The 115,201-nt window shown below is 38.3% G+C and overlaps 2 protein-coding genes and 3 pseudogenes across 5 annotated transcripts; all 5 read left to right on the top strand.

Moving 5' to 3' along the window:
- Positions 1-25,345: 25,345 nt before the first annotated feature.
- On the top strand, positions 25,346-26,060 carry LOC121819788 (UDP-glucuronosyltransferase 2B4-like; annotated as a pseudogene).
- Positions 26,061-29,206: 3,146 nt separating this feature from the next.
- On the top strand, positions 29,207-35,596 carry LOC121819787 (UDP-glucuronosyltransferase 2B31-like; annotated as a pseudogene).
- Positions 31,891-62,647, top strand: LOC114112219 (UDP-glucuronosyltransferase 2B18-like). 3 transcript variants are annotated; one of them, XM_060417158.1, is made up of 7 exons: positions 31,891-32,070; positions 36,713-36,757; positions 37,571-37,719; positions 44,581-44,712; positions 50,243-50,330; positions 51,192-51,411; positions 61,987-62,647. In XM_060417158.1, exons 3-7 carry the CDS (start codon positions 37,597-37,599, stop codon positions 62,264-62,266), a joined length of 843 nt encoding a protein of 280 aa, XP_060273141.1. In that variant the 5' UTR covers positions 31,891-32,070; positions 36,713-36,757; positions 37,571-37,596; the 3' UTR covers positions 62,267-62,647. The 3 variants fall into 3 exon arrangements, with proteins under 3 accessions (XP_060273141.1, XP_042107407.1, XP_042107408.1); XM_042251474.1 differs by lacking the exon at positions 31,891-32,070 and adding an exon at positions 36,026-36,192; XM_042251473.2 differs by having other exon boundaries at positions 31,891-36,757.
- Positions 62,648-70,534: 7,887 nt separating this feature from the next.
- LOC121819786 (UDP-glucuronosyltransferase 2B31-like) lies at positions 70,535-78,822 on the top strand (annotated as a pseudogene).
- On the top strand, positions 76,676-107,940 carry LOC114115345 (UDP-glucuronosyltransferase 2B18-like). 2 transcript variants are annotated; one of them, XM_042251472.2, is made up of 7 exons: positions 76,676-76,926; positions 80,240-80,284; positions 81,097-81,245; positions 88,094-88,225; positions 93,734-93,821; positions 94,684-94,903; positions 107,281-107,940. In XM_042251472.2, the coding sequence occupies exons 3-7, from the start codon at positions 81,123-81,125 to the stop codon at positions 107,558-107,560; spliced, it is 843 nt and encodes a 280-aa protein (XP_042107406.1). In that variant the 5' UTR covers positions 76,676-76,926; positions 80,240-80,284; positions 81,097-81,122; the 3' UTR covers positions 107,561-107,940. The 2 variants fall into 2 exon arrangements, with proteins under 2 accessions (XP_042107406.1, XP_042107405.1); XM_042251471.1 differs by lacking the exon at positions 76,676-76,926 and having other exon boundaries at positions 79,528-80,284.
- The last annotated feature ends 7,261 nt before the right edge of the window (positions 107,941-115,201 follow it).

Raw genomic sequence — 115,201 nt, 5'->3', positions numbered from 1 at the left:
CATCTAGAAGTTCACAGCTCACATACTTGTTAACTTATCTGGCCACAAAGTAGAAATTATAATTATATGGCATGATAGAGGTTTGAACCATCATTAAAATGGCAATCATATTATAATATATAGATGTATCAGTCATCATGTTATATATGTTAACTTAATGTTATATGTTAAATATATTCACCCTTTTCTATAAGTATATAATTTGAAACTAAGACTATCCCTGTATGGAGAGCTTTAACAAATCTTATTTCCCTTTATATAAATTTTCATACCTTTCAATATTTTATTGCCATGAGCTTATATTATTTTCATAAAGATGTCAGAGGATGAAGTGAATCATTCCATATCAGTAATTAATTTGTATAGACAGTACATACTATAATAATTCCAAATGGATGCATTTTTCACAGCATAGATGAAGCAGCATTGGGTAGCAAGGCAATATGACAAAGAATTGAAGATAAGTAACTTTAAATTCTACTACAGACTACTAGAAATAGAATATTACCTGGACATACCATGTGAGCATTAAGAAAGTTCAGTGACAATAATATTAAAACTGATATCAACAGACGAAATTATACTTTTGAAGAACACTCACATTGGATAAAGAAATGGCAGCGCACTCCAATGTTCTTGCCTGGAGAATCCCAGGGATGAGGAAGCCTGGTGGGCTGCCATCTATGGGGTCGCACAGAGTCAGACACGACTGAAGTGACTTAGCAGCAGCAGCAGCAGCATCAACACAGCCTTTAAGGTTAAAATTTGAAAAAGTGCTTTCTTTTCTTTTCTTTGTTAAAATATATTTTTGCAAAGAAGTTTTACACAATAATTAGAATCATAAGGTGTATTTTTATGATATACAAATTTGGTCATTATTTTCCAGAGATTAAACAGAAGAAAACATTTTTAAAAAGATTAGTACATGGTTTTAATCAGATATCCAGAAAAATTTTGCTCCTCTAAATCTTAAATAGAAAACTTTGAGAAATGTGGAATTATTCCTGTATAGAAAATAACATATTTTTTTAACTAGAAAGGATCAAGTACCACAAGACAAAATAATTCAAAAACAGTTTCAGGAAAATAAGTATCCACAAGGAGCTTTATTTAGTTAGAAGTGAACTACTCAAAAGGTGAGCAGATCGCTGGTGCAGAAAGCTCTGGGTTACCTCTCCCACTATGGGGCAGGTGTTTCCTGGGTCTCAGGTGATGATGATGGTCCCTCACGGCAGTTACACATAGCACATCCTACTGTGACATCAATTATAAGATTTCAGGACAAAGGGTGCTGTACGTAAACAAACCGAGCAATGCCATGTACTGAGTCATTCAGTTGTGTCCAGACTTTTTGCTACCCCATGGACTCTAGCCCACCAGGGTCCCCTGTCCATGGGAATTCTTCAGGCAGGAATACTGGAGTGGGTTACCTTGCCCTCCTCCAGGAGATCTTCCCAACCCAGGGATCAAACCCAGGTCTCCTGCATTGTAGGTGGATTCTTTAGCATCTGAGCCACCAGGGAAACCCAAATCCAGCAATACAGTCACTCAAATAAGTAACTATACAAGTGTACCTCTGGGATACAAACGCAAGTCATAAAACTGTTTCATAAAACTTCTAAACAATAAAACCAGACTCCTCAATATCAGTAACTAGTAATATAGACAGACAGTTTTGGAAATTATTAAAATTTTTAAGGTAAAGAATAAGCAATAAGAATGGTAGACATAAACTGATTAAAATGATAATTTTTTCATAGTGCTAGTAGGAAAAAGCAATATTAATGACTAAATAAAATAATTCTCAAAGGACGGTCTCAAATAAATAAATGATTTAGTAGAACAATAATAAAAAAAAATTAAAGGTGAGTTGAATCCTGCATTGTAACTTCCTTCCAAGTATCTATATTAGTAACAAACAACATGACTGATGAAGAATCTGAATATAATATTGTTTAACAGTATCTCCTTGTCAGCACTATGTACTGGCTTTATTTCATTTCCTGCTTATACACAAACACATTTGCACAAATATACATAATAGAAGAAATTGACCTCATATCACCCATTTCCTTCCCAAGGAAGTCAAGGATGATTTATGCTAATAACAGCCATTATGGATTATAATATGGAGTTTCCTCAATAAATTTTAACTTCTTTAGTGTTAAATACTGACCAATGTCCAAAGTACACAGCTGACCAACGTCCAAAGTGTGAAGGCAGCATGTTCAAGAGACATGGCTTTGTAGGGGGTAGTCTGGGGGGTTGGAGGGGTTAGGGAGGGAAATCACTCTATAAACTAGCTATATAGCACATTGTAGGAATAATGCACATTTTCTAATATAACACCTGTCATATTGTGGCTCAGCAATTCCTCTTCTAGGTATGTATCCAAAAGAATTGAAATTAGGACCCCAGTGAGATATTTGCACACTAAATACATAATAGCTCTATTCAAAGGAGCTAAGAGGTTGAAACAACAAAAGTGTCCATCAACAGATAATGCAATAAACTAAATATCATATACACAAACAATGAAATATTCACCTTTAAAGGGAAATTCTGACACAATCATAACATGAATGAATCTTATGCTAAGTGAAATAAGACAGTCAGAAAAAGACAAATACTATACAATTCACCTTATGAGAAATACCCAATCTAGTCACATTTGTAGAAACATAGAGTAGAATGAGAGGCTTCCCGGGTAGCTCAGACAGTAAAGAAACTTCCTGCAATGAGGGAAACCTAGATTCAATCCCTGGGTTGGTAAGATCCCCAGAAGAAGGGAATGGATAACCACTTCAGGATTCTTGACTGAAGAATTCCATCTGATTTTCTCTCTTTAGTTGCTTGTAGAAATCCATTCAATATTGTTTGCTACACTACTGTTCTTTTGTGATGGAACAAAATTTTTCATAGGAAATGGAAGAGTTGTTTGTGCAGAGCTCAGGAAAAGATAGTATTATGGTGTTTTCTTTGGGGTCAATGGTCAGTAACATGTCAGAAGAAAGTGCCAATGTGATTGCATCAGCCCTTGCCCAGATTCCACAAAAGGTACACACAGTAACTTAATAGTGGACAACTATTTAATATCTGTTAAACTATAAAAGATCTGATTTTAGACATTTTCTACCAGAAAGGTGAAATATTATGATAGTTAACACTTATCTCAGATATATAAATAAACCAAATATAAATGACAGGCTAGTTATAGCATTACAAGGAGTGTCTTTGATCCATAATAATTTTTGATTAACATTGTAATAAAAAAAGAATGATATTTGAAGAAATGTAGTGTGAATTTTGGAATTATAATGGTAACATGGGCAGGAAAATAAATCACCATATTCTGCTTTGTCACTGTTCTCTTTCCTTGAAGGGCTTCTTTTTGTAAAAAAATTTTTAATTGAAGGATAATTGTTTTACAAAATTTTATGGTGTTCTGTCATACATCAATAAGAATCAGCCATAGGTACACCCATGTCCCCTCCCTCCCAGACTTCCCTCCCTACCCCACCCTTCAGCCTGTCACAGAGCTCTTGTTTGAGTTCCCTGAGTCATACAGCAAATTCCCATTGGCTATCTGTTTTACATATGATATTGTAAGTTTCTATGTTACTCTCTCCATACATTTTTCCTTCTCCCTCCTCTCCTTTCACCTTGTCCATAGGTCTGTTCTCTATGTCTGTTTCTCCATTGCTGCCCTGAAAGTAAGTTCATCAGTGCCATCTCTCAGATTCCATACATATGTGTCAGTATATGATATTTATATTTCTCTTTCTGACTTACTTCACTCTGTATAATGGGCTCTAGTTTCGTCCACCTCATTAGAACAGATTCAAATGTGTTCCTTTTTATGGCTAAGTAATGTTCCATTGTATATATGTACTACAACTTCTTAAATATTCATCTGTTGATGGACATCTAGGTTGCTTCCATGTTATAGTTATTGTAAATAATGCTGCAATGAACACTGGGTTATATGTGTCTTTTTCTGTTTTTATTTCCGCATGGTATATGCCTAGGAGTGGGATTGCTGGGTTATCTGGTCATCCTAGCTTTCTAAGGAGTCTCCAAACCATCTTCCATAGTGGCTGGCTGTATCAGTTTACAGTCCCACCAGCAACACAAGAGTGTTCTCTTTTCTCCACAATCTCTCCAGAATTTATTGTTTGTAGACTTTTTGATGATGGCCATTCTGACTGATGTGAGGTGGTATCTCATTGTAGTTTTGACTTGCATTTCTCTAATAGTGAAGAATTGATGTTTTTGAACTGTGGTGTTGGAGAAAACTCTTGAGAGTCCCTTGGACTGCAAGAAGATCCAACTAGTCCATCCTAAAGGAGACCAGTCCTGGGTGTTCATTGGTGGGACTGATGCTGAGGCTGAAGCTCCAATACTTTGGCCACCTCATGCGAAGAGTTGACTCATTGGAAAAGACCCTGATGCTGGGAGGGATTGGGGGCAGGAGGAGAAGGGGACTACAGGGGATGAGATGGCTGGATGGCATCACTGGTTCAATGAACATAGATTTGGGTAGACTCCGGGAGTTGGTGATGGACAGGGAGGCCTGGCATGCTGTGATTCGTAGGGTCGCAAAGAGTTGAACACGACTGAACGACTGAACTGAACTGAACTGAACTGAACTGAATAATGAGTGATGTTGAGCATCTTTTCATATGCTTGTTAGCCATGCATATATCTTCTTTGTAGAAATGTCTCTTCAGGTCTCTTTCCCACTTTTTGATTGGATTGTTTGCTTTTCTGTTATATAAGATGCTTGTATATTTTGGAAATTAATTCTTTATCAGTTGTTTCCCTTGATATTATTTTCTCCCATTCTGAGGGTTGTCTTTTTGCCCTGTTTATAGTTTCCTTTGCTGGGCAAAAGCTTTTAAGTTTAATTAGATCCCACTTGTTTATTTTTGTTTTTATTTCCATTACTCTAGGAGATGGGTCATAGAGGATCTTCCTTTGATTTATGTCATCGAGTGTTCTGTCAATGTTCTCCTCTAAAAGCTTAATAATTTCTGATCTTACATTTAGGTCTTTAATTAATTCTGAGCTTATCTTTGTGTATGGCATTAGGTAATGATCTAATTTCATTCTTTTGCATGTAGGTGTCCACTTTGCCCAGCACCACTTATTGAAGAGCCTCTCTTTGCCCCATTGTATATTCTTGCCTCTTATGTCAAAAATAAAGTACTCTTTGGTGCACAGGTTTATCTCTGGGTTCCATTGGTCTATATATCTATTTTTGTGTCACTACCATCTGTCTTGATGACTGTAGCTTTGTAGTATAGTCTGAAGTCAGAAAGTTTGATTCCTCCAAGTCCATCCTTCCTTCTCAAGACTGCTTTGGCTACTCAGGGTCTTTTGTGTTTCCAATGAATTGTGAAATTTTTTGTTCTAGTTCTGTGAAAAAAGCCATTGGTAATTTGATAGGGATTGCATTGAATCTGTAGAGTGCATTTGGTGATATAGTCATTTTCACTACCAGGAGCCAAGAATATCTCTCCATCTGTTTATGTCATCTTCTTTCATCAGTGTCTTACAGTTTTCCATATACAGGTCTTTCGTTTGCTTCAGTTCACTTCAGCCGCTCAGTCATGTCCGACTCTTTGTGACCCCATGAATTGCAGCACGCCAGGCCTCCCTGTCCATCACCAACTTCCAGAATTCACTCAAATTCACGTCCATCAAGTCAGTGATGCCATCCAGCCATCATCCTCTGTCGTCCCCTTCTCCTCTTGCCCTCAATCTCTCCCAGCATCAGGGTCTTTCCCAATGAGTCAACTCTTCACATGAGATGGCCAAAGTATTGGAGCTTCAGCCTTAGCATCATTCCATTCAAAGAACACCCAGGACTGATCTCCTTTAGAATGGACTGGTTGGATCTCCTTGCGGTCCAAGGGATTCTCAAGAGTCTTCTCCAACACCACAGTTCAAAAGCATCAATTCTTCCATGCTCAGCTTTTTTCACAGTCCAACTCTCATATCCATACATGACTACTGGAAAAACCATAGCCTTGACTAGACGTTCCTTAGTCGGCAAAGTAATGTCTCTGCTTTTGAATATGCTATCTAGGTTGGTCAAAACTTTCCTTCCAAGGAGCAAGCGTCTTTTAATTTCATGGCTGCAATCACCATCTGCAGTGATTTTGGAGCCCCCCAAAATAAAGTCTGACACTGCTTCCACTGTTTCCCCATCTATTTCTCATGAAGTGATGGGACCAGATGCCATGATCTTCGTTTTCTGAATGTTGAGCTTTAAGCCAACTTTTTCACTCTCCTCTTTCACTTTCATCAAAAGGCTTTTTAGTTCCTCTTCACTTTCTGCCATAAGGGTGGTGTCATCTGCATATCTGAGGTTATTGATATTTGTTTCCTTAGGTAGGTTTATTCCTAGATATTTTATTCTTTTTGTTGCAATGGTGAATGGGATTGATTCCTTAATTTTTCTTTCTGATATTTCATTGTTAGTTTATAGGAGTGCAAGTGATTTCTGTGTATTGACGTTGTGTCCCATGACTTTCCTGAGTTTGCTGATTAGCTCTCATAATTTTCTGATAGTTTCTTTTGGGTTTTCTATGTATAGTATCATGTCATTTGCAAACAGTGAGAGCTTTACTTCTTCTTTTCTGATCTGGATTCTTTTTATTTCTTTTTCTTCTCTGATTGCTGTAGCTAGGATTTCCAAAACTATGTTGAATAATAGTGGTGAGAGTGAATGTCCTTGTCTTGTTCCTGATCTTAGAGGAAAGCTCTTAGTTTTTCACCATTCAGAACAATATTTGCTGTTGGCCTTTCATATATGGCCTTTATTATGTTAAGGTAGGTTTCTTCTATGCCCAGTTTTTGAAGTGTTTTTTATCATATATGGATGCTGGATTTGTCAAAGGCTTTTTTTGCATGTATTGAGATGATCATATGGTTTTTTTCTTTCAATTTGTTATTATGGTGTATCATGTTGATTGACTTGTGTATAGTGAAAAATCCTTGCATCCCTGAAATAAACCCAAATTGATCATGGTGTATGAGTTTTTTAATGTGTTGTTGGATTCTGTTTACTAGAATTTTGTTGAGGATTTTTGCATCTATGTTCATTGGTGATATTGGCCTGTAATTTTCTTTTATCATGTTGTCTTTTCCTGGTTTTGGTATCAAGGTGATTGTGGCCTCATAGAATGAGTTTGGAAGTGTTCTTTCCTCTGCAATTTTTTGGAAGAGTTTCAGAAAAATAGGCATTAGCTCTTCTCTAAATGTTTGGTAGAATTCCACTGTGAAGCCATCTGGCCCTGGGATTTTGTTTTGGGGGAGATTTTTGATCACTGTTTGTTTGTTGGGTTTTTTTTTCCCACATTTTGGTAATTTATTTTATTTTTAATTATTATTATTATTTAACTTTACAATACTGTATTGGTTTTTCCATACATTTACATGGCAAAACCAGTACAGTATTGTAAAGTAAAAAAAAAAATTAAAAATAAATAAATAAATAATTTGAAAAAAATAAATAAAATAGTATTTGTAATTGGATTGTTTCCTTAGTGATTCTCTGTTTTGATCATCAATCCATTGGTGAAAGTGGGGTGTTAAAGTCCCCTGCTATTATTGTGTTGCTATAGATTTCTCCTCTTATGCCTGTTTGTGTTTGCCTTATGTACTGAGGTGCTCCTATGTTGAGTGTATAGATATTTATAATGGTTACATCTTCTTTTTTGGTTGATCCTTTGATCATTATGTAGTGTCCTTCTTTGTCTCTTATGATATTCTTTATTTTAAAGTCTATTTTGTCTAATTGTTGGAAAGAGAATAATCACTGAAATGGTAATATAAGGATTAAGAAGCATTGAGAGCAAAGTTCAAATAGGGAACCATGAATATTATGGACACTCATCTGCCCACTTTTCTTTCTTTCAGTGTGTGAAATCCTCTGATGTTTTAAACTCTTCAAAGAGCATTTATTTTCAGTAAACTATCTTGATACTTTATTGTTGTTTAGTCCTCAGGTTGTGTCTTTGACTCTTTGCCAAACTGTGGACAGCAACATGCCAGGCTTCCCTGTCCTTTACTATTTCCTGAAATTTGCTAAAATCCCTGTCCATTGCATTGATGATGCTATCCAACCATCTCATCTTCTGTTGCCCCTTTCTTCTCCTACCTTCAATCTTTCCCAGCATCAGGGTCTTTTCCAGTGAATCAGCTCTTTTAATCAGGAGGCCAAAGTATTGGAGCTTCAGCATCAGTCTTTCCAATGAATATTCAGTGTTGATTTCCTATATGATTGATTGGCTTGATCTCCTTGCTGTCCAAGGGACTCTCTAGAGTCTTCTCCAGAACCACAATTCAAAAGCATCAATTCTTTGGTACTCAGGCTTCATTATGGTCCAACTCTCACATCCATACATGATTACTGGAAAAATCATAGCTTTGACTATACAGACATTTGATGGCAAAGTGATGTCTCTGCATTATAATACACTCCTAGGTTTGTCATAGTTTTTCTTCCAAGGAGCAAGCATCTTTTAATTTCATGGCTACAGTAACCTACTAGGTTTTTTGGAGCCCAAGAGGGGAAAAGAAATCTGCCACTGCTTCCTTTTTTCCCCTTCTATTTTCCATGAAATGATGGAACCAGATCTCATGATCTTAGTTTTTTGAAAGTTGAGATTTTTCACTCTCATCCTCTGTTATGCCCTTCTCCGGCCCTCAATCTTTTCCAGCATCAGTGTGTATGTGTGAGTGTGCTCAGTTGCTCAGTTGTGTCCGACTCTTTGTGACCCCATGGACTATAGCCCACCAAGCTCCTTGTCCATGGAATTTTCTAGGCAAGAATACTGGAGTGTTTCCATTTCCTTCTCCAGGCGATCTTCCAGACCCAGGGATCAAACTGGTGTCTCTTGGGTCTCCTGCCTTAGCAGGCAGATTCTTTACCATTTTTCTCCCAGAAGGTCCCAGTATCAGGGTTGTATGTGTGTGTGTGTGTGTGTGTGTGTGTGTGTGTGTGTGTGTTTTCCAATGAGTCAGAGTTTTAAGCCAGATTTTTCACTCTCTTCTTTCACCTTCATCAAGAGCCTCTTTAGTTTCTCTTTACATTATGCCATTAGAGTGTTTCTGCCAGGATCATCTGCATATCTGAGGTTGATGATATTTAGAAATAGCAAGAACCTCCGATATGCAAATGATATCACTTTAATGGCAGAAGATAAAGAGGAACTAAAGAACATCTTGATGAAAGAGAAAGAGGAGAGTGAAAAAGCTGGCTTAAACCTGATACTGGGACCTTCTGGGAGAAAAATGGTAAGAATCTGCCTGCTAAGGCAGGAGACGAAAATTCCACGGACAAGGAGCTTGGTGGGCTATAGTCCATGGGGTCACAAAGAGTCGGATACAACTGAGCAACTGAGCACACTCACACATACACACTGATGCTGGAAAAGATTGAGGGCCGGAGAAGGGCATGACAGAGGATGAGATGGTTGGATGGCATCACCAACTCGATGGATGTTAGTTTGAGCAAATTCCAAAAGATACTGAAAGACAAGGAAGCCTAGCGTGCTGCAGTTCACAGAGTTACAAAGATTCGGACACAACTTAGTGATTGGACAACAATAATAACGAAATATAACCTATAAAAGCCCTGATTTGTTATATTATGCACCTAAAACTAATGCATAATTGTAAATCAACTGCACTTAAAGATTGATAGATCTATTGATACATATATTAATAGATATATTCATACATATGTTCAATAGATAGATAGAGGATAGATAGATATACTCACTTATGTTACAAACCAAAGGGCTTTTAAACCATGGGCTCTGGGCCATATCTTGGCGGCAGCCATTTGTGGTTCTACTGGAGAGGTTAAATGTATATAACACAAAATTTGCCCTTTTAACCATTATAAATTATATAGTTCAGTTAATAAGTTTACATGATATGCAATCATCACCTCTAGTTAGATCAAGAGTATTTTCTTCTCCCAAAAGAAACTATTCCTGTTCATTCATTCCTCAACCCTAGCAAATAGCTATCTACATCCTGCTGCAGGTATTAAAGCAGCAGAATGTTGAGAAATTTCAAAACACTTTGAATCTCCCATTTCTTAACTGCTAACATGACATATTTTATGGACAAGCTCTTACATGAAGTAAGAATAACTAGTGGAAACTATGCTTTAAAACAACTGAAGTGTCTAAAAATTCACTTAACAGCATCAAAACAAACAGCCCACTCAAAAAAAAAAAAAGAAAAAAAGATCAGAAGATCTGAATAGACATTTCTCCAAAGAAGACATACATATGGCCAATAGGCATATGAAAAGATGTTCAGCATCGCTAGTTATTGCTACTGCTACTGCTGCTAAGTCGCTTTAGTCATGTTCAACTCTGTGCAACCCCATAGACGGTAGCCCACCTGGCTCCCCCATCCCTGGGATTCTCTAGGCAAGAATACTGGAGTGGGTTGCCATTTCCTTCTCCAACGCAGAAAGAAATGCAAATCAAAACTACAGTGAGATATCACCTCACACTCATTACTATCATCAAAAAAAATCACAAATAACAAATGTTGGAGAGGGTATAGAAAGAAGGGAACCCTGCTACACTGTTGGTGGGAGTGTAAATTGGTACAGCCACTATGGAAAACAGTATGGAGATTCCTTAAAGAACTAAACATAGACTTACCATATAACACTTCAATCCCACTCCTGGGTATATATCCAAAGAAAAACATGATCCAAAAAAAAAAAAATGCATGCACCCCCAATGTTCACTGCAGCACTGTTTACAATAGTCAAGACATGGAAGCAACCTAAATGTTCATCAACAGAGGAATAGATAAAGAAAGCGTACATATATTCAATAGAATATACTCAGCCATTAAAAAGAAAATGATGCCATTTGCAGCAATACTAATAAACACAGAGAAAGTCATACTGAGTGAAGTAAGTCAGACCAAGAAAGAGAAATATCGTATGACATCTCTTATATGTGGAATCTAAAAAAAAATTATACAAATAAACTTACAAAATAGAAAAAGACTAACAGAAAATGAACTTAGGGTTGCTGAGGGGAGGAGATAGTTAGGGAGTTTGGGAAGATCATGTACACGTTGCAATATTCAGAGTGAATAACTGACAAAGACCTATTGGATAGAACATGGAACTCTACTCAATGTTATGTGGCAACCTGGATGAGATGGGGATTTGGGGTAGGAAGGATACATGTATATGTATGGCTGAAACCTTAGCTGTTCATCTGAAACTATCACAACATTGTTAATTGGCTATACCACAATACAAAATAAACAATTTAAAGTTTGAAAAAAAAACAATAATAATAAAATGTCTAGAAACTGTCTTGAAAATACAGTAAAGACACGTTTATTCCAGAAGGGCATACTAACAGCAAAATCACTGAAATCCTATGCCATTTAAACCTCAAACTGCTCCCTCTTTCACTTTCCTTAATCAGAAAAATAGATTTCACTCTAAGTAGGTTAAGAAAGAACACAGACCTCTCACTCCTCATAGTTCCTTTGACTGCTATGGTATCTTTTTCCAAAAGTCAAGTGACTTAAATTTCTCAAACATACACATCTCAGCTATCATACAGAGGCAAAGTTCCACACAAGTGTGGTCAACAAGGTTCTCCCATCTTCCACCCAACCAGATTCATAGGGAAAAGTTCTCACTAGGCAAAACATATTGAGAATCAGTTCAGTTCAGTCGGTCAGTCATGTCCAACTCTTTGCAACCCCATGAATCACAGCATGCCAGGCCTCCCTGTCCATCACCAACTCCCGGAGTTTACTCAAACTCATGTCCATCGAGTCGGTGATGCCATCCAGCCATTTCATCCTCTGTCATCCCTTCTCCTGCCCCCAATCCCTCCCAGCATCAGAGTCTTTTCCAATGAGTCAACTCTTCACATGAGGTAGAAAAGCATTGGAGTTTCAGCTTCAGCATCAGTCCTTCCAGTGAACACCCAAGACTGATCTCCTTTAGGATGGACTGGTTGTATTTCCTTGCAGTCCAAGGGACTCTCAAGAGTCTTCTCCAACACCACAGTCCAAAAGCATCATTCTTTGGTGCTCAGCTTTCTTCACAGTCCAACTCTCACATCCATACATGACCACAGGAAAAACCATAGCCTTGACTAGATGGACCTTTGTTGGCAAAGTTATGTCTCTGCTTTTCAATATGCTATCTAGGTTGATCAAAACTTTCCTTCCAAGGAGTAAGCATCTTTTAATTTTATGGCTGCAATCACCATCTGCAGTGATTTGGGAACCCCCAAAAACAAAGTCTGACACTGTTTCAACTGTTTCCCATCTATTTCCCATGAAGTGATGGGACCAGATGCCATGATCTTCGTTTTCTGAATATTGAGATTTAAGCCAACTTTTTCACTCTCCTCTTTCACTTTCACCAAGAGGCTTTGAGTTCTTCTTCACTTTCTGCCATAAGGGTGGTGTCATCTGCATATCCTAGGTTATTGATATTTCTCCCAGCAATCTTGATTCTAGCTTGTGCTTCTTCCAGCCCAGCCTTTCTCATGATGTACTCTGCATATAAGTTAAATAAGCAAGGTGACAATATACAGCCTTGACATACTCCTTTTCCTATTTGGAACCAATCTGTTGTTCCATGTCCTGTTCTAACGGTTGCTTCCTGACCTGCATATAGGTTTCTCAAGAGGCAGGTCAGGTGGTCTGGTAGTCCCATCTCTTTCGGAATTTTCCACAGTTTATTGTGATCCACACAGTCAAAGGCTTTGGCATAGTCAATAATGCAGAAATATATGTTTTTCTGGAACTCTCTTGCTTTTTCCATGATCCAGTGGATGTTGGCAATTTAATCTCTGGTTCCTCTGCCTTTTCTAAAACCAGCTTGAACATCTGGAATTTCATGGGTCATGTACTCCTGAAGCTTGACTTGGAGAATTTTGAGCATTACTTTACTAGAGTGTGAGGTGAGCACAATTGTGCGGTAGTTTGACGGTTCTTTCACATTGCCTTTCTTTGGTATTGGAATGCAAATGACCTTTTTCAATCCTGTGGCCACTGCTGAGTTTTCAAAATTTGCTGGCATATTGAGAGCAGCACTTTCACAGCATCATCTTTTAGGATTTGAAATAGCTCAACTGGAATTCCATCACCCCCACTAGCTTTGTTCCTAGTGATGTTTTCTAAGGCCAAGTTGACTTTACATTCCAGGATGTGTGGCTCTAGGTGGGTGATCACACCATCGTGATTATCTGGGTCATGAAGCTCTTTTTTTGTATAGTTCTTCTGGATATTCTTGCCACCTCTTTTTAATATCTTCTGCTTCTGTTAGGTCCATACCATTTCTGTCCTTTATCGAGCCCATCTTTGCATGAAATGTTCCTTTGGTATCTCTAATTTTCTTAAAGAGATCTCTAGTCTTTCCCTTTCTGTTGTTTCCCTCTATTTCTTTGCACTGATCTCTGAGGAAGGCTCTCTTATCTCTCCTTGCTATTCTTTGGAGCTATGCATTCAACTGGGTATATCTTTCCCTTTCTCCTTTGCTTATATGGTTTTTTTCTTTTTTTAATTTTTATTTTTACTTTATTTTACTTTACAATACTGTATTGGTTTTGCCATACATTGACATGAATCCACCACAGGTGTACATGTAATCCCAAACATGAACCCCCCTCCCACCTCCCTCCACATAACATCTCTCTGGGTCATCCCCATGCACCAGCCACATGCATGCTGTATCCTGCGTCAGACATAGACTGGTGATTCGATTCTTACATGATAGTATACATGTTTCAATGCCATTCTCCCAAATCATCTCACCCTCTCCCTCTCCCTCTGAGTCCAAAAGTCCGCTATACACATCTGTGTCTGTTTTGCTGGCTTGCATACAGGGTCATCATTGCCATCTTTCTAAATTCCATATATATGTGTTAGTATACTGTATTGGTGTTTTTCTTTCTGGCTTACTTCACTCTGTATAATCGGCTCCAGTTTCATCCATCTCATCAAAACTGATTCAAATGTATTCTTTTTAATGGCTGAGTAATACTCCATTGTGTATATGTACCACTGCTTTCTTATCCATTCATCTGCTGATGGACATCTAGGTTGTTTCCATGTCCTGGCTATTATAAACAGTGCTGCGATGAACATTGGGGTACATGTGTCTCTTTCCATTCTGGTTTCCTCGGTGTGTATGCCCAGCAGTGGGATTGCTGGGTCATAAGGCAGTTCTATTTGCAATTTTTTAAGGAATCTCCACACTGTTTTCCATAGTGGCTGTACTAGTTTGCATTCCCACCAACAGTGTAGGAGGGTTCCCTTTTCTCCACACTCTCTCCAGCATTTATTGCTTGTAGATTTTTGGATCGCAGACATTCTGACTGATGTGAAGTGGTACCTCATTGTGGTTTTGATTTGCATTTCTCTAATAATGAGTGATGTTGAGCATCTTTTCATGTGTTTGTTAGCCAATGTATGCCTTCTTTGGAGAAATGTCTATTTAGTTCTTTGGCCCATTTTTTGATTGGGTCGTTTATTTTTGTGGAATTGAGCTGCATAAGTTGCTTGTATATTTTTGAGATTAGTTGTTTGTCAGTTGTTTCATTTGCTATTATTTTCTCCCATTCAGAAGGCTGTCTTTTCACCTTGCTTATATTTTCCTTTGTTGTGCAGAAACTTTTAATTTTAATTAGATCCCATTTGTTTATTTTTGCTTTTATTTCCAGTATTCTGGGAAGTGGATCATAGAGGATCCTGCTGTGATTTATGTCGGAGAGTGTTTTGCCTATATTCTCCTCTAGGAATTTTATAGTTTCTGGTCTTACATTTAGATCTTTAATCCATTTAGAGTTTATTTTTGTGTGTGGTGTTAGAAAATGATCTAGTTTCATTCTTTTACAAGTGGTTGACCAGTTTTCCCAGCACCACTTGTTAAAGAGATTGTCTTTACTCCATTGTATATTCTTTCCTCCTTTGTCAAAGATAAGGTGTCCATAGGTGTGTGGATTTATCTCTGGGCTTTCTATTTTGTTCCATTGATCTATATTTCTGTCTTTGTGCCAGTACCATACTGTCTTGATGACTGTGGCTTTGTAGTAGAGCCTGAAATCAGGCAACTTGGTTCTTCCAGTTCCATTCTTCTTTCTCAAGATTGCTTTGGCTATTCGAGGCTTTTTGTATTTCCATACAAATCTTGAAATGATTTGTTCTAGTTCTGTGAAAAATATCGCTGGTAGCTTAATAGGGATTGCATTGAATTTGTAAATTGCTTTGGGTAGTATACTCATTTTCACTATATTGATTCTTCCGATCCATGAACATGGTATATTTCTCCATCTATTAGTGTCCTCTTTGATTTCTTTCATCAGTGTTTTATAGTTTTCTATATATAGGTCTTTAGTTTCTTTAGGTAGATATATTCCTAAGTATTTTATTCTTTTCATTGCAATGGTGAATGGAATTTTTTCATTAATTTCTCTTTCTACTTTCTCATTATTAGTGTATAGGAATGCAAGGGATTTCTGTGTGTTGATTTTATATCCTGCAACTTTACTATATTCTCTCCTTTGCTTTTGGCTTCTCTTCTTTTCACAGCTATTTGTAAGGCCTCCTCAGACAGCCATTTTGCTTTTTTTGCATTTCCTTTCCATGGGGATGGTCTTGATTCCTGTCTGTTGTACAATGTCACAGACCTCTGTCCATAGTTCATCAGGCACTATCTATCAGATCTAGTCTCTTAAATCTAGTCCCTATTTCTCACTTCCACTGTATAATCATAAGGGATTTGATTTAGGTCATACCTGAATGGTCTAGTGGTTTTCCCCACTTTCTTCTATTTAAGTCTGAATTTGGTAATAAGGAATTCATAATCTGAGCCACAGTCAGCTCCCGGTCTTGTTTTTGTTGACTGTATAGAGCTTCTCCATCTTTGGCTCCAAAGAATATAATCAATCTGATTTTGGTGTTGACCATCTGGGGATGTCCATGTGTAGAGTCTTCTCTTGTGTTGTTGGAAGAGAGTGTTTGTTAAGACCAATCTGTTCTCTTGGCAAAACTCTATTAGCCTTTGCCTTGTTTCTTTCCATACTCCAAGGCCAAATTTGCCTGTTACTCCAGGTGTTTCTTGACTTCCTACTTTTGCATTCCAGTCCCCTATAATGAAAAGGACATCTTTTCTGGGTGTTAGTTCTAAAAGATCTAACTTTGTAGATCTTCATAGAACTGTTCAACTTCAGCTTCTTCAGTGTTACTGGTTGTGGCATAGACTTGGATAACTGTGATATTGAATGGTTTGTCTTGGAAATGAACAGAGATCATTCTGTCGTTTTTGAGATTGCATCCAAGTATTGCATTTCGGACTCTTTTTTTGACCATGATGGCTACTCCATTTCTTCTGAGGGATTCCTCCCCACAGTAGTAGATATAATGGTCATATGAGTTAAATTCACCCAATCCAGTCCATTTTAATTCACTGATTCCTAAAATGTCAACGTTCACCCTTGTCATCTCCTGTTTGACCACTTCCAATTTGCCTTGATTCATGGACCTGACATTCAGGTTCCTATTCAATATTGCTCTTTACAGCATCAGACCTTGCTTCTATCACCAGTCACATCCACAACTGGGTATTGTTTTTGCTTTGGCTCCATCCCTTCATTCTTTCTGGAGTTATTTCTCCACTGATTTCCAGTAGCATTTGGGCACCTACTGACTTGGAGAGTTCCCCTTTCAGTATCCTATCATTTTGCCTTTTCATACTGTTCATGGGGTTCTCGAGGCAAGAATACTGAAGTTGTTTGCCATTCCCTTCTCCAGTGGACCGCATTCTGTCAGACCTCTCCTCCATGAGCCCCCACGGCGTGGCTTAGTTTCATTGAGTTAAAAAAGGCTGTGGTCCATGCGATCAGATTGGCTAGTTTTCTGTGATTATGGTTTCAGGATGTCTGCCCTCTGATGCCCTCTTGCAACACTACCATCTTATTGGGTCTCTCTTACCTTGGATGTAGGGTATCTCTTCTTGCCTGCTCCAGCAAAGCACAGCCACTGCTCCTTACCTTGGGCAAGAGGTCTCTCCTCATGGCTGCCCCTCCTGACCTTGGACATGGAGTAGCTCCTCTCAACCCTCCTGCGCCCACGCAGCTGCCACTCCTTGGACGGCATATATCCCAAATAGTCATTTTCCCAGCTCATTCATAGAATGGAGGTTCCAGAACAAAAGAGGCAGACTAAAAATAGATACTACTCTTTGCACCTAAAAGGATGCCACAGAGAGAGAGGTGTGCCACTGTCCATATCCCCAGTTTTGAAGTCAGTGTTCAGGGAGTTTGACCAGAGGGAGACATAAAACATAAAACACAGAGCTCCAAGCTATTTTCACTTTATTTGAATCAGACTGTGGGAAGGAAGGTTAAGCCTATGATTACCCGCAATTTATGAAAGATTTGTTGGTGAACTGTTAAGAGGAAGCTAATTGTTTCATGACAGATACAAGCTAAACCATTTGCAAGCTAGTTTATCAGACAAAAACAAAGAAAGACACAGCTAAGAAGAGTCCTCCTGAGGTCACAACAGGCCTCAAACATTGACTTCCATAAACATCCTTGCAAATGAAAATGAACTTCTGGAAGTCAGATTCTGGAACAATTTATGCTCCCAAGATATTAACATAACCTATAGCACAATCAGTCAATAGTTGATGAGAGTTAACAGTAAGAAAAGAGACAGTCAAAAGGAGTCCCCTCCTAAAACTACTATCATCCCAGGGAATGTGAATATGCCCTAAGCTCCACCCTCCAAGTAGCCCCCAACAGAGGCTTCACACTATAGGGAAAAGAGACTTCACTAAAATGGTTTATTTAGTTATTGAACAAATAATAGTAATAATTAATGGAACTGGAAAGGACCAGTATCCAGAGTTGCTATACTCATTAAATGTCATAGCTTAACAAACATTTCACAGTACATAAAAACAGGGAAATGTAACCTACATGGGGAAAAAAAAGCAATAGAAACTGCCTCTGAGAGGGACTAATAGTTCTAACAAGTAAAAACTTCATACTAGCTATCATAAATTGTGTTCAATGACCCAAAGGGGATTATCAAAAAAACAAAACAGTCAAGTAAATAAACTAAGAAGCTAAATATATATGTATGTATAAATATATATATATAAATGATCATAAGAGAACATTATGAATCATTGTATTCTAAAAAACAGGAGAACTTAGAAGGAATGGATAAATTTCTAAAAACATACAATGCTCCTTCTATAAAACAAGCTTAAAAAAGTAAAGAAAGTTATAGAGACAATGTCCCATTGACAGAGTCTATAAGTAAAAGATAGAAATCATATTTTTCAAGTATCAAATTAAAATTTGAGTTGAAAATTACAATAATTGAAAAAATTCACCAGAGGGAATCAGTAGTAGATTTGAAGCAGCAGATGAAAAAGCCAACCAACTTAAGATAGAGCAGTAAGATAATATAATCAAAATAACAGAGATAAAAATGAATAAAAAAGTGAAAAGAAGGATAGCAAATTGTGGAATACAATTAAACACACTAACATACACAAAATAGGGGTGCCATAAGAAAAGTGAGCAAAGCAAAATATTCAAAAATATAATGCTGGAAAATATCCTAAATATGATGGCAAATATTAATCTGTACAACCCAGTATTTCAATCAGTTCAAAGTAGGATAAACATAGGAGAGCCATACATCAACACTAGTAAAATGTTGAAAGCTAAAGACAGAAAATCTTAAAACAACAAGAGAAAATAATACATCCATACAAATGAACTGCAATTAAATATTACTTATATTTCATCAGAAAGGATGGAATCTCTATGGCAGTGGGATGACATATTCAAAGTGCTGAAATTCAAAACTGTCAGTCAAAAATTCTGTCAACAAAGCTATCTTTCAAAAATGAGGACAAAATATAGATAGTCCTCTGCTGCTCATGCCTTCCCCTCCCTACCCCCGCCCCCCAACCCCCGCCAAAAATTAAAAATAAAAAAGACTTCATTGCTGGGAAATCTGCCTTACAGGAAAACTGGAGAAGTTCTTCAGCCTGAGGATGGTAAAACCAGCCTGCAGTTCTAATCCACATGATAAACCAAAGAGCACTAGTAGAGATAAGTAATTTTGTAAGACAGTACAAGTACATATTTTTTCTTTCTTCTCCTAATATAAAAAACAAGCATGTAAATCATGTACATAGTTGTATTGTTAGACAGATGACATATAGTTAATATATTTGTCAAAAGCAAGATAAAGTAGGTGGTGGTAACAAGCTGTATTAAAGAAAGGAATTATACTATATGATAACAGGAATACATGGAAGCAAACATAGAAAATAAAAATAGGTAGCTAAAAAGATGATCAAAACCACTGAAATAATATATACTTATTCTCATTTTTGCCTCATTTTGCCTTAAAAAAGGACAAAATTATATAAATACTAGTATACAATACATACACTAGTATGTAATTACATGTATGAATATAGCATGTATAACAGTGACAGCACAAAAGTTTCCAATAGAAAAGAGCTTTTAGGAACATTTGTTTCCATATTGAAGAGGAATTAAGTTAGTATAAAACTAATAAAATTCTAATAATTTATCATGTATGTATAATAAACCATAGAACAATACAAAAATAATTTAAAATCATTAAATGATATAAGCAAGGTGAAAAGACAGCCTTCTGAATGGGAGAAAATAATAGCAAATGAAGCAACTGACAAACAACTAATCTCAAAAATATACAAGCAACTTATGCAGCTCAATTCCACAAAAATAAACGACCCAATCAAAAAATGGGCCAAAGAACTAAATAGACATTTCTCCAAAGAAGACATACGGATGGCTAACAAACACATGAAAAGATGCTCAACATCACTCATTATTAGAGAAATGCAAATCAAAACCACAATGAGGTACCACTTCACACCAGTCAGAATGGCTGCGATCCAAAAATCTGCAAGCAATAAATGCTGGAGAGGGTGTGGAGAAAAGGGAACCCTCCTACACTGTTGGTGGGAATGCAAACTAGTACAGCCACTATGCAGAACAGTGTGGAGATTCCTTAAAAATTGCAAATAGAACTACCTTATGACCCAGCAATCCCACTTCTGGGCATACACACTGAGGAAACCAGAATGGAAAGAGACACATGTACCCCAATGTTCATCGCAGCACTGTTTATAATAGCCAGGACATGGAAACAACCTAGATGTCCATCAGCAGATGAATGGATAAGAAAGCAGTGGTACATATACACAATGGAGTATTACTCAGCCGTTAAAAAGAATTCATTTGAATCAGTTCTGATGAGATGGATGAAACTGGAGCCGATTATACAGAGTGAAGTAAGCCAGAAAGAAAAACACCAATACAGTATACTAACACATATATGTGGAATTTAGGAAGATGGCAATGATGACCCTGTATGCAAGACAGGGAAAGAGACACAGATGTGTATAACGGACTTTTGGACTCAGAGGGAGAGGGAGAGGGTGGGATGATTTGGGAGAATGACATTCTAACATGTATACTATCATGTAAGAATTGAATCGCCAGTCTATGTCTGACGCAGGATGCAGCATGCTTGGGGCTGGTGCATGGGGATGACCCAGAGAGATGTTATGGGGAGGGAGGTGGGAGGGGGGTTCATGATTGGAAACGCATGTAAGAATCAAAGATTTTAAAATTTAAAAAATAAAAAACTAAAAAAAATAAAATAAAATCATTAAATGAATTGAGATGTTGTGCTAGTATTCATTTGATGCAAAAGAAAGACATCAAAAAAAAAACCTAAGCAAATATAATGACATGCAGATAAAAGTAAAATGAAAGATATAAATCCAACAGTAGCAATATTAACACAAAATGTAAATAAATTAAAAATTCAATCAAAAGACATATGTTAAAGGTTGTAATAAAAATATTCAACTATGTTACTTAAAGATACAGTATAAATTCAAAGATAAAAATAAATGGAAATAAAAAAATAGAGTAGGATATATATCATACGAACAGCAACCATAAAAAAACTGGAATGACTATATTAATATCAGCCACATAAACTTTAAAACAAAAAAATATTACTATAGATGAAGAGACACATTTTATTATAAAAGTGTGAATCTATCAGTGTAAATATATATCAGTTATAAAAGATATACATACCTAACATCAAGACCAAAACACATGAAGCAAAAGCAGGGGGAAATTAAAAGAGAAACAATCCAACATTAATACTGGAACACTTTACTCACTTACATTTAATAATGGATAGAAAACTAGGCAGAAGATCAACAAAGGAAACAGAAGAATTCCATAACACTATAAACCAATTAGATTCTAAGAGACATCTATAGAATACCCCATTCCAAAAAGAGTAAAATACACAATCTACTCAAGTGCACATAAATATTTCCCAAGATACACTAGATACACTATCACTAGTGAAATTTATAAGTCTCAATAAATTTTAGAAATTCAAACCACAAGATGAATGGCCTCTGGCCGCAATACAATAACAAAAAACATTACAAAGAAATTGAGAAATTCACAAATATATGGAAATTAGATAATATTCAAAAAAGGCATCACAGATGAAAGCAAAAGAAAATTTAGAAAATAATTTAAGAAAGAAAATGAAAAATAAAAATTATGAGAATACATTGTTAAGAGGGTCATTTAAAACATAAACGTCTACATTAAAAAATAAATACTTCAAATCAATAGCCGACAGGTTCCAGTTCAAGATGGTGTTTTTGAGCATAAATTGCTACACAGTCTGACCCAGCAAAATTCACACTCTTTTGCAGGAATGTTTTTTGAAGTTGGTGTTATGTCAAAGAATAAATTATGCCAAAGAGTATTCTGCTTATGTTTTCCTCTAAGTGTCCAGTCTCACATTTAGATCTTTAATTAATTTTGAGTTTATTTTTGTGTATGGTAAGAGAGTATTCTGATTTCATTTTTTTCATATGTAGCTGTCCGGTTTTCCCAGCAACTTATTGAAGAGACTGTCTTTTCTCCATTGTATATTCTTGCCTCCTTTGTCATAGGTTAGATGAACATAGGGTACATGAGTTTTTTTCTTGACTTTCTAGGACACAATTCATAAAGATTTTTTTTCATTCTTTTCTCTGTGTGTGTGCCTAGTCGTTCAATCCTGTATGACTCTTTGCAACCCCATGGACTGTAGCCCCCCCGCTCCAAGCTCCTCTGTCCATGGGAATTCTCCAGGCAAGAATACTGGAGTGGATCGCCGTGCCCTTCTCCAGGGGATCTTCCTGACCCAGGAATCGAACCAAGGTCTCCGGCATTGCAGGCAGATTCTTTACCAGCTAAGCTACCAGGGAAGCCCTTTTCTCTCTATCAACTGGGTAATATCAAGACATTTGTTTTCAAGTTTGAAGATTCTTTCTTGTGTTTGATTGAGCTTATTGTCAAATTTCAATATCAATTGCATTTTAAATTTCATTTATTTATTTTTCAGTTACAGAATTTCTGTTCAGTTGCTTTTATAATTTCTTTTTTACTTATCAGCTACTTGTTTTGTTCAGGTATTGTTTTTCCTGATACTATTGAATTATGTGTGTCCTCTTTAATCTCACTGGACTTCCTGAAAATAATTATTTTGAATTATTTCCTGGTAACTCATAGATTTCATTTTTGGGGGGTCAGTTACTAAAAAATTATTGTGTTCCTTTGGTAACACAATAGTTGTCTCTGCCCAGAGGGAACTGTCACATTTCTAGCCTTTGTGGACTCACTTTATTGGGAAAAGACTTTCACCTAAAGCTGGCTGTGAGAGAAATGAATGAGTGAGGCGTCATATCTGTTCCTCGGAGTGGATGGCTGCATAATCTCTGTGTGGCTATCACACAGATCAGCATCTGTGAAGACTGCATGGGTCTTCAGTGACCAAGGCTACAGAGATAGTTCTTGATGGTTGCAGTGGTAACTAGAGCTGTTGGGGTCCTTGGCAGTGAAGTCTGCTGGCATCCTACTGCTGGGGATCTCCACCTTGGTCCATGACACATAGTTGTAACTGAGGAGATCCTTCTTGGCACCAGGTACAATGTAGTGCACTGAGAGTGGCAGTGAAGCAAAGGTCCTAAAATTATGTTCATGTGTAACTACTATACAGCCTTGGCCCTGATGTGCAACAGTACATGCTGGAGCAGCGGTGTCAGAGTCAGGTACAAGCGTGTACAGATTTGTGATAGAACTTAGATGTCTGGCTGGTGTGCTTCAGTGACTTGCAAGGGGAAGGGGTGGGTGCAGCAGTGGTAAAGGGCCTGAGGTGACAGGGCACAGTAGTCGCTTAGGCAGAGGGGACTGAATGCTATAGTAGCCCAGCCTGAGGATGGTGCATCAAAATTCCAAAACTTATGCCAGGGGAAGTCTCAGAGCAGCACGATCCAGGGATGGCATGTTAAAGCCAATGTCAGGACGCAGGGGGTGAGGCACAGAAAAGCAGTGGTGTGGCCCCCATAACAGTCAATCAAACTCTGACTTAGAATCCAACATGGGGGTTTAGAACAGCCTGGTTACTGGTCAAGGACATGACTGCAAGTACAAGATGAGGTCTACAGTGGTAGCAGCATGTCCCCAGTTTTGCAGTGGTTGTTTAGTCAGCCTGTTGTGTCCGACTCTTGTGACCCCATGGACTATAGCCTGCCAGTCTCCTCTGTCCATGGGATTTCCCAGGCAAGAATAGTGGAAAGTTTGCCATTTCCTTCTCCAGGGGATCTTCGCAACCCAGGGATCGACCATGTCTCCCAATTTGCAGGTGGATTTTTTACCAGCAGAGCTGCCAGGGAAGCCCAACGCCAGTTATACCAGGAAAAGAACTGGCTTGGAACCTGGGGGTGGGCTGCAGTGCAGCAGCTCCTCTCACATACACCACAAGGCTTGTGGCATCCCAATCAGAAAAGGCCAGGCACAGGACTGACAGGGCCCCAGGAGTCAGGTCCCACCCCAGGGACAGTTCCAGCCTCGGGAAAGACACAGCAGCAAAGACGCAGCAGCTCTGTGGCTGGACTCAGAGTTAGAGAAGACTGTGGAAGTCCTCAGTAACACAGGCTGGAAACACCTATGATAGTGAGGCTTGCTGGTCTTTTCTGACACTACTCTTCCCCATGCAGGGAACTTACTCTGACAGAATCTCTGCTGGTGCCAAGCTGTCCTGAACTCCTTGTGCTCAATCGCTCAGTGATGTCCAACTTGGTGCAACCCCATGGACTAAAGCCCACAAGGCTCCTCTGCTCATGGAATTTTCCAGTCAAAATTATTGGAGTGATTTGCTGTTTTTCACTCCAGGGGATCTTCCCAAACAGGGATTGAACCCATGTCTCTTGCATCTCCTGCATTGGCAGAGGGGTTCTTTCTACCACTGAGCCGCCTGAAAGTGAAAGTAGCTCAGTCATGTCCAGCTGTTTGCGACCCCATGTACTATACAGTCCATGAAATTCTCCAGGCTAGAATACCTTATTCTGGCCGTTCCCTTCTCTAGGGACCTTCCCAACTCAGAGATTGAACCCGGGTCTCTCACGTTGCAGGTGGATTCTTTACTGAGCCACCTAGGAAGTCCAAATACTACACTTGATCTTAGCCACAAGACCCAGAATCTCTGAACTGGAGGATGGGGTAATGCAGGTAAAATCAGCCCCACATTTTCTATATGACCACTCTCAGTTTTCAATCATGCCAGGTTTCTGTTGCTTCTTCATTATAGTCCAGAGCTTTCCCAACATATTGTTCACTATCGGACATGACTGAGTGACTTCACTATTTGTAGTTTTTGCTATTTCTCTGTGGGAGATACAAGTGTTGCAACTTTCAAATGGTCTATCTTGCTGTGTGCATGCATGCTAAGTTGCTTCAGTCATGTTTGACTCTTTGCAACCCTAGGGACCATAACCCATCACCTTAACTCTAACTCTGATTGAAGGAGACTGCAGACATTCACTTGCTACAGTTTTCAGGCTAGTTTTGTCTCTTACATAACAGTGGATTTGCATGTATAAACTCATCGACTTTTAGATCAGTGACAGCGCTGACAATACTGAACACACTGTATAACCTAGAAGTGTTTTACTCTTTGCCCTTTCACTTGCTTTCCACTCCTGTTGACAATTAATATAATGTACTTAGTTGAGTTGCATTATGTTATAAATATATAAACTCCCATATTATAAATCAGGAATTATACTTTAACTTCCTGTTTGATTTCTCCTTTTATATATGCATGAGCACTGGTGAAAGAATGCAGTAATAGTTGCAGGAGCAAAAAGTCTATGAAGTGGCTCTCATTTCTGGTACTGCAACAGATGACTTGCTACTTTAGCTCTAGAAGTTGTGGAAAGGTGCTGGTTTCGCCAATGGAATACAGTCATTGAATGAATATGAAAACAGTTCTGGATGAACTTGTCAGGAGGGTTCATGAGGTGACTCTTCTGACACCTCCAACTTCCATTCTTGTTGATCCCAATGAATCATCTCCTATTAAATATGAGACTTTTCCTCTGGCTAAAGGAGCCTGGCAGTTTGCAGTCCATGGAGTCCCAAAGAGTCAGACATGACTGAGTAACTAAGCACAGCACACAGCACATTGTAAGAATTTTATCAAGCATTTGGTCAGCATGTGGACATATCTGGCAAAAGATTTCTTTTGGACACATTTTTCATTAGTAAGAAGTTTATACTGGGAATTTTTTGATGTTTTTAAGGATCTCTGTAAAGATGTTGTTCCTAACAAGTGACTTATGACAAAACACAGGAATCAGGTTTAACATTGTTCTTGCAGATGCCATTGGATCCTGTGGGGAGCTTCTCACTGAGATACCTAGAGTATCTTTATTTGTAAAATCTCTGCTTCTTGTATGGTGATTCAGTGGAAAAGATTAGTGGAAAACTTCCATTCTTATCATCTTATGTACCTGTTATGTTGTCTGAATTAGTCGTCATATGACATTCAGGGAGAGGGTCAAAAACCATTGTACTTTATTTTGATTTTTGGTTGAAATGTTTAATGAGAACACATGGAGTAAGTTTTACAGTGAAATACTAGGTAAGTCCTGTTTTTAGTTGGTAGCATGAAATCTTATTTTTTCTAGTTCGTTTGAAAGTGAATTCTCATAAAGTCACAGAAACTTGTCTCCTCTAAGTAAAATAAGGAAATGAAAATGCAAAATGATTCAGCAAACTCATAAATATTATGGAAACTTTTATGGAATACTGCAAGTAGAACCCTGTGTTCCGTTACTGGCATAGAACACTTCAGGAAGTCATAAACCACAATATCAATGATTAAGACTTCTCCAAAAAATTATATATCTACCTTACTAAACTTCTTTTTTTTTAATTTAGAAAGCATCACTAGAAAACTCGTAAATTTTTTGATTAACGAAGACACGTATATTGAAGAGTCCCACAGATATTTGTAGCAATAGTATCTAGGTAGCACTTAGAAACTATTCCTACTTGTTTGTTCCTACTTTTTCCTACTTGTAGCTCAGTTTTCTTATTATATTACACTACATTGTATATTATGGGTTCCCAAGGTGGTACTAGTGATAAAGAATCTTAATCAAGGAGACTTAAGAGACGTGGATTCAATCCTTAGGTCAAGAAGATCCCCTAGAGGAGGGCATGACAGGGTTCAGCAAACTCATAAATATTATGGAAAAATTTATGAAATACTGAAAGTAGAACCCTGTGTTCCATTACTAGTATAGAGCATTCCAGGAAGCCATAAACAACCATTGAAGGATTAAGACTTCTCCAAGCAATTATATATCTGCCTTACTAAACTTCAGTATCTGCCTTCATAAACTTCAGTGTCTACCTTACTAATACTCCAGTATTCTTGCCTAGATAATCCAAAGGACAGAGCAGCCTAGAGAACGACTAGGTCCACAGGCTCACAGAGAGTCAGACATGACAGAAGCGATTTAGCACGCATACATGAGTATTGCATACTATACGTGCACAGACGTATTTGCTTTATCAAAAAACAGACACTTTGAAACATCTTTGGCCAAAACATTCCAAGCCTTTTCACAAAAATTGCCTAATACATGCATATGACAAGACAGTCATTTCATCAAAGATTTGATTTTGTTTTTTCTTTCAGGAAGACCCACTACAACATTTGAGATAATGAGGAAAGCAGAAACATGACTCATCTTGGCACCTATTGGAATTTAGAATTTCCTCTCTCAGTGCTACCAAATTTTGAGTTTATTGGAGGCCTTCTCTGTAAACCTGCCAGATCTCTGCCTCTCTGGATTTATTTCTCCACTGATCTCCAGTAGCACACTGGGCACCTACTGACCTGGAGAGGCCATCTTTCAGTGTCCTATCTTTTTGCCTTTGCATACTGTTCATGGGGTTCTCAAGGCAAGAATCCTGAAGTGATTTGCCATTCCATTCTCCAGTGGACCACATTTTGTCAGAACTCCCCACCATGATCCATCTGACTTGGGTGGCCATACACAGCATGGCTCATAGTTTCATTGAATTAGACAAGTAAGAAACTATTACTTAGCTTTTAGAAGAAAATTCTGACACACCACACAACAGAGATGAATTTTACTCTAAATGAAATAAGCTAGTCCAGAAAGACAAGTACAAGAAGAGTCCAGAGTATCCAGCCTAGTCAAATTTGTAGACACATAAAGCAGAGTGATGGCTGCCAGAGGCTGAGGAAAGAGGAAATTGTAGTTTCTTAATGACATAGACTTCAATTTTTGCCAGATCAAAAAGTTCTGGTGATTGGTTTCACTATATGAATACACTTAATGCTACTGAAGCATAACTTTAGGAATGATTAAGATGGCAATATCTTTTAAAAAGCTACAATTCTAATGATTCTAGAATATATCCAGTTTTCTCTCTTTAGGTGCTTATTTAATTTATATGCAGAGTACATCATGAGAAACGCTGGGCTGGAAGAAGCACAGGCTGGAATCAAGATTGCCGGGAGAATTATCAATAACCTTGGATACACAGATGACACTATCCTTATGGCAGAAAGTGAAGAGGAACTCAAAAGCCTCTTGATGAAAGTGAAAGTGGAGAGTGAAAAAGTTGGCTTAAAGCTCAACATTCAGAAAACGAAGATCATGGCATCTGGTCCCATCATTTCATGGGAAACAGATGGGGAAACAGTGGAAACAGTGTCAGGCTTTATTTTGGGGGGCTCCAAAATCACTGCAGATGGTGACTGCAGCCATGAAACTAAAAGACACTTACTCCTTGGAAGGAAAGTTCTGACCAACCTAGATAGCATATTCAAAAGCAGAGACATTACTTTGCCAACTAAGGTCTGTCTAACGAAGGCTATGGTTTTTCCTGTGGTCATGTATGGATGTGAGAGTTGGACTGTGAAGAAGGTTGAGTGCCGAAGAACTGTTGCTTTTGAACTGTGGTGTTGGAGAAGACTCTTGAGAGTCCCTTGGACTGCAAGGAGATCCAACCAGTCCATTCTGAAGGAGATCAACCCTGGGATTTCTTTGGAAGAAATGATGCTAAAGCTGAAACTCCAGGTCTTTGGCCACCTCATGCAAAGAGTTGACTCAATGGAAAAGACTCTGATGCTGGGAGGGATTGGGGGCAGGAGGAGAAGGGGACGACAGAGCATGAGATAGCTGGATGGCATCTCTGACTCGATGGACACAAGTCTGAGTGAACTCCGGGCGTTGGTAATGGACAGGGAGGCCTGGCATGCTGCGATTCATTGGGTCTCAAAGAGTTGGATACGACTGAGCGACTGAACTGAACTGAGCTGAGATGTTTGGAGCAATCTTTTCAATATGTTAGCTATGCTGTTGTTCCTTTGTGATGAAGTGTCTTGCTGATCTTGTTTGCAACGCCAGTTTTCTTGCCATTCATACAGCTCACACTGTTCGCTGAACCCAGGGTAGGCAAGGCACCAGTTAAGAGCCTGGAAGGAGAATCAGGGAGCCACAGTAACTGCAGACAGGTTTACTGTCTCATGACTGGCACGACAGCCATAACACAGCTTCTCTCCTGGCTGATGCAGTACCTGTAGCAGCAGCCATAACATAACCATAACCTAGCCTTAACATAATCTCATGTAACATAACCATGGGTCACACCAGTGTAGCCCCAGTGCAGCAGCAGTGAGGGCTTTCATGGTGAAGCTCCGACAGGTCTACTGCACAAAGCAGCCCATGACCAGTAAGTACCTCGTGATATGCACATGCAGTCCTACATCTGTTACAGATCTCATCTCTTACGTAACATTGCAGACTCATTGTTTACAGAACATTGGTGAGAGCGCATGAGAGCATGGGGCAAGAGGCCCTGACTAGAGTCATCTTGTTAATTTCCCCACATGAAGCCAATTTTTTTTTCCACAGGCAGTGAAAGTTTTCCCAAGCTCTGGAGAAAAAGACATTGTGGTGTTTTCTTTGGAGTCAATGGTTATCAACAGAAGAAAGGGCCAATATGATTGCATCAGCTCTTGCTCAGATTCCACAAAAGGTAAGCAAAGTAATTTAATAGTGGAAAAATATTTAATGAGTCACTTAAATAATATAAAAGGTGTGATTACAGACAATTTCTGCAAGAAAGGTAAATTATTATGATAACTCCAACTTCACTCAAACATTTATAAAAACCAAAATATATATGACAAGTGCTACAGTGGTGTGATCACTCACCTAAAGCCAGACATCTTGGAATGTGAAGTCAAGTGGGCCTTAGAAAGCATCACTATGAACAACGTTAGTGGAAGTGATGGAATTCCAGTTGAGCTGTTTCAAATCCTGAGATGATGCTGTGAAAGTGCTGCTCTCATTATGCCAGCAAATTTGGAAAACTCAACAGTGGCCACAGGACTGGAAAAGGTTAGTTTGCATTCCAATCCAAAAGAAAGGCAATGCCAAAAAATGCTCAAACTACTGCACAATTACACTCATCTCACATGCTAGTAAAGAAATACTCAAAATTCTCCAACCCAGGCTTCAGAGAAATGTGAACTGTGAACTTCCAGATGTTCAAGCTGGATTTAGAAAAGGCAGAGGAACAGTGATCAAATTGCCAATATCTGAGGAAAAGGCAATGTCACCCCCACTCCAGCACTCTTGCCTGGAAAATCCCATGGACACAGGAGCCTGGTGGGCCACAGTCCATGGGGTCGCTAAGAGTTGGACACAACTGAGTGACTTCACTTTCACTTTTCACTTTCATGCATTGGAGAAGGAAATGGCAACACACTCCAGTATTCTTGCCTGGAGAATCCCAGGGATACGGGAGCCTTATGGGCTGCTCTATGGGGTCTATATGGTCACATAGTCGGACACAACTGAAGCGACTTAGCACCAGTGGATCATGGGAAAAGCAAGAGAGGTCTAGAAAAACATCTATTTCTCCTTTATTGACTATGCCAAAGCCTTTGACTGTGTGGATCACAGGAAACTGTGGAAAATTCTGAAAAAGAAGGGAATACCAGACCACCTGACCTGCCTCTTGAGAAACCTGTATGCAGGTCAGGAAGCAACAGTTAGAACTGGACATGGAACAACAGACTGGTTCCAAATAGGAAAAGGAGTACATCAAGGCTGTATATTATCACCCTGCTTATTTAACTTACATACAGAGTACATCATGAGAAACGCTGGGCTGGAAGAAGCACAAGCTGGTACCAAGCAAGATAGCTGGAAGAAATACCAATAACCTCAGATATGCAGATGACACCACCCTTTTGGCAGAAAGTGAAGAGGAACTCAAAAGCCTCTTGATGAAAGTGAAAGAGGAGAGTGAAAAAGTTGGCTTAAAGCTCAACATTCAGAAAATGAAGATCATGGCATCTGGTCCCATCACTTCATGGGAAATAGATGGGGAAACAGGGGAAACAGTGTCAGACTTTATTTTGAGGGGGCTCCAAAATCACTGCAGATGGTGATTGCAGCCATGAAATTAAGAGACGCTTACTCCTTGGAAGGAAAGTTATGACCAACCTAGATAGCATATTCAAAAGCAGAGACATAACTTTGCCAACAAAGGTCCATCTAGTCAAGGCTGCGGTTTTTCCTGTGGTCATATATGGATGTGAGAGTTGGACTGTGAAGAAAGCTGAGTGCTGAAGAATTGATGCTTTTGAACTGGGGTGTTGAAGAAAACTCTTGAGAGTCCCTGGGACTGTAAGCAGATCCAACCAGTACATCCTAAAGGAGACCAGTCCTAGGTGTTCACTGGAAGGATTGATGCTGAAGCTGAAACTCCAGTACTTTGGTCACCTCATGCGAAGAGTTGACTCATTGGAAAAGACCCTGATGCTGGGAAGGATTGGGGGCAGAAGGAGAAGGGGATGACAGAGGATGAGATGGCTGGATGGTATCACAACGCCATGGACATGAGTTTGAGTAAAGTCAAGGTGTTGGTGAAGGGCAGGGAGGCCTGGAGTGCTGCGATTCATGGGGTCCTGAAGAGTCGGACATGACTGAGCAACTGAACTGATTGACTGATGGTAGTTTAGAGTATCTTTTATTAACAATACTTTGGATTAACATTATCAAAATGGAACACATCTAAGAGATCCAGTATGAATTTTGATATTATAATAGGGTTGTGGGCAGGAAAATAAACCATCAAATTCTGCTTTGTCATTTGTTCCTTTTCATTGAAGGACTCTTGAGGACACAGTAAACATACAATTATTCTCCTGTTAAATTTTAACAGTAAGTGCAGTAGCACAGAGACATTATGCAACAGTGATAAGTCTGGAATGCATCGTACAGACTGTGCTTGCCAGATAATCCTGACCCCTTTCATTTCCCCTAAATTTTAAAGTAGCCCTATCAGTGTACTTTGCAGGGTGCTATTCAGAGAACGGATGGTCAGGGCTCCTTAAGAGACCTCCAGATCCCATCCAGACACAGTGACTTAGAGAAAGAGAAACATCAGCCTCCCTGGTGACTTGGTCCTGACAAAGTCTGAATCAGGAAGCTCGAAGAGAAGGCAGGGTCCTGCCCTTAAGTAAGCTCTGTGCGTGGTAAGGTCTGGCCCTTAATGGACTCTGCTTCTAACCTGTCACTTTGCTCCTTCTGACTGAGGAGGGAGAGGGACTGTAGGAAGGAATCAAGCATAAGGAAAGTGGCATGGAAAAGATTCAGCAGCTTCTTTCTCCATAAAATAGAGTGGTACCTTATTTTCTAATACATAAAATTCCCCTGAGGTCTTTGGATATTTTGAACTACTTTTATAATTTGCTCTCTGATATTGTGATCTTCTCCTAATGACCTATGCTGTTTCTTTGCTATCAGACTACTAACTTTGCTATCAGACTTACTTTACATTTCCAGAGCAAATAGAGGTTAAACACTATAAATTATAATCCAGTGCATGAGAATTGATTGGGAATTCCAAAATCTGTACCTTACTTTTGTACTGGGCATAGAAACTACAGATTGACACTGTCACTCCTTTGTGGTTCATTGTTAAAGTGTTCATGGTCAGCTGAATAAATTTTATTATCACAAAGTTGGAACTTTTTCAACAGTTTATTGATACTTATAAATTACAAAAAAAGGCTTCCTTTATAAATGTAAACATCATTTGCCTATGCCATCATGTGTGAATGGTCATGATTATATTCCATAGCTGACTGAATATGGTAATAAGTATGTAAAATGTAACTATTCCTACTGATGTCAGTGCATTAATAGTTATCGTTGCTTATGATCACGCATCCTTTCTTCCTTACATGCCATACGGAAGACATTTAATGTTATCTTTTAATCTCTTGAATCCTAATGCTATAACTTTAAACTAATTGAATAAGGTTTTTTTTTTTTACCCTAACAGGTTCTATGGACATACGATGGCAAAAAGCCAGACACCTTAGGACCCAGTATTTGCCTGTATAACTGAATTCCCCCAGAATGACCTTCTTGGTAAATATTGGCAGAACAAATCCTAAAAACATGATTAACAGCTGAGCAGAGTGATAGTACTTCAATAGGAAACAAACTAATCAAGTGTTTATTATTAAGACATTCAGAAAGAAAATTTACTTCTGTGTTTTTACTCCCAACACTAGAGGGGAGAAGGAGAACATATCATAGTTGGCACTGTATTATACATTGGTCATATCCCTTATGCCCCAAATTAAAATATCTTCATTTTGCCTGTAATTGCTTCTAACAGTGAGTGGCTTAATGGGTTATTGTTCTACCTCTGAATGCTTTCCTTACACCTATTGGTTCTCCTGTGTTCGAGCATTTTAAATACTACTGATAAATAATAGCTCCTTATTTATTACCAGTGACTCTCCATTTTCTACAGAAATAAAATCCATAATCATTTCCATGAAGAGGTAGCATATTTTTTAATAAAATGAAGATTCTCTTTTCTTTGGTTCCACAGTTACTACCATTACCCTCTCTGTGATTTTGACACCATTCTGATCAAATTAAATGACTTCCTTAATCTTTTAGAGAATATATTTCTGAATGCCCCCTTTGCCGGGGTCCAGCCCCGGTGGATCCAGGGAATTCGTAGGGTGGACGGTGTTGGCGTGGAAAGACTTGTTTATTTATTAATATAAGATTAGATTAAGAAACTATAGTGTAGTAAGAAGATTAAGTGGAGGAAGAGGGCTGAATAGCTTGGTTTACACGGAAGGCCAATAAAATTCCAGACAAGGAATTTGCACCATCTACGTTGGGCCGCCGGCGCCCGCTTGAATATCTAAGGGTGCCTTGCCTTAAGCTCCCTTTCGTGCGAGTCTTAACAGCCAGGGCAAGTAAGTAGACCTGGCGAGCCTCCGCGCCCCAGGTGGAGATTCAGCCTGAAGTTAAAGTGAAGAGCAGAGAGACGGAAAGGGAGAGAAGAAGAAAGAGAGAGAAAGACACGGGGGGAGCCAGAGCCCCAAGAAACCAGGCCGAGAGACTAGTTCGAGAAACTGGTCTGAGAAACTGGCCCGAGAAGCTGGTCCGAGAAGCTGGCCCCATCCTTTATTGTTCAGAAGGCCTTTTATACTTTTGATAAAACACGGAGATCAGTGGGTAACACAAAATTATGTAGCGTTTGCAGCTCAGACTCTTTCTATACATCATTTTGTATACAAAAGGTCTCAGGTGATTTACATTATCTTCTGGCCAAGAGGCTTGTTAACACTTTTTGGCTCTCTTCCTTAATGAATGTTAATTTTGTTTCCCCTGAAGTGTTTTTCTTTAATCTGCATCTCCTTAAAGCATTAAAGTTACATCTCTATAGAACAAAGGTGCAGTGGGTTATAACAAAGAAGGTACTTAACTCAAAGATCTAATGTTGCTAATACCAGGTCTACTACTTGTTTTTCTATATACCAACTATATCTAAAAATAAAGGATATGAAAATTTGGCAGCAAGCATTGACTCAACAAATGAAACCTTTAATCAGTCCTATTCTAAAGATTTTGACTCCTCGGAAGCCCCTACGTTCCTAGGATGTTTTAAGCTTCCTGTGCCTCCTGTGGTCAGGAGGCCTCAAACAATCACATGCGCAGCTGTAGGAGTCCTGCAGGCAGGCTAGAAAGCCATCAGAGGGTTTTTTGGATTGAAACACTCTTTCAAATGCAGAAGACTAAAGCCCTGAATTGACTTTTTCCAGAAAATGTCAGAAGAGTGGAAAAGCAGAGCACAAAAGCTGGCAGATTTTTGTTGGGATACATGCTTAGGAATTTCCAGAGGGGTCCCTGAAGTCTGAGCACGCCTTGAGTATGTCAGCTTCCTTCCTCATGACCTTGTCACGGGTGGGATTCCTCACACTGGCTCCCGGCACCCCTCTTTGTGCATATGTGGTTTCTTTTACCCAGAGTATTATTTGAGCTGTTCTTCTGCCAATCTTGAATTCACTTGTGAAATCCAAGTGACAAAGCACTTCTTTCATAAAGTCTTCACTTATCTCTCCAGCAGACAGGAGTTTCCGGCTGTGAGTTCTGAAAGCAATTTAAATGTAGTTTCCTGTGTGTAACCATCTGTTATCTTAAAAACATTGCTTTTTACAGTGCCTTATAAGGCCCATACCTTGTTTTATTCTGAATTATTATTAATAATTGTACTGAATATCACTCAATGCTAGATCATCCAAAAACCAAAGGCTTTATAACTCATGGTGGAACCACCAGCACTTACAAGGCCATCTGCTGTGAGATCCCTATGGTGGGCTTTCCTATGTTTACTGATCAACCTGATAACATCACCTGATGGCCCACAGCATACCAGGCTTCCCTGTCCTTCACCATCTCCCAGAGTTTGCTCACACTCATGTCCATTGGGTCAGTGATGCTATCTAACCATCTCATCTTCTGTCGTCTCCTTCTGTTTTAACTGCCCACTGTCATCAGTAGGCAGATCATTCAGACAAAATAATCAATATGGCAATAGTGATCATAAATTATAGAATTGACCAGTCAAACTTAATTGATATCTTTAGAATTAATATATTGCTCTAAAAAAATCAACACACATCTTCAGTCTTTGCAAACTGCAGGATTTCTGCTACTTTTCCATTTTAGTCCAGAACTTTCCCAAAATAATCTACATTGGTTTGAAGTTGGTCGTTTATTGTTTTTCCTGTTTCTGTGAGGGAAACAATTGTTGTGACCTCATAACCCTCCATCTTGTTGATGTCACCTTATCTCTAATTCTGTGTCAAAGTGACTGCAGACATAAGAGCCTCTCACTTGCTATTGTTTTACACTAGTTAGTCTTCTTTCTCATAGAATATAATTGGTGTGTGTGTACAAGATGGGTGACAGCACTGACAAATCAATACTAAACACACTGTATAATCTCGAAACGTTCTGCACTTTGCCTTTTCACTTGATTTCCACATCTGCTGACTATTCATGTAATCTACTTTTTTAAGGAATAGGAGTTATAATTTAACTTCTGGTTGATGACTTCTGGATATAAGCCTGAGCAATAGCAAAAGTTTACAGTAATTATTTTTAAAGGACTGCATATGAGCAAGATGTCTATGAAAAGACTCTCGCTTCTGCTGCTGCTACAGCTGACTTGTTGCTTTAGCGGTGGGAGTTGTGGAAAGGTGCTGGTGTGGCCGGTGGAATTTAGTCACTGGATGAATATAAAGACAATTCTGGACGAACTTGTCACGAGGGGTCATGAGGTGACTGTTCTGATATCTTCAGCTTCCACTATTCCTAATTCCAGCAAACCATCTACTATGAGATTTGAGACTTTTCCTGTATCTTTAACAAAAAGTGATTATGAGAATTTTATAGAACGTCTTCTTGAGGAATGGACATACGCGGCGAAAGGTTCCTTTTGGTCCTATTTGTCAACAGTGAAAAGTTTATTTTGGGAATTTTTTGATACTGCTCTAAGTATGTGTAAAGACGCTGTTTCCAACAAGAAATTAATGACAGAACTACAGGAATCAAGGTTTGATATCCTTATTGCAGATGCCGTTGGACCCTGTGGTGAACTGCTGGCTGAATTACTTAAAATACCATTCGTGTACAGTCATTACACCTCACCTGGCCATATAATTGAAAGGAATAGTGGAAGACTTCCATTTCCACCATCTTATGTACCTGTTATGATTTCAGAATTAAGTGATCGCATGACATTCCTGGAGAGGGTCAAAAATATGTTTTACACACTTTATTTTGACCTTTTCTTCACAGCATACAACGATAAGAAGTGGAATCAGTTTTACAGTGAAGTACTAGGTAAGTTGGGCTTCCTGATAGCTCAGTGGTAGAGAATCTACCTGCCAAGGCAGGAGACACAGGTTTGATCCTTTGGTCAGAAAGATCCCTTGGAAAAGGAAATGGCATTCCATTCCAGTGTTTTTGCCTGGGAAATCCCATGGACAGAGAAGCCTGTTGGGCTTTAGTCCACGGAGTTGAAAAGAGTCAGTTATCACTTAGCAGCGAAACGACTAGGTAATTCATGTTTTTAGTTGGTAGAATGAAGTCTTATTTTTCCTAGTGCCTTGGAAGTTGAGTTTGTCTAAATATAAATTGACACAAATTTATCTCAAATAAGTGAAACAGTGAAATAAAAATATAAAATGACCCTCAGTCCAGCAAATATTATGCAAACACTTAAATTAGAGGGTAGGGTAAAGCCCATTACTAGTATCAGATACCAGGAAGTCATTTACCACAGACTGAAGTACCTAGGACATCTGCAAGTGACTATCCAACTAACAAAACTTCTTTTTTTAACTTAAAGTCATTAAGAATCTCATAAACTGTCTTGATAAATGAAGACATGTACATTGAGAGTTATACACATATTTGTAGTATAAGTATCCAGTTAGCTTTTAGAAATTGTTTCTGCTTCTGTAGAAACAGATGTATTCCAGATATACTTTATTATCCTATACTATGCTATGTATAGATTTATCAAGAAACAGACACATTCGAATATCGTGGCCAAAACATCCCAAGTTCCTTCACAAAAATTATCTAATATACACACATGACAATAGTCTTATTTGATCAAATATTTGTTGTTGTTTTTCTTTTTACTTTCAGGAAGATCTACTACCTTATCAGAGACAATGGGGAAAGCCGAAATGTGGCTCATTCGAAGCTACTGGGACATTTCATTTCCTCGTCCACTACTACCAAATGTTGAATTTGTTGGAGGGCTCCACTGCAAACCTGCCAAGCCTCTGCCTAAGGTCACCTACTCCTCCTTGCTGTTCTTTGTGAACTTTGTGTTTTCAATAGGAATATTCTGTATTCTTTATTTAGAATGTTTGATTACAGGTAGTCAGATGTGGGAACCTGGATAAAGTGAACTTTCACCTAGAAACTGATGTATTTCTGTATCAGCACATCTATCTGAATTTTATTATCATTACAGAATAAACTAGAGTACATGGAACACTTTGATAATACATCAATTAAATTACAATTTCATTATTCACACATAGAGAAGCATCATTCATTAAAGGACACATATAGTTCTATATAAAAATATATATTTCATACAAATAAAATAATAGTGATATTTTCACCTGGTGATGCCATCCAAACACCTCATCTCACTATAATATGTTACATTATAATTGTATTATAATTATGATAGGATAATGTTGTATATAGCATATTCCAGAAGTGAGTGCTAATATAGGCAAATGGTGTAGGCACAGTTTCTACCACCTGACAGTCCACCTGAAATGACAGAACACAATCAAGTTGTAAAAAATGTTATAAGATGAAAAGACCAGAGTGCTAAAGAAATATTCAGCATGAATCATATAATGTATCTCTGATTCACAGACAATTATGAGATCTGAAGGATGCTCAGGAATAAACAGAGGAATAGGGCAGGGGTGGAAGAAGATATGGACTTCTCTCATAGCTCAGTTGGAAGAAGATATAAAAGAAAGGTAGCTGGAGTAGTAATGACAGTTGCCAAAAAGTCCAAGTTTAGTTTGGATAGGAAAAGGCTGAATAAAGAAGATGATGCTATAGAGGTAAGCTGGAAACAGATAACTGTAAAGATTTGAAACATCTAGTAGGGGCATTGGGAAGAATATTGAAAGGATTAAGAAAGAAAGAGGTGATGGCAGTTGTTTGGTCTCTAAGTTGTGTCCGACTCTTGCCATCACATGGACTACAGACTGCCAGGCTCCTCTGTCCATGGGATTCTCCAAGTGTGAATACTGGAGCGGGTTGCCATTTCCTTCTCCAGAGGATTTTCCCAACCTGGGAATCCAACCCAGGTCTCCTGCATTGCCGGCAGACTCTTTACTGACTGAGCTATGACAAAAACCCTGAGAAAGAGATAGTCATATATTATTAAAAATAAAAAGCAAGATGTCATCACTGGGTTGGATTGTAAATGGTAGAGAGTAGGAAGAGACCATTTAGCAGATTATTGCTAGATATAGACAATAATAAGTGAAAACTAGAGTACAGTATTCACAGAGATATCACATTAACTCATTTTTTCTTTATTTTAAATTAATTTAATTGGAGGATAATTACTTTACATTATTGTGGTGGGTTTTGCCATACATTGACATGAATCAGGATGATTTACTTTAAATAAATTTAAATAAATCTCTAGGTTGGGAATGAAAACATACAGTTATATGTACATTCATTTCTATTGTTGGAAATGGGCATTTATTTTAGCTAGTGCTGTGGTGAAAAGCCTTAAAACTTACAAAAATACTTTAATATTTCATCTTCTTCATCTGATAACCAAAACCTTAAAAATTCCTGACATTAAAAATCTTTATATTAAATGCTGCTGCTGCTAAGTCACTTCAGTCATATCTGACTTTTTGTGACACTATGGACTGTAGCCCACCAGGCTCCTCTGTCCATGGGATTCTCCAGGCAAGAATACTGGCGTAGGCAGCCATTCCCTTCTCCAGGGGATCTTCCCGACCCAGAGATCAAATCCTGGTTTCCTGCACTCCAGGCACATTCTTTACCATCTGAGCCACTAGGAAATGTTAAATTATACTAAATCTGATACAATAAAATATATTAAAGGAGATACAATAAAAATGAGATACAATAAAATATTTACTTGGAAAATAACAAATATAATGAGATCACAGTTTTCTTGAAGATTAAAAAGGCATAAGCTAGGATTACAACTTTTTGGATATATATCATAGTGGATTATTTGATTATAGGAATAGAATAAAGATTAAAATGACAGCACACGTTTTAGCATAATGTCTTCAAAGTCCACCCATATTGTCGAAAATGGCAGGATTTCCTTCTTTCTCGTGGGTGAATAACATTTCATTCTGAGCACATGTGTTTCTGTGTGTGTGTGCATGTCTGTGTGTATCTATGAAACATCTTTAAACAATTCATCCATTGGTGGGCACTTAAGTTTTTTCCCTTAGCTAATTGTGAATAATGCTGCAGTCAACATGGAGCCCATTATCCTCTTCTATATCCTGTTTTTATTTCCTTTGACTGTGTACCCAGAAGTAGAATTGCTGGATCACACAGTAGATCTATCTTTAACTGTTTTAGGAACCTTCAATGTATGTTCCATAAGGGTTAAACCAATTTACATTCCCACTGAGAGTGTACAAGCATTCACTTTTCTCCACATTCTCACAACACTTTTCTCTTCTTGGTTATAGACTTTCTAATAGGGGGGAGGTAATATCTGATTGTGATTTTGAAATACATTTCCCTGATGATTACTGATGTTGAGTATCTTTTCCTATACCTGGTGACCATTTGGAAATCTTCTTTGTAAAGGGTCTATTTTGTTCATCTGCCCATTCTTTACTTGAATTTTGTTGTGTGAGTTGTGCATATATTCTGGATCTTAACCCCTCATTCAATATGTGGTTACAAAACTTTTTTTCCACTCTGTAGATCACATTTTCATCTTGTTGATTATTTCTTTTGCTGTGCAGAAGCTTTTAAGCTTGATGTAGCCCCACTTGTGATTTTTCCCTTTTGTTGTGGTCTTGATGTCCTATACAAAAACATCATTTTCCAGACGAGTGTCAAGGAGTTCCTAACCTTATATTTTCTTTTAGGGATGTTATGGTATCTGGTCTTGTGTTTAAGTCATCGATACATTGATACATTTTGAGCTGTTTTCGTGAGTGGTCTGGTTTTTTGTTTTTTTTCATAGTTTATCCAGTTTTCTCAGAAAACAAAGAAGTGACTAACATTTCCACAATTGGTGTTTTTCTCTCCCTTGTTGCTCCCTTGTTGACTATTAGTTGAACCCTGTATGCTGTTCCATGGTCTATGGGTCTATTTGGGGGCCAGTACACTATTTGAAATATTGTAACTTTGTGGTAAATATGAAATTTCAAGGTGTGATTCTTTGGGCTTTTGGTAATGTCAACATTTTAGCAGTATTAGTCTTCTGGTCCATGTCATATGATGACTTTCCATTTATTTGTGTTTTCTTCTATTTCTACAATTTCTTATAGTTATCACTGTGCAGATCTTTCACTTCACTGATTAAATTTATTTCTAGTTATTTTCTTCCTTTTGATGCTATTGTGAATGGGATAGTTTTTTCCAGATGTTTCATTATTAGTATACAGTAAGGAAACTGAATTCTATATAGTGGGAGTAGGCATCCTTGTTTTGTTTCTGATTAGAGAAAAAGCTTTCAAGTGTTCACTGTTGAGTATAACGTTAGATTTGGGTTTGTAATATATGTTCTTTATTACATTGAGATATGTTCCTTCTGTACCCTATATGTTGAGGGTTATATCATGAAAGAATGTCCTATCTTGTCAAAAGTTTCTTGGACATCTATTGAGATAATCAAGTTATTTTATTGTTCATTCTATTTATCCTTGCATCACAGAGATAAATCTCACATGATCTTACTATATAATTCTTTTTTTTTCAGAGTAATAATCCCTTCATTTTATTTATTTTTTTAAAGTCTTTTACTTTTATTTTTTTTAATTTTTAGTTTTACTTTATTTTACTTTACAATACTGTATTGGTTTTGCCATACATGGACAGGAATCCACCACGGGTGTACATGCGATCCCAAACATGAACCCCCCTCCTACCTCCCTCCCCACAACATCTCTCTGGGTCATCCCCGTGCACCAGCCCCAAGCATGCTGTGTACTGCATTGGACATAGACTGGTGATTTGATTCTTACATGATAGTATACATGTTTCAATGCCATTCTCCCAAACAATCTCACCCTCTCCCTCTCCCTCTGAGTCCAGAAGTCCGCTATAAACATCTGTGTCTTTTTTGCTGTCTTGCATACAGGGTCATCATTGCCATCTTTCTAAATTCCATATATATGCATTAGTATAACTGTATTGGTGTTTTTCTTTCTGGCTTACTTCACTCTGTATAATCGGCTCCAGTTTCATCCATCTCATCAGAACTGATTCAAATGTATTCTTTTAATGTGCTCTTGAATTTGGCTTGTTGATATTTTGTTGAGAATTTTTGCAACAATACTCAATCTGAATATTGACTTTAGTATTATCTTCTTGCAATGTGCTTATCTATTTGGTATCATGATCATGGTGATGACCTTATAGGATGACTTTGGAAATGTTCCTACCCTCCTCTTTAATTTCTAAGATTTTTTGAGGAACTAGCATTAATTATTCTATGATATTTCATAGAATACATCAGTGAAGCCATCAGGCCCTGGGCCTTTTGTGTGTTGATAGGTTTTTGATTACCAATTCAATTTCTTTACTTATTAGGGCTGTTCAGATTTTCTCCATCTTCCTGATTCATTCTTGGTAGGTTCTGTTTTTAAGAAGTTCTCCATTCTTCTCATATATGGATTAATAATTTCTTAGCTTATAATTATTCATGGTAGTCTCAGGATCCTATGTAATTTTTCAGTATTAGTTGGAATGTCTCCATTTCATTTCTAATCTTATTTATTTGAGTCACTTTTATTCTTGATTAGTCTAACTAAAGGTTTTCAGTTTTGTCTATCTTTTTGAAAAAACAGAGGACAAATACTATAAGAAATCACTTGTATATGAAATCTAAAAATACCAAGCTTGTAATAATAGAGAGTAATATGGTAGTTGCCAGGACTGAGAGTTGGAAGAACAGGAGAAAGGTTGTTTAAGGATACAAATTTGCATTTCTTAGAAAATACATACTAGAGATCTAAGGTGCAGAACAGTGAATATGCATACATGCTCAGTCATGTCTGACTCTTCGTGACCCTGTGAACTATAGCAAGCTAGTCTCCTCTGTCAATGGGATTTCCCAGACAGGAATATTGGGGTGGGTTGTCATTCAACATTTGGAATTATTCTAATATAGAAAGTAACTTTTTTTTAATCAGAAAGGATCAGGACCACAAAGCAAAATAATTCAGAAAAAAATCCAGGCAAATACGGATTCACCTGGAGCTTTATTTAGTTAGAACTGAATTACTCAAAAGCTGACCAGACCTGTGCTGCAGAAAGCCCTGGGCACCTTTTCCTCTGTGGAGCAGGTGCTCCCAGGAGGACTCGTTGAAGTCAAGTTGAAGGTCCTTCACTGCAGTTAGACATAACACATCCATCTGTGACATTAATTATGCAAGTTCAGGACAAAGGCATCATATGTAAAGAAACACAGCAATATGGTCTCTCAAATAAGTAACTATACAAGTGTAAATTTGGATTATAAATAGAACTCACAGAACTATTTCATAGAACTTCCAAACTATAATACTTGACTCTTCAAGTCAGTAGTTAGTATTTTAGACAGAGTTTGGAAATTATGACAAAGTCTAAGATGAAGAATAGGATTACAGAGCTGAATGAATGACATAAACTGATTCAGATCATGTATTTTTTTCATATGCTCATAGTCAGGAAAAGAAATATTAATGAATAACTAAATAATTCTCAAAAAGTCTGTCTGGAATAAATAAATGAGTTAGCAGAATTATAATAACAAAGAACCAAAGGGAGTTGAATCTGGCAAGTAACTTCCTTCCAAGAATCTATGTTAGTAATTAACATCAAGACTAATGAAGAGTCTGAGGATAATACAGTTTAATAGTATCTCCTTGTCACTACTAGTACTGGCTCTATCTTATTTCCTGCTTATACAGAAACACATTTGCACAAATATATATAATGGAAGAAATTGACCTCATATCACCCGTTCCTTCCCCAGGATCTCAAGGATAAAAAATGTTTTAAAAAAATATAAAAAATAATATAAAGTCCCTCAAAAAATTTTTAATGATTTTATACTGTGAAATATTTATTAGTACAACTGGCCAAAGTCCAAGATGTGAAGTTAATATGTTCAAGAGAATTGGGAGAGTGGGGTGGGTGAGGGAGGGAAATCACTCTATTAGCTAACTGTATAGTATGTGATAAGAGTAATGTGTACTTTCTAATATAAAACCTGTCTACACATAGAGCTCAGCAATTCCTTTTCTGGATTTATATTCAAAATAATTGAAATTAGGATCCCAATGAGATATCTGTACAACATATTCATGAAAGCTCTATTCACAGGAGCCAAGAGGTTTAAGCAACCGAAATGTCCATCAACAGAGGAAGCAATAAACAAATATCATATATACAAACAATGTAACATTACTCACCTTTAAAAGGAAATTCTGACACATGTCACAACATGAATGAACCTTACATTAAGTGAAAATAACTAGTCAGAAAAAGACAAATACTCTACAATTCAACTTATAAGAAGTATCCAGACTGATCTCATTTGTAGAAACAAAGTAGAATGAAACTTGCCAAAGGCTAGAGAAAGAGGAAAGTAGAGTTTCGTAATGGTCGTAGAGTTTCGTAATGGTCATAGACTTCCAGTTTTGTCCGATGAAAAAGATCTGGAGATTGGTTGCACAATGTGAGTATACTTAACACTACTATACTATACACTTAGGAACAATTAAGAAAGTAAATTTTATGCCATGTGTATCTTACCACAATAGTTTTGTAAGAAATCTCTAATCTCGAGACAATTTCTGATTTTTTCTCTTTTTTGCTTGCAGCAATCCCTTCAATAATGTATGCTAAGTTGCTGCTGTTTTGTGATGGGGCAAATTCTTTTTTCACAGGAAATGGAAGAGTTTGTGCAGAGCTCTGGCGAAAATGGAATTGTGGTGTTTTCTTTGGGGTCAATGGTCAGTAACATGTCAGAAGACAGAGCCGAGGTGATTGCATCAGCCTTCGCTCAAATTCCACAAAAGGTAGATACAATACCTTAATCATGGACAACTCTTTAATAAGTCTGTGAAACTCTGTAAAGAGATGATTTTAGACATTTCCTATCACTTTGTCACTTGTTCCTTTTCTTTGAAGGACTTCTGAGCACACAACACACATACAGATGCTCTCGGGAGTTAAATTTTAACAATAAATGTAGTCATGCAATAGTGATTCCAGTCAAACAATTCCACTTTTCATTGTTTTTGGAAGTAGGGCTTAATAATTTGTAAGTTAAGAGAACATACTTCTTCAGCAGCACTAATTAACATTATTTTAAAAATATGCTGATATTGCTTAGTCATTAAGTCGTCTGAATCATTGCAATCCCATGGACTACAGCATGCTGGGCTCCCCTGTCCTTCACTATTACCCAGGGTTTGCCACGATTCATGTCCATTGATTTAGTGATGCTATCTAACCATGTCATCCTCTGCCAGCCCTTCTCCTTTTGCCTTCAACCTTTCCCAGATCAAGATCTTTCCAAACAGTTACCAGGTGGCCAGAGTATTGGAGCTTCCGCATCAGTACTTCCAATGAATATTCAAGATTGGTTTCCTTTAGGAATGACTGGTTTGATGTCCTTGCAGTCCAAGGGAATCTCAAGAATCTTCTCCAGCACCACAATTCAAAAGCATTACTCTTTAGCGCTTAACCTTTTTTAAGGACTTCTTGGGTGGCTCAGATGGTAAAGCGTATGCCTACAATGCAGGAGACCTGGGTTCGACCCCCTGGGTCAGGAAGATCCTCTGGAGAAGGAAATGGCAACCCACTCCAGTACTCTTGCCTGGAAAATCCCATGGATACAGGAGCCTGGTAGACCACAGTCTGTGGGGCCGCAAAGAGTAGGATATGACTGAGTGACTTCACCTTATCTTACCTTACCTAACCTTCTTTACTATCCAACTCTCATGTCCATACATGATTACTGGAAAAAAATATAGCTTTGATTATATGGACCTCTTTTGGCAGAATGATGTCTCTGCTTTTAATATTCTGTCTAGATTTGTCATAGCTTTTCTTTCAAGAAGCAAGTGTCTTTTCATTTCATGGCTACAGTCACCATCCACAATGCTTTTGGAGCCCAAGAAAATAAAATATGTCACAGCTTCCACATTTTCCCCATATATTTGCCATGAAGTGATGGGACCAGATGTCATGAACGTATTGTCTTGAATGTTGAGTTTTAAGACAGCTTTTTCACTTTCCTCTTTCACCCACATCAAGAGTCTCTTTCAGTTCAGATCAGTCACTCAATTGTGTCTGACTCTTTGTGACCCCATGAATTGCAGCACGCCAGGCCTCCCTGTCCATCACCAACTCCCAGAGTTCACTAAAACTCATGTCCCTGGAGCCGGTGATATCATCCAGCCATCTCATCCTCTGTCGTCCCCTTCTCCTCCTGCACCCAATCCCTCCCAGCATCAGAGTCTTTTCCAATGAGTCAACTCTTCGCATGAGGTGGCCAAGGTACTGGAGTTTCAGCTATAGCATCACTCCTTCCAATGAACGTCCAGGGCTGATCTCCTTCAGAATGGACGGGTTGGCTCTCCTTGCAGTCCAAGGGACTCTCTAGGGTCTTCTCCATCACCACAGTTCAAAAGCATCAATTCTTCGGGGCTCAGCCTTCTTCACAGTCCAACTCTCACATCCATACATGACTACTGGAAAACCATAGCCTTGACTAGATGGACCTTTGTTGGCAAAGTAATGTCTCTGCTTTTGAATATGCTGTCTAGGTTGGTCATAACTTTCCTTCCAAGGAGTAAGCGTCTTTTAATGTCATGGCTGCAGTCACCATCTGTAGTGATTTTGGAGCTCAAAAAAATAAAGTCTGACACTGTTTCCACTGTTTCCCCATCTATTTCCCATGAAGTGATGGGACCAGATGCCATGATCTTCGTTTTCTGAATGTTGAGCTTGAAGCCAACTTTTTCACTCTCCACTTTCACTTCATCAAGAGGCTTTTAGTTCCTCTTCACTTTCTGCCATATGGGTGATGTCCTCTACATATCTGAGGTTATTGATATTTCTCCCAGCAAGCTCGATTCCAGCTTGTGAGTCACTGAGCCCAGTATTTTACATGAGGCACTGTGCATATGTAAGTTAAGTAAGCAGAGTGACAATACACAGCTTTTGTGTACTCCTTTCCCGATTTGAACAAGTCTGTTGTTTCATGTCTGGTTCTAACTGTTGCTTCTTCACCTGCATACAAGTTTCTCAGGAGACAGTTAAGGTGGTCTGGTATTCCCAGCTCTTTAAGAATTTTCCACAGTTTGTTGGGATCCATACAGTCAAAGGTTAACATAGTCAGTGAAGCAGAAGTAGATGTTTTTCTGGAATTCTCTTGCTTTGTCTATGATCTAATGAATGATGGCAATTTGATCTGTGGTTCCTCTGCCTTTTCTAAACCCAGATTGCACATCTGGAAGTTCTTGGTTCATGTTCTGCTCAGGCCGAGATAAATGATTTTTGAGTATTACCTTGCTAGCATGTGAAAGGAACATAATTTTACAGTACTTTGAACATTCTTTGGCATTACCCATCCTTGGGTTTGGAATGAAAACTGACCTTTTCCAGTCCTGAGGCCACTGTTATGTTTTCCAAATTTGCTGACATATTGAGAGCAGTACTTCAACGGTATCATCTTTTAGGATTTGAAATATTTCAGCTGAAATTCCACTAGCTTTCTTCTCAGTGATACTTCCTAGGGTCCCAATTTCTTCACACTCCAAGATGTGTGGCTCTAGATGAGTGACCACACCATCATGGTTATCCAGGTTACTAAGACCTCTTTTGTATAGTTCTTCTGTGTATTGTTGCCACCTCTTCTTAATATCTTCTGCTTCTGTTAGGTCCATACCATTTCTGTCCTTTATTGTGCCCATCTTTGCATGAAATAATCCCTTGGGATCTCTAATTTACTTGAAGAGATCTCTAGTCTTTCACATCCCATTGATTTCTCTATTTCTTTGCATTGTTCATTGAAGTCCTTCTTACCTCTCCTATCTATCCTCTGCAATTCTGCATTCAGTTGAGTATATCTTTCTTTTCCTTTCCCCCTTGGCTTTCACTCCCTTTCTTTTCTCAACTATTTATAAAGCCTCCTCAGATAACCATTTTGCCTTCTGGCATTTCCTTTTCTTTGGGATGGTTTCAATCGCTGCCTCCTGTACAATGTTACACTCCTCTATCCACAGTTCTTCAGGCACTCTGTATATCAGATATAATCCCTTGAATCTATTCATCACCTCCACTGTGTAATTATATGGGATTTGATTTCTGTCATACCTGAATAGCTTAGTGGTTTTCCCCGCTTTCAATTTAAGTCTTTCTTCAATTCAAATCTGAATTTTGCACTCAGGTGCTCATGATCTGAACCACAGTCACTCCAGGTCTTGTTTTGCTGACTGTATAGAGCGTCTATCATTGGCTGTAAAGAATATAATTAATCTGATTTCAGTATTGACCATCTGGTGATGTCCATGTATAGAGTCATCAGTTGTTGGAAAAAGATGTTTACTATGACCAGTGTGTTCTCTTAACTAAAGTCTGTTAGCTTTTGCCTGCTTCTTTTAGTACTACAAGGCCAAACTTGCCTCTTATCCTAGGTGTCTCTTGACTTCTTACTTTACATTTCTATCCCCATGATGAAAAGACTTCTTCTTCTTCTGTTTTTTTTTTTTTTTTTTTTTTTTTTTACTGTTAATTCTAGAAGGTCTTGTAGGTCTTGCTGAAATCAATCAACTTCAGCTTCTTCAGCATTAGTGGTTAGGGCACAGACTTGGATTGCTGTGATGTTGAATGGTTTACCTTGGAAATGAACCAAGATCATTCTGTGGTTTTTGAGATTGCACCCAAGCACTGCATTTCAGACCTTTTTGTTAACTGTGAGGCTACTCCATTTCTTCTAAGGGATTCTTAACCACAGTAGTAGATATAATGGTCATCTGAATTAAATTCATTGAACTTGACCATTTTAGTTCATGGATTCCTAAGATGTTGATATTTACTCTTGCCATATCCTGCTTGACCATGTCCACCTACCTTGATTTCATTGGCCTCACATTCCAGGATCCTATGTTATTTACAGCATCAGACTTTCACCACCAGACACATCCACAACTAAGCATCATTTCTTCATTGGCCCAGTCACTTCATTCTTTCTGGAACTATTAGTAATTGCCCTCCACTCTTCCTCAACAGCATATTGGACACCTTCTGACCTGGAGAACTCATCTTCCAGTGTCATATATTTTGTCTTTCCATACTGTTCATGTGGTTCTTATGGCACAAATACTGGAGTAGTTGTCCATTCCCTCCTCCATTGGACCACAGTTTGTCAGAACACTCCGCTATGACCCATCTGCGCTTGGGTAGCCGTGCAGAGCATGGCTCATAGCTTCATTGAGTTACACAAGCCACTTTACCATGACAAGGCTGTGATCTATGAAGGGGATTAATAAATTATAAATAAGCCAAAATATTTATCTTAGGTGATTGACTGCATACGTTTTCTTCTTTGTAATCAAAACGTGTAAAATTCTAATAAAATAATTTCCCATTTTAACTACTTGATATAAGTAAACTCTTTTATAGCAGTCAAAAATAAATCAGTGAATATTGACTTTTGAAAATGAGCACTAGCATATAAAGAAAGCAAATGAATATGTAGCTTATGTGCAATCTGCCAGTGACTTTTTGTATTAGAAATAAAACCACCTATCCATGAAAGAAAAGCTATGACTAGTCTAGACAGTGCATTAAAAAGCAAAGACAGCACTTTCCTGGACAAGTCTATATAGTCAAAGCTATGGTTTTTCAGTAGTCATGTATGGATGTGAGAGTTGGACCATAAAGAAGGCTGAGTGCCAAAAAATTCATGCTTTTGAATTGTGGTGTTGGAGAAGACTCTTGAGAGTCCCCTGGACAGCAGGATCTAACTGGTCATTCCTAAGTTAATTAACTTTGAATATTCATTGGAAGGACTGATGCTAGAGCTGAAGCTCCAATACCTTTGGCCACCTGATGCAAAGAGATGACTCATTGAAAAAGACCTTGATGCTGAGAAAGATTAAGGGCAGGAGGGAAAGGGAGTGACAGAGGATGTGTTGCTTGGATAGCAACACCGAATCAATGGATATGAATATGAGCAACTTCTGAGAGATAGTGAAGGACAGGGAAGCCGAGCATGCTGCACTCCATGGCGTGCAAAGAGTTGGACACAACTTAGTGACTGTAAAGCAACAACAAAGCAGTTTTTTTTTTTAATATTTGAATTGTTCATTGAAAATCTCACTGTCTCTGCCATCATGTGAACATAATTAATACATCAAACGTAGGTATTCCTATTTATGTCTTTGTATTACTAGTTACCATTACTTAATATCTCTTCATTTCCTTACATGTCATCTGGAAGGCATGTAATTATATGTATCTTAGTCAATTTAGAAAGTATTAGTATAACTTTGAAGTTCAACTCATAAAATAAAGTATTTCCTTTACTTTTAACAGGTGCTATGGAGATATGATGGCAAAAAACCAGATAACTTAGGACCCAACACCCGGTTGTATAAATGGCTTCCCCAGAATGACCTTCTTGGTGAGACTTGTCACAACAAATAATGAAAACATGAGTAACAGCTGAGCAGAGTGAGAGTGCTTCAACAGGAAACACACTTACAAAGCAATTATTAAAACACTGAAAAGGAAAACTTGACTACTTTATTATAATTTTCTTTGCTATGAGAAAAAAAGGAGAACACATAATAGTTGTCAGTTTATTCTACATAGTCACATCCCTCACGGCCAGAATCTTTACTTCAGCTGTAATTACTTCTCACAGTGAACTTTTCAATAATTTCCTGGATTGTTGTTCTGTCTCTGAATTCTTTTCTTATACTTATCATTTCCATTCTGTAGAGGTATGTTAAATGCTACTAAAAAGAAGAACTCTTCTGCCATTACCAATGACTCTCAATTTCCTATTTAAAAAAATGCACAATCATTTTTGTGAAGCAATAACACACTTCATGATAAAATTTAGCTTTTCCTTCCTCTGGTTCCAGTGCCACTACCATTATCCTTCTTTTCCCCTGACACCATTCCTATCAAACTAAATGACTTCACTATATCTTTAGGTGAATAAATTCTGGCATGCCCTCCTCTTTCTTTGCACATGTGGTTTCTTTCACCCAGAATGGTCTTTCAAGTTGTTCACCTGCCAATCCTGGATTCATTTGTGATGTTCAAGTGACTCAGCTCTTCTTTCACAAAATCTTCATTTACCCCTTCAGCAGACATAGCTGTTTCTTCTCTGAGTTCTGAAAGCAAGTTAAAAGCACTTTCAATATACATAATAATGTTATCTAAAAGATACTGCTTCTTCCAGTGCCTTATAATACCCATTTCTCATTTTACTCTGGTATAATTAATAATCTTCCTGAAATTCACTCAATCCTAGGCCATCCAAAAACGAAAGCCTTTATAACTCATGGTGGAAGCAATGGTGTTTATGAGGCCATCTATCATGGGATCCCTATGGTGGGCACTCCTTTGTTTGCTGATCAAGCTGATAACATCGCTCGAATGAAATCCAAGGGAACAGCTGTCAGGTTGGACTTGGAAACAATGTCAACAAGAGATTTGCTCGATGCACTGAAGGAAGTCATTAATAATCCTTCGTGAGTATATATATATATATATATTTTTTTTTTTTTTCTTTACTAGCCAATCTTTCTAGGGAAGTTCGCATCTGAAGGCGAGGGAGGCAGCCATGAGTCTCCACATAAGCACAATGAGGTGTAAGATTTGCTCAATGTTTTGAAAACAGACAAAAATAACGGGTTGTGAATGTCACATTAAGTTTTTTTCATGGTTTTATGGAAAAGGTTTGTCAGCGTTTTAAAGATAGTGGAGAAATTTTGAAAACTAAATCATTAGAATGAGAAGAACCATTGAAATTCTAATGGATTAAGAAGCATTGAGAACAAAGTTATTGTAGGCAACCATGAACAATATGGATACTCATCTGCCCACTTTACTCTTTCAGCATATGAACTTGTCAAATGTTTTTTTTTTTTAATTTTTTATTTTTACTTTATTTTACTTTACAATACTGTATTGGTTTTGCCATACATTGACATGAATCCACCACGGGTGTACATGCGTTCCGAAACATGAACCCCCCTCCCACCTCCCTCCCCAGAACATCTCTCTAGGTCATCACCATGCACCAGCCCCAAGCATGCTGTATCCTGCTTTGGACATAGACTGGCGATTCGATTCTTACATGACAGTACACATGTTACAATGCCATTCTCCCAAATCATCCCACCCTCTCCCTCTCCCTCTGAGTCCAAAAGTCTGTTATACACATCTGTGTCTTTTTTCCTGTCTTGCATACAGGGTCGTCATTGCCATCTTCCTAAATTCCATATATATGTGTTAGTATACTGTACTGGTGTTTTTCTTTCTGGCTTACTTCACTCTGTATAATCGGCTCCAGTTTCATCCATCTCATCAGAACTGATTCAAATGTATTCTTTTTAATGGCTCAGTAATACTCCATTGTGTATATGTACCCCAGCTTTCTTATCCATTCATCTGCTGATGGACATCTAGGTTGTTTCCATGTCCTGGCTATTATAAACAGTGCTGCGATGAACATTGGGGTACATGTGTCTCTTTCAATTCTGGTTTCCTCGGTGTGTATGCCCAGCAGTGGGAGTGCTGGGTCATAAGGCAGTTCCATTTGCAATTTTTTAAGGAATCTCCACACTGTTCTCCATAGTGGCTGTACTAGTTTGCATTCCCACCAACAGTGTGGGAGGGTTCCCTTTTCTCCACACCCTCTCCAGCATTTATTGTTTGCAGATTTTTGGATCCCAGACATCCTGACTGGTGTGAAGTCGAACCTCATTGTGGTTTTGATTTGCACTTCTCTAATAATGAGTGATGTTGAGCATCTTTTCATGTGTTTGTTAGCCATCCGTATGTCTTCTTTGGAGAAATGTCTATTTAGTTCTTTGGCCCATTTTTTGATTGGGTCGTTTATTTTTCTGGAATTGAGCTGCATAAGTTGCTTGTATATTTTTGAGATTAGTTGTTTGCCAGTTGCTTCATTTGCTATTATTTTCTCCCATTCAGAAGGCTGTCTTTTCACCTTGCTTATATTTTCCTTTGTTGTGCAGAAGCTTTTAATTTTAATTAGATCCCATTTGTTTATTTTTGCTTTTATTTCCAGTATTCTGGGAGGTGGATCATAGGGGATTCTGCTATGATTTATGTCGGAGAGTGTTTTGCCTATATTCTCCTCTAGGAGTTTTATAGTTTCTGGTCTTACATTCAGATCTTTAATCCATTTTGAGTTTATTTTTGTGTGTGGTGTTAGAAAGTGATCTAGTTTCATTCTTTTACAAGTGGTTGACCAGTATTCCCAGCACCACTTATTAAAGAAATTGTCTTTACTCCACTGTATATTCTTGCCTCCTTTGTCAAAGATAAGGTGTCCATATGTGTGTGGATTTATCTCTGGACTTTCTATTTTGTTCCATTGATCTGTATTTCTGTCTTTGTGCCAGTACCATACTGTCTTGATGACTGTGGCTTTGTAGTAGAGCCTGAAGTCAGGCAAGTTGATTCCTCCAGTTCCATTCTTTCTCAGGATTGCTTTGGCTGTTCGAGGTTTTTTGTATTTCCATACAAATCTTGAAATGATTTGTTCTAGTTCTGTGAAAAATATGGCTGGTAGCTTGATAGGGATTGCATTGAGTTTGTAAATTGCTTTGGGTAGTATGCTCATTTTCACTATATTGATTCTTCCACTCTATGAACATGGTATATTTCTCCATCTATTAGTGTCCTGTTTGATTTCTTTCATCAGTGTTTTATAGTTTTCTATATATAGGTCTTTAGTTTCTTTAGGTAGATATATTCCTAAGTATTTTATTCTTTTCATTGAAATGGTGAATGGAATGTTTCCTTACTTTCTTTTTCTACTTTCTCATTATTAGTGTATAGGAATGCAAGGGATTTCTATGTGTTGATTTTATATCCTGCAACTTTACTATATTCATTGATGAGCTCTAGTAATTTTCTGGTGGAGTCTTTAGGGTTTTCTATGTAGAGGATCATGTCATCTGCAAACGGTGAAAGTTTTACTTCCTCTTTTCCAGTTCGGATTCCTTTCATTTCTTTTTCTGCTCTGATTGCTGTGGCCAACACTTCCAGAACTATGTTGAATAGTAGCGGTCAAAGTGGGCACACTTGTCTTGTTCCTGACTTTAGGGGAAATGCTTCCAATTTTTCACCATTGAGGATAATGTTTGCTGTGGGTTTGTCATAGATAGCTTTTATTATGTTGAGGTATGTTCCTTCTATTCCTGCTTTCTGGAGAGTTTTTATCATAAATGGATGTTGAATTTTGTCAAAGGCCTTCTCTGCATCTATTGAGATAATCATATGGCTTTTATTTTCAATTTGTTAATGTGGTGAATTACATTGATTGATTTGTGGATACTGAAGAATTCTTGCATCCCTGGGATAAAGCGTACTTGGTCATGGTGTATGATCTTTTTAATGTGTTGTTGGATTCTGATTGCTAGAATTTTGTTGAGGATTTTTGCATCTATGTTCGTCAGTGATATTGGCCTGTAGTTTTCTTTTTTTGTAGTATCTTTGTCAGGTTTTGGTATTAGGGTGATGGTGGCCTCATAGAATGAGTTTGGAAGTTTACCTTCCTCTACAATTTTCTGGAAGAGTTGGAGTAGGATAGGTGTTAGCTCTTCTTGAAATTTTTGGTAGAATTCAGCTGTGAAGCCGTCTGGACCTGGGCTTTTGTTTGCTGGAAGATTTCTGATTACAGTTTCAATTTCCGTGCTTGTGATGGGTCTGTTAAGATTTTCTATTTCTTTCTGGTTCAGTTTTGGAAAATTGTACTTTTCTAAGAATTTGTCCATTTCTTCTACGTTGTCCATTTTATTGGCATATAACTGCTGATAGTAGTCTCTTATGATCCTTTGTATTTCTGTTGTCTGTTGTGATCTCTCCATTTTCATTTCTAATTTTATTGATTTGATTTTTCTCTCTTTGCTTCTTGATGAGTCTGGCTAATGGTTTGTCAATTTTATTTATCCTTTCAAAGAACCAGCTTTTTGATTGGCTTTGTTGATTTTTGCTATGGTCTCTTTTGTTTCTTTTGCATTTATTTCTGCCCTAATTTTTAAGATTTCTTTCCTTCTACTAACTCTGGGGTTCTCCAATTCTTCCTTTTCTAGTTGCTTTAGGTGTAGAGTTAGGTTATTTATTTGATTTTTTTCTTGTTTCTTGAGGTATGCCTGTATTGCTATGAACTTTCCTCTTAGCACTGCTTTTACAGTGTCCCACAGGTTTTGGGTTGTTGTGTTTTCATTTTCATTAATTTCTATGCATATTTTAATTTCTTTTTTGATTTCTTCTGTGATTTGTTGGTTATTCAGAAGTGTGTTGTTCAACCTCCATATGTTAGAATTTTTAATAGTTTTTCTGCTGTAATTGAGATCTAATCTTAATGCATTATGGTCAGAAAAGATGCTTGGAATGATTTCGATTTTTTTGAATTTTTCAAGTTTAGATTTATGGCCCAGGATGTGATCTATCCTGGAGAATGTTCCATGAGCACTTGAGTAAAAGGTGAAATTCATTGTTTTGGGGTGAAATGTCTTTAGATATCAATTAGGTCTAACTGGTCTAATGTATCATTTAAAGTTTGTGTTTCTTTGTTAATTTTCTGTTTAGTTTATCTGTCCATAGGTGTGAGTGGGATATTAAAGTCTCCCACTATTATTGTGTTATTGTTGATTTCCCCTTTCATACTTGTTAGCGTTTGTCTTACATACTGCGGTGCTCCTATATTGGGTGCATATATATTTACAATTGTTATATCTTCTTCTTGGATTGATCCTTTGATCATTATGTAGTGGCCTTCTTTGTCTCTTTTCACAGCCTTTGTTTTAAAGTCTATTTTATCGGATATGAGTATTGCCACTCCTGCTTTCTTTTGGTCTCTATTTGCATGGTACACCTTTTTCCAGCCCTTCACTTTCAGTCTGTATGTGTCCCTTGTTTTGAGGTGGGTCTCTTGTAAGCAGCATATAGAGGGGTCTTGTTTTTGTATCCATTCGGCCAGTCTTTGCCATTTGGTTGGGACATTGAACCCATTTACGTTTAAGGTAATTATTGATAAGTATGATCCCGTTACCATTTACTTTATTGTTTTGGGTTCAGGTTTATACACCCTTTTTGTGTTTCCTGTCTAGAGAATATCCTTTAGAATTTGTTGGAGAGCTGGTTTGGTGGTGCTGAATTCTCTCAGCTTTTGCTTGTCTGTAAAGCTTCTGATTTCTCCTTCGTATTTGAATGAGATCCTTGCTGGGTACAGTAATCTGGGCTGTAGGTTATTTTCTTTCATCACTTTAAGTATGTCTTGCCATTCCCTCCTGGCCTGAAGAGTTTCTATTGAAAAATCAGCTGTTATCCTTATGGGAATCCCCTTGTGTGTTATTAATTGTTTTTCCCTTGCTGCTTTTAATATTTATTCTTTGTGTTTGATCTTTGTTAATTTGATTAATATGTGTCCTGGGGTGTTTCGCCTTGGGTTTATCCTATTTGGAACTCTCTGGGTTTCTTGGACTTGGGTGATTATTTCCTTCCCCATTTTAGGGAAGTTTTCAACTATTATCTCCTCAAGGATTTTCTCATGGTCTTTCTTTTTGTCTTCTTCTTCTGGAACTCCTATAATTCGAATGTTGGAGCATTTCATATTGTCCTGGAGGTCTCTGAGATTGTCCTCGTTTCTTTTCATTCATTTTTCTTGTTTCCTCTCTGATTCATTTATTTCTACCATTCTATCTTCTATTTCACTAATCCTATCTTCTGCCTCCGTTATTCTGCTATTTGTTGCCTCCAGAGTGTTTCTGATCTCGTTTATTGCATTATTCATTATATATTGACTCTTTTTTATTTCTTCTAGGTCCTTGTAAAACCTTTCTTGCATTTTCTCAATCCTTGTCTCTAGGCTATTTCTCTGTGATTCCATTTTGATTTCAAGATTTTGGATCATTTTCACTATCAATATTCAGAATTCTTTCTCAGGTAGATTCCCTACCTCTTCCTCTTTGGTTTGGTTTGGTGGGCAACTCTCCTGTTCCTTTACCTGCTGAGTATTCCTCTGTCTCTTCATCATGGTTATATTGCTGCGTTTGGGGTGGCCTTTTTGTATTCTGGGAATTTGTGGAGTTCTCTTTATTATGGAGCTTCCTCACTGTGGCTGGAGTTGCATAAGTGGCTTGTCTAGGTTTCCTGGATAGGGAGGCTTGTGTTGGAGTTCTGATGGGTGGAGCTGGGTTTCTTCTTTCTGGACTACAGTGGAGTGACCAGTAATGGGTTATGAGACGTCAAAGGTTTTGGAGTAACTTTGAACTGCCTGTATATTGAAGCTCAGGTGTGTGTTCCTGTATTGCTTGAGAATTTGCGTGGTGTGTTTTGTTCTGGAACTTGTTGGTCCTTGGGTGGAGCTTGGTTTCAGTGTAGGTATGGAGGCATTTGATGAGCTCCTGTTGCTTAATGTTCCCTGAATTCAGGAGTTCTCTGATGTTTTCAGGCTTTGGACTTAAGCCTCCTGCTTCTGGTTTTCAGTTTTATTTTTACAGTAGCCTCTAGACTTCTCCATCTATATAGCACCGATGATAAAACATCTAGGTTAAAGATGAAAAGTTTCTCCACATTGAGGGACACCCAGAGAGGTTCACTGAGTTACAAGAAGAGAAGAGGGAAGGGGTAGTTAGAGGTGACTGGAATGAGATGCGGTGAGATCAAAAGAGGAGCGAGCAAGCTAGCCAGTAGTCACTTCCTTATGTGCGTTCCATAGTCTGCATGGTCAGAGGTATTTACAGAGTTATACAGGGAAGAGGAGAGGGAGGAAGTAGATAGAGGTGGCCAGGAGGATAAGAGAGAGGAATGAGAAGGAGAGAGACAAATCCTGCCAGTAACCAGTTCCTTAGGTGTTCTCCACCATCTGGAACACACAGGGATCCACAGAGTTGGATAGAGAAGAAATGGGGGAGAAAAGAGACAGAGGCCACCTGGTGGAGAAAAAGGAGAGTCCAATGGAGGAGAGAGTGGTCAAGCCAGTAATCTCGGTCTCAGGTGAAATTGGGTAGTGAAGTTTGGGTTTTTAAATGTACAAAATTGACAACAAAAACCAAAGAGCAAAGATTAAAAATCTAGAGTAGAGGTAGGATTTTCAAAAATACAATATTAAAGAAAAGAAGCAGAATGAAAAAGGAAAAAAGGAAAAAAAAAGGAAAGATTAAAAAAAGGCACAAGAATTATTTTAAAAACAAAAACAATACCAACAACCACCCAAAGACTATATATGGTGTTTGCCTTAAAAAAAAAAAAAGAGTCGTTTGTTTTTTTTTAATAGTAATAATAGGTTATAGAAATAAAAATTAGAGGAGAAATAGAAGACAACTATAAAAAAAAAGTTAGAAAAAAAAAAGGAATGATTTTAAAAATAGTAAAAATATATCTAGCCCTTCTCTGATGTTGTGGGCAGTGTGGGGTCACTTCCAAGGCGGTTCCGTCTGTTTAGCTTCTTCTGTTTGCTGGTTTTTTAGGCTCCCTAGTTCGGTCGTGCTGTGGGGAGGTGGGGATGCTGCAAACAAATAGCGCTGTCGTGTGCACACAGTGTCTCAGCCCCGCTGGACCTGTCCCTTCTCATGGCGTACAAACCGCTCTGTCTCTACAATGCTCAGCCAGGAACCTTCTAGGGCCGGTCCTAGGCTGCGTGCACTTCCCCAGTCTAAGCCGCTCTGGTTCCGTGCTCAGGTAGCCCTCAGAGGCACAGATTCGGTTGGGACTGCATTTTGTGCCCTTCCCGGGTGCGAGTAGCTCAGGAGTTTGGAGAGCGCAATCACTGCGACTTGTCGCCTTTTCTGCCTCTGCTGCTCAGTTTTCTGGGTGGACTGCTGGCGCCCCTTGTGAGGCAGATGGTGACTGTCAAGCACCCCCAGAAGTTGTAGCAAAGAAGCCTGCTTGCAGTTTGGCAAGTGAAGTCTCTCTGGGTCTGCAATTGCCACTTTCCAGCCCTTACGGCTCTGGCTGCCTGTCCCCGGCAGGGATGGTGTGCAGCCAGCTTTTTCCATTCCGTCCTTTGTTCTGTGCTCGGTCCTGGTGCTGTCTTATGTTTGAGCTTTTCGCGTGGTAGCTATCCCACAGTCTGGTTTGCTAGCCCAAGTTAGATCGTTCTGGTTGCGAGTGGGGTGTTCCTGCCCGATTCTTACAAAGCACTGCAGCCCGTGACGCGCTTCTCTGCCCTGCCCCCACTTCCTAGTGGCGGATGCAGACGTCTGTGCTGCTTTTCCCCTGGGGGAGTTACTGGTGGGCTTGTAATCTCTTGGTTTTAATTATTTATTTATTTTTCCCTTCCTGTTATGTTGCCCTCTGTGTTTCCAAGGCTCACCACAGACTCGGCAGGGAGAGTCTTTCCTGGTGTTTGGAAACCCTCTTCTTAAAATTCCCTTCCGGGATGGGCTTCCCTTCCCAGGACAGAGCTCCTTCCCCACCTCCTTTGTCTCCTTTTTCATCTTTTATATTTTTTCCTACCTGTTTTTGAAGACAATGGTCTGCTTTTCTGCTTGCCTGATGTCCTCTGCCAGCCTACAGAAGTTCTTTTGTGGAGTTTGCTCGGCGTTGAAATGTTCTTTTGAGGAATTTGTGAGGGAGAAAGTGGTCTTCCCATCCTATTCCTCCACCATCTTAGGACCGCCACAAATATTTTAAACTCTTAAAAGATAGTTTATTTTCAGTAAACCACCATGACATAATCCATTTCAAATTCCAATTACATTTACTATTTTCCAAGTTTTCTATGCTAATATTTTGACTCCATCTCTGATAAATGATAAACAGCTATAATTTTCTAACTACCCAGTTTCAAATATGTATATCCTATTTATAAATGTGGGTATATTTTTGTTTTGTCTTGTTTTTTAATTTTTTTACTGTGCTCATTTTGTCTTGTTTGGAAGAATTATAAAATCTAACATAATTGACTTGGGAAGAATATGTTAATATGAAAAAGTGAAAGTGTTGATTTCTCAATTGTATTTGACTCTTTGGGACCCCATAGACTGTATCCCACCAATCCTCAGTCCATGGAATTTTCCAGGCAAGAACATGGGAATAGGTAGCCACTCCCCTCTCCAGAGGATCTTGCTGACCCAGGGATCAAACCAGGTCTCTGCATTGCAGGCCGATTCTTTAAATCTGAGCCAACAGGGAATCCCATATGTTGGGATATTCCTTTTTGTAAAAAATGTTACACAATTTTTACAGGTTATTTTCCATTTACAGTAATTACCAAATAGTGGTTAAATTTCCAGTGTTGTATAACACCTCCTTGAGCTTATGTTATTCCCAGTAATTTTGCCTCCTACTCCCCCACCTGTGTGTTTCTACTCCCCCAAATCTGGTGTCCAATAGATTGTTCTCTGTATCTGCTAGTCTGTAATAATATTTGATCCCATCATTCATACATGGTAAACAACTAGAATTTTCTAATTTTCTCAATTACAACTATGTAGATACAGCTTATAAATGTAAGTATATTCAGAGTTCTTTTATTCGTGCTCATTTTTGTCTTATTTGGAATAGGTAGTTATGTTGGGATATCCCTATTTAAAAAACACATTTTCTGAAAACAGAAATAATTAATTTCCAAATCACTTCAGGATATACATGAATTTCAATGACACAATTATATTAATATCACAAATATGATGTATATATTCCCCCTTTTTGTCATAATGACTTTGTGAAGGAAGCATTTTGAGAATGTGCCAGTAATGGCAGCAAAATGCATTGTGTTTTATAAGCAGTGTTATTTAAATTCAATTTTAGCACAGCTATTGTCCTATGTGAGCAGCATAAAAAGCACTTTTTTTCTTTTTTTGAAAGAAGCAAATCTTTCTTTTGCTGTTTTTATGTAAATGTACATATCTCTAGTATATTTGTATGCCTTTTTAATTTTTAATAATGTAATGTTGGTGTCAAAAATGAAAATATACTGAAAGTTCATGATATGCTACATGTTGTATTTAGTAAAACAGTGTTACTTTACACATTTTAAGTAACTTCTTTATTGTAGTCTATTCCTCTTGTATTAAATATATATTTCCAGGATTACTGCAGTCTTTGCAAAAACCCAGTGCTCCTCCTGTGTTTTTGACAGTAAAGGGAGAAAAGTTACTTCCATTGTTATTACCACACTGCCATGTTATAGCACTTTGTGATTTAAGGTTCATGAGCTCTATCTCTTTATTCTTCCTTCTTGGCTATTAGTCTGCCATTATTTCAGTAATAGAAACAAGTGTGTCTGCAATGCCTGAGAGTGAAATGTTGAGCCTTCTCCAGAAGGCTCCTGACAAAGAACCAGACCAACAATACAAGAACCAGAACAACAGTACTAGTAAGCATTCACTGAGTGTCTACTGCATTCTAGGAATGCCTCTAAGAATCAATACAATATTCTCAAAATAATTAGATACTATTCCTAGCCATTTTATATAACAATGAAAAAACTGAGAAACAGATTCTATCATAATTGAGCCCTCCAGAGTAAAATTAAAAGTTTAAAAAATAAAAATGTTTTTAAATGTTAGTAAAACGTTAGTAAAATTAATTTTCTTAAAAACAATCAGAGGAATAGAAAAATAAAAAAGCAGCCAACAAAGTAAGAGTCAGGAATCAAACTGAGTCAATCTACTTCCACACTCTCAACCACCACTTCACTAATGTAAGACCAGCCCTGTCTGGACATGTCTCCAAACCTCATCCCTGATTTACCTGATATATCTAGATTATAACATTTTGAAATACATCTACCAGGTCTATTAACAATTCTTTATGAGATAATTCAAATTTTGGACAAACATATTATGAATTTCTTTTCTTTTCTTTCCCTTTGGGACAGCTTGTTCCATTCTTTAGAATGCACAATCTTGTTCTCTCCCATTTTCTTTCTTTTCTTTGTAGCTTGAAAACTGTGCATTTAAGGAATCCTAGCCCATAAGCTAATATCTCAATAATCACCTCAGAGAAAATTATCTGTTTTTCTTCCACTCTGTGTTGCACTCTGTTACCATCTGCAAGGAATTTTCACATTTTTATCTATTATAGCTCATTCCATAAATGATAACTGTTTGATTTTCCTTCAGCTACAAAGAGAATGTGATGAGATTATCAGCCATTCAACATGATCAGCCTATGAAGCCCTTGGACAGAGCAGTCTTCTGGATCGAGTTTGTCATGCGCCACAAAGGAGCCAAGCACTTGCGGCCAGCTCTCCATGACCTCACCTGGTTCCAGTACCACTCTCTGGATGTCATTGGGTTCCTGCTGGCCTGTGTGGCAACTGCCATATTTGTCATCACAAAGTGTTGTCTATTTTGTTGCTGGAAGTTTGCTAAAACAGGAAAGAAGGGGAAAAGAGACTAGCTGTATCTGAGACTCAGCGCAGGTGTCCCCAACCTCTGAGATCGAATGCCTGATGATCTGAGGTGGAGCTGATGCAATAATAGAAATAAAGTGTGCAATACATGTAATGTGCTTGAATCGTCCCAAAACCATTGCTTCCTATCCCAGTCCATGGAAAAATGGTCTTCCACGAAACTGGTTCCTGGGGCCTAAAAGTTTGGGTACTGCTGCTCTAGCAGTTCTGCCTCATAAGTAGAACTCCTCCATAAAATGATGTGGGTATGTATTGAAATTTATTATTTTAATGCAAAAGTATACTAAAAAGATGTGGTTGAATTTAACTGTTTTTCACATGTTGGGTGTAGAAACCAGAGCAATAAAAGTCTATTCACAGTATCCATATTACTTTGTAGATATTCAGAATTTTATCTTCATTTTTGTATAGAATTTTATAGCTTTTCCTTGCTATAGAGATTGTTCAATAATTGGAATTCTTTTGAAAGATTCACCCTTTAATTTTATTAGTGAGACCACTAATAGTTCTTCATTTTTACTGTGCATCCAGCCTCAACAACACTTCTTACCTAAAGCCATGGCAAGACACTTGCCTTCATCCAGTTAAACTCATTTGCCTTTGGAGTGTTCATGGAATTAGAAATGTAGCAACTGCTACATGCTTCCATCTATAAAACTGAGATATTTGCAAAAATCTTTAATTTCATGAACTAATTCTCTTTTTGTCACCCACCTTTTATTCATCTATTATTTTCACTCCCATAACCAGCTTTTGCTAATGGATATAAGCTCTCAACTGTATGTTAAGCAAATAATTACCTGAACTCTAAAGAGACTTTTGAATTTTCATTCTCTCCAAAGCTACCTGAATATATCTATGATCTTATCTATATCTATATACATATCTAAATCTATGTATATTTTTACAATTCAGGACAGAGCACCACTTAGCTACTTGCAGATATGATGAGAAATTCAATGGGTTTGTTGAACACAGACTGAATTATTTACTATTACATTATAATATGAGCTTCCCTGGTAGCTCAGCTGGTAAAGAAACTGCCTGCAATGCAGGAGACCCCGGTTCAATTCCTGGGTTGGAAAGATTCCCCTGGGGAAGGGATAGGCTACCCACTCCAGTATTCTTGGGCTTCCCTGGTGGCTCAGACAGTAAAGAATCTGCCTGCAACATGGGAGACCTGGGTTTGATACCAGGTTGGGAATATCCCCTGGGGAAGAGAATAGCTACCCACTCCAGTACACTGACCTAGAGAATTCCATGGACAGAGGAGCCTGGGAGGCTACAGTCCATCGGGTCCCAAAGAGCTGGATATGACTGAGCAACTTTCACTTTCATATTATATTATATCATAACCACACTTTAGATCAGCATTTCTCATTCTTTTGTCTCTTTCCTCAGGAAGCTATTGCGTCGTCCCACCCATAACACTTACATGTAAACATTCAATCCTTTATCATGACAGAAAATATTATAGACATTATTTTCTTTAAACCTAGGTCCACTATGACTGAAATAAGCAGAAACAATGAGCACAAGACAAAAATCACGTAAATTTTGTAAAAAACTGGTGAATCAAATGAAAACAACCTGAAGGTACTGATGAAAACTGTACCTCAGAAAAGCAGTTTATTATCAAAATGTCCAGCTCAGGGAACGAGTCTTGTCTCTTTGATCAAGGGGACCACCATCCACAACATTTAAACAACATTCATCAGCCTTAGGCATAGTTTATTTTAAAGAAGAAACATTGATGTTTGGGGAATTATAGGAAAATTTACCAAGAACTTCTCATAGAACCCACCTAGATAACTGACACATATTTAAAGAAAACTAAAACTAACAGAAAGTAAGAAGGTAGAACCATATATTTCCATAGTAGAAAATGTTTTTAAATCAAGCATATAGGCTTACAAAAATTTCCTCAAATCTACACAGCAGCACGGGTAATAGACAAAGTGTTGGTAGTCACTGTGCAATAAGAAAAACTAAAAATCTCCAGTGAAAAGTCTGGCACTCCAATATGAAAATAAATGAAAAGTAGAAACAGGAAATTCACAAAAGCGAAATGGCCAATGACATACAAAAGGTGGTATGGAAAATCTGGGAAATTTAAATTGTCAACAAGTAATATTCCTGCAAATAATTTGTAGAACAAATAATCTGGGAGGACTAATTTTGAGGGAGTATAATATGGAAATACCATTGAAATAAAATTTATACACACTGTTTTATATAGTAACTCATTATCTAGTTATATGTCATGCAGAAAGACTTGTACATGTTCATGATTACACACTGAATATTCCCACTAGCACTTAAATGGCTATCAATTTGTCAACACACTAATCTACAACATAGATATGAGTTATACAGCCATGAAAGAAAACAGTTCAATTATGGGCAATGTTGTTAAATACTCCTCGTGTCACATTACTAAACAAATAAAAAGTTCCAGAAATTCTAAAAAACATAAGCATTACACTCATCTTTGGAAATAAAATTAAACACATTGTATGTAAATATATGTAAATTTGTAGACCACAGAGGAAACAATCTTTAGAATACACTGAATTTCCAATAACTTCCAGGTGTTCAAGGCAGTTTTAGAAAAGGCAGAGGAACCAGAGATCAAATTGCCAACATCCACTGGATCATCAAAAAAGCAAGAGAGTTCCAGAAAAACATCTATTTCTGCTTTATTGACTATGCCAAAGCCTATGACTGTGTGGATTACAATAAACTATGGGAAATTCTTCAAGAGATGGGAATACTAGACCACCTGAGCTCACTCTTCAGAAACCTATATGCAGGTCAGGAAGCAACAGTTAGAACTGGACATGGAACAGCAGACTGATTCCAAATAGGAAAAGGAGTATCTCAAGGCTGTATATTGTCACCTTGCTTATTGAACTTATATGCAGAGTACATCATGAGAAAGGCTGGGCTCGATGAAGCACAAGCTGGAATCAAGATTGCCAGGAGAAATATCAATACCCTCAGATATGCAGATGACACCACCCTTATGGCAGAAAGCGAAGAAGAACTAAAGAGCCTCTTGATGAAAGTGAAAGAGGAGAGTGAAAAGTTTGGCTTAAAGCTCAACATTCAGAAAGCTAAGATCACTGGATCCAGTCCCATCACTCTATGGCAAGTGGATGAGGAAACAGTGGAAACAATGCCTGACTTTATTTTTCTGAGCTCCAAAATCGCTGCAGATGATGACTGCAGACATGAAATTAAAAGACACTTACTCTTGGAAGGAAAGTTATGACCAACCTGGATAGCATATTCAAAAGCAGAGGCATTACTTTGTCAACAAACATCCATGTAGTCAAGGCTAAAAGGTTTTTCCTGTGATCATGTATGGATGTGAGAACTGCACTATAAAGAAAGCTGAGTGCAAAAGAATTGATGCTTTTGAACTATGGTGTTGGAAAAGACTCTTGAGAGTCCCTTGGACTGCAAGGAGATCCAACCAGTCCATCCTAAAGGACATCAGTCCTGGTTGTTCACTGGAAGGATTGATGTTTGAAGCTGAAACTCCAGTTCTTTGGCCACCTGATGCAAAGAGCTGACTCGTTGGAAAAGACTGATGCTGGGAAAGATTGAGGGCAGGTGAAGAAGGGAATGACAGAGGATGTGATGGTTGGATGGCATCACCGACAGACATGGGTTTGGGTGGACTCTGGGAGTTGGTGAAGAACAAGGAGGCCTGGCATGCTGTGGTTCATGGGGTCACAAATAGTCAGACACGACTGAGCGACTGAACTGAACTGAACTGAACTGAATTTCCAATGAAAACAATTTAAATTTTTATTCTATATACTTCTTCATTTTTGACCTGTCATAATAATCTTTTCATTTATTTATTATGTGATATTAAATAATTAGTGAAATAAACATATAGATTCAAAATATTCAGTTCTTATTATCTTAAGATATTAAACCATAAGATTTTCATATCATGTTATCAATATATTAGTTTCTCTCAGAATCCTTGAATTGAGGACTTCCCTATTGGTCTAAGGGGCTCCCCAGGTGGCTCAGTGGTAGAGAATTTGCCTGCCAGTGCAGGAGATGCAGGAGACCTAGGTTTGATTCCTTGGTCGGGGAGATCTCCTGGAGGAAAAATGACTATCCACTCCAATATTCTTGCCTGGGAACTCCCATGAACAGACAAGCTTTGTTGGACACAACTGAGTGACTGAGCACGTACTTACACTGGTGGTCCAATGGTTAAGATTCCAGCTTCCACTGCAGGAAGCACATGTGCAATCGCTGGTCTGTGAATTAAGATCCCCATCCCACATGCTGGGGCCAAAAGTAAAATAAAATTTTTTGGTTCGATGCAGGATCCTTGGGGCTGGTGTACTGGGATAGCCCGGAGGGGTGGTGTTGGGGGGGATGTGGGAGGGGGTGTTCAGGGTGAGGAGCGCGTGTGCGACCGTGGGGGATTCGTGTTGATGTGTGGTGGAACCGATGCAGTGTTGTGGGGTGGTTGGCCTCCAATTGAAATAAAGAAATTTAAATTTAAAAAAAAACAAAGCTACTGGAAATTTAGCACACTCTTCAATGCGTCAAATAAGGACGCTCTTTTTTTTTTTTTTTTAGAACACCTTATATTTATAATTCCACTAGTTTTTAAAATCTTAACTCACATAATCTACTGATTTTACTGTGGTTTTAACAGCAGTATTATATGCATTTTACAATAGTTAAGGGACCTCTGCTGGATTACATCTATACTTATAGTGTTTTTGAGTCATGACTACAAATACTCTGCCAGCTCTCCCCTCAAGTAATTCCCTCTCTCTTGAACTTTAGTAACTCTAGAGGCTGTCTCACAAATGTTTCAGCCTAACCTCCAAGGCTCAGTTACGGAACACAACACAAACCTGTCTCTGCCTCTCTGTCTTGGTCGTTCAGCCTGTATATCTCTCTCTCTATCTATCTATCTCACTATCTCCATTTCATCTCTCTGTCTGCCTATTCACCGTGTAGGTCTGTAACATACTCAAAGTTTCCATGATAAATGACCACTTGTGGAAAGATACATACACATGCCTAAGAAGTCCCAGTAGTTCCAGCCCTCCAGCAATTTGAGCCATTTAAAAGCGGTCACCAGAGCTCCTCATGATCATAGCCCCAGTCACCATAAGACGGGAACCACCTGAGAATCTGATTACAAGAATCACCTGAATGAGCCCCACCAACACACAGAACTATGAGAGATAAAAATAGCTCTTCTAAGGGCAGTTTTTTGCGCTAATGCATAACCTAAACAATAATCATGCTTTTATCATAATATCATAGTGAGGATATATCTTAATAATGGGAAACTGTTAATGTTACATTTTGAAAGTAACTATAACCCAGAAAAGGGAGTCCCCATACCATAATGGTTAAGAGGTTGCACTCTGAACACAGACAGTGTGGATTTAAGTCACTGAAATACTACTACATGAATCACAATATTCATAGCAGCATTATTTACAATAGCCAAAATATGGAAGCCAAGTAAGTGCTCAACAACAGATAATTGTCTTAACATGTGGGATTTATATACAAAGGAATATTACCCTTAGAAAGAATAAAGATTTGCCATTTGTAGCAACATGGATGAACCTAGAAAAGATCATTCATAGTGAAATATGTCATCCATAAAAATACTATAGCACTTATATGTGAAATCTAAAAAGTAATACAAATGTATCTATATATAAAATAGAATCAGCTTCATAGACATAGACAATAAATTTATGGTTACCAAACTGGAGAAGGGGAAGAAAAATTAGCAGTATACTGTTATAAATATAAACTATTAAACATAAAATAAGCAATAAGAATTCATTGACTAGCACAGAGAATTATACCCAATATCTTGTAATAAATGATGATGAGTATAATCTACAAAACATCCTGAATCATGATGCTATGCACCTAAAACTCAGACAAAATTGTAAAACTACACCAAAAGATACATAGAGAGATGATAGATAGATAGGTTTACATTACAAACCAGGGGCTATTAAACCATGGCCTCTGAGCCACACCATTTTTGGGGGTCTCCAAAATCACTGCAGATGGTGACTGCAGCCATAAAATTAGAAGACGCTTACTCCTTGGAAGAAAAGTTATGACCAACCTAGATAGCATATTCAAAAGCAGACACATTACTTTGCCACCAAAGGTCTACAGCGGTAGCAGCATGTCCCCAGTTTTGCAGTGGTGGTTTAGTCAGCCTGTTGTGTCCGACTCTTATGACCCCATGGACTATAGCCTGCCAGGCTCCTCTGTCCATGGGATTTCCCAGGCAAGAATAGTGGAAAGAATGCCATTTCCTTCTCCAGGGGATCTTCACAACCCAGGGATTGACCACGTCTCCCGCTTTGCAGGTGGAATTTTTACCAACTGAGCTGCCAGGGAAGCCCAACGCCAGTTATACCAGGAAAAGAACTGGCTTGGAACCTGGGGGTGGGCTGCAGTGCAGCAGCTCCTCTCACATAGACCACAAGGCTTGTGGCATCCCAATCAGAAAAAGCCAGGCACAGGACTGACAGGGCCCCAGGAGTCAGGTCCCACCCCAGGGACAGTTCCAGCCTCGGGAAAGACACAGCAGCAAAGACGCGGCAGCTCTGTGGCTGGACTCAGAGTTGGAGAAGACTGTGGAACTCCTCAGTAACACAGGCTGCAAACACCTATGATAGTGAGGCTTGCTGGTCTTTTCTGACACTACTCTTCCCCATGCAGGGAACTTACTCTGACAGAATCTCTGCTGGTGCCAAGCTGTGCTGAACTCTGTGTGCTCAGTCGCTCAGTCATGTCCAACTTGGTGCAACCCCATGGACTAAAGCCCACAAGGCTCCTCTGCTCATGGAATTTTCCAGGCAAAAGTATTGGAGTGATTTGCTGTTTTTTACTCCAGGGGATCTTCCCAAACAGGGATTGAACCCGTGTCTCTTGCATCTCCTGCATTGGCAGGGGGGTTCTTTCTACCACTGAGCCGCCTGAAAGTGAAAGTAGCTCAGTCATGTCCAGCTGTTTGCGACCCCATGTACTATACAGTCCATGAAATTCTCCAGGCTAGAATACCTTATTCTGGCCGTTCCCTTCTCCAGGGACCTTCCCAACTCAGAGATTGAACCTGGGTCTCTCACGTTGCATGTGGATTCTTTACTGAGCCATCTAGGAAGTCCCAATACTACACTTGATCTTAGCCACAAGACCCAGAATCTCTGAACTGGAGGATGGGGTAATGCAGGTAAAATCAGCCCCATGTTTTCTATATGACCACTCTCAGTTTTCAATCGTGCCAGGTTTCTGTTGCTTCTTCATTATAGTCCAGAGCTTTCCCAACATATTGTTCACTATCGGACATGACTGAGCGACTTCACTTCACTATTTATACTTTTTGCTATTTCTCTGTGGGAGATACAAGTGTTGAAACTTTCAAATGGTCTATCTTGCTGTGTGCATGCATGCTAAGTTGCTTCAGTCACGTTTGACTCTTTGCAACCCTATGGACCATAACCCATCACCTTAACTCTAACTCTGATTGAAGGAGACTGCAGACATTCACTTGCTACAGTTTTCAGGCCAGTCTTGTCTCTTACATAACAGTGGATTTGCATGTGTAAACTCATCGACTTTTAGATCAGTGGCAGCGCTGACAATACTGAACACACTGTATAACCTAGAAGTGTTTTACTCTTTGCCCTTTCACTTGCTTTCCACTTCTGTTGACAATTAACATAATGTACTTAGTTGAGTTGTATTATGTTATAAATACATAAACTCTCTTATTATAAATCAGGAATTATACTTTAACTTCCTGATTGATTTCTCCTTTTCTATATGCATGAGCACTGGTGAAAGAATGCAGTAAGAGTTGCAGGAGCAAAAAGTCTATGAAGTAGCTCTCATTTCTGGTACTGCAACAGATGACTTGCTACTTTAGCTCTAGAAGTTGTGGAAAGGTGCTGGTTTGGCCAATGGAATGCAGTCATTGAATGAATACGAAAACAGTTCTGGATGAACTTGTCAGGAGGGTTCATGAGGTGACTGTTCTGACACCTCCAACTTCCATTCTAGTTGATCCCAATGAATCATCTCCTATTAAATATGAGACTTTTCCTCTGGCTAAAGGAGCCTGGCAGGTTGCAGTCCATGGAGTCCCAAAGAGTCAGACATGACTGAGTAACTAAGCACAGCACACAGCACATTGTAAGAATTTTATCAAGCATTTGGTCAGCATGTGGACATATCTGGCAAAAGATTTCTTTTGGACACATTTTTCATTAGTAAGAAGTTTATACTGGGAATTTTTTGATGTTTTTAAGGATCTCTGTAAAGATGTTGTTTCTAACAAGTGACTTATGACAAAACACAGGAATCAGGTTTAATGTTGTTCTTGCAGATGCCATCGGATCCTATGGGGAGTGAGCTTCTCACTGAGATACCTAAAGTATCTTTATTTGTACAATCTCTGCTTCTTGTATGGTGACTCAGTGGAAAAGATTAGTGGAAAACTTGCATTCTTACCATCTTATGCACCTGTTATGTTGTCTGAATTAGGCGTCATATGACATTCAGGGAGAGGGTCAAAAACATATGTACTTTATTTTGATTTTTAGTTCCAAATGTTTAATGAGAACACATGGAGTAAGTTTTACAGTGAAATACTAGGTAAGTCATGTTTTTAGTTGGTAGCATGAAATCTTATTTTTTCTAGTTCACTTGAAAGTGAATTCACATAAAGTCACAGAAACTTGTCTCCTCTAAGTAAAATAAGGAAATGAAAATATAAAATGATTCAGCAAACTCATAAATATTATGGAAACTTTTATGGAATACTGCAAGTAGAACCCTGTGTTCCGTTACTGGCATAGAACACTCCAGGAAGTCATAAACCACAATTTAAATGATTAAGACTTCTCCAAAAAATTATATATCTACCTTACTAAACTTCTTTTTTTTTTAATTTAGAAAGCATCACTAGAAACCTCGTAAAATTTTTGATTAACGAAGACACATATATTAAAGAGTCCCACAGATATTTGAAGCAATAGTATCTAGGTAGCACTTAGAAACTATTCCTACTTGTTTGTTCCTACTTGTTCCTACCTGTAGCTCAGTTTTCTTATTATATTACACTACATTATATATTATGGGTTCCCAAGATGATACTAGTGGTAAAGAACCTTAATGAAGGAGACTTAAGAGGCATGGATTCAATCCTTAGGTCAAGAAGATCCCCTAGAGGGGGGCATGACAGGGTTCAGCAAACTCATAAATATTATGGAAAAATTTATGCAATGCTGAAAGTAGAACCCTGTGTTCCATTACTAGTATAGAGCATTCCAGGAAGCCATAAACAACCATTTGAAGGATTAAGACTTCTCCAAGCAATTATATATCTGCCTTACTAAACTTCAGTATCTGCCTTCATAAACGTCAGTGTCTACCTTACTAATACTCCAGTATTCTTGCCTAGAGAATCCAATGGACAGAGCAGCCTAGAGAACGACTAGGTCCACAGGCTCACAGAGAGTCAGACATGACAGAAGCGATTTAGCATGCGTACATGAGTATTGCATACTATACGTGCCCAGGTGTATTTGCTTTATCAAAAAACAGACACTTTGAAACATCTTTGGCCAAAACATTCCAAGCCTTTTCACAAAAATTGCCTAATATATGTATGTGACAAGACAGTCATTTCAACAAAGATTTGTTTTTGTTTTTTCTTTCAGGAAGACCCACTACAACATTTGAGATAATGAGGAAAGCAGAAACATGACTCATCTTGGCACCTATTGGAATTTAGAATTTCCTCTCTCAGTGCTACCAAATTTTGAGTTTATTAGAGGCCTTCTCTGCAAACCTGCCAAATCTCTGCCTTTCTGGATTTACTTCTCCACTGATCTCCAATAGCACATTGGGCACCTACTGACCTGGAGAGGCCATCTTTCAGTGTCCTATCTTTTTGCCTTTGCATACTGTTCATGGGGTTCTCACGGCAAGAATCCTGAAGTGATTTGCCATTCCATTCTCCAGTGGACCACATTTTGTCAGAACTCTACACCATGATCCATCTGACTTGGGTGGCCATACACAGCATAGCTCATAGTTTCATTGAATTAGACAAGTAAGAAACTATTACTTAACTTTTAGAAGAAAATTCTGACACACCACACAACAGAGATGAATTTTACTCTAAATGAAATAAGCTAGTCCAGAAAGACAAGTACAAGAAGAGTCCAGAGTATCCAGCGTAGTCAAATTCATAGACACATAAAGCAGAGTGATGGCTGCCAGAGGCTGAGGAAAGAGGAAATTGTAGTTTCTTAATGACATAGACTTCAATTTTTGCCAGATCAAAAAGTTCTGGTGATTGGTTTCACTATATGAATACACTTAACGCTACTGAAGCATACCTTTAGGAATGATTAAGATGGCAATATCTTTTAAAAAGCTACAATTCTAATAATTCTAGAATATATCCAGTTTTCTCTCTTTAGGTGCTTATTTAATTTATATGCAGAGTACATCATGAGAAACGCTGGGCTGGAAGAACCACAGGCTGGAATCAAGATTGCCGGGAGAAATATCAATAACCTCGGATATGCAGATGACACCACCCTTATGGCAGAAAGTGAAGAGGAACTCAAAAGCCTCTTGATGAAAGTGAAAGTGGAGAGTGAAAAAGTTGGCTTAAAGCTCAACATTCAGAAAGCCAAGATCATGGCATCTGGTCCCATCATTTCATGGGAAATAGATGGGGAAACAGTGGAAACAGTGTCAGGCTTTATTTTGGGGGGCTCCAAAATCACTGCAGATGGTGACTAAAGCCATGAAATTAAAAGACGCTTACTCCTTGGAAGAAAAGTTATAACCAACGTAGATAGCATATTCAAAAGCAGAGACATTACTTTGCCAAATAAGGTCTGTCTTGTTAAGGCTATGGTTTTCCCTGTGGTCATGTATGGATGTGAGAGTCAGACTGTGAAGACGGCTGAGCGCTGAAGAATTGTTGCTTTTGAACTGTGGTGTTGGAGAAGACTCTTGAGAGTCCCTTGGACTGCAAGGAGATCCAACCAGTCCATTCTGAAGGAGATCAACCCTGGGATTTGTTTGGAAGAAATGATGCTAAAGCTGAAACTACAGGTCTTTGGCCACCTCATGTGAAGAGTTGACTCATTGGAAAAGACTCTGATGCTGGGAGGGATTGGGGGCAGGAGGAGATGGGGACGACAGAGGATGAGATGGCTGTATGGTATCTCTGACTCGATGGACACAAGTCTGAGTGAACTCCGGGAGTTGGTGATGGACAGAGAGGCCTGGTGTGCTGCACTTCATGGGGTTGCAAAGAGTCAGACACGACTGAGAGACTGAAGTGAACTGAGCTGAGATGTTTGGAGCAATCTTTTCAATATGTTAGCTATGCTGTTGCTCCTTTGTGATGAAGTGTCTTGCTGATCTTGTTTGTGATGCCAGTTTTCTTGCCATTCATACAGCTCACACTGTTCGCTGAACCCAGGGTAGGCAAGGCACCAGTTAAGAGCCTGGAAGGAGACTCAAGGAGCCACAGTAACGGCAGACAGGTTTACTGTCTCCTGACTGGCACGGCAGCCATAACACAGCTTCTCTCCTGGCTGATGCAGTACCTGTAGCAGCAGCCATAACATAACCATAACCTAGCCTTAACATAATCTCATGTAACATAAGCATGGGTCACACCAGTGTAGCCCCAGTGCAGCAGCAGTGAGGGCTTTCATGGTGAAGCTCCTACCGGTCTACTGCACAAAGCAGCCTGTGACCAGTAAGTACCTCGTGATATGCACATGCAGTCCTACATCTGTTACAGATCTCATCTGTTACGTAACCGTGCAAACTCATTGTTTACAGAACATGGGTGAGAGAGCATGAGAGCATGGGGCGAGAGGCCCTGACTGGAGTCATCTTGTTAATTTCCCCACATGAAGCCAATTTTTTTTCCACAGGCAGTGAAAGAGTTTGCCCACGCTCTGGAGAAAAAGACATTGTGGTGTTTTCTTTGGAGTCAATGGTTATCAACAGAAGAAAGGGCCAATATGATTGCATCAGCTCTTGCTCAGATTCCACAAAAGGTAAGCAAAGTAATTTAATAGTGGAAAAATATTTAATGAGTCACTTAAATAATATAAAAGGTGTGATTACAGACAATTTCTGCAAGAAAGGTAAATTATTATGATAACTCCAACTTCACTCAAACATTTATGAAAACTAAAATATATATGACAAGTGCTACAGTGGTGTGATCACTCACCTAGAGCCAGACATCTTGGAATGTGACGTCAAGTGGGCCTTAGAAAGCATTACTAAGAACAACGTTAGTGGAAGTGATGGAATTCCAGTTGAGCTATTTCAAATCCTGAGATGATGCTGTGAAAGTGCTGCTCTCAATATGCCAACAAATTTGGAAAACTCAACAGTGGCCACAGGACTGGAAAAGGTTAGTTTGCCATTCCAATCCAAAAGAAAGGCAATGCCAAAAAATGCTCAAACTACTGCACAATTGCACTCATCTCACATGCTAGTAAAGTAATACTCAAAATTCTCCAACCCAGGCTTCAGCAAAACGTGAACTGTGAACTTCCAGATGTTCAAGCTGGATTTAGAAAAGGCAGAGGAACAGAGATCAAATTGCCAACATCTGTGGAGAAGGCAACGGCACCCCCACTCCAGCACTCTTGCCTGGAAAAGCCCATGGACGGAGGAGCCTGGTGGGCCACAGTCCATGGGGTCGCTGAGAGTTGGACACAACTGAGTGACTTCACTTTCACTTTTCACTTTCATGCATTGGAGAAGGAAATGGCAACACACTTCAGTGTTCTTGCCTGGAGAATCCCAGGGATATGGGAGCCTTGTGGGCTGGTCTATGGGGTCTATGAGGTCACAGAGTCGGACATGACTGAAGCGACTTAGCAGCAGTGGATCATGGGAAAAGCAAGAGAGGTCTAGAAAAACATCTATTCCTCCTTTTTTGACTATGCCAAAGCCTTTGACTGTGTGGATCGCAGTAAACTGTGGAAAATTCTGAAAAAGATAGGAATACCAGACCACCTGACCTGCCTCTTGAGAAACCTGTATGCAGGTCAGGAAGCAACAGTTAGAACTGGACATGGAACAACAGACTGGTTCCAAATAGGAAAAGGAGTCCATCAAGGCTGTATAGTGTCACCCTGCTTATTTAACTTACATACAGAGTACATCATGAGAAACACTGGGCTGTAAGAAGCACAAGCTGGTACCAAGCAAGATAGCTGGGAGAAATACCAATAACCTCAGATATGCAGATGACACCACCCTTATGGCAGAAAGTGAAGAGGAACTCAAAAGCCTCTTGATGAAAGTGAAGGAAGAGAGTGAAAACGTTGGCTTAAAGCTCAACATTCAGAAAATGAAGATCATGGCATCTGGTCCCATCACTACATGGGAAATAGATGGGGAAACAGTGGAAACAGTGTCCGGCTTTATTTTTGGGGGGCTCCAAAATCACTGCAGATGGTGATTGCAGTCATGAAATTAAGAGACGCTTACTCCTTGGAAGGAAAATTATGACCAACCTAGATAGCATATTCAAAAGCAGAGACATCACTTTGCCAAAAAAGTTTCATCTAGTCAAGGCTGTGGTTTTTCCTGTGGTCATATACGGATGTGAGAGTTGGACTGTGAAGAAAGCTGAGTGCTGAAGAATTGATGCTTTTGAACTGGGGTGTTGAAGAAAACTCTTGAGAGTCCCTGGGACTGTAAGCAGATCCAACCAGTACATCCTAAAGGAGACCAGTCCTAGGTGCTCACTGGAAGGACTGCTGCTGAAGCTGAAATTCCAATACTTTGGTCACCTCATGCGAAGAGTTGACTCATTGGAAAAGACCCTGATGCTGGGAAGGATTGAGGGCAGAAGGAGAAGGGGATGACAGAGGATGAGATGGCTGGATGGCATCACCAACTCCATGGACATGAGTTTGAGTAAACTCCAGGTGTTGGTGAAGGGCAGGGAGGCCTGGCGTGCTGCAATTCATGGGATCGTGAAGAGTGGGACATTACTGAGCGACTGAACTGATTGACTGACGGTAGTTTAGAGTATCAGTTATTAACAATATTTTGGATTAACATTATCGAAATGGAACATATCTAAGAGATCCAGTATGAATTTTGATATTATAATGGGGTTGTGGGCAGGAAAATAAACCATCAAATTCTGCTTCGTCATTTGTTCCTTTTCATTGAAGGACTCTTGAAGACACAGTAAACATACAATTATTCTGGAGTTAAATTTTAACAGTAAGTGCAGTAGCACAAAGACATTATGCAACAGTGATAAAAGACTGGAATGCATCGTGCAGACTGTACTTGCCAGATAATCCTGACCCCTTTCATTTCCCCTAAATTTCAAAATAGCCCTATCAGTGTGCTTTGTAGGGTGCTATTCAGAGAACGGATGGTCAGGGCTCCCTAAGAGACCTCCAGATCCCATCCAGACACAGTGACTTAGAGAAAGATAAACATCAGCCACCTTGGTGACTTGGTCCTGACAAAGTCTAAATCAGGAAGATTGAAGAGAAGACGGGGTCCTGCCCTTAAGTAAGCTCTGTGCATGGTAAGGTCTGGCACTTAATGGACTCTGCTTCTAACCTGTCACATTGCTCCTTCTGATTGAGGAGGGAGAGGGACTGTAGGAAGGAATCAAGCATAAGGAAAGTGGCATGGAAAAGATTCAGCAACTTCTTTCTCCATAAAATAGAGTGGTACCTTATTTTCTAATACATAAAATTCCCCTGAGGTCTTTGGATATTTTGAACTACTTTTATAGTTTGCTCTCTGATATTGTGATCTTCTCCTAATGACCTATGCTGTTTCTTTGCTGATAGACTTACTTTACATTTCCAGAGCAGATAGAGGTTAAACACTATAAATTATAATCCAGAGTATGAGAATTGATTGGGAATTCCAAAATCTGTACCTTACTTTTGTACTGGGCATAGAAACTACAGATTGACACTGTCACTCCTTTGCGGTTCATTGTTAAAGTGTTCATGGTCAGCTGAATAAATTTTATTATCACAAAGTTGGAACTTTTTCAACAGTTTATTGATACTTACAAATTACAAAAAAAGGCTTCATTTGTAAATGTAAACATCATTTGTCTATGCCATCATGTGTAAATGGTCATGATTATACTCCATAGCTGAATGAATATAGTAATAAGTATGTAAAATATAACTATTCCTACTGATGTCAGTGCATTAATAGTTATCGTTGCTTATGATCGCGCATCCTTTCTTCCTTACGTGCCATATGGAAGACATTTAATGTTATCTTTTAATCTCTTGAATTCTAATGCTATAACTTTAAACTAATTGAATAAGGTATTTTTGTTACCCTAACAGGTTCTATGGAGATATGATGGCAAAAAGCCAGACACCTTAGGACCCAATATTTGTCTGTATAACTGAATTCCCCCAGAATGACCTTCTTGGTAAATATTGGCAGAACAAATCCTAAAAACATGATTAACAGCTGAGCAGAGTGATAGTACTTCAATAGGAAACAAACTTATCAAGTGTTTATTATTAAGACATTCAGAAAGAAAATTTACTTCTGTGTTTTCACTCCCAACACTAGAGGGGAGAAGGAGAACATATCATAGTTGGCACTGTATTATACATTGGTCATATCCCTTATGCCCAAAATTAAAATATCTTCCTTTTGCCTGTAGTTGCTTGTAACAGTGAGTGGCTTAATGGGTTACTGTTCTACCTCTGAATGGTTTCCTTGCACCTATTGGTTCTCCTGTGTAGGAGTATTTTAAATACTACTGATAAAGAATAGCTCCTTATTTATTACCAGTGACTCTCCATTTTCTACAGAAATGAAATCCACAATCATTTCCATGAAGAGGTAGCATATTTCTTAATAAAATGAAGATTCTCTTTTCTTTGGTTCCACAGTTACTACCATTACCCTTTCGGTGATTTTGACACCATTCTTATCAGATTAAATGACTTCCTTAATCTTTTAGAGAATATATTTCTGAATGCCCCCTTTTTATGCATATGTGGTTTCTTTTACCCAGAGTGTTTTTTAAGTTGTTTTTCTGCCAATCTTGAATTCACTTGTGAAATCCAAGTGACAAAGCATTTCTTTCATGAAGTCATCACTTATCTCTCCAGCAGACAGGAGTTTCTGGCTGTGAGTTCTGAAAGCAATTTAAATGCAGTTTCCTGTGTGTAACCATCTGTTATCTTAAAAACATTGCTTTTTACAGTGCCTTATAAGGCCCATTTCTTGTTTTATTCTGAATTATTATTAATAATTGTACTGAATGTCACTCAGTGATAGATCATCCAAAAACCAAAGGCTTTATAACTCATGGTAGAACCAACAGCACTTACAAGGCCATCTGCCGTGAGATCCCTATGGTGGGCTTTCCTATGTTTACTGATCAACCTGATAACATCACCTGATGGCCCACAGCATACCAGGCTTCCCTGTCCTTCACCATCTCCCAGAGTTTGCTCACACTCATGTCCATTGAGTCAGTGATGCTATCTAACCATCTCATCTTTTGTTGTCTCCTTCTGCTTTAAGTGGCCACTGTCATCAGTAGGCAGATCGTTCAGACAAAATAATCAATATGGCAATAGTGATCATAAATTATACAATTGACCAGTCAAACTTAATTGATATCTTTAGAATTAATACATTACACTAAAAAAATCAGAACACACATCTTCAGCCTTTGCAAACTGCAGGATTTCTGCTGCTTTTTCATTTTAGTCCAGAACTTTCCCCAAATAAATTACATGATTTGCAGTTGATCATTTATTGTTTTTGCTGTTTCTGTGAGGGATACAATTGTTGTGACCTCATAACCCTCCATTTTGTTGATGTCACCTTATCTCTAATTCTGTGTCAAAGTGACTGCAGACACAAGAGCCTCTCATTTGCTATTGTTTTACACTAGTTAGTCTTCTTTCTCATAGAATATAGTTGATGTGTGTGTACAAGAAGGGTGACAGCACTGACAAATCAATACTAAACACACTGTATAATCTGGAAACATTCTGCACTTTGCCTTTTCACTTGATTTCCACATCTGCTGACTATTCATGTAATCTACTTTTTTAAGGAATAGGAGTTATAATTTAACTTCTGGTTGATGACTTCTGGATATAAGCCTGAGCAATAGCAAAAGATTACAGTAGTTATTTTTAAAGGACTGCATATGAGCAAGATGCCTATGAAAAGACTCTTGCTTCTGCTGCTGCTACAGCTGACTTGTTGCTTTAGCGGTGGGAGTTGTGGAAAGGTGCTGGTGTGGCCAGTGGAATTTAGTCACTGGATGAATATGAAGACAATTCTGGAGGAACTTGTCATGAAGGGTCATGAGGTGACTGTTCTGATATCTTCAGCTTCCACTATTCCTAATTCCAGCAAACCATCTACTATGAGATTTGAGACTTTTCCTACAACTTTAACAAAAAGTGATTATGAGAATTTTATGGAACGTCTTCTTGAGGAATGGACATATGTGGCAAAAGATTCCTTTTGGTCCTATTTGGCAACAGTGAAAAGTTTATTTTGGGAATTTTTTGATACTGCTTTAAGGATGTGTAAAGACGCTGTTTCCAACAAGAAATTAATGACAAAACTACAGGAATCAAGGTTTGATATCCTTATTGCAGATGCCGTTGGACCCTGTGGTGAACTGCTGGCTGAATTACTTAAGATACCATTCGTGTACAGTCATTACACCTCACCTGGCCATATAATTGAAAAGAATAGCGGAAGACTTCCATTCCCACCATCTTATGTACCTGTTATGTTTTCAGAATTAAGTGATCGCATGACATTCATGGAGAGGGTCAAAAATATGTTTTACACACTTTATTTTGACCTTTTCTTCACAGCATACAACGATAAGAAGTGGAATCAGTTTTACAGTGAAGTACTAGGTAAGTTGGGCTTCCTGGTAGCTCAGTGGTAGAGAATCTACCTGCCAAGGCAGGAGACACAAGATTGATCCTTTGGTCAGAAAGATCCCTTGGAAAAAGAAATGGCATTCCATTCCAGTGTTTTTGCCTGGGAAATCCCATGGAAAGGGAAGCCTGTTGGGCTTTAGTCCACGGAGTTGAAAAGAGTCAGTTATCACTTAGCAGCGAAACGACTAGGTAATTCATGTTTTTAGTTGGTAGAATGAAGTCTTATTTTTCCTAGTGCCTTGGAAGTTGAGTTTGTCTAAATATAAATTCACAAAAATTTATCTCAAATAAGTGAAACAGTGAAATAAAAATATAAAATGACCCTCAGTCTAACAAATATTATGCAAACACTTAAATTAGAGGGTAGGGTAAAGCCCATTACTAGTATCGGATACCAGGAAGTCATTTACCACAGACTGAAGTACCTAGGACATCTGTAAGTTACTATCCAACTTACAAAACTTCTTTTTTTAACTTAAAGTCATTAAGAATCTCATAAACTGTCTTGATAAATGAAGACATGTACATTGAAAGTTATACACATATTTGTAGTATAAGTATCCACTTAGCTTTTAGAAATTGTTTCTGCTTATGTAGAAACAGATGTATTCCAGATATACTTTATTATCCTATACTATGCTATGTATAGATTTATCAAGAAACAGACACATTCAAATATCGCTCCAAAACATCCCAAGTTCCTTTACAAAAATTATCTAATATATGCATATGACAATAGTCTCATTTGATCAAACATTTGTTGTTGTTTTCCTTTTTACTTTCAGGAAGATCTACTACCTTATCAGAGACGATGGGGAAAGCCGAAATGTGGCTCATTCGAAGCTACTGGGACTTTTCATTTCCTCGTCCACTACTACCAAATGTTGAATTTGTTGGAGGGCTCCACTGCAAACCTGCCAAGCCTCTGCCTAAGGTCACCTACTCCTCCTTGCTGTTCTACGTGAACTTTGTGTTTTCAATAGGAATATTCTGCATTCTTTATTTAGAATGTTTGATTACAGGTAGTCAGATATGGGAACCTGGATAAAGTGAACTTTCACCTAGAAAGTGATATATTTCTGTATCAGCACATCTATCTGAATTTCATTATCATTACAGAATAAACTAGAGTACATGGGACACTTTGATAATACATCAATTAAATTGCAATTTCATTATTCACACATAGAGAAGCATCATTCATTAAAGGACACATAGTTCTATATAAAAATATATATTTCATATAAATAAAATAATAGTGATATTATCACCTGGTGATGCCACCCAAACACCTCATCTCACTATAATATGTTACATTATAATTGTATTATAATTATTACAGGATAATTTTGTATATAGCATATTCCAGAAGTGAGTGCTAATATAGGCAAATGGTGTAGGCACAGTTTCTACCACCTGACAGTCCACCTGAAATGACAGAACACAATCAAGTTGTAAAAAATGGTATAAGATGGAAAGACCAGAGTGCTAAAGAAATATTCAGCATGAATCATATAATGTATCTCTGATTCACAGACAATTATGAGATCTGAAGGATGCTCAGGAATAAACAGAGGAATAGGGCAGGGGTGGAAGAAGATATGGACTTCTCTCGTAGCTCAGTTGGAAGAAGATATAAAAGAAAGGTAGTTGGAGTAGTAATGACAGTTGCCAAAAAGTCCAAGTTTAGTCTAGATAGGAAAAGGCTGAATAAAGAAGATGATGCTATAGAGGTAAGTTGGAAACAGATAATTGTAAAGATTGGAAACATCTAGTAGGGGCATTGGGAAGAATATTGAAAGGATTAAGAAAGAAAGAGGTGATGGCAGTGGTTTGGTCTCTAAGTTGTGTCCGACTCTTGCCATCACATGGACTACGGACTGCCAGGCTCCTCTGTCCATGGGATTCTCCAAGTGTGAATACTGGAGCGGGTTGCCATTTCCTTCTCCAGAGGATTTTCCCAACCTGGGAATCCAACCCAGGTCTCCTGCATTGCCGGCAGACTCTTTACTGACTGAGCTATGACAAAAACCCTGAGAAAGAGATAGTCATATATTATTAAAAATAAAAAGCAAGATGTCGTCACTGGGTTGGATTGTAAATGGTAAAGAGTAGGAAGAGACCATTTAGCAGATTATTGCTAGATATAGACAATAATGAGTGAAAGCTAGAGTACAGTATTCACAGAGATATCACATTAACTCATTTTTTTCTTTATTTTAAATTAATTTAATTGGAGGATAATTACTTTACATTATTGTGGTGGGTTTTGCCATACATTGACATGAATCAGGATGATTTACTTTAAAAAAATTTAAATAAATCTCTGGGTTGGGAATAAAAACATACAGTTATATGTACATTCATTTCTGTTGTTGGAAATGGGCATTTATTTTAGCTAGTGCTGTGGTGAAAAGCCTTAAAACTTACAAAAATACTTTAATATTTCATCTTCTTCATCTGATAACCAAAACCTTAAAAATTCCTGACATTTAAAATCTTTATATTAAATGCTGCTGCTGCTAAGTCACTTCAGTCATATGTGACGTTTTGTGACACTACGGACTGTAGCCCACCAGGCTCCTCTGTCCATGGGATTCTCCAGGCAAGAATACTGGCGTAGGCAGCCATTCCCTTCTCCAGGGGATCTTCCTGACCCAGAGATCAAATCCTGGTTTCCTGCACTCCAGGCACATTCTTTACCATCTGAGCCACTAGGAAATGGTAAATTATACTAAATCAGATACAATAAAATATATTAAAGGAGATACAATAAAAATGAGATACAATAAAATATTTACTTGGAAAATAACAAATATAATAAGATCACAGTTTTCTTGAACATTGAAAAGGCATAAGCTAGGATTACAACTTTTCGGATATATATCATAGTGGATTATTTGATTATAGGAAGAGAATAAAGATTAAAATGACAGCACACGTTTTAGCATAATGTCTTCAAAGTCCACCCATATTGTCCAAAATGGCAGGATTTCCTTCTTTCTCGTGGGTGAATAACATTTCATTCTGAGCACATGTGTCTCCGTGTGTGTGTGTGTGCATGTCTGTGTGTATCTATGAAACTTCTTTAAATAATTCATCCATTGGTGGGCACTTAAGTTTTTTCCTCGGCTAATTGTGAATAATGCTGCAGTCAACATGGAGCCCATATACCTCTTCTATATCCGGTTTTTATTTCCTTTGACTCTATATCCAGAAGTAGAATTGCTGGATCATACAATAGATCTATCTTTAACTGTTTTAGGAACCTTCAATGTATGTTCCATAAGGGTTAAACCAATTTACATTCCCACTGAGAGTGTACAAGCATTCACTTTTCTCCACATTCTCACAACACTTTTCTCTTCTTGGTTATAGACTTTCTAATAGGGGGGAGGTAATATCTGATTGTGATTTTGAAATACATTTCCCTGATGATTACTGATGTTGAGTATCTTTTCCTATACCTGGTGACCATTTGGAAATCTTCTTTGTAAAGGGTCTATTTTGTTCATCTGCCCATTCTTTAATTGAATTTTGTTGTGTGAGTTGTGCATATATTCTGAATCTTAACCCCTCATTCAATATGTGGTTACAAAACTTTTCTTCCACTCTGTAGATCACATTTTCGTCTTGTTGATTATTTCTTTTGCTGTGCAGAAGCTTTTAAGCTTGATGTAGCCCCACTTGTGATTTTTCCCTTTTGTTGTGGTCTAGATGTCCTATACAAAAACATCATTTTCCAGACGAGTGTCAAGGAGTTCCTAACCTTATATTTTCTTTTAGGGATGTTATGGTATCTGGTCTTGTGTTTAAGTCATTGATACACTGATACATTTTGAGTTGTTTTCATGAGTGGTCTGGTTTTTTGTTTTTTTCATAGTTTATCCAGTTTTCTCAGAAAAGAAAGAAGTGACTAACATTTCCACAATTGGTGTTTTTGTCTCCCTTGTTGCTCCCTTGTTGACTATTAGTTGAACCCTGTATGCTGTTCCATGGTCTATGTGTCTATTTGGGGGCCAGTACACTATTTGAAATATTGAAACTTTGTGGTAAATATGAAATTTCAAGGTGTGATCCTTTGGGCTTTTGGTAATGTCAACATTTTTGCAGTATTAGTCTTCTGGTCCATGTCATATGATGACTTTCCATTTATTTGTGTTTTCTTCTATTTCTACAATTTCTTATAGTTATCACTGTACAGATCTTTCACGTCAGTGATTAAATTTATTTCTAGCTATTTTCTTCCTTTTGATGCTATTGTGAATGGGATAGTTTTTTCCAGATGTTTCATTATTAGTACACAGTAAGGAAACTGAATTCTATATAGTGGGAGTAGGCATCCTTGTTTTGTTTCTGATTAGAGAAAAAGCTTTCAAGTGTTCACTGTTGAGTATAATGTTAGCTTTGGGTTTGTCATATATGTTCTTTATTACATTGAGATATGTTCCTTCTATACCCTATACGTTGAGGGGTTTATCATGAAAGAATGTCATATCTTGTCAAAAGTTTTTTGGACATCTATTGAGATAGTCAAGTTATTTTATTTTTCATTCTATTTATCCTTGCATCACAGAGATAAATCTCACATGATCTTACTATATAATTCTTTTTCTTTTCAGAGTAATAATCCCTTCATTTTACTTATTTTTTAAAAGTCTTTTAATTTTGTTTTTTTTTTAATTTTTATTTTTACTTTATTTTAGTTTACAATACTGTATTGGTTTTGCCATACATTGACAGGAATCCACCACGGGTGTACATGCCATCCCAAACATGAACCCCCCTCCCACCGCCCTCCCCACAACATCCCTCTGGGTCATCCCCGTGCACCAGCCCCAAGCATGCTGTAAACTGCATTGGACATAGACTGGTGATTTGATTCTTACATGATAGTATACATGTTTCAATGCCATTCTCCCAAACAATCCCACCCTCTCCCTCTCCCTCTGAGTCCAGAAGTCTGCTATACACATCTGTGTCTTTTTTGCTGTCTTGCATACAGGGTCATCATTGCCATCTTTCTAAATTCCATATATATGCGTTAGTATACTGTATTGGTGTTTTTCTTTCTGGCTTACTTCACTCTGTATAATCGGCTCCAGTTTCATCCATCTCATCAGAACTGGTTCAAATGTATTCTTTTAATGTCCTCTTGAATTTGGCTTGTTGATTGATATTTTGTTGAGAATTTTTGCAACAATACTCAATCTGGATATTAACTTTAGTTTTATCTTCTTGCAATGTGCTTATCTATTTGGTATCATGATCATGGTGATGACCTTGTAGGATGACTTTGGAAATGTTCCTACCCTCCTCTTTAATTTCTAAGATTTTTTGAAGAACTAGCATTAATTATTCTATGATATTTCATAGAATACATCAGTGAAGCCATCAGGCCCTGGGCCTTTTGTGTGTTGATAGGTTTTTGATTACCAATTCAATTTCTTTACTTATTAGGGCTGTTCAGATTTTCTCCATCTTCCTGATTCATTCTTGGTAGGTTCTGTTTTTAAGGAGTTTTCCATTCTTCTCATATATGGATTAATAATTTCTTAGCTTATGATTATACATGGTAGTCACAGGATCCTATGTAATTTTTCAGTATTAGTTGGAATGTCTCCATTTCATTTCTAATCTTATTTATTTGAGTCACTTTTTTTCTTGATTAGTCTAACTAAAGGTTTTCAGTTTTGTTTATCTTTTTGAAAAAACAGAGCACAAATACTATAAGAAATCACTTGTATATGAAATCTAAAAATATCAAACTTGTAATAAGAGAGTAATATGGTAGTTTCCAGGACTGAGAGTTGGAAGAGCAGGAGAAATGTTGTTTAAGGATACAAATTTGCATTTCTTAGAAAATCAATACTAGAGATCTAAGGTGCAGAACAGTGAATATGCATACATGCTCAGTCATGTCTGACTCTTCGTGACCCTGTGAACTATAGCCAGCTAGTCTCCTCTGTCAATGGGTTTTCCCAGACAGGAATATTGGGGTGGGTTGTCATTCAACATTTGGAATTATTCTAATATAGAAAGTAACTTTTTTTTTAATCAGAAAGGATCAGGACCACAAAGCCAAATAATTCAGAAAAAAATCCAGGCAAATACGGATTCACCTGGAGCCTTATTTAGATAGAACTGAATTACTCAAAAGCTGACCAGACCTGTGCTGCAGAAAGCCCTGGGCACCTTCGCCTCTGTGGAGCAGGTGCTCCCAGGAGGACTCATTGAAGTCAAGTTGAATGTCCTTCACTGCAGTTAGGCATAACACATCCATCTGTGACATTAATTATGCAAGCTCAGGACAAAGGCATCATATGTAAAGAAACAAAGCAATATGGTCTCTCAAATAAGTAACTATACAAGTGTAAATTTGGATTATAAATAGAACTCACAGAACTATTTCATAGAACTCCCAAACTATAATACTTGACTCTTCAAGTCAGTAGTTAGTATTTTAGACAGAGTTTGCAAATTATGACAAAGTCTAAGATGAAGAATAGGATTACAGAGCTGAATGAATGCCATAAATTGATTCAGATCATATTTTTTTTCATAGTGCTCATAGTCAGGAAAAGAAATATTAATGAATAACGTAAATCATTCTCAAAAAGTCTGTCTGGAATAAATAAATGAGTTAGCAGAATTATAATAACAAAGAACCAAAGGGAGTTGAATCTGGCAAGTAACTTCCTTCCAAGAATCTATGTTAATAATTAACATCAAGACTAATGAAGAGTCTGAGGATAATATAGTTTAATAGTATCTCCTTGTCACTACTAGTACTGGCTCTATCTTATTTCCTGCTTATACAGAAACACATTTGCACAAATATATATAATGGCAGAAATGGACCTCATATCACCCATTCATTCCCCAGGATCTCAAGGATAAAAAATTTTTTAAAAAATATAAAAAATAATATAAAGTCCCTCAAAAAATTTTTAATGATTTTATAGTGTGAAATATTTATTAGTACAACTGACCAAAGTCCAAGATGTGAAGTTAATATGTTCAAGAGAATTGGGAGAGTGGGGTGGGTGAGGGAGGGAAATCACTCTCTTAGCTAACTGTATAGTATGTGATAAGAGTAATGTGTACTTTCTAATATAAAACCTGTCTACACATAGAGCTCAGCAATTCCTTTTCTGGATTTATATTCAAAATAATTGAAATTAGGATCCCAATGAGATATCTGTACAACATATTCATGAAAGCTCTATTCACAGGAGCCAAGAGGTTTAAGCAACCCAAATGTCCATCAACAGAGGAAGCAATAAACAAATATCATATATACAAACAATGTAATATTACTCACCTTTAAAAGGAAATTCTGACACATGTCACAACATGAATGAACCTTACATTAAGTGAAAATAACTAGTCAGAAAAAGACAAATACTCTACAATTCAACTTATAAGAAGTATCCAGACTGATCTCATTTGTAGAAACAAAGTAGAATGAAACTTGCCAAAGGCTAGAGAAAGAGGAAAGTAGAGTTTCGTAATGGTCATAGACTTCCAGTTTTGTCGGATGAAAAAGATCTGGAGATTGGTTGCACAATGTGAGTATACTTAACACTACTATACTATATACTTAGGAACAATTAAGAAAGTAAATTTTATGCCATGTGTATCTTACCACAATATTTTTGTAAGAAATCTCTAATCTCGAGACAATTTCTGATTTTCTCTCTTTTTTGCTTGCAGCAATCCCTTCAATAATGTATGCTATGTTGCTGCTGTTTTGTGATAGGGCAAATTCTTTTTTCACAGGAAATGGAAGAGTTTGTGCAGAGCTCTGGCGAAAATGGAATTGTGGTGTTTTCTTTGGGGTCAATGGTCAGTAACATGTCAGAAGACAGAGCCGAGGTGATTGCATCAGCCTTCGCTCAAATTCCACAAAAGGTAGATACAATAACTTAATCATGGACAACTCTTTAATAAGTCTGTGAAACTCTGTAAAGAGATGATTTTAGACATTTCCTATCACTTTGTCACTTGTTCCTTTTCTTTGAAGGACTTCTGAGCACACAGCACACATACAGATGCTCTCGGGAGTTAAATTTTAACAATAAATGTAGTCATGCAATATTGATTCAAGTCAAACAATTCCACTTTTCATTGTTTTTGGAAGTAGGGCTTAATAATTTGTAAGTTAAGAGAACATACTTCTTCGGTAGCACTAATTAACATTACTAAAAAATTATGCTGTTGTTGCTTAGTCATTAAGTCGTCTGAATCATTGCAATCCCATGGACTACAGCATGCTGGGCTCCCCTGTCCTTCACTATTACCCAGGGTTTGCCACGATTCATGTCCATTGATTTAGTGATGCTATCTAACCATGTCATCCTCTGCCAGCCCTTCTCCTTTTGCCTTCAACCTTTCCCAGATCAAGATCTTTCCAAACAGTTACCAGGTGGCCAGAGTATTGGAGCTTCCGCATCAGTACTTCCAATGAATATTCAAGATTGGCTTCCATTAGGAATGACTGGTTTGATGTCCTTGCAGTCCAAGGGATTCTCAAGAATCTTCTCCAGCACCACAATTCAAAAGCATTACTCTTTAGCGCTTAACCTTCTTTAAGGACTTCTTGTGTGGCTCAGATGGTAAAGCGTATGCCTACAATGCAGGAGACCTGGGTTCGACCCCTGGGTCAGGAAGATCCTCTGGAGAAGGAAATGGCAACCCACTCCAGTACTCTTGCCTGGAAAATCCCATGGATACAGGAGCCTGGTAGACCACAGTCTGTGGGGCCGCAAAGAGTAGGACATGACTGAGTGACTTCACCTTATCTTACCTTACCTAACCTTCTTTACTATCCAACTCTCATGTCCATACATGATTACTGGAAAAAAAATATAGCTTTGATTATATGGACCTCTTTTGGTAGAATGATGTCTCTGCTTTTAATATTCTGTCTAGATTTGTCATAGCTTTTCTTTCAAGAAGCAAGTGTCTTTTCATTTCATGGCTATAGTCACCATCCACAATGCTTTTCGAGCCCAAGAAAATAAAATATGTCACAGCTTCCACATTTTCCCCATATATTTGCCATGAAGTGATGGGACCAGATGTCATGAACGTATTGTTTTGAATGTGGAGTTTTAAGACAGCTTTTTCACTTTCCTCTTTCACCAACATCAAGAGTCTCTTTCAGGTCAGTTCAGTCACTCAGTCGTGTCTGACTCCTTGCGACCCCATGAATTGCAGCACGCCAGGCCTCCCTGTCCATCACCAACTCCCAGAGTTCACTAAAACTCATGTCCCTGGAGCCGGTGATATCATCCAGCCATCTCATCCTCTGTCGTCCCCTTCTCCTCCTGCCCCCAATCCCTCCCAGCATCAGAGTCTTTTCCAATGAGTCAACTCTTCACATGAGGTGGCCAAGGTACTGGAGTTTCAGCTATAGCATCAGTCCTTCCAATGAACATCCAGGGCTGATGTCCTTCAGAATGGACTGGTTGGCTCTCCTTGCAGTCCAAGGGACTCTCTAGGGTCTTCTCCATCACCACAGTTCAAAAGCATCAATTCTTCGGCGCTCAGCCTTCTTCACAGTCCAACTCTCACATCCATACATGACTACTGGAAAACCATAGCCTTGACTAGATGGACTTTTGTTGGCAAAGTAATGTCTCTGCTTTTGAATATGCTATCTAGGTTGGTCATAACTTTCCTTCCAAGGAGTAAGCGTCTTTTAATGTCATGGCTGCAGTCACCATCTGCAGTGATTCTGGAGCTCAAAAAAATAAAGTCTGACACTGTTTCCACTGTTTCCCCATCTATTTCCCATGAAGTGATGGGACCAGATGCCATGATCTTCGTTTTCTGAATATTGAGCTTTAAGCCAACTTATTCACTCACCTCTTTCACTTCATCAAGAGGCTTTTTAGTTCCTCTTCACTTTCTGCCATATGGGTGATGTCCTCTACATATCTGAGGTTATTGATATTTCTCCCAGCAAGCTTGATTCCAGCTTGTGAGCCCAGTATTTTACATGAGGCACTGTGCATATGTAAGTTAAGTAAGCAGAGTGACAATACACAGCTTTTGTGTACTCCTTTCCCCATTGAACCAGTCTGTTGTTTCATGTCTGGTTCTAACTGTTGCTTCTTCACCTGCATACAAGTTTCTCAGGAGACAGTTAAGGTGGTCTGGTATTCCCAGCTCTTTAAGAATTTTCCACAGTTTGTTGTGATCCATACAGTCAAAGGTTAACATAGTCAGTGAAGCAGAAGTAGATATTTTTCTGGAATTCTCTTGCTTTGTCTATGATCTAATGAATGATGGCAATTTGATCTGTGGTTCCTCTGCCTTTTCTAAACCCAGATTGCACATCTGGAAGTTCTTGGTTCATGTCTGCTCAGGCCGAGATAAATGATTTTTGAGTATTACCTTGCTAGCATGTGAAAGGAACATAATTTTACAGTACTTTGAACATTCTTTGGCATTACCCATCCTTGGGTTTGGAATGAAAACTGACCTTTCCCAGTCCTGTGGCCACTGTTATGTTTTCCAAATTTGCTGGCATATTGAGAGCAGCACTTCAACGGTATCATCTTTTAGGATTTGAAATATTTCAGCTGAAATTCCACTAGCTTTCTTCTCAGTAATACTTCCCAGGGTCCCATTTTCTTCACACTCCAAGATGTGTGGCTCTAGATGAATGACCACACCATCATGGTTATCCAGGTTACTAAGACCTCTTTTGTATAGTTCTTCTGTGTATTCTTGCCACGTCTTCTTAATGTCTTCTGCTTCTGTTAGGTCCATACCATTTCTGTCCTTTATTGTGCCCATCTTTGCATGAAATGATCCCTTGGGATCTCTAATTTACTTGAAGAGATCTCTAGTCTTTCACATCCCATTGATTTCTCTATTTCTTTGCATTGTTCATTGAAGTCCTTCTTACCTCTCCTATCTATCCTCTGCAATTCTGCATTCAGTTGAGTATATCTTTCTTTTCCTTTCCCCCTTGGCTTTCACTTCCTTTCTTTTCTCAACTATTTATAAAGCCTCCTCAGATAACCATTTTGCCTTCTGGCATTTCCTTTTCTTTGGGATGGTTTCATTCGCTGTCTCCTGTACAATGTTACACACCTCTATCCACAGTTCTTCAGGCACTCTGTATATCAGATATACTCCCTTAAATCTATTCATCACCTCCACTGTGTAATTATATGGGACTTGATTTCTGTTCTACCTGAATGGCTTAGCGGTTTTCCCCGCTTTCAATTTAAGTCTTTCTTTAATTCAAATCTGAATTTTGCACTCAGGTGCTCATGATCGGAACCACAGTCACTCCAGGTCTTGTTTTGCTGACTGTATAGAGCGTCTATCTTTGGCTGTAAAGAATATAATTAATCTGATTTCAGTATTGACCATCTGGTGATGTCCATGTATAGAGTCATCAGTTGTTGGAAAAAGATGTTTACTATGACCAGTGTGTTCTCTTAACTAAAGTCTGTTAGCTTTTGCCTGCTTCTTTTAGTACTACAAGGCCAAACTTGCCTCTTATCCTAGGTGTCTCTTGACTTCTTACTTTTACATTCCTATCCCCTTGATGAAAAGACTTCTTCTTCTTTTTTTTTTTTTTTTACTGTTAATTCTAGAAGGTCTTGTAGGTCTTACTGAAATCAATCAACATCAACTTCTTCAGCATTAGTGATTGGGGCACAGACTTGGATTGCTGTGATGTTGAATGGTTTACCTTGGAAATGAACCAAGATCATTCTGTGGTTTTTGAGATTGCACCCAAGCACTGCATTTCAGACCTTTTTGTTAACTGTGAGGCTACTCCATTTCTTCTAAGGGATTCTTAACCACAGTAGTAGATATAATGGTCATCTGAATTAAATTCATTGAACTTGACCATTTTAGTTCATGGATTCCTAAGATGTTGATATTTACTCTTGCCATATCCTGCTTGACCATGTCCACCTACCTTGATTTCATTGGCCTCACATTCCAGGATCCTATGTTATTTACAGCATCAGACTTTCACCACCAGACACATCCACAACTAAGCATCATTTCTTCATTGGCCCAGTCACTTCATTCTTTCTGGAACTATTAGTAATTGCCCTCCACTCATCCTCAACAGCATATTGGATACCTTCTGACCTGGAGAACTCATCTTCCAGTGTCATATATTTTGTCTTTCCATACTGTTCATGTGGTTCTTATGGCACAAATACTGGAGTAGTTGTCCATTCCCTCCTCCAGTGGACCACAGTTTGTCAGAACACTCTGCTATGACCCATCTGCCCTTGGGTAGCCGTGCAGAGCATGGCTCATAGCTTCATTGAGTTACACAAGCCACTTTACCATGACAAGGCTGTGATCTATGAAGGGGATTAATAAATTATAAATAAGCCAAAATATTTATCTTAGGTGATTGACTGCATACATTTTCTTCTTTGTAATCAAAACGTGTAAAATTCTAATAAAATAATTTCCCATTTTAACTACTTGATATAAGTAAACTCTTTTATAGCAGTCAAAAATAAATCAGTGAATACTGACTTTTGAAAATGAGCACTAGCATATAAAGAAAGCAAATGAATATGTAGCTTATGTGCAATCTGCCACTGACTTATTGTATTAGAAATAAAACCACTTATCCATGAAAGAAAAGCTATGACTAGTCTAGACAGTGCATTAAAAAGCAAAGACAGCACTTTCCTGGACAAGTCCATATAGTCAAAGCTATGGTTTTTTAGTAGTCATGTATGGATGTGAGAGTTGGACCATAAAGAAGGCTGAGTGCCAAAAAATTGATGCTTTTGAATTGTGGTGTTGGAGAAGACTCTTGAGAGTCCCCTGGACAGCAGGATCAAACTGGTCGATCCTAACTTAATTAACTTTGAATATTCATTGGAAGGACTGATGCTAGAGCTGAAGCTCCAATACCCTTGGCCACCTGATGCAAAGAGATGACTCATTGAAAAAGACCTTGATGCTGAGAAAGATTAAGGGCAGGAGGGAAAGGGAGTGACAGAGGATGTGTTGCTTGGATAGCAACACCGAATCAATGCATATGAATATGAGCAACTTCTGAGAGATAGTGAAGGACAGGGAAGCCGAGCATGCTGCACTCCATGGAGTGCAAAGAGTTGGACACAACTTAGTGACTGTAAAGCAACAACAAAGCAGTTTTTTTTCTTTTAATATTTGAATTGTTCATTGAAAATCTCACTGTCTCTGCCATCATGTGAACATAATTAATACATCAAACATAGGTATTCCTATTTATGTCTTTGTATTACTAGTTACCATTACTTCATATGTCTTCATTTCCTTACATGTCATCTGGAAGGCATGTAATTATATGTATCTTAGTCAATTTAGAAAGTATTAGTATAACTTTGAAGTTCAACTCATAAAATAAAGTATTTCCTTTACTTTTAACAGGTGCTATGGAGATATGATGGCAAAAAACCAGATAACTTAGGACCCAACACCCGGTTGTATAAATGGCTTCCCCAGAATGACCTTCTTGGTGAGACTTGTCACAACAAATATGAAAACATGAGTAACAGCTGAGCAGAGTGAGAGTGCTTCAACAGGAAACACACTTACAAAGCAATTATTAAAACACTGAAAAGGAAAACTTGACTACTTTATTATAATTTTCTTTGCTATGAGAAAAAAAAGGAGAACACATAATAGTTGTCAGTTTATTCTACATAGTCACATCCCTCACAGCCAGAATCTTTACTTCAGCTGTAATTACTTCTCACAGTGAACTTTTCAATGATTTCCTGGATTGTTGTTCTGTCTCTGAATTCTTTCCTTATACTTATCATTTCCATTCTGTAGAGGTATGTTATATGCTACTAAAAAGACGAACTATTCTGCCATTACCAATGACTCTCAATTTCCTATTAAAAAAAAACACACAATCATTTTTGTGAAGCAATAACACACTTCATGATAAAATTTAGCTTTTCCTTCCTCTGGTTCCAGTGCCACTACCATTATCCTTCTTTTCCCCTGACACCATTCCTATCAAACTAAATGACTTCACTATATCTTTAGGTGAATAAATTCTGGCATGCCCTCCTCTTTCTTTGCACATGTGGTTTCTTTCACCCAGAATGGTCCTTCAAGTTGTTCACCTGCCAATCCTGGATTCATTTGTGATGTTCAAGTGACTCAGCACTTCTTTCACAAAATCTTCATTTACCCCTTCAGCAGACATAGCTGTTTCTTCCCTGAGTTCTGAAAGCAAGTTAAAAGCACTTTCAATATACATAATAATGTTATCTGAAAGATACTGCTTCTTCCAGTGCCTTATAATACCCATTTCTCATTTTACTCTGTTATAATTAATAATCTTCCTGAAATTCACTCAATCCTAGGCCATCCAAAAACCAAAGCCTTTATAACTCATGGTGGAAGTAATGGTGTTTATGAGGCCATCTATCATGGGATCCCTATGGTGGGCACTCCTTTGTTTGCTGATCAAGCTGATAACATCGCTCGAATGAAATCCAAGGGAACAGCTGTCAGGTTGGACTTGGAAACAATGTCAACAAGAGATTTGCTCGATGCACTGAAGGAAGTCATTAATAATCCTTCGTGAGTATATATATATATATATATTTTTTTTTTCTTTACTAGCCAATCTTTCTAGGGAAGTTCGCATCTGAAGGCGAGGGAGGCAGCCATGAGTCTCCACATAAGCACAATGAGGTGTAAGATTTGCTCAATGTTTTGAAAACAGACAAAAATAACGGGTTGTGAATGTCACATTAAGTTTTTTTCATGGTTTTATGGAAAAGGTTTGTCAGCGTTTTAAAGATAGTGGAGAAATTTTGAAAACTAAATCATTAGAATAAGAAGAACCATTGAAATTCTAATGGATTGAGAAGCATTAAGAACAAAGTTATTGTAGGCAACCATGAACAATATGGATACTCATCTGCCCACTTTACTCTTTCAGCGTATGAACTTGTCAAATTTTTTTTTTAATTTTTACTTTATTTTACTTTACAATACTGTATTGGTTTTGCCATACATTGACATGAATCCACCACTGGTATACATGCATTCCCAAACATGAACCCCTCTCCCACCTCCCTCCCCATAACATCTCTCTAGGTCATCACCATGCACCATCCCCAAGCATGCTGTATCCTGCTTTGGACATAGACTGGCGATTCGATTCTTACATGACAGTACACATGTTACAATGCCATTCTCCCAAATCATCCCACCCTCTCCCTCTCCCTCTGAGTCCAAAAGTCTGTTATACACATCTGTGTCTTTTTTCCTGTCTTGCATACAGGGTCGTCATTGCCATCTTCCTAAATTCCATATATATGTGTTAGTATACTGTACTGGTGTTTTTCTTTCTGGCTTACTTCACTCTGTACAATCGGCTCCAGTTTCATCCATCTCATCAGAACTAATTCAAATGTATTCTTTTTAATGGCTCAGTAATACTCCATTGTGTATATGTACCCCAGCTTTCTTATCCATTCATCTGCTGATGGACATCTAGGTTGTTTCCATGTCCTGGCTATTATAAACAGTGCTGCGATGAACATTGGGGTACATGTGTCTCTTTCAATTCTGGTTTCCTCGGTGTGTATGCCCAGCAGTGGGAGTGCTGGGTCATAAGGCAGTTCCATTTGCAATTTTTTAAGGAATCTCCACACTGTTCTCCATAGTGGATGTACTAGTTTGCATTCCCACCAACAGTGTAGGAGGGTTCCCTTTCTCCACACCCTCTCCAGCATTTATTGTTTGCAGATTTTTGGATCCCAGACATTCTGACTGGTGTGAAGTGGTACCTCATTGTGGTTTTGATTTGCACTTCTCTAATAATGAGTGATGTTGAGCATCTTTTCATGTGTTTGTTAGCCATCCGTATGTCTTCTTTGGAGAAATGTCTATTTAGTTCTTTGGCCCATTTTTTGATTGGGTTGTTTATTTTTCTGGAATTGAGCTGCAGGAGTTGCTTGTATATTTTTGAGATTAGTTGTTTGTCAGTTGCTTCATTTGCTATTATTTTCTCCCATTCAGAAGGCTGTCTTTTCACCTTGCTTATATTTTCCTTTGTTGTGCAGAAGCTTTTAATTTTAATTAGATCCGATTTGTTTATTTTTGCTTTTATTTCCAGTATTCTGGGAGGTGGATCATAGGGGATTCTGCTGTGATTTATGTCTGAGAGTGTTTTGCCTATATTCTCCTCTAGGAGTTTTATTGTTTCTGGTCTTACATTTAGATCTTTAATCCATTTTGAGTTTATTTTTGTGTATGGTGTTAGAAAGTGATCTAGTTTCATTCTTTTACAAGTGCTTGACCAGTTTTCCCAGCACCACTTGTTAAAGAGATTGTCTTTACTCCATTGTATATTCTTGCCTCCTTTGTCAAAGATAAGGTGTCCATATGTGTGTGGATTTATCTCTGGACTTTCTATTTTCTACCATTGATCTATATTTCTGCCTTTGTGCCAGTACCATGCTGTCTTGATGACTGTGGCTTTGTAGTAGAGCCTGAAGTCAGGCAAGTTGATTCCTCCAGTTCCATTCTTTCTCAGGATTGCTTTGGCTATTTGAGGTTTTTTGTATTTCCATACAAATCTTGAAATGATTTGTTCTAGTTCTGTGAAAAATGTGGCTGGTAGCTTGATAGAGATTGCATTGAGTTTGTAAATTGCTTTGGGTAGTATGCTCATTTTCACTATATTGATTCTTCCACTCTATGAACATGGTATATTTCTCCATCTATTAGTGTCCTCTTTGATTTCTTTCATCAGGGTTTTATAGTTTTCTATATATAGGTCTTTAGTTTCTTTTTTTAAATTAATTTATTTATTTTTTTAATTTTAAAATCTTTAATTCTTACATGCCATCCCAAGCATGACCGCCCCTCCCACCTCCCTCCCCACAACATCTCTCTGGGTCATCCCCATGCACCCGCCCCAAGCATGCTGCACCCTATGTCAGACATGGACTGGCGATTCAATTCTTACATGATAGTATACATGTTAGAATTCCCATTCTCCCAAATCATCCCACCCTCTCCCTCTCCCTCTGAGTCCAAAAGTCCATTATACACATCTGTGTCTTTTTTCCTGTCTTGCATACAGGGTCGTCATTGCCATCTTCCTAAATTCCATATATATGTGTTAGTACACTGTATTGGTGTTTTTCTTTCTGGCTTACTTCACTCTGTATAATTGGCTCCAGTTTCATCCATCTCATCAGAACTGATTCAAATGAATTCTTTTTAACGGCTGAGTAATACTCCATTGTGTATATGTACCACAGCTTTCTTATCCATTCATCTGCTGATGGACATCTAGGTTGTTTCCATGTCCTGGCTATTATAAACAGTGCTGCGATGAACATTGGGGTACATGTGTCTCTTTCAATTCTGGTTTCCTCAGTGTGTATGCCCAGAAGTGGGATTGCTGGGTCATAAGGTAGTTCTATTTGCAATTTTTTAAGGAATCTCCACACTGTTCTCCATAGTGGCTGTACTAGTTTGCATTCCCACCAACAGTGTAGGAGGGTTCCCTTTTCTCCACACCCTCTCCAGCGTTTATTGCTTGCAGATTTTTGTATCGCAGCCATTCTGACTGGTGTGAAGTGGTACCTCATTGTGGTTTTGATTTGCATTTCTCTAATAATGAGTGATGTTGAGCATCTTTTCATGTGTTTGTTAGCCATCCGTATGTCTTCTTTGGAGAAATGTCTATTTAGTTCTTTGGCCCATTTTTTGATTGGGTTGTTTATTTTTCTGGAGTTGAGCTGCATAAGTTGCTTGTATATTTTTGAGATTAGTTGTTTGTCAGTTGCTTCATTTGCTATTATTTTCTCCCATTCAGAAGGCTGTCTTTTCATCTTGCTTATATTTTCCTTTGTTGTGCAGAAGCTTTTTATTTTAATTAGATCCCATTTGTTTATTTTTGCTTTTATTTCCAGAATTCTGAGAGGTGGATCGTAGAGGATCCTGCTGTGATTTATGTCGGAGAGTGTTTTGCCTATATTCTTCTCTAGGACTTTTATAGTTTCTGATCTTACGTTTAGATCTTTAATCCATTTTGAGTTTATTTTTGTGTACGGTGTTAGAAAGTGATCTAGTTTCATTCTTTTACAAGTGGTTGACCAGTTTTCCCAGCACCACTTGTTAAAGAGATTGTCTTTACTCCATTGTATATTCTTGCCTCCTTTGTCAAAGATAAGGTGTCCATATGTGTGTGGATTTATCTCTGAGCTTGCTATTTTGTTCCATTGATCTATGTGTCTGTCTTTGTGCCAGTACCATACTGTCTTGATGACTGTGGCTTTGTAGTAGAGCCTGAAGTCAGGCAAGTTGTTTCCTCCAGTTCCATTCTTCTTTCTCAAGATTGCTTGGCTATTCAAGGTTTTTTGTATTTCCATACAAATCTTGAAATTATTTGTTCTAGTTCTGTGAAAAATGTGGCTGGTAGCTTGACAGGGATTGCATTGAATTTGTAAATTGCTTTGGGTCGTATACTCATTTTCACTATATTGATTCTTCCGATCCATGAACATGGTATATTTCTCCATCTATTAGTGTCCTGTTTGATTTCTTTCATCAGTGTTTTATAGTTTTCTATATATAGGTCTTTAGTTTCTTTAGGTAGATATATTCCTAAGTATTTTATTCTTTTCGTTGCAATGGTGAATGGAATGTTTCCTTACTTTCTTTTTCTACTTTCTCATTCTTAGTGTATAGGAATGCAAGGGATTTCTATGTGTTGATTTTATATCCTGCAACTTTACTATATTCATTGATTAGCTCTAGTAATTTTTCTGGTGGAGTCTTTAGGGTTTTCTATGTAGAGGATCATGTCATCTGCAAACAGTGAAAGTTTTACTTCTTCTTTTCCAGTTCGGATTCCTTTTATTTCTTTTTCTGCTCTGATTGCTGTGGCCAATACTTCCAGAACTATGTTGAATAGTAGCGGTGAAATTGGGCACCCTTGTCTTGTTCCTGACTTTAGGGGAAATGCTTCCAATTTTTCACCATTGAGGATAATGTTTGCTGTGGGTTTGTCATAGATAGCTTTTATTATGTTGAGGTATGTTCCTTCTATTCCTGCTTTCTGGAGAGTTTTTATCATAAATGGATGTTGAATTTTGTCAAAGGCCTTCTCTGCATCTATTGAGATAATCATATGGCTTTTATTTTTCAATTTGTTAATGTGGTGAATTACATTGATTGATTTGTGGATATTGAAGAATCCTTGCATCCCTGGGATAAAGCGTACTTGGTCATGGTGTATGATCTTTTCAATGTGTTGTTGGATTCTGATTGCTTGAATTTTGTTGAGGATTTTTGCATCTATGTTCGTCAGTGATATTGGCCTGTAGTTTTCTTTTTTTGTAGTATCTTTGTCAGGTTTTGGTATTAGGGTGATGGTGGCCTCATAGAATGAGTTTGGAAGTTTACCTTCCTCTGCAATTTTCTGGAAGAGTTGGAGTAGGATAGGTGTTAGCTCTTCTCGAAATTTTTGGTAGAATTCAGCTGTGAAGCCGTCTGGACCTGGGCTTTTGTTTGCTGGAAGATTTCTGATTACAGTTTCAATTTCTGTGCTTGTGATGGGTCTGTTAAGATTTTCTATTTCTTTCTGGTTCAGTTTTGGAAAATTGTGCTTTTCTAAGAATTTGTCCATTTCTTCCACGTTGTCCATTTTATTGGTGTATAACTGCTGATAGTAGCCTCTTATGATCCTTTGTATTTCTGTGTTGTCTGTTGTGATCTCTCCATTTTCATTTCTAATTTTATTGATTTGATTTTTCTCTCTTTGCTTCTTGATGAGTCTGGCTAATGGTTTGTCAATTTTATTTATCCTTTCAAAGAACCAGCTTTTTGATTGGCTTTGTTGATTTTTGCTCTGGTCTCTTTTGTTTCTTTTGCATTTATTTCTGCCCTAATTTTTAAGATTTCTTTCCTTCTACTAACTCTGGGGTTCTCCAATTCTTCCTTTTCTAGTTGCTTTAGGTGTAGAGGTAGGTTATTTATTTGACTTTTTTCTTGTTTCTTGAGGTATGCCTGTATTGCTATGAACTTTCCTCTTAGCACTGCTTTTATAGTGTCCCACAGGTTTTGGGTTGTTGTGTTTTCATTTCCATTAATTTCTATGCATATTTTGATTTCTTTTTGATTTCTTCTGTGATTTGTTGGTTATTCAGATGTGTGTTGTTCAACCTCCATATGCTGGAATTTTTAATAGTTTTTCTGCTGTAATTGAGATCTAATCTTAATGCATTATGGTCAGAAAAGATGCTTGGAATGATTTCGATTTTTTTGAATTTTTCAAGTTTAGATTTATGGCCCAGGATGTGATCTATCCTGGAGAATGTTCCATGAGCACTTGAGTAAAAGGTGAAATTCATTGTTTTGGGGTGAAATGTCTTTAGATATCAATTAGGTCTAACTGGTCTAATGTATCATTTAAAGTTTGTGTTTCTTTGTTAATTTTCTGTTTAGTTTATCTGTCCATAGGTGTGAGTGGGATATTAAAGTCTCCCACTATTATTGTGTTATTGTTGATTTCCCCTTTCATACTTGTTAGCGTTTGTCTTACATACTGCGGTGCTCCTATATTGGGTGCATATATATTTACAATTGTTATATCTTCTTCTTGGATTGATCCTTTGATCATTATGTAGTGGCCTTCTTTGTCTCTTTTCACAGCCTTTGTTTTAAAGTCTATTTTATCGGATATGAGTATTGCCACTCCTGCTTTCTGTTGGTCTCTATTTGCATGGTACATCTTTTTCCAGCCCTTCACTTTCAGTCTGTATGTATCCCTTGTTTTGAGGTGGGTCTCTTGTAAGCAGCATACAGAGGGGTCTTGTTTTTGTATCCATTCGGCCAGTCTTTGCCATTTGGTTGGGACATTGAACCCATTTACGTTTAAGGTAATTATTGATAAGTATGATCCCGTTACCATTTACTTTATTGTTTTGGGTTCGGGTTTATACACCCTTTTGTGTTTCCTGTCTAGAGAATATCCTTTAGAATTTGTTGGAGAGCTGGTTTGGTGGTGCTGAATTCTCTCAGCTTTTGCTTGTCTGTAAAGCTTCTGATTTCTCCTTCGTATTTGAATGAGATCCTTGCTGGGTACAGTAATCTGGGCTGTAGGTTATTTTCTTTCATCACTTTAAGTATGTCTTGCCATTCCCTCCTGGCCTGAAGAGTTTCTATTGAAAAATCAGCTGTTATCCTTATGGGAATCCCCTTGTGTGTTATTAATTGTTTTTCCCTTGCTGCTTTTAATATTTATTCTTTGTGTTTGATCTTTGTTAATTTGATTAATATGTGTCCTGGGGTGTTTCGCCTTGGGTTTATCCTATTTGGAACTCTCTGGGTTTCTTGGACTTGGGTGATTATTTCCTTCCCCATTTTAGGGAAGTTTTCAACTATTATCTCCTCAAGGATTTTCTCATGGTCTTTCTTTTTGTCTTCTTCTTCTGGAACTCCTATAATTCGAATGTTGGAGCGTTTCATATTGTCCTGGAGGTCTCTGAGATTGTCCTCGTTTCTTTTCATTCATTTTTCTTGTTTCCTCTCTGATTCATTTATTTCTACCATTCTATCTTCTATTTCACTAATCCTATCTTCTGCCTCCGTTATTCTGCTATTTGTTGCCTCCAGAGTGTTTCTGATCTCGTTTATTGCATTATTCATTGTATATTGACTCTTTTTTATTTCTTCTAGGTCCTTGTTAAACCTTTCTTGCATTTTCTCAATCCTTGTCTCTAGGCTATTTCTCTGTGATTCCATTTTGATTTCAAGATTTTGGATCATTTTCACTATCAATATTCAGAATTCTTTCTCAGGTAGATTCCCTACCTCTTCCTCTTTGGTTTGGTTTGGTGGGCAACTCTCCTGTTCCTTTACCTGCTGAGTATTCCTCTGTCTCTTCATCATGGTTATATTGCTGCGTTTGGGGTGGCCTTTTTGTATTCTGGGAATTTGTGGAGTTCTCTTTATTATGGAGCTTCCTCACTGTGGGTGGAGTTGCATCAGTGGCTTGTCTAGGTTTCCTGGATAGGGAGGCTTGTGTTGGAGTTCTGGTGGGTGGAGCTGGGTTTCTTCTTTCTGGACTGCAGTGGAGTGACCAGTAATGGGTTATGAGACGTCAAAGGTTTTGGAGTAACTTTGAACTGCCTGTATATTGAAGCTCAGGTGTGTGTTCCTGTATTGCTTGAGAATTTGCGTGGTATGTTTTGTTCTGGAACTTGTTGGTCCTTGGGTGGAGCTTGGTTTCAGTGTAGGTATGGAGGCATTTGATGAGCTCCTGTTGCTTAATGTTCCCTGAATTCAGGAGTTCTCTGATGTTTTCAGGCTTTGGACTTAAGCCTCCTGTTTCTGGTTTTCTGTTTTATTTTTACAGTAGCCTCTAGACTTCTCCATCTATATAGCACCGATGATAAAACATCTAGGTTAAAGATGAAAAGTTTCTCCACATTGAGGGACACCCAGAGAGGTTCACTGAGTGACAAGAAGAGAAGAGGGAGGAGGTAGTTAGAGGTGACTGGAATGAGATGCGGTGAGATCAAAAGAGGAGAGAGCAAGCTAGCCAGTAGTCACTTCCTTATGTGCGTTCCATAGTCTTTACCGCTCAGATGTATTTACAGAGTTATACAGGGAAGAGGAGAGGGAGGAAGTAGATAGAGGTGGCCAGGAGGATAAGAGAGAGGAATGAGAAGGAGAGAGACAAATCCTTCCAGTAACCAGTTCCTTAGGTGTTCTCCACCATCTGGAACACACAGGGATTCACAGAGTTGGATAGAGAAGAGATGGGGGAGAAAAGAGACAGAGGCCACCTGGTGGAGAAAAAGGAGAGTCCAAAGGAGGAGAGAGTGGTCAAGCCAGTAATCTCGGTCTCAGGTGAAATTGGGTAGTGAAGTTTGGGTTTTTAAATGTACAAAATTGACAACAAAAACCAAAGAGCAAAGATTAAAAATCTAGAGTAGAGGTAGGATTTTCAAAAATACAATATTAAAGAAAAGAAGCAGAATGAAAAAGGAAAAAAGGAAAAAAAAGGAAAGATTAAAAAAAGGCACAAGAATTATTTTAAAAAAAAAAAACAACACCAACAACCACCCAAAGACTATATATGGTGTTTGCCTTAAAAAAAAAAAAAAAGAGTCATTTTTTTAAATAGTAATAATAGGTTATAGAAATAAAAATTAGAGGAGAAATAGAAGACAACTATAAAAAAAAAGTTAGAAAAAAAAAAGGAATGATTTTAAAAATAGTAAAAATATATCTAGCCCTTCTCTGATGTTGTGGGCAGTGTGGGGTCACTTCCAAGGCGGTTCCGTCTGTTTAGCTTCTTCTGTTTGCTGGTTTTTTAGGCTCCCTAGTTCGGTCGTGCTGTGGGGAGGTGGGGATGCTGCAAACAAATAGCGCTGTCGTGTGCACACAGTGTCTCAGCCCCGCTGGACCTGTCCCTTCTCATGGCGTACAAACCGCTCTGTCTCTACAATGCTCAGCCAGGAACCTTCTAGGGCCGGTCCTAGGCTGCGTGCACTTCCCCAGTCTAAGCCGCTCTGGTTCCGTGCTCAGGTAGCCCTCAGAGGCACAGATTCGGTTGGGACTGCATTTTGTGCCCTTCCCGGGTGCGAGTAGCTCAGGAGTTTGGAGAGCGCAATCACTGCGACTTGTCGCCTTTTCTGCCTCTGCTGCTCAGTTTTCTGGGTGGACTGCTGGCGCCCCTTGTGAGGCAGATGGTGACTGTCAAGCACCCCCAGAAGTTGTAGCAAAGAAGCCTGCTTGCAGTTTGGCAAGTGAAGTCTCTCTGGGTCTGCAATTGCCACTTTCCAGCCCTTACGGCTCTGGCTGCCTGTCCCCGGCAGGGGATGGTGTGCAGCCAGCTTTTTCCATTCCGTCCTTTGTTCTGTGCTCGGTCCTGGTGCTGTCTTATGTTTGAGCTTTTCGCGTGGTAGCTATCCCACAGTCTGGTTTGCTAGCCCAAGTTAGATCGTTCTGGTTGCGAGTGGGGTGTTCCTGCCCGATTCTTACAAAGCACTGCAGCCCGTGACGCGCTTCTCTGCCCTGCCCCCACTTCCTAGTGGCGGATGCAGGCGTCTGTGCTGCTTTTCCCCTGGGGGAGTTACTGGTGGGCTTGTAATCTCTTGGTTTTAATTATTTATTTATTTTTCCCTTCCTGTTATGTTGCCCTCTGTGTTTCCAAGGCTCACCACAGACTCGGCAGGGAGAGTCTTTCCTGGTGTTTGGAAACCCCTCTTCTTAAAATTCCCTTCCCGGGATGGGCTTCCCTTCCCAGGACAGAGCTCCTTCCCCACCTCCTTTGTCTCCTTTTTCATCTTTTATATTTTTTCCTACCTGTTTTTGAAGACAATGGTCTGCTTTTCTGCTTGCCTGATGTCCTCTGCCAGCCTACAGAAGTTCTTTCGTGGAGTTTGCTCGGCATTGAAATGTTCTTTTGAGGAATTTGTGAGGGAGAAAGTGGTCTTCCCATCCTATTCCTCCACCATCTTAGGACCGCCACAAATATTTTAAACTCTTAAAAGATAGTTTATTTTCAGTAAACCACCATGATATAATCCATTTCAAATTCCAATTACATTTACTATTTTCCAAGTTTTCTATGCTAATATTTTGACTCCATCTCTGATAAATGATAAACAGCTATAATTTTCTAACTACCCAGTTTCAAATATGTATATCCTATTTATAAATGTGGGTATATTTTTGTTTTGTTTTGTTTTTTTAATTTTTTTACTGTGGTCATTTTGTCTTGTTTGGAAGAATTATAAAATCTAAACATAATTGACTTGGGAAGAATATGTTAATATGAAAAAGTGAAAGTGTTGATTTCTCAATTGTATTTGACTCTTTGGGACCCCATAGACTGTATCCCACCAATCCTCAGCCCATGGAATTTTCCAGGCAAGAACATGGGAGTAGGTAGCCACTCCCCTCTCCAGAGGATCTTGCTGACCCAGGGATCAAACCAGGTCTCTGCATTGCAGGCCAATTCTTTACATCTGAGCCAACAGGGAATCCCATATGTTGGGATATTCCTTTTTGTAAAAAATGTTACACAATTTTTACAGCTTATTTTCAATTTACACTAATTACCAAATAGTGGTTAAATTTCCAGTGTTGTATAACACCTCCTTGAGCTTATGTGATTCCCAGTAATTTTGCCTCCTACTCCCCCACCTGTGTGTTTCTACTGCCCCAAATATGGTGTCCAATAGATTGTTCTCTGTATCTGCTAGTCTGTAATAATATTTGATCCCATCATTCATACATGGTAAACAACTAGAATTTTCTAATTTTCTCAATTACAACTACGTAGATACACCTTATAAATGTAAGCATATTCAGAGCTCTTTGATTCGTGCTCATTTTTGTCTTATTTGGAATAGGTAGTTATGTTGGGATATCCCTATTTAAAAAACACATTTTCTGAAAACAGAAATAATTAATTTCCAAATCACTTCAGGATATACATGAATTTCAATGACACAATTATATTAATATCACAAATATGATGTATATATTCCCCATTTTGTCATAATGACTTTGTGAAGGAAGCATTTTGAGAATGTGCCAGTAATGGCAGCAAAATGCATTGTGTTTTATAAGCAGTGTTATTTAAATTTAATTTTAGCACAGCTATTGTCATAAGTGAGCAGCATAAAAAGCACTTTTCTTCTTTTTTTGAAAGAAGCAAATCTTTCTTTTGCTGTTTTTATGTAAATGTACATATCTCTAGTATATTTGTATGCCTTTTTAATTTTTAATAATGTAATGTTGGTGTCAAAAATGAAAATATACTGAATGTTCATGATATGCTACATGTTGTATTTAGTAAAACAGTGTTACTTTACACATTTTAAGTAACTTCTTTATTGTAGTCTATTCCTCTTGTATTAAATATATATTTCCAGGATTACTGCAGTCTTTGCAAAAACCCAGTGCTCCTCCTGTGTTTTTGACAGTAAAGGGAGAAAAGTTACTTCCATTGTTATTACCACACTGCCATGTTATAGCACTTTGTGATTTAAGGTTCATGAGCTATATCTCTTTATTCTTCCTTCTTGGCTATTAGTCTGCCATTATTTCAGTAATAGAAACAAGTGTGTCTGCAATGCCTGAGAGTGAAATGTTGAGCCTTCTCCAGAAGGCTCCTGACAAAGAACCAGAACAACAATACAAGAACCAGAACAACAGTACTAGTAAGCATTCACTGAGTGTCTACTGCATGCTAGGAATGCCTCTAAGAATCAATACAATATTCTCAAAATAATTAGATACTATTCCTAGCCATTTCATATAACAATGAAAAAACTGAGAAACAGATTCTATCATAATTGAGCCCTCCAAAGTAAAATTAAAAGTTTAAAAAATAAAAATGTTTTAAAAATGTTAGTAAAATGTTAGTAAAATTAATTTTCTTAAAAACAATCAGAGGAACAGAAAAATTAAAAAGCAGCCAACAAAGTAAGAGTCAGGAATCAAACTGAGTCAATCTACTTCCACACTCTCAACCACCACTTCACTAATGTAAGACCAGCCCTGTCTGGACATGTCTCCAAACCTCATCCCTGATTTACCTGCTATATCTAGATTATAACATTTTGAAATACATCTACCAGGTCTATTAACAATTCTTTATGAGATAATTCAAACTTTGGACAAACATATTACGAATTTCTTTTCTTTTCTTTCCCTTTGGGACAGCTTGTTCCATTCTTTAGAATACACAATCTTGTTCTCTCCCATTTTCTTTCTTTTCTTTTGTAGCTTGAAAACTGTGCATTTAAGAAATCCTAGCCCATAAGCTAATATCTCAATAATCACCTCGGAGACAATTATCTGTTTTTCTTCCACTCTGTGTTGCACTCTGTTACCATCTGCAAGGAATTTTCACATTTTTATCTATTATAGCTCATTCCATAAATGATAACTGTTTGATTTTCCTTCAGCTACAAAGAGAATGTGATGAGATTATCAGCCATTCAACATGATCAGCCTATGAAGCCCTTGGACAGAGCAGTCTTCTGGATCGAGTTTGTCATGCGCCACAAAGGAGCCAAGCACTTGCGGCCAGCTCTCCATGACCTCACCTGGTTCCAGTACCACTCTCTGGATGTCATTGGGTTCCTGCTGGCCTGTGTGGCAACTGCCATATTTGTCATCACAAAGTGTTGTCTATTTTGTTGCTGGAAGTTTGCTAAAACAGGAAAGAAGGGGAAAAGAGACTAGCTGTATCTGAGACTCAGCGCAGGTGTCCCCAACCTCTGAGATCGAATGCCTGATGATCTGAGGTGGAGCTGATGCAATAATAGAAATAAAGTGTGCAATACATGTAATGTGCTTGAATCGTCCCAAAACCATTGCTTCCTATCCCAGTCCATGGAAAATGGTCTTCCACGAAACTGGTTCCTGGGGCCTAAAAGTTTGGGTACTGCTGCTCTAGCAGTTCTGCCTCATAAGTAGAACTCCTCCATAAAATGATGTGGGTATGTATTGAAATTTATTATTTTAATGCAAAAGTATACTAAAAAGATGTGGTTGAATTTAACTGTTTTTCACATGTTGGGTGTAGAAACCAGAGCAATAAAAGTCTATTCACAGTATCCATATTACTTTGTAGATATTCAGAATTTTATCTTCATTTTTGTATAGAATTTTATAGCTTTTCCTTGCTATAGAGATTGTTCAATAATTGGAATTCTTTTGAAAGATTCACCCTTTAATTTTATTAGTGAGACCACTAATAGTTCTTCATTTTTACTGTGCATCCAGCCTCAACAACACTTCTTACCTAAAGCCATGGCAAGACACTTGCCTTCATCCAGTTAAACTCATTTGCCTTTGGAGTGTTCATGGAATTAGAAATGTAGCAACTGCTACATGCTTCCATCTATAAAACTGAGATATTTGCAAAAATCTTTAATTTCATGACCTAATTCTCTTTTTGTCACCCACCTTTTATTCATCTATTATTTTCACTCCCATAACCAGCTTTTGCTAATGGATATAAGTTCTCAACTGTATGTTAAGAAAATAATTAACTGAACTCTAAAGAGACTTTCGAATTTTCATTCTCTCCAAAGCTACCTGAATATATCTATGATCTTATCTATATCTATATACATATCTAAATCTATGTATATTTTTACAATTCAGGACAGAGCACCACTTAGCTACTTGCAGATATGATGAGAAATTCAATGGGTTTGTTGAACACAGACTGAATTATTTACTATTATATTATAATATGAGCTTCCCTGGTAGCTCAGCTGGTAAAGAAACTGCCTGCAATGCAGGAGACCCCGGTTCAATTCCTGGGTTGGAAAGATTCCCCTGGGGAAGGGATAGGCTACCCACTCCAGTATTCTTGGGCTTCCCTGGTGGCTCAGACAGTAAAGAATCTGCCTGCAACATGGGAGACCTGGGTTTGATACCAGGTTGGGAATATCCGCTGGGGAAGAGAATAGCTACCCACTCCAGTACACTGACCTAGAGACTTCCATGGACAGAGGAGCCTGGCAGGCTACAGTCCATGGGGTCCCAAAGAGCTGGATATGACTGAGCAACTTTCACTTTCATATTATATTATATCATAACCACACTTTAGATCAGCATTTCTCATTCTTTTGTCTCTTTCCTCAGGAAGCTATTGCGTCCTCCCTCCCATAACACTTACATGTAAACATTCAATCCTTTATCATGACAGAAAATATTATAGACATTATTTTCTTTAAACCTAGGTCCACTATGACTGAAATAAGCAGAAACAATGAGCACAAGACAAAAATCACGTAAATTTTGTAAAAACCTGGTGAATCAAATGAAAACAATCTGAAGGTACTGATGAAAACTGTACCTCAGAAAAGCAGTTTATTATCAAAATGTCCAGCTCAGGGAATGAGTCTTGTCTCTTTGATCAAGGGGACCACCATCCACAACATTTAAACAACATTCATCAGCCTTAGGCATAGTTTATTTTAAAGAAGAAACATTGAGGTTTGGGGAATTATAGGAAAATTTACCAAGAACTTCTCATAGAACCCACCTAGATAACTTACACATATTTAAAGAAAACTAAAACTAACAGAAAGTAAGAAGGTAGAACAATATGTTTCCATAGTAGAAAATGTTTTTAAATCAAGCATGTAGGCTTACAAAAGTTTCCTCAAATCTACACAGCAGCACGGGTAATAGATAAAGGGTTGGTAGTCACTGTGCAATAAGAAAGACTAAAAATCTCCAGTGAAAAGTCTGGCACTCCAATATGAAAATAAATGAAAAGTACAAACAGGAAATTCACAAAAGCGAAATGGCCAATGACATATAAAAGGTGGTATGGAAAATCTGGGAAATTTAAATTGTCAACAAGTAATATTCCTGCAAGTAATTTGTAGAACAAATAATCTGGGAGGACTAATTTTGAGGGAGTATAATATGGAAATACCATTGAAATAAAATTTATACACACTGTTTTATATAGTAACTCATTATCTAGTTATATGTCATGCAGAAAGACTTGTACATGTTCATGATTACACACTGAATATTCCCACTAGCACTTAAATGGCTATCAATTTGTCAACACACTAATCTACAACATAGATATGAGTTATACAGCCATGAAAGAAAACAGTTCAATTATGGGCAATGTTGTTAAATACTCCTCGTGTCACATTACTAAACAAATAAAAAGTTCCAGAAATTCTAAAAAACATAAGCATGACACTCATCTTTGGAAATAAAATTAAACACATTGTATGTAAATATATGTAAATTTGTAGACCACAGAGGAAACAATCTTTAGAATACACTGAATTTCCAATAACTTCCAGGTGTTCAAGGCAGTTTTAGAAAAGGCAGAGGAACCAGAGATCAAATTGCCAACATCCACTGGATCATCAAAAAAGCAAGAGAGTTCCAGAAAAACATCTATTTCTGCTTTATTGACTATGCCAAAGCCTATGACTGTGTGGATTACAATAAACTATGGGAAATTCTTCAAGAGATGGGAATACTAGACCACCTGAGCTCACTCTTCAGAAACCTATATGCAGGTCAGGAAGCAACAGTTAGAACTGGACATGGAACAGCAGACTGATTCCAAATAGGAAAAGGACTATCTCAAGGCTGTATATTGTCACCTTGCTTATTGAACTTATATGCAGAGTACATCATGAGAAAGGCTGGGCTCAATGAAGCACAAGCTGGAATTAAGATTGCCAGGAGAAATATCAATACCCTCAGATATGCAGATGACACCACCCTTATGGCAGAAAGCGAAGAAGAACTAAAGAGCCTCTTGATGAAAGTGAAAGAGGAGAGTGAAAAGTTTGGCTCAAAGCTCAACATTCAGAAAACTAAGATCACTGGATCCAGTCCCATTACTCTATGGCAAGTGGATGAGGAAACAGTGGAAACAATGCCTGACTTTATTTTTCTGAGCTCCAAAATCACTGCAGATGATGACTGCAGACATGAAATTAAAAGACACTTACTCTTGGAAGGAAAGTTATGACCAACCTGGATAGCATATTCAAAAGCAGAGGCATTACTTTGTCAACAAACATCCATGTAGTCAAGGCTAAAAGGTTTTTCCTGTGATCATGTATGGATGTGAGAACTGCACTATAAAGAAAGCTGAGTGCAAAAGAATTGATGCTTTTGAACTGTGGTGTTGGAAAAGACTCTTGAGAGTCCCTTGGACTGCAAGGAGATCCAACCAGTCCATCCTAAAGGACATCAGTCCTGGGTGTTCACTGGAAGGATTGATGTTTGAAGCTGAACTCCAGTTCTTTGGCCACCTGATGCAAAGAGCTGACTCGCTGGAAAAGACTGATTCTGGGAAAGATTGAGGGCAGGCGAAGAAGGGAATGACAGAGGATGTGATGGTTGGATGGCATCACCGACTCAATAGACATGGGTTTGGGTGGACTCTGGGAGTTGGTGAAGAACAAGGAGGCCTGGCATGCTGTGGTTCATGGGGTCACAAATAGTCAGACACGACTGAGCGACTGAACTGAACTGAACTGAACTGAATTTCCAATGAAAACAATTTAAATTTTTATTCTATATACTTCTTCATTTCTGACCTGTCATAATAATCTTTTCATTTATTTATTATGTGATATTAAATAATTAGTGAAATAAACATATAGATTCAAAATATTCAGTTCTTATTATCTTAAGATATTAAACCATAAGATTTTCATATCATGTTATCAATGTATTAGTTTCTCTCAGAATCCTTGAATTGAGGACTTCCCTATTGGTCTAAGGGGCTCCCCAAGTGGCTCAGTGGTAGAGAATTTGCCTGCCAGTGCAGGAGATGCAGGAAACCTAGGTTTGATTCCTTGGTCGGGGAGATCTCCTGGAGGAAAAATGACTATCCACTCCAATATTCTTGCCTGGGAACTCCCATGAACAGACAAACCTTGTTGGACACAACTGAGTGACTGAGCACGTACTTACACTGGTGGTCCAATGGTTAAGATTCCAGCTTCCACTGCAGGAAGCACATGTGCAATCGCTGGTCTGTGAATTAAGATCCCCATCCCACATGCTGGGCCAAAAGTAAAATAAAATTTTTTGGTTCGATGCAGGATCCTTGGGGCTGGTGTACTGGGATAGCCCGGAGGGGTGGTGTTGGGGGGGATGTGGGAGGGGGTGTTCAGGGTGAGGAGCGCGTGTGCGACCGTGGGGGATTCGTGTTGATGTGTGGCGGAACCGATGCAGTGTTGTGGGGTGGTTGGCCTCCAATTGAAATAAAGAAATTTAAATTTAAAAAAAAACAAAGCTACTGGAAATTTAGCACACTCTTCAATGCGTCAAATAAGGACGCTCTTTTTTTTTTTTTAGAACACCTTATATTTATAATTCCACTAGTTTTTAAAATCTTAACTCACATAATCTACTGATTTTACTGTGGTTTTAACAGCAGTATTATATGCATTTTACAATAGTTAAGGGACCTCTGCTGGATTACATCTATACTTATAGTGTTTTTGAGTCATGACTACAAATACTCTGCCAGCTCTCCCCTCAAGTGATTCCCTCTCTCTTGAACTTTAGTAACTCTAGAGGCTGTCTCACAAGTGTTTCAGCCTAGCCTCCAAGGCTCAGTTACGGAGCACAACACAAACCTGTCTCTGCCTCTCTGTCTTGGTCGTTCAGCCTGTCTATGTCTCTATCTATCTATCTCACTATCTCCATTTCATCTCTCTGTCTGCCTACTCACCGTGTAGGTCTGTAACATACTCAAAGTTTCCATGATAAATGACCACTTGTGGAAAGATACATACACATGCCTAAGAAGTCCCAGTAGTTCCAGCCCTCCAGCAATTTGAGCCATTTAAAAGCGGTCACCAGAGCTCCTCATGGTTATAGCCCCAGTCACCATAAGACTGGAACCACCTGAGAATCTGATTACAAGAATCACCTGAATGAGCCCCACCAACACTCAGAACTAGGAGAGATAAAAATAAAATAAGTACTGCTCTTCAAAGGGCAGTTTTTTGCACTAATGCATAACCTAAACAATAATCATGCTTTTATCATAATATCATAGTGAGGATATATCTTAATAATGGGAAACTGTTAATGTTACATTTTGAAAGTAACTATAACCCAGAAAAGGGAGTCCCCATACCATAATGGTTAAGAGGTCACACTCTGAACACAGGCAGTGTGGATTTAAGTCACTGAAATACTACTACATGAATCACAATATTCATAGCAGCATTATTTACAATAGCCAAAATATGGAAGCCAAGTAAGTGCTCAACAACAGATAATTTTCTTAACATGTGGGATGTATATACAAAGGAATATTACCCTTAGAAAGAATAAAGATTTGTCATTTGTAGCAACATGGATGAACCTAGAAAAGATCATTCATAGTGAAATATGTCATCCATAAAAATACTATAGCACTTATATGTGAAATCTAAAAAGTAATACAAATGTATCTATATATAAAATAGAATCAGCTTCATAGACATAGACAATAAATTTATGGTTACCAAACTGGAGAAGGGGAAGAAAAATTAGCAGTATACTGTTACAAATATAAACTATTAAACATAAAATAAGCAATAAGAATCTATTGACTAGCACAGAGAATTATACCCAATATCACGTAATAAATGATGATGAGTATAATCTACAAAACATCCTGAATCATGATGCTATGCACCTAAAACTCAGACAAAATTGTAAAACTACACCAAAAGATACATAGAGAGATGATAGATAGATAGGTTTACATTACAAACCAGGGGCTATTAAACCATGGCCTCTGAGCCACACCATTTTTGGGGGGCTCCAAAATCACTGCAGATGGTGACTGCAGCCATAAAATTAAAAGACGCTTACTCCTTGGAAGAAAAGTTATGACCTACCTAGATAGCATATTGAAAAGCAGAGACATTACTTTGCCACCAAAGGTCTACAGCGGTAGCAGCATGTCCCCAGTTTTGCAGTGGTGGTTTAGTCAGCCTGTTGTGTCCGACTCTTGTGACCCCATGGACTATGCCTGCCAGGCTCCTCTGTCCATGGGATTTCCCAGGCAAGAATAGTGGAAAGTTTGCCATTTCCTTCTCCAGGAGATCTTCGAAACCCAGCGATTGACCACGTCTCCCACTTTGCAGGTGGAATTTTTACCAACTGAGCTGCCAGGGAAGCCCAACGCCAGTTATACCAGGAAAAGAACTGGCTTGGAACCTGGGGGTGGGCTGCAGTGCAGCAGCTCCCCTCACATAGACCACAAGGCTTGTGGCATCCCAATCAGAAAAAGCCAGGCACAGGACTGACAGGGCCCCAGGAGTCAAGTCCCACCCCAGGGACAGTTCCAGCCTCGGGAAAGACACAGCAGCAAAGACGCGGCAGCTCTGTGGCTGGGCTCAGAGTTGGAGAAGACTGTGGAACTCCTCAGTAACACAGGCTGCAAACACCTATGATAGTGAGGCTTGCTGGTCTTTTCTGACACTACTCTTCCCCATGCAGGGAACTTACTCTGACAGAATCTCTGCTGGTGCCAAGCTGTCCTGAACTCTGTGTGCTCAGTCGCTCAGTCATGTCCAACTTGGTGCAACCCCATGGACTAAAGCCCACAAGGCTCCTCTGCTCATGGAATTTTCCAGGCAAAAGTATTGGAGTGATTTGCCATTTTTTACTCCAGGGGATCTTCCCAAACAGGGATTGAACCCGTGTCTCTTGCATCTCCTGCATTGGCAGGGGGGTTCTTTCTACCACTGAGCCGCCTGAAAGTGAAAGTAGCTCAGTCATGTCCAGCTGTTTGCGACCCCATGTACTATACAGTCCATGAAATTCTCCAGGCTAGAATACCTTATTCTGGCCGTTCCCTTCTCCAGGGACCTTCCCAACTCAGAGATTGAAGCCGGGTCTCTCACGTTGCAGGTGGATTCTTTACTGAGCCATCTAGGAAGTCCCAATACTACACTTGATCTTAGCCACAAGACCCAGAATCTCTGAACTGGAGGATGGGGTAATGCAGGTAAAACCAGTCCCATGTTTTCTATATGACCACTCTCAGTTTTCAATCGTGCCAGGTTTCTGTTGCTTCTTCATTATAGTCCAGAGCTTTCCCAACATATTGTTCACTATCAGACATGACTGAGCGACTTCACTTCACTATTTATACTTTTTGCTATTTTTCTGTGGGAGATACAAGTGTTGAAACTTTCAAATGGTCTATCTTGCTGTGTGCATGCATGCTAAGTTGCTTCAGTCACGTTTGACTCTTTGCAACCCTATGGACCATAACCCATCACCTTAACTCTAACTCTGATTGAAGGAGACTGCAGACATTCACTTGCTACAGTTTTCAGGCCAGTCTTGTCTCTTACATAACAG

Source organism: Ovis aries, chromosome 6 (genome assembly GCF_016772045.2).
Source record: "Ovis aries strain OAR_USU_Benz2616 breed Rambouillet chromosome 6, ARS-UI_Ramb_v3.0, whole genome shotgun sequence".
Taxonomy (NCBI): Eukaryota; Metazoa; Chordata; class Mammalia; order Artiodactyla; family Bovidae; genus Ovis; species Ovis aries.
This window is presented reverse-complemented; position numbering and strand designations above follow the sequence as displayed.

Coding starts and splice junctions, on each gene's coding strand:
- LOC114112219 (XM_042251473.2), top strand. CDS start 36,028: ATGAGCAAGATGTCTATGAAAAGACTCTCGCTTCTGCTGCTGCTACAG. Junction 36,758..37,570: donor GTTTTACAGTGAAGTACTAG/GTAAGTTGGGCT, acceptor TTTTACTTTCAG/GAAGATCTACTACCTTATCA. Junction 51,412..61,986: donor GAAGTCATTAATAATCCTTC/GTGAGTATATAT, acceptor ATTTTCCTTCAG/CTACAAAGAGAATGTGATGA.
- LOC114115345 (XM_042251471.1), top strand. CDS start 79,555: ATGAGCAAGATGCCTATGAAAAGACTCTTGCTTCTGCTGCTGCTACAG. Junction 88,226..93,733: donor TCGCTCAAATTCCACAAAAG/GTAGATACAATA, acceptor TACTTTTAACAG/GTGCTATGGAGATATGATGG. Junction 94,904..107,280: donor GAAGTCATTAATAATCCTTC/GTGAGTATATAT, acceptor ATTTTCCTTCAG/CTACAAAGAGAATGTGATGA.